At 36.7% G+C, this 144,179-nt stretch overlaps 1 protein-coding gene across 2 annotated transcripts; it reads right to left on the reverse strand.

Annotated features, from left to right (window-relative positions):
- Nucleotides 1-12,421: 12,421 nt before the first annotated feature.
- On the reverse strand, nt 12,422-46,433 carry LYPLAL1 (lysophospholipase like 1). Of its 2 annotated transcripts, XM_024750500.1 has the most exons (6): nt 46,315-46,433; nt 45,547-45,592; nt 41,761-41,860; nt 27,416-27,585; nt 17,735-17,850; nt 12,422-16,929 (listed from the first exon to the last, which is right to left on the reverse strand). In XM_024750500.1, the coding sequence occupies exons 1-6, from the start codon at nt 46,321-46,323 to the stop codon at nt 16,711-16,713; spliced, it is 660 nt and encodes a 219-aa protein (XP_024606268.1). In that variant the 5' UTR covers nt 46,324-46,433; the 3' UTR covers nt 12,422-16,710. The 2 variants fall into 2 exon arrangements, with proteins under 2 accessions (XP_024606268.1, XP_024606267.1); XM_024750499.1 differs by lacking the exon at nt 45,547-45,592 and having other exon boundaries at nt 46,315-46,410.
- Nucleotides 46,434-144,179: the final 97,746 nt, after the last annotated feature.

The raw sequence follows: 144,179 nt of genomic DNA on the forward strand, positions 1-144,179 counted from the left end.
ACTTCTATATTTCTGCACAAGAGGAACTAACCCAAATGCAATTGTGAGGAAACATCAGAATAATTCAGTTTATAAAACTAACTGGCCTAAAAGTTTCAAGAGTATCAAAGTGATAGAAATCAAGGAAAAAGTGAGGAACTGTTCCAGACCAAAGGCAATTAAACAGACATAACAAATAAATGTAACGTGTGATCTGGTGTGGATTTTTTTTCTATAAATGATATAATTGAACACTTGGTGAAACTTGAATGAGGGTCTAGTCTAATGAGGATTAAACTGTAGTAATGTATTATTTTGAACTCCTTGATGACTATGGTTGTACTATGGACGTGCAGAATGTTCTTGTCTGTAGAAAATATGCACCAAAGTATTCTGGATGACGGGGCATTCTGTTAGCAGCTTACTCTCAAATAGTTCAGGGAAAAAAAGTTCTTTGTACGGTACTTGCAATTGATTTTTATATAAATTTTAAATTGTTTTAAAACATACACTGGTCTAGCCTACCTTCCTACTTGTTATTAACTAAACCAGAAGACACTAAATTAGTTACAAGTTAACTACCTCATCGTATATAATATTTTAACTTAACAAAGTTAAGGGCAGGAGATGAAGCTGAAATAGTAGGTAGGGACTAGATTGCAAAGGGATTTGCTGCTTAAAATTTTTAAATTTTTTTCTGAAGACAGTGGGAAGCCCACCCAGACAGTGAGGTTGTTAGGTAGTAGAGAAGGCCATCCTAGAGAATGAACAGACAAAAGAGGCCAGAGGCAGACAGGTCCAAAGGTACAATGAGACCAGAACTAAGGCAGAGACGATTTAGAGGTTTAGAGGCGAAAACAGAAAGATGTTTCACTGATAGAACATCAAAAGGAATTGTTAACTGACATAATGAAAAGATGAGAGATGGAGAAGAGTAGGGTATGACACAAAGACATTGTTATGTGGAGGGAAGGTCATTGAAAACAGACCACAACAGGAGAAGTAGATTCTGGAGTGGACAGCAAAGCAATAACTCCACTTGCTGTGCTGGGCTCTTCACATTTAATCTCATAACAAATCCATTGTACAGGTGAGGGAACAGGAACTTGGAGAGATCAGTTTTTTTTTTTTTAACCCAAATCACACTTGGTAAGTGTGAAAATTTTGCAATGTTGTGAATATATGACATGTATCTTGGTTGTCTGACAACCAGGTGGGAAGCTCCAGCAGGAAGTATAAAATGCAGATGTGGAGCAACAAAGAGAGCTTGGGGCCAGAGGTGTAGATAGGAAGACAGTTTTCTGAAGCCATAAAAGTGGAAGATCACCCAGAGAGAGAATAAAGACAAAAATAAAACCAAAAGGAGTCTCCACATTAAGGGACTAACAGTAAAGAAACCATTGAAGGAGATAGAGAAATCATAGTCCAGAGATATTAGAAAAACCAGGCTGGAAGAGCTGTTTCCAGAATGAGGGGTTAATCAGCGTGTCACATTCTATAAAGATATCGAGTAAGATAAGGACTGAAGCAGGTTATGGGATTCAGAAATTAGAATTCTGATAGAAATGGTTCATAATCTTTAAAAACTCTTAAATCTGTACCATTACTTAAAAATGAGGCTGGGCCTAGTATTACATTGAGGCAAAGGGAGAGACCACTACATTCATTTAGCAAAACAGTACAAATGGAGCCAAACGGAGCATGAATATAAAATGTCTACAAAGCTTTAAATCTAAGACATTTGAAATTTATGTGAATATTTCGCTATACTTTCTGAACAGTTACTGCTATGGCAATGTGGCATAGTGAAAAAAGCATCAGAAAGGGAAATTATGTTTTAGCCCTGCTTGTTCAGGACTATGGGTACATCACTGACTGTCTCTGAATCTCAGTTTCCATATGTGTAAAATGATCATCTCTGAATTCCCTCCAGCAGTAAAAATTGTTTGATTATATGGCAGAACTAAGACAATGTTAACCAGATGCCCTAAAGCACACTTGACATTTCACAGGATAATTAAGAAACGTTAAAAAAAAAAAAAAAAAGGATTTCAGCTACTATTTGAAATTGGTATATTTTTCATTTGCCATTTAAAAATCCTGTTTTTAAGTTTAACTAGAGATTTATTGCTCTTGAAGTTACATTTTTAAAGAGAACCATTTATTTGCCTGTGCCAATTGCATGCCATGAACTTTGGTTTTAACACTTCTCTCGTTATATGGTAGAGAAACTGGCTTAATACTTAATGCCTAAGGGAAAGACTTCCGTTTCTCATAGAGACCCGCACGCAAATTTTCAATTGCAATAATTTCATTGGCAAAAGAAAGCATACCAGAAGTGGCCAAAATTAATATGTCAAGTAACTAATATGTCAAGTGTTTCTCTAGTTTCAATTGGACAAGCCACCAACTGACTAGAAAAAATTGAGGTGGGAAGAAAGAGAGAAACAGAAAATGAAAACAGAGTGATTTCCTTTTTTAATATTTTTTTATTTATATAGGCTGCACCGGGTCTTAGTTGCAGCATGCAGCGCCTTTTTTAGTTGTGGCACACGGGCTTCTTAGTTGCGGCATGAAAACTCTTAGCTGTGGCATGCATGTGGGATCTAGTTCCCCGAACAGGGATTGAACCCAGGCCCCCTGCATTGGGAGCATGGAGTCTCAGCCACTGGACCACCAGGGAAGTCCCCAGAGTGATTTTTAATTAAAGTAATACTCTGCCCTTAAGTGTAGGTAGTGAAACACCAAAACAAAACAAAACAAAACAAAAAAAAGTATGAATTTGTTACAATAACAAAAAATGAAGTAACAAGTTGTTTTGAAATCTCCCCTAAAACGAATTTAAAATAGAGTGCAAAAGCATCAAACTTTCTCATTTCTTTAAAAAAAAAAAAAAAGAAAGAAAAGATCCCTGAGGCTCTGCACTAAACTATTGGCAAAAACATGTCTCTTATGGGCATTTTGCCCAAAATATGATTTCTTCAAAACAGGATGTCCACTATTCAGCATAGACTCATTAATTCTATTCCCAATATAAAAATCACATATGGCTTTTGCAACCAATCCAAGACAAAAAGGCCTAAGTAAAATCACAAAGGTAATGCACATAATAACTTGAGGATAGCACAAAGAAAATGTATTTTAAGATAATATTTTACATTTTTGTAAAAGTGCACTCAATATTTCAAATTAAATTTCACACTCATTTTCTAAAATGCTGAAGTATGAGAAAGGAAAGAATGAAGGCTTTGCAGGATGATGAACAGAATTTGAGGGAAGTCCATGGGAAATGGCAGCAAACACATTGAAGAAATTGTATGTCAACTGGGCAATAAATGGTCTTCCAGTGTATTTATTCTTAATGAAAAGAAATTATGTAATAGAGAATAACAAATCTGACTCCATATTAGATCTGTTTTGTTGCCTGTGCTTAGTCATGCTGGCTCTGCACCTTTTGCAAAACAATGTTGCCTGAAATACACAGGATAGACTATTCTCAGGGCTCCGATCTTTGAGTCCATTCATATAGAGATAAAAAGTTGCAGAACAGGGAATAATATTTGTCTTGTTGCAGGGTTACAGGAACATCGTGACCTGACAAACACGGACAGCTGCAAGAACAAAGGAATCCTACCCCAAGAAGTCTGCAACAACTAACCATGCCCCTCCCTCACCTTGCCTTTAAAAGTGCTTTGCTGAAACCCTTCAAGAAACTCGCAGTTTTTTGGGCACGAGCCACCCATCTCCTTGCATGACCTTGCAATAAACCTTTCTCTGATCCAAACTCCAACCTTTCAGTTTGTTTGGCTGTGCATCGGGCACACAAACTTGTGTTCAGTAACAGTTAGGGGGGGGCATTGCAGGCTAAGGAACGGGATCCAGACAACTATCCAATTGGTACCCTATCCATTGCTAATTCTCCTTCAGTGGAAGGACCTCGGTCAGCCTCAGCTTCGGGCCCACCCCTTTAGAATAGCTGATAGTAACATTCATTCTGTATGGGTAGAAGTATCTTTTCTCTTTCAGACAACAGTTACAGAGACACATATCTGCCTTGAGTGTGAAAGGAGCGAAATTCACAATCCCTAAGAGGAGAAACCAGGCAAATCTTTAGAACGTTCTCTGGTTCACCTGGTAGATAGACAGCATCGTGCAAGGATGCTCCTTAAGGAAGAACAGAACAGCTGGGTTGGCTTATGGACAGAACAGCTGGGTCGGCTTATGGCTCAGACCCTCCTGTAGTCTGTTATGCCAACCTTAGATCCATTTGAAGATGGCAGTAAAAAGTCTCAGAGCTTTGTCTTATTTTTTTGCAGTGGGTCCTGCCTGCTTTCAGGGAGTTTTGGCCCCCTGGGAAAACTACCCTGAGACAATTTCCCATGGGAAGCCACAGAGAGGGCATTGACTGGTATTCAGGCTTTTAGTGTCCTAGGTTTGGTTTACAATGCTGTTGAGGCGGATCCCCTGAAGAATGAGAAACTGACTCCAACAATCTAAATAAATTATTGCTTGCTGCTGACATGCCTCCCCAAACTGAAATGTGACTTGCTTACTGCGTGGAGTCACCCTCCCTCTCCATACGCCTGTGACCCATCCAGTCTCCTTTCGCTGACCTCAGCTGGTTTAAGGAGTAAGATGGTTGGGGCTAGGTGACATTGCTGTGTTCCCAAAAGGGATGAGAAGCCATAATCTATCAAAGGGGTTAGGGAATGTCGGGAAGAAAAAGGATTCAAACTTTTGTGGCTCTGGTGGATACTGGCACCTGAGTTACCATCCAACTGGGTCCCATTAGTGAGTTTATGCCCAAATTCAACTGCTGGGGTCGGGACAGAGCTCACAGTAAGAAAGGAATGTTAACGTGACCAGGGAGTGGAGTCCTCTGTGTTAATGCAATCCATTGTTCTGGCTTCCACTGCTGACTGTGTAATTGGTATTTATGTTCTATATTCTTATACTGTAAATGCCCATAAGATCCAAAAGGGAGTCTCCTGTTTGGGAAGAGCTGCACGTAGAGAGGTACTGATGCTTCTGGGGCCTACATCCTCAATGATCCCTTTGAGCTACAAGTCTCTGTGAGTAATGATGCTACCAGTTGGAGCGTCTGGCAAAGGGAGATGGCCTCTATTTGGAGGTGCCCCTTAGGGTTTAGACTCCTTGACACAGCTACCAGTTTTACTTCTTTTGAAAGCAGCTCTTACCTCACTATTGGGCTCTTACTGAAACTGAGTGCCTGACCCCTGGAGCAACTGACTCTGGCCTGGTATTTCCATTTTGGGATGGATCAATTCAGACTCAATGACTAACAAAGTGAAAAAGGATCTGGTAATGGAAATGGTACATTCAAGAATGTAGCCAGCCTGGCCCCAGAAGCATCTTGGCTCTACATGAAAAAATGGCAGCTATTCCACTCCACCACCTGTAGCAAAGTTGCTGGCTCATTGGGGCCCTTGATTCACAGAGGGAAGTTCCCCATAATGTCTGGGACTGCTTCACTGATGGTTTGGCTAAGCTGACAGCTGGTGGTGTCCACTGGGCAGCTGCAGTTGTTCAGGCTCAGGGCCAACTTATTCAGAACTCAAAGTGGACAGGGTCATTCTGCTCAGTGGGCAAAACCCAAGGTCGTTCTTATAGCTCTGAGAAATACGACACTTGATAAATCTCATTGTATTTTTATCGACTCTTGGGTTGTTGCCATGGCCTGATTATTTGGACTGTCACTTGGAAAACCACAGACTGTAAGATTCAAGACTACCCCCTTTGGCACTGAAACCAACTGGAATCAAGCTGCTGGTTGAGTCTGCACTGCCAGACTGCAAGTGTTGCTTACTTGAACCATCATCAGACCAGACAGAGTGACACATCAACCATCTTGTTGGGTACAAGGTAAAACAGCTTCTGTTTTTGATACACAGGCTACCACTACATGCCAAACTTTTGAGTCCTGACAAAAGCTGACCCAGTTGTCTGGCAGTGAAGGCAACCACATAGCAGGGGGCACTGCCCATACTTGTTCCTGACACACTGATTACATCTGACCCTTCACCTCTTCTTGGGGTTATAGGTGGTGCCTCACTACTTATTAACACTTTTTCAGGTTATATGTTGACGTTCCAGTGTGATAAGTTTACGCTGGCCACACTATTGTGGGTCCTGAAACTCATCTGTGTTATATTTTTGGCTTATATTTCTGGACGGCTTTCAGTCTGGCAATGGTGTGCCTTTTGTTGCAAAACAGTGGGCTGGTAGTCAGGTATTCGGTAGTCTTTGAACATTCCCTGCAATTCACTGGGATTTGGTATTGTTGAGAATTGGGGGATTCTTGTCAAAAATTGACTCAAAAGATGTCTGGCTCTACCTCCTTCACTTTCTTCTGGTCCAGGCACCTTGGTAAGGTCAAGGAATACACCTGTCCTCAGAAAGGGATCATCTCCTCTCAGCTGTTTCCTGGGTAAGGGTCAGAATAAAAGTGTTGGGAGATTATATAAAGTGCTTTTGAAAATTTGTTGTTCCTTCTGACCACCGAAGTGTAATGCTTCTTCTTTCCCCTAATGGCAACCCAGGCCGATCTGGTTGGTACACCTTCCCGGAGGTTGCTTAGTCAAAAGCAGGAAGGAGATTTAAACTTCCTTCTGGTTTACAAGTATGGATTTATCTGTTTCAATGACATGATCTTGGAGAAACAAGATCATGACTAATTGGTTGAACACAGTGTTTGCTGAGTCCCCCTATAGTGGTCCATGTGGCCCAAAGTGGGGGGCATAATGGGTCTCTGTAGGTTTTATAAAAATGTCTTTGCCCTTGTTGTACCCAACCCTTCTGGATGAAAGGTCTGGGCGTGAGTAAGGGGCAACTAGAAAAAAGATGAAGTTATAGCTACTGGAATAGGACATAAATTATGTATAAGTGGAGAGAAAGCAATAGGAAAGAGCATCTTAGACCCCAGGAACTTATGGGGAAGAGAGGGACATTAATGATTGTTGTCTTTTAGGACCACCCTGGAGCTTTCCTCAAGCTGGAAAACACCCTGGTGAGGTTTCCCACACTGTTACAAGCACCTTAGGTTTAACTGACTGCCGGGTCTGCCATCTCTCTACAGAGGATTCAAGATTTGATCACCATTCTTCTTAACCTTACTAAGTCTGTGGAAACAGCAAAGGATGGCCCCAGCCCCTGTACCAAACCCTTCCCTCACAAAAGACAAAAACCAACCATCTGTCAGCACACTCCCCAGATATCTCCTCCATACCCATTCCCATAACTGTCACTTATTCAGTCTGTGGTATGGACAAATGCAACACAGCTCGTGGTGTGGACAAACAGCACAGGCTGGGGTGACTTCTCCTGGGCATTCTCTGCAAAAACAAGGACTAGACTCAATTGCTGAACTGAACTGGGAACACTAAGGCTTCTCAGCTGGCCAGGAGTCATGCTGGAGACACTGTCACCTATGCCTTTGGCTGATGTAGTGTAGGTTCCATTTGAGGGGGCCTCAGAATTGCAAAGTAGGTATTAACTTGTATCGCTGGAAAACATGGTGACTTTCACCTGTCATAATAGACTTTCAAGCGTTTTAGGAAATACCACAAACAGCTCATGCAGATCTAAGATGACTGGAGATCTCTCCAAAATGAAGCTACCTTGATCATTCGGGAAAGCTTTCTAGAGAGATGACAACCAATTTGCTATTTATGTACAGCCTAAGGGCTGTGACCTTACCATGGGAACCATCCAATTGGAAAAACTGGTATGAAATTTGCGTGTATCTTTAGCTAAAATGATCAATGATACCTTCTTGTTCCTGGAAGCATTCAGGTCCACCTCAGTTCATGGCCATGGTTGCTGTGGAGGATACCTTGTCCTAGACTGTGTCCTCGCAGGCCAAGGTGGAGTCTGTGCAATTGCTCCTGCAATGCCTGGATTAATGCTTTGGTTCAAGTAGGAAGGTTAATACAGAAACTTAAGGAGAAGGACAGCTGGCCTCCTAAGGCACATCCTTACTAGGCCATGCAATTTGTTCAGCTGGGTGGCACCAGGGCCCTGGGGAGCACAGCTGAGAGCAGGGCTGTAGGTTGACCTCATTCTGGTGCTTGGAGTCCTGTTCATAGCCTTACTGCTGTATGAAACAAACTGAGCTGATTTGGTTGCAGCTAAATGGCAGAATTTAACAAATATGACAGAGAAAACACATGCATGGGTCTGCATCTTACCCTCAGTGTAGGAACATGCTGAGGCGACACTCCCTTCAGAAGACTGTACATGTGTACACTCACAGAAACATATTTCTAAAGGGTACATTTTAAAGGAGAATCAAAATGTACATAACAGTACATTTGTTCTCTGTAAATATAATTCTAGCTTTTCATGTATTAAACTTATATACAAAGTCTTGTGAACCAGCGGTCTTTGTGTATCATATAATCTGACTTTTCTTGAAATGTTTACCTGGCTTTCTGTTCTCTTATTGTATATCAGGAAATTCCTTTTATATGATAAAGACGTATTGTTTAAATATATTCTGGCTAAGTGATATCTGGACTTTTTTTTTTTAACGTATTAAAGTACTTTAAATTCTCAATAGCCAAATTGCCAGTCTGTTTCATATTTTGTTCTCAGTTCATTTTGTTAATTGAAATTCTTAACTTCCTATAAAGAATACATTTAATTTTCCTACCACTGATGGTGATCTTTCCTATTCAGTCCTTAGTTGAGAAAAACTGCCATCAATAAACATTTTACTTCACTTTAAGGATTACAAAACCAATAAAGCTCATTATAAAAATTCAAACAGAAGAAATATATAGTAAAAAGTGAAACATCTCCCTTCACTTACATACTAGCTTTATCTCTCCTCTCTTGAAAAATTCCAGTTTCCCCAATATATAAACATATATAATTTACTGTGATACTGATTTATGCTTTCTTCTTGTTGCTATTCTTCCTCTCCCATGTAAGAAAGTATCAAGACCATTTCAACTCTCTTGCCTTAGGAAATGTTTATGTGGGTGAAGCAACAGAACATGAGGAAAATGGCTGAGCTGTTTCCTTAGGAGGATAAAACCTTAAACCCTCGTGTGCCTAGCCTTAGCAATCAATGACTTTTCAGCCTCAAATACTTGGCTTTAAGAGACCTCATGCGTATGGACAATAGGTGTCTCAAGGTGAGTGAGCACTGGATAATGGAGGGCCTCCCCTAAAGATACTGCCCTTTGCAAGGGGGCCCAGACTGGCATGATTTGGAATGAGGTAAAGCAACAAATGATAACTAAGATTGAATATCCTATCAGCCCAATGGGTAGGAGAGTAGAATTGGATCGAAGATTATCATATAAAATATTTAGATATATCTTCCATGCATAGATCAGTTTGTGGAGAAAGATTTATAACCATTACACACATACATTCCTCCATTTCTGGCAAAACAATACAGGTAATACCTTCAATTTCTTTAACTTTACATTTTATTAAAGGCTTTTACACATGCTATACAACTTGATCCTCACACAACAATTTCACAAGAGTATACTGTAGCAGAGGCTGAGATTTATCCAAGAATACATAATTATCAAGTGATAGGACAAATATTCACCAAAAAAATCTGGATTCCTTTCTCTTATATTTGGTATGTATATACTCAACACATATAAGCCTGACACCCTTATCTATGATACGTATATATGTTACTCTTAAGGCAGATTGCAGCCATAAGGGCTTTAAACATGAGTGATACCATGTATATTCAAGCCAGGGCATTTAAAATTTCAAGAAGTTGAAGGTCATTAAAAGCTTAAGATAATTAAAACACTGCATGAACTGAGTCTTCTCTGAGGGGATTTGGACTTTATTAGTTAAAGTCTCAGTCTCTGTCTCTCTTCCTCTCTCCTTCCTACCCTTTCTTTCTCCTTCCCTCCCTCTTCAAATTTACAGTTTATAGCTTCAAATAAAAGGGGAATGAAGGGACTTCCACTTATGACCAAGACGGCCAAGGTGGAACAGGGACCAGATTTATTTTATGACCTAGAACAACTGAAAAGGTGGGCCACGTATATATTTTCAGATATTGGGCACTAGCAGTGCAGGAGAGTCATCCCTTAAGAAGGAGAAGCAAAGGCAGTGAGCTCTACAAATGCCCAGCTTACTGTGTGAAGAGTTTCAAGGCTACAGCATGGAGACGGAGACCCAGATGGAGCTGAAGGAAGAGACAGAGTTGGGAGTCCAGAAAGTCAAGGAGCTTCGAGTTCACATGACAGAGTACTGGACGGCTGCAAGACTGCCAGAGATCTTCAGAGGGTCCCCCTGAAATCTTCAGCAGAGTACTAACCAACAGATTTGTGTAAGGCAAGTATGAACTACCTAGAAGGAACAGAAGGAATGATCACTGAGGCTCAGAGAGGACTGGGAAAAATTTGAGTTCCCACTAGTCAGAGTGTAAAACCTCACAATCCAGTGAGTATCAGCTAGAGTACTCAAACATGTGTTGCTTGAATGGTGGGGCAAAGTTAGTCCTGGAGCAAACACTGCTCTAGTACTACCTAAGAAAGCTTAAAAGGAAGCCTGAAAGGATCAAAGTACTTCTAAGTACTTTCCAAGTAACTTAATTGCATTCCATGGCAAAGCTCATAAATATTTATAGAAATGCAAACTGATCTAGCACTTAACAATGTAGAATTCACAATGTCTGAAATTCAATAGAAAATCACTAGGCATATAAAGGAAGCAAAAAAATTTATCCTTAATAAAAAGAAAAATTAATTGAAACAAAGTCAAAAATGACAGAGATGATAGACTCAACAAATAAAGATATTAAAACTGCTATTAAAACCATATCCCATATATTCCAGAAGGTGGAGAAAAAACTAAGCATATTAATTATATGAATTCAAGAAATTAAAAAAAACAACTTCTAGAGATAGGCAATATCTGAGATAAAAAAGATGGGATTAATGACAAATAACTGCAGAAGAGAACATCAGTGAAATTCACAACAGGAATAGAAACTATCCAAAATAAAATGGAGAGTGAAAACAAATTTAAAAAAAGAAAAAAATAAGTACCAGTAAGCTGTGAAACAACTTCAAATAGTCTAATATAAGTATAATTGAATTCCTACAAAAAAGGGACAGGAGATAGGCAAACAAATATTTGAAAATGCAATGGCCAAAACATCTCCAAATTTCATGAAAACTATAAATCCACAGATTAGAAACTCAAGAAATTCCAAGCACAAAGAAACTGGAAAAAACAACACCAACGCACATCATAATCATATCGCTTAAAACTAAAAATAGAGAAAATTGTAAAAGCAGCCAGAGGATAAAAGATTAGAACGACAGTAGAAAAAATGCAAACTAGAAGATGACAGCATAAGATCTTTAAAGTAATGAAAGAAAGAAAACCCTGTCAAGTTAGAATTCTATACAGCTCTCAAAAATAAAAACAAAATAATACTTTTTCAGATAGAAAAATGTTGAAAGAATTTAACAGCAGCAGACATGTCTGTCATAAATGTTAATGTATTTCAGGCAGAAGGAAAATGATACCATATGAAAATCTGAAGCTATATTAAGGAATGAAGAACATTAGAAAAGGAAAGAATATGGGTAAATATAAAAGACTTTAAAAAACTTAAAAAAAATCTCTTTAAAGGATAATTTAGCATTCAGATATAATGTTATTAATAAACAGGGACTAGATGGATTCTTTCACCTGAAACAGAAAACAAAAACAAAACAAACAAACAAAGGCAAAGTACTGGAGATAATGTTTTTCAAAGCAGCATACATCAGGCAATGAAGGATAGTGATCACTGAGAGAAGGAAAGGAAACACGGTGGGCCTTATAATGTCCCTAGCTTACTGCCTTGAGAGAGTTCCCAGACTGCAGAACAGAGAGGAAAAATCCATGCAGAGCCTGGTGGACTCCCTGAGTTGACATGCAGAGCTAAGAGTCTGAGTAGATGATGTTGGCTAGAATTGAGAGGACAGAGTACCAGAGAAGAGTAAGTTTCACAGAGACAGAACTCCAGAGATCTAGAGATGGTCCACCTGGAGTATTCACAGAGAAAACTATCTGGGGCCAGAAAGAACCACCTAAAAAGATTAGCAGGAACCCCTGGGATAAGAAACATGAAAAACTATACCAACCAATATATGGCATAATCAAATTGCTCAATATCAGTGACAAGAGAAACTCTTAAAAACAGCAAGAGTAAAAACACATACCAGATATAGAAGAACATATTATTAACAGGCTAAAGAGAATAATTTTATATTATTAATAACTATAATATAATAATAAATTATATCATTAATAATTATACATAATTTTAACCCTTGTTGTGGAAAAAGCATTTGATAAAATTCAACAACCATTCATGCTAAAAACTCTTAGAAAACTAGGAATAGAGAGGAGTTTCATTGACTTGATAAAGAACATCTACAAAAAACCCTACAGCTAACATATTTACCAATGAAAGACTGAATGCTTTCCCCCTAAGGCTGGGAACAAGACAAGGATGTCTGCTCTCACTGTTCTCATCCAGCATGGTGCTGGAAGTTCTAGCCAGTGTAATAAGCAATGAAAAGGAAATACAAGGACTTCATTTGGAAAGGAAGAAATAAATTGATTCCAATTTGCAAGTGACATTTTCTTTGTAGAAAATCCCAAGGAATTTACAGAAAACCTCCTAGAATTAGTAACTGACCTAAACAAGATCATATGATATAAGACACCCACACAAAAAACAACTGTATTTCAATAAGCTAGCAATGTACACAGGGAAACTGTATTTAATAATACAGTACCATTTATAATTCCTCAAAAAATAAAATACTCAGGTACAAATCTAACAAAACATGTACAGAACTTGTGTGTTAAATGCTACAAAAAAATAATGAAAGAAACTCCAGAAGACCTAAATAAGTGGAGTAATATATCATGTTCATGAATTGGAAGATTCAATATGGAAAGGATGTCAATTCTCTCTAAATTGTTATACAAATTTAACACACTTCCTTTCAAAATTCCAGCAAGATTTCTTGGGTGGATATAGATTAGTGTATTTTAAAATTTATATGTAAAGGAAGGGAACTAAAATAGCTAATACAATTTTGAAAAGGAGAATATATTAGGAAGAATTAACTGTAACTGACTGCAAGAATTACATAACTATAGTAATTAACGTTATGTGGACAGACACAGAGATCAATGGAACAGAACAGATAAACAAGAAACAGACACACAAGCAACAGACAACTGATTTTTGATAAAGGTACAAAAATAATTCAATGAAGGATAGTTTTTTCACCAAACAGTGCTGGGCAACTTGGTATCTATAGGCAAAAACAAAATGAATGTCAACCTAAATCTCACACCTTGTACAAAAATTAACTCACAATAGCTCACTAACACCAAAAGCATAATCCACGAAAGAAAAAGTCAGTAAACTGGACTTCATTAAAATTTAGAACTTTTGCATAAAAGGACCTAAGAAGTTGCAAAGACAAGCTACAGACAGTGAAAAAATATTTGAAAACTATATAACTAACAAAAGACTCACATCTAGAAGATATTAAAAGAAACTTTCAAAACTCAACAGTTAACGCAAACAAAAAAGAAAATCCAATTTGATCATGGGCAAAAGACATGAAGAAACATCTACCAAATAGGATATAGAGATGGCAAGTAAGCTTATGAAAATAGGCTCAAAATCACTAGCCATTAGGGAATGCACATTTTGACCACAATGAGATTTCATTATATACCTATTAGAACAGCTAAAATAAAAAAAAAATAGTGAAACTACAAAATGCTGATGAGGATGCAGAGAATATTTATCTCTCCTGCCTTGCTGGTAGGAATATAAGTTGGCACAGCTACTCTGGAAAAGTCTGGTAGTTTCTTAAACATACACTTATTATACAACCCAGGAATCACTCTCTTGGGTATTTATCCCAGAGAGAAAAAAAATTACGGCTAGACAAAAATCTATACAAGAGTGTTCAAGGCAGCTTTATTCGTAATAGCCAAAAAAACTGTGTTTTAATTGGAGAACAGTTTAACAAACTATAATACTGAATACATTCATGTCATGGCATACTACGCAGCAATAAAAAGAAGTAAACTATTGATGGTTGCAACAATTTGGATGGAGTGAAAAAAGTCAATCTCAAAATGTCACATACTGTATAGTTCTACTTCTATAACATTCTCACAATGTCCAGTTATAGAGATGGAGTACAAATCAGTGGTTGTTATGGGTTAGATGGTGACAGAGGAAGGGATGGATATGACTATAGGCAGCACAATGGGCATCTTTGTGGTGATGGAACAGTTCTGCATATTGATTGTAGTGGTGGATACATGAATCCATGCAGCCATGTGGAAAAATGGCATATAACTATACACACACATTGTACCAATGTCAGTTTCCTGGTTTTGACATTATACTATAGTTATGTAAGATGTAACCACTGGGCGCAGGGTACATGGGGCTCCTCTGTACTACCGTTAACACTTCCTGTGAGCTTGTAATTATTTCAAAATTTTAAGAAGTTTATAAAAATTATATGCTATAAACCCTAAAGTAATCATTAAAATAAAAGTACAAAGTATCATAACTAAGAAGCCAGCAAAAGAACACATAATCCAAGAAAAAAAGGGGGAGTAGAAAGAGAGGAATAAGGGAGCAAAGAAGAAGAGATGGAATATAGAGAACATAAACAGTTAAGATGGTAGCTTGAAATCCAAACATGCCAACAATCACATTAAAATGTTCTAAATAATCAATTAAAAAGCAGGGATGATCATACTGGATAGAAAAGGAAGGCCTAACTGTGCTCTGCCTGATGGCATTGCTCTTTATGGATAAAGACACAAATAGGTTAAAAGAGAAGTATGGAAAAATATGCTAGTCTAAAGGGAGCTGGAAGGACTATATCAATATCACACAATGAGTATTTCAGAGCAAAAAAATCTATCACGGATAGAGATGATCAGTTCATAAAGAAGAAGAGGCCAGTTCATCAGGGGAACATAATAGTCCTACATGTTTGCCCATCTAATAATGGAGCCTCATAGTACATGAAGCAAAAACTGAGGGAATGGCAAAGTGAAACAAATTCAGTTATACTTGGAACGTTCAATATTCCCCTCTCAATAATTTATAAAACAAGCAGGCAGAAAATCAGCAAGGATATCGTAGATTTAAACAAGGATATCAACCAACTTGACCTGACTGATATGTAGAGAACACTCCACCCAACACTAGCATCATACATACTTTTCTAAAGTGCACACAAAACATTTACCAAGATAGACCATCTTCTGGGCTATAAAACAAGTCACAATAAATTTAAAAGGTTTCAAGCCATACAAAGTATGCTCTCTTGACCCACAATGGAATTAACTTAGAAATCAATAGCAAAGATCTCTAGAAAATTCCCAATATACTGAAACAAAATAACACAATTTTAAGTAACCCAAGGGTTAAAGAAGAAATCAAAAGGGAATTTAGAAAGATTTGACCTGAATGAAAATGAAAACACAAAATATAAAAGATCGTGGGATGTTGCTAATATAATACTTGCGGGAAGATTTATAGCACTAAAGGAGTGTATTAGTTGAAGAAAATATACGAGAAAATCTTAGTGACCTAGGATTTCTTAAGATTGCTTAAATATGACATCAAAAGCACACAGTATAAATGAAAAAAAATGAATAAACTGGACGTCATCAAATTAAAAACTTCTGCTCTTTTGAATTACACTGTAAAGAAAATAAGGCAAGCCACAGACTAAGAAAAAAAAAAAAGGTAAAACATCTGGCTAACAAAGGACTTCTATCCAGCATATATAAACAGCTCTTACAATGCAAGCTCTTACAATGCCCTAATAAAAAATGGGCAAAAGATCTGAATAGAGATATCATCAGAATTTATACAGATCACAAATAAGCATATAGAAATTGCTTAACATCATTAGGTTAGGAAAATGCAGATTAAAACCACAAAGTGTTACCACTGTATACCCACTAGAATGGATAAAACTGAAAAGACTGGCCATACTGAGTGCTGACAAGGATCTGAAGAGCAACCGGAACCCTAGGACTGGAGCAGAGCAGCAATCTGGTCTCAGAGAAAGGGAGCTCCACTGGGACCAGAAGGTCTGGATTCTAGTTTTTACTCTTGGGGCTTTGGGAAAGTTTTCAATCTTTCTATCCCTATTATAAAATACCAGTAACAACTACTCAGTCTGCTTCATCAAGCTCTTGTGATGGTCAGGTGAGGTAACGGGAAACTACTCTATAAATGTGGGGTACTAATGTTATTCTGTCAAAAACTACACGAGCATGAATATCTCCGGAAAGGCAATTTAAACAAAGTGATAACAAAGATAAAATAATATCATGTTAAAACTTTTCCTGGTTTCTCATTGCCTTTATTTAAGCTAGTTTAATTACTTTCTAATATTTCAATATTTACTTACTTACAAGGCCTTCAAATATTTATAAAAATGTATCTGCCAAATAATACACAGATGTTTGCCTAAATTAACGTTAACCATTAATAAGATTATACTACTCTCTATGGTGCTAAGCATTTCAATAACTAATAAGTCAGTAAACTGCTGATATTTTTTAATATTTTAATTATTGTTTATCAAATTAGAATTTGGCAGTAAAAATCACTTTTCATAAAGACATTACTCATATATTAACAAATCAATCTTGACTCATTCAGTCTGGTAGCTTTGTAAGAATCCATGACTTCAGTTTTTCTAGCTCAGCTTTGCTTAACTCATGGTAAACACCTGGGAAACTATGAAACTTTGTCCTCACTCCTAGAGATTTTAACACTGAGTTTGTCTCTTCACCCCAAGAATGAAGAACTAACTCATCTGCGGTACCATGACACTGAAATAATTCAGGGAGGACACCATCACTTTTCTGAAGAGCCTAGAGAAGAGAACATAAAAATGGAGAAGTTTAAGAAATTTATTTAAGAACGTTATTCTTAGAAATCAGAGGGGGCAGAAAAACTCCAATTTAACCAAAGCGTCAATATTTAAAGGGGAAAAAGAGGCAGTGGTAGAGCTCTCTGAGGTATATATTGATGGGCCAGGACCAGGAGCTTAGCTGGTTGCTGGCACCGCTGGAGCTGCAGTTGTACGTGATCTGAATTTACTCTGTAGAGGACTGTCTCAAAAGTGGTCAAAGCATTTCCCGAAGAAACCTTGTGTCGTGGGAAGACAAACCTCTTCACATGGAGTGGAAAGAGGGAGGAACACAGAGCTCAGGTACAATCAAGGGAAAAAAAGCATTCTCGTTTTCATTTCCATACCTACTGGTTCTACTTCTTGTAATGAGGCTGCGGCACTATAGTATGCCATACTCGTAAGTCAGGATATTGCTGAAAAATAGGTATCAGCCATGTAACTGATTCTCTGGTGTGATTATGTTCATGACATAATAAGCAAACCTAGTTGTAATCATCTATATTTTTAATATGTATTCAGGATACATATATAGCATACACATATTTTTTATCCTTTTCTCTTTGACACTTTGCTTAACAATAATCTCTGTACAAGGCACTTCCTAAACATGAATGACCAGCTGGAATTTATCAATATAACTAATTTGAATTCCCAGGAATGCTCTGTGAATCAATTGTTATTGTGTAATTATCAATGTTGTTTTAGTTTCAATGTGTGAATGTCTCATTTTTTTTTCTGTTTTGTTTTTAAAATCTGGAACTTACCTGGTAAACAGCAGATGTCTTATTCAGAAAACTAGAAAGAGCAAATACTCCTGCCACATCTTGATGATTTCTGTATGCTAAATGCATTGCCATGCACCCTCCCATAGAAAATCCTCCTAAAAGAAGCAAAAATTCACTTATCAGAAAAAGCAGAATATATGTACGATAATTTAGACCAAGATATAGCTATGCCAATCTTCCATAAATATTTGGAGACCTAAAAGAGATACAATGCTAAAGAGAATTTTAGCCTACTTTAGATCTCATGGAAAAAAACCTGCTATGAGTAAATAACACTGTTCTATCTATGCCATCACTGGTAAAATAATTTGTTATAAAAGGAGCTAGAATTGAAAAAATAAATTTTGGTCATCAAGTAAAAATATTTATTATATTTCAAAATATGAGTCATAGCACAAGTGTTATTTATGTAAACTTCTAGTGTCTACTTACATTTTGTTTATACTTATAGGAGTCCTCACACTGCAGCTACAATTAATAACATGCACCTTTCTGTCTTACTTGCCAGGCTACAAGCTCCATGAGGATTATATTTCTAGAGTTTGCCATATAATAGATGCTTAGTGATCTCTGAATTAGGAAGGATGATCAAAAATTTGGTGAGAAAGATAAAACATCTTCGTATTATAATATTATTTTGAAAACTGACTTGTGATGGTATAATTCAAACATATGTACCCATATGTCCTTTTAAAAAAGAGTTTGGGGAAAAAATATTCACTTGACACACTTTTATTTTCTTTTATGTGCCAAACACTGTCACTGGAGTGACACCAGTCACCAGAGGTATGCAGATTAAAATACCTGGACCCTTCTGTTCAAAGGCGAAAACCGACACAACACAGAATATGGAGGTAGGTACCTGACCGTGACATAGCAGAGAGGATGGCCCAGCTTCAGCTTAGAGACTCGGTGTGATATTCCCCAGCATGACTGAGAGTTAAAAGACATCTCATGATTTAAAAGAAATCCATATGTTAGAGATAACAAGGCTGTAGGAACACAGTTTTTATTTTTTGGAGAAATTCAAGAGCTTGAGTTATATTTTTTGCCAAATGTACCTAAGTAACATATTAAATGGGACTAGTATGACTGAGGAATTAAACATTTACTTTAATTTTACCTAGTTAAATTTTGAGTTTAAATACATGTGGTTAGGGGTTATCATATGGGACAATGAAGTTCTAGATAATCTAAGCTGCACCAATGATAGAAAAAAAGCTTTAAATTTCATAAATGGAGCAAAACGAAATTAATGTTCCATAAAAACATAATGTGGCTAATATCATTAAATGTGATCTTTTAATGTGATAAAGATTTTAAAAAAATCATACAAAGATAAAATGTGAATAAAAATAGACCAGTGAGCAAAAACATATTTAAAAATTATTATAAAAGCACACCTACTGAGAAAATTTTTACACATTAAATGCACCCACCCCATCACTGCGCTTTTATTGACTAGGGTAACTTAATCACTTTATGGGATTTCCAAGCCTCTCGGGGGGACCAGCCTCACAGCAAGAACAGCAACAAGAACAGCAACAAAACTAAGAAAGAAAACACTTTCCCACGTATGAAATGCCATTATGAACAAAGGTATCCTTGAGACATTTAACCTCATGTTCAATTCTCCTAATTTATAATGAAGAAAAATGTACTCGTTGAAAACTCATTATTTTAAGATTCAATCTAAGTTCCTTGTCCATTTATAATCTCGTGAGGTAGCCTGCAATTCCTCACCAGCGATCTTTGACAATACAGTCACCTTTAACGTTGCGGACACCGGTGTGAAAGGGACTTTATGTACTTTTTTCTAATGGAAGAAAATTTAACACAAAAGGCTAGTTATTTCAATTTTCATCTAAGTGTTTAAAATGCAATATAAAATATACTGCTCAATAAGTAAATACCAATGAGTAAACTCATTGTAGGTAATAGTTATGATGTATATTTATAGTCGCTGGTGAAGCATTAAAATGTCAAGAGTTAACATTTCAACATACATTTAAGATTAATAGGCTGAATAAAAAACATGTTAAAAAAATAACCTAGTTTTTATGAACTCTTTAAATTAAATAAAACAGTAATAATGTACAAAAACTGTACTGGGAAAACTAAGCTAATCTATCTGAAAACAAAGTCCGGGGGTGGGGGTTGCGGGGGGGAGGCAGGGAACTTACAATTCAAGTTTACTGTCAATTGAATGGGATTTTAAAAATGGAATAAAATCCACCCTCCAACCAAATTGCAACAATTTTTCCGCTTTATATATAATTATTTTTCAGAATGAACTGTGATAAAGTCTCAAAAATTTGGGAATATATAAATTATGCCCACCATATTTGTATATTTTCTCTCATATAAAATTGGCAGGGTAAACAAAATATTTATCATCTTCTATGGAAAGCTATTAAAACAGCAGTCCCAAGCCTTAAAAGTTCTGATAGTTGTTGCTGAAGAAACGTACATTATTTAAGATATATATATGTTAAGAGAAAGTAGAAGGATGCTATCATTCTCCAGTTTTCCCTCCAAGAGCTTCAAAAGAAACTTATATAATGTCAGGAAAGTCAGCCTGGAAATTGTGGAGCTAGGTTTCATCTTGGTAACTGCAACTACCCCTTCATTTTAATTTTAAATCTTATTTTAAAATTAATATGTGAATATATGCCCACTGTGTAAAGTATTTCCACCACACAAAAATAAAGAAAATGCGTTATCCAAAATCTCACTACTCACATATAATTTTGACATGTTTTTAAAAAATCATTTTAACAGTTAAACTCACTCTATATGTACAATTTTATACCTTACTTTCATGTAATACTGATTTGAATGTCTTTAAACAGAATTACAAAATTCCATAATTATTTTTTTACTCCTTGAACACATACTAAGTATACTAAGTACCTTCTAAATGTATGTATATAGTATATAATGGTTACATAATAGTCAGTTGTATTAACAGACCATTACTCCCTTAACCGCTTTCCTCATGATGGGTATTTAGAGCATCATAATGGGTATGTAGAGCATCCATGTAAATTATTCAGGTGTAATTCCAGAAGCACTTGATTATCCCTGCTTCAAAATTCTGATAATATTATCAGAGAACATGAAAAACTATACCAATAATCTGGTCATTATCATTTGTCAGGTTCTATACATCCTAGATCAAAGTTAAATCTAAATTATGTCAGTTTTCTCTTAACAACAAATTATCACCACCTAGTGGTTAGAAAAAGGAATCTCATTATGGTACAAAGTTCCTAAGTCAATGCATAGGATCTGGGTTCTAGTTCCAACTCTATTTTAGCCAGCAGTCTCTTTGAACTTTAGTTTCTTCTTATCTGAAATGAGAATAATAATTTCCTACTTCACCTATTACAAGGGTCAAGAAAGATACTGTATATGAAAAAATGTGTATAATTTAAACACATTATAGTGTTAAACTATATTCTTAATAATTTTCTCAGAATACAGAATCTGAATCCAGGTTTTAACAATAGCTATGTTGCCAAATTCAGAAAGTAATTTAAAAGTCGCTATTTTATTGCCTGTGTTTCCCCTAATTTTTACCATACCCTCTGTAGAATCATGTGTGGTATTATTATATAAAAATAAATAAACTTTCTTATATCTGATCTTCTTAATATGCATAGTAAGGATTCACAAATGTCTCCAAGGAACACATTTAAAGCTTTTGCCCAGTTCCTCCTTTCTAACCAAAGTTTATTCTTTCCATTAAGAAAGAAATATATTTCCATTGTTGAAAACAAGAAAACAAAGGATTTTTCTTAGCTAAACTCGCGGTTGACTGCAATGTTCTTTAGTGTAATCTTACTCATCCTTTGTTTCCAAAGTCGTGAAACACTATACGTGTTGGTCTTTCATCATTCTACTGGATCTATTGCATTTGCCATCTTCCTATTCCCCCGGACTTCAGACTAGCCAGCCTCCACAGTGTTGTCAGTGTAATCTTTTTAAAATGCTCATCTGATCATGTCATTCTCTGTATATAATTCAATAATCCTAGGAGTTGAAGCGCATATCAAACTAGTAGTCCCTGAGAGATTTTAATGTGTCCCTTGTTTTCTTTCATGAATGTGTTTCCCTATTTGTTTACCAGTCATATTCTCACTCATTCTTTAAAACTCAATTGGAGATGATCTCTTCTAAGAAGCAGTTCCTAGCTCCCCCCAAAATCGACTTGTTCTTTAGAACACTTTACTTCTGTTATCTCCCTCATTATACTGTAAAGCTTTTGATAGTTTTTGGTACTCCAGCACTTAAGTTTTATTAACAATTTGGAAATTAAATTTAGTATGAGAAGTTTCATTTTTGACCTGACTAAGCTGTGTAAACTACCTAGAAAAGGTGGTATATCATACTCTATAAAAACATTGTTTTTAAACTGTTTAATATAATAAAATATCACTAATCAAAATAAAATCACAGAAAAAGAATAGGCTGCCACCTACGCAAATATAGAGAATAGTTTTGTTTACAAAGCTATATTGGTTAAAATTACAATCTCAGAGAAAAGAGTTCCATGAGGACACAATGTGTGATATTAAATCTGAAATTTTATCACATATTAAACAAAATCAACAAGGGTAACAATTTTGTACTACTATCTCTATTTTGTCCTTTTTTTAAAAAAAATTATTTATGTTTGGCTGTATTGCGTCTTCACTGCTGCCTGCGGGCTTTCTCTAGTTGTGGCGAGCGGGGGCTACTCTTCGTTGCGGTGCGCGGGCTTCTCATTGTGGTGGCTTCTCTTGTTGCAGAGCACGGGCTCTAGGTGTGTGGGTAGTTGTGGCATGCGGGCTCAGTAGTTGTGGCTCGTGGGCTCTAGAGCACAGGCTCAGTAGTTGTGGCACACGGGCTTAGTTGCTCCGCGGCATGTGGGATCTTCCCAGACCAGGGCTCGAACCCGTGTTCCCTGCACTGGCAGGCAGATTCTTAACCACTGCTCCACCAGAGAAGTCCCTTTCCTTTCTAATCTTCTAATTTTTCTAGTTTTTCCTCTTATAATTAATTTTTTAAAGTAACCTATGTTGTTTGTATATGTGTCTCTAGCATCTCAAATGCACTTTGCTTTGACGTCCCACTGGATCCCTCCTTCATTAAAATGTTATAAATATCATTTAAATCTTACTTAATTTAAAATGTTCTATAATAGACACTTGACAAAAGGATTAAACCAGTAGAAAAATATAAAGCAGTAACTTCTGTTTAAAGAATCTATGAGCAATGAAAAAGAAAGAGGGAAGTACAGCACGTATACTACTGAGGAAAGAAAACAGCTGGTAGGGAAGAAACAATGAGCTCCCTGAGTCTCCACAGGCAGCACTGGTCCAGTACGGCCTTTCTGTTGTCTGGAGAGACCATGGGGAAGGTGGTATAGAGAGTGTTTAATAACAGCAAGAAAATTTCTTCAACATTACCTGCCAGGCATATTTCTAAGTGTTTCACATGAATTGACTAACTGAATCATCACACCTCTGTAAGATAAGTACTATTATTATCATCCACACACAGAGGTTAAGGAAACTCATATACCTACAAAATAGTGAATCTAGGATTAGAAACCTGCAGTCTGAGTCCAGAGCCCAAGTTCTTAACCATGTTATACTGCTGTCAGTTGCACTCATGCATTTGCAATTATGATATTCACAACTCAAGAAATGCATGTACAAATATTTGAATACATAATGATATTTTGCTTCATGTGCCATGTTTTCAAATAAGTGAGAAGTTCAGTTAGATCAATAAGACAAAAAAATAAAAAACAACTACAAGAGAAAATCCCTATAGGACTAGAATGCTATTTACTCTATGCATCAATAGCTAATCCATGTAAAGAAAAAGGAGGTAGTATAAGTAACGTCTTGTCATAATAAAAGAAGGTCAAGAATCACGTGTATTTTGGCACACTTGTTTAACTCTACAGAAATGTAAGTGAAGATTTATTTTCATTGACTGCTTAAATAACTAAAAGTAAAGTAACAAGGACCAACAACCTTGGATCTGCACTTCTGTCGTCTCTTTCATATCTCAAGCTAGGAAAGAGGCTTTATAGGAATTCATAAGCTCATCTCACAAATTCTAAAAAAGCATTTTTTTCTTTCCCAATTTTTATATTCATAAGTGTATACAAATATCCTATTATACGCACTTTGTAATAAATTTCAAATTTTATAATATAGTTTATAACCCTTCCAAAATGAAATTTTGTTAAAAATTCAGTGGAGCTTTGATAAAACATCGACTACATTACTGATTCCTTTATAAATAAGATCATCTTTTAACAAGGTTCTCTTGGTACTTCAGAAAATAATTAAAACCTTCCATGATATGGTAGAAAGAAACTAAAAAAAATTCCAGATGAATCAAATAATTAAATATTTAAAAAATTATAGAAAAGCCAGTAGAACACCTATTTGAATATTTATTCAAGTTCTAGAGAAATACCTTTTTATTTATTTTTTATTTATTTATTTATTTTTAAACATCTTTATTGGGGTATAATTGCTTTACAATGGTGTGTTAGTTTCTGCTTTATAACAAAGTGAATCAGCTATACATATACATATGTTCCCATATGTCTTCCCTCTTGCGTCTCCCTCCCTCCCACTCTCCCCATCCCACCCTTCCAGGCTGTCACAAAGCACCGAGCTAATATCCCTGTGCCTTGCGGCTGCTTCCCCCCAGCTATCTACCTTACTACGTTTGTTAGTGTGTATATGTCCATGACTCTCGCCCTGTCAAAACTCACCCTTCCCCCTCCCCATATCCTCAAGTGCGTTCTCCAGTAGGTCTGCGTCTTTATTCCTGTCTTACCCCTAGGTTCTTCATGACATTTTTTTCCCTTAAATTCCATATATATGTGTTAGCATACGGTATGAGAAATACCTTTTTAAACTGAGAAATTATTTGGAAAAAAACAGACAAGTAAAAATAGCTTTCTTGTGTCAAAACATAAACAGAATTAAAAGCAAAATAACAAATTAAGTGCATATTAATTACCACTTTTGTTTACTTATTTTTAGCAAATATTTTTCAAGACAATATTATTCAGTGAGGTATAATAAGATGGACATTCTAAATATAGGTGGGAGAAGTATCAACTGGTACAGTTTTTTCACAAAAGGAATTTGACAAGATGTATTAAGAATTTTACAAACGTTCAGTTAAATGGAAGAACCATGGGCTTTGAAATGAAGTAAACCCAGATTCAAAATTCTTATCAGCTCTCCGACCTTACAACAATCCATAACCTCTTTTCAAAGATGAATAAGATGAAGTAACTGATGGATACAGGGAAGGGCAAGGAGGAGGGATGGGGCAAGAGACAAGCAATTACAATTCAACGTGATACGTTCTTTAACACATATACATTAGAAGTATGATTTGTATATTTTCTACGTTTTTATGTATGAAGATTTTATAATTTTAATTTAAAGCAATTTCTTACAGTAATAATATTTTGTTTTCCCACTGTCATTACGTGACTTCAGGATCTCATTACCCTATAATCATAAATTCAGTAACTGGTTTTCCCATACCCAAATTGTTATCTCTTCACTTACCCCTTCTGCCAGATTAATTTTCCTAAAGCACAGTTCTAACTATATGACTCAAAGACATACTTTAATCATCTCTCCTCAATTACCTACAGAATAAAGGATAAAAGGGGAACCAGAAAGTATTTATTGAGAGTGTAAAATGAGCCAACTGTTTTACAAACATCATATCCCAGTAAAATAGTATTTTTATAGTATTATTATTCCCACTTTGCAGATGAGGTAGCAGAAATTCAGTGTGGGCAATTAAGTGATGAACCAGCTAGGCAGTGGTGGACTTTAGATTCGACCCATTTTGGTCACTACACCATTATACTCTTCAGGTTGTTAGTCCAGCTATCAGATCAATAGGCATTTTCCAGTCAGACAACAAACTTTCTGCTAAAGCAATCTAACATCCAGACAGATAAAAACAAGCACTATTTTTTTTTTACTTCTATTTACCATTCATATTACTCTCTATGTTTAGACCTCTACACTATAATAGTTAAAATTTAATTTATTTGCACATCTCAAAATCTCAAATGCCTCTGATACTTTCCTATTAAATTGTTCTCTAATAGCCCCAAATACTTATTACCTCTTTTCATCTGAATTCCTGTGATACTTAACTACTTAAGTCATCAATTTACAGATCAGGTCATGCTGCTCATTATAAATGTTTAGCTCTGTGCTAGGCATTGCGATGGGTCCTGAGAAATAAAAATACATACAGATGATCATTCCCTTTGAAGAGCTGTCAGTTATATTGCTTTAGGGCAATCATCAAGGCTGGCTGGCCTTACAGTTACCATTTTAAGTACCTCATGGGCTCTTCTAGGTTGTAAGCAACTGTGGCATTCCTGTTCTATTTATCGGTGTGTCTCTTTGAGCATCTAACTTACTGCCAGACACACAGTATTTAGAAACTTAGAAAATATTTGCTAAATCATTGAATGACAGAATCTGTTACACATTCACATATTTTGAATTCTATCTTGTAACTGTTTCATGATGCCCTAGACTGAATTGGTGCTCCTTCACTATGCTCTTCCCAGTACTCCCATAACGTTCTGTATTTATCTCTATGACACAGATGTTAAACACAGAAACATAGAAATATAGAGTTAAACACTGATGAGGAAACAGAGGCCCAGAAAGGTGATGTTATTGCACTGGAGGGCACACTGCTTTTAACTAACAAAAGTGAATGCTGAAGCCAAGACAGAAAAATGTATTCCATCCAGTATATCATATTGCTTCTCAACTCAATGAATAGTTTAGTACTTCAATAAACACAAAGGAAGTTTATTAATTTGCCCAAATCCTGTCTACACAGGATTTCAATGTACATTTTAATGTTATTTAGAACATGATGAAGATACTTAATTTGCTTTATAATTTCAACATTAAATACAACTCATTATAAATTAAGTAGTTATTTGGAAATAACTCTTTAACAAAAATCCATCCTGTATCATTCACATTCTATACAGTTTATCTTATTTTTGTATGTATTATAAAATGGTTTATGTATTTTATGATTGCAGAAAAGGAAGGGGTGTAAGTAGAATAAAGCTTATATAAAGGCATGCTATATCCCCTTGGGAAGAGAGATTGCTAAAGACATGTTTAACAAAAGTTTATGAATACCTTATTCCTACAGTATTAACTCTGAAGAATTTACTTTTCATGAATTTGCTGTTTTATTTTGACTATGTACTCGAATTTATCTTAATTATGGTGATAGTAGTTTAAACATATAAAACTTAAGCCAATTAAAATAAAATGTTTTAAAAACTGGAATGAATAATCTCTTAATTGAAAATTAAAGTAGAAAGAAAATTTTAACCGCCATGGGAGTCTTAAAGTATGTTATTATTAAAAAGAAAATCATTTAAAGTTTTATGAGTTTTTGCTTATAATTCTATTACCCTTAAAATTCTTAATATGTAAAGTTTATCTGAAACTGTGAATAGGTCAAATGATACACAAAGTGCTTCCAAATAATGTTCCAAGTAAAATTCAATGTATAGAATTACACAAAAGTGAAAAAAATATTTAAATTCTCAACACCTAAAGATCTTACCTACTAATATTCTGTTCTTCTTGATACCACTTCTTACTTCACCATCAATCAAATCTGTAAGCACCTGACACATTACATCAATTGATTCAAGGTGTTCTGGGCAGTCATTAGATATTTGAAATCTGTCAAACCATACATTGGAGAATCCTCCTTTCAAAGGAGTATATGGCCTGTTTAAAACCAAAAAAAGAAAAAGAAAAAATTAAAACAGATGTTTTAATTTCTAAAAAATTAGTGTTTTGAATAATTACAATTTCCTCCAAGTTTTAAAAGTAATTCACATTAAAAATATTCCCATGCTGATTGCCTTAACTCTCCTATACTTACCTTGGTTCTATTAACATTTATTAATGCCAGTTCATCATCTTAGTTTCTCTCCATCTTTTAAGTTTCATAAATTCTCCAGAAAATCCCCATGAAAAAAGGGTAATTATTTATTGCGTGTGCATGTTATTTTTTCCACTCAATTTAAATGATTATTTAACTATTTACAGCTAAATAAATAATGTCTGGCCATGCAAAAAGTCAATGCCTCAAGAGTAGAAAATATGATTTACCAAAATGCTTTTCAAAAGGTGGTTAGTTTGTAGCACATAAGCATGAAGGCTACGTTAGTAATTTAAAGGTTTCTTGATCATACCCAGGTAGATTATCCTTAGAATAGGAGTCTTAGGTATTTTTGTTTTGTTTTGTTTTGTTAATCAAGAGTTGGAGCTATTTTATTTTTAAATCTTCTCAGGAACCTTGAAATGAGTTTAATGGGATACAGATAATCTTTGGAAGTGCTCATCATACAGATATTCCACACTGTTTGCATCATTTGGATCTCAAATTGGGTGCCTTGTTGGACTTAAAAACATTTTATGTGATAAGATGCCCTGAACTGGGTGTCTTGTTGAACAAGACTGATATTATAAGACGCTTTACATTTAAGTATGAGATGGGGTGGTTACAGTATTAGTGAATCTTGCTCTGGATGCTCTGTTATTTTAAGTATACATGTGTGTATGCACACGTTTGTGTGTATCCCAAGGTATTCCAAATATTCTGTTTTAATCAATTATAATGGGGTCAAGGGGTCCTGTATCAAGTCTTATGTTGGTAAAGGTAAATGAAGGGAATGAAAACACTCTTAGAGCTTCCTGTAGCAAACACACAGACGTTTATGGGGATATATAAGACACACATGGAGAACAATAGTTTTCCAAAGATGAGGAATAGGAAAGTTTAATAAAAGATACAGCTTTTCACTTAGCAAATCTTGCTTTCTCCTCATGTGACCGTGAAAAAGTTTTATGTTATAAGGAAGAAGACCACAGAAAACACAAACAGTGACAAAAGTATACATTATAATTTGAAAGAAATCTAAACCAGTGATGACCACAGATGCAGGGTTTCTCCTAGACCAACACCTCTACTACTTTGCCCCATCTCAAATTTAGCTACATATACTCACCCTCCAGAGTCAGTGAAATAAAAGCATAAAATGTACAGCCAGAACAAAAAAGTGGAGGGCTGAAAGACACCAGCTGAGATCTGAATGTGCTTCTTTGCATTTTCTCTAGTGAAAAACCAAGTGGAATCCTGGCAAACCCAAGGAGGTAGAACTATTCAATTCTCATTCTCTCAACCACTGTAGCAAAAGGACTCTGCAGTCTGTGCAGATCTGACCATCAGAAACATCCAACTGTTAGGACCAAAGGGTGGCGCTGAAGGGAATAGGAGAACTACACAACTGTTGTTCTGTATTGGTCTTAACACTCTAAAATAAACGGATATCCACTTAAGGAGCCTAAGAGTCAAGAGAAATATTTTGGAAACTTTCTCAGAGAAAGTGAAAGAAATCTGGAAACAAGGCAGTTGCTCTGACTCAGATTTAACAAGAACTCATCTTCAGAGAACCTCGTATTTACTAAAATATAATCGTGTTATAAACTTTACTTGGTAACATACTTTCTAAAGTTTGAATGTATATTACAAATATCTCTGTAAGTCAGTACATAAAACCCTAACATTTTCTCCTAGTTTATGCACATGCATGAAATCTTGCAAATACAGGCTATTTTGTCTGTGTGTGTATTGTTTTGATGTCTTCCAATTAAGTCCTTTTTATTTTTTTGCTCAACTCTCCATTCCTCCTCTCCTCTCCCACCCCATTGTACATCCTGCCCTTCACATTAGGTGAACTATGTTAATGATCTGGAATGTTTTTCTTTGCACATACATTAAACATGTTTCTTTACATTATAGTTTTTAGAGCATTTGCTTTTCAAAAATGAAATAAGCCTATTTGGTTTTCTTATGTGTGTCATACTTTTCTCCTTTAACAATACCTCATGGAAATCCTTTCATCTGATATAGCTCTTACCCATCCTTTTAAATAGCTATATAATATAATAAAGATGTTCCACAATTTAATCTGCCCTTCACCTACTAATGGGCATTTATTTGGTACCCAGGTTTTAGCCACTAAGAACAATTCTGCATCAAACATATTCACGTACATGTTTTTACATACTGGGACTTTTATTCCTATGGAACAGAGTCTGTGAAATAGGACCACAGGATGGAGAGGTATGATTTTTACCTTAATAGATGTTTCAAAGTTGCTTCCACAAAGGCTATAAAAATTCACCTTTCTACAAGAAAGGTCTGAGAACATCCTTTTGCCCAACAGCCCTACCCTAATTACAACAGGTACTAACATACTTTAAAATACTACCATTGAAGGGTATCAACTATGGTTTTAAAATCAACTTTACTGAGGTATAGTTTACATATATAAATGCACACATTTTAAATACAAAGTTCAAAGACCTTTGACAATGTATTTCCATTATGATACAGAACATTTACTTTACTTCAGAAAATTCCATCATGTCCACTTACAAGCAAGTCCCGTTCACTTCCCAGGAAACCGCTGACTGATTTCTATCACTATAGATTAGTGCTGCCTTTCCAGAACTCCACATAAAGGAATTACTTATTCATAACGTTGGCTATTTTATTCTATTGGGGTTTTGATTTTTTTTTATTAGTTTAGAACCGCATCTGTGTATTATTGCCATAAATATTTTTCATTTGTATTTCAAGTATTTTTTTCAAATCAATTTCTGTATATTGACGTAATGTTTTAAAGTATCTATCTTTTTTTAAAAAAGCCAAATAAAAGACTTTTACAATTGATATAATCTGTCCATTTTTTTTGTATTAAACTAAATTTCTGGGTCTTCTGATTTATTTAAGGTATTCTCAGTCCACACATTTTTACATATAGAATCCAAGATTTTCTTCTAAGATTTTTTTTTTTTTTTTAGCGGTATGCGGGCCTCTCACTGTTGTGGCCTCTCCCGTTGCGGAGCACAGGCTCTGGACGCGCAGGCTCAGCAGCCATGGCTCACAGGACCAGCCGCTCCCGTGGCATGTGGGATCTCCCGGGACCGGGGCACAAACCTGTGTCCCCTGCATCGGCAGGCGGACTCTCAACCACTGCGCCACCAGGGAAGCCCCCTTCTAAGATTTTTGTTTTCATTCTTACATTTAAGTTTTGAATTTTTCTGGAATTTACTTCATACGTGAAGTGACCTAAGGGTTCAAATTCATTTTCTCCCAAATGTTTAGCCAGTTGTGCCTGCACTACTACAAAAAACCAAAAACTTTTCTCATAAAGGTGAAATTCTACCTTTGCCATATTATAGTTCTGAATTATCTAGTCTGTGTCAACCTAGGTAAATAAGAGAATTAAACCCTAATACCTAATAACATTTACTGTCTATAATGAATGGGCTTCTCTCCAAAGCATCTAGATTGGTACTAGTTCTGTTCTATCCTAGGCAAAACTCAAGAAAATGACAAGTCATTTTGTGTGTTCTGTGATTCAGGTGGAAAATTCTGGTTGGGAAAGGCTCTATTTTGTTCCACTGATCTGTTTATCTGCTCCTGTGTTAGGATCATGTCGACTGTATCTACAGTGGTTTTAGAATACGTTCTGAGGTGGAGTCAGGTGGGCCACCTCTCCCTACCATCATTACCACATGTCTTCCAGACTTGTCCTGCCTATTCTCAGATATCTAATCTTCTTTATCTCTCTAAGAAATTAATCAAATATTTAGTAAATTCTTAAATAATTCCCCTTAAAAGTCCTTGTGGGATTTCAGGACTTCCCTGGTGGCGCAGCGGTTAAGAATCTGCCTGCCAATGCAGGGGACACGGGTTCGATCCCTGGTCCGGGAAGATCCCACATGCCGTGGAGCAACTAAGCCCGTGTGCTACAACTACTGAGCCTGCACCCTAGAGGCCACGAGCCACAACTACTGAAGCCTGCAGGCCTAGAGCCCGTGCTCTGCAACAAGAGAAGCATAACTAGTATTGCATTATTGCCTGGGAATTAACATTTTATGACATGAATCTGGGAAGATTTCTGCAGACTGTGCTCTTCCCAGGATCGGCCACATTCTGGGCCTTACCTAAGGCTTCTCCTGCCTCGTTCCACAGGCTCTAAGTGGGTACACTGGGTGCAGCAAAGATAAAATCCTGCGCCAGCTCTCTATGGGGACCCCCACAGAGCCTAAATTCTCCCTCATTCCTGTAGGCCTTCTGACTTCAGAAGCTGCTTGGCTCAAGAGAGGTAGATAAATTGGAATCAGAAGGGGAGAGAAGACAGAAAGCATTCTATCCTCCCACCTCCCAGAATCCCTTCTCAGGATTAACTTTCTTAAAGTACTCTGAAAATGAAAGCAGGTGCTTTCCACATAGCACTTATGTCACTGTTAGAGAAAAAGAATTCTCAAACTATTGAAATTGTCACTTAAATCACAGTCTTCTTCTGAATGAAAACAATATACAACACTCATACTAAAGCCTGAATTAGACTGGTACTTTTTTGACTTGTTTCTACTTCCCTTTTCATTTTCTTCTGTTTCTCTAAGGGTTTATTTGCCTGTCGAAGCACTTAAATAAGGATGATATCATAGGCTAAAATATGAATCATTCTGGGAACTCAGCCATTAATAGAAAAAAAATGACATTCACTTAACTTTTTGTCTTTGACAGTACCTTACTTAATTAGAGATAGATGCTCCATAGAATATAAGTTTTACTAATATAGTAGCCTTTTGTTCTCTCAGTTCTCTAAGAAAATTAATTCTGTTCAAAGGAGATAATAGGAAAAATGTGATGAGACAAAGAATAATTTTGAACTTTTTTTGTTAATAAAACCATCAAGAATGCATAATTCTCCTAAGATGTTAGAAAAACCTTTCAATAAAGCATGAAAGTAAGATTGTCTTTTAAAGCAGGTAAACAAACTGGCACATATATTACACTCATTCACCTTCTTCCTCAAATAAACCACTTTATTAGCTGGTATAAAACAGCTCAGACACTACCACCATAAATAAATATGTTTGGCAAAGAACATCCGTGTGGCTCCTCATCAATCAATCAAACCATTATACACTGGTAAAATATTAAGCGGGAATGAATGTCCAAGGTCTAAAAAAATAAAGAGGGGCTTCCCTGGTGGCGCAGCGGTTGAGAGTCCGCCTGCCGATGCAGGGGACTCGGGTTCGCGCCCCGGTCCGGGAAGATCCCACATGCCATTGACATTTCAGCTTGACACCAAATTTTGTTCCCTATAAGTCATAAAATCGAAACGTCATTCATAACCTTCCAGATAACATCATCGGCTTCCAGGCTTCCTCTCTGTGCACATTTCACTGCTCTTCCCCCAACATTCACTAGATTGCAGTCACATTTCCCTCATTTTTCTTCAGGACCACCTCACTACTGATCCAGGGACTTAGCACCTGACATTCCCTCTCCTTGTAATGCTCTTTTCCACAGTGATACCCCCAGTGCCAAGAACAAGTATTTGTTGAACGATGAATGCCAATAATCATTTGTGATTTGGGAATAATTTTTGTCAGCAGAATACCTAAAATTATTTTATTTTGCTCAGAATATCTTTTGACTTTAATTCTTGTAATATCCATTCTGTGATTTCCAGAAAAAGGTCAAAATTTTCTTTTGTTGGTTTTTTTTTTAAAAAGAACATGTTTCTAAGAAAATAAGCTTTTACATACTAATAGATATTTAAATGTACCATTTAAAATACTTACCAAAGAAGTATACTATTTCTTCAAAATAGCATTTTTTAATGAGGGTTCCTTGCCAGTGGAGTGTACTTATAGTACAGATCCACTGTTATCAGGAGAGAGATCTCCTAATATCATGCTTCAGGTATGAATCCTAAGTGATGGAGTAAAGATGAACCCATTACTAAACCTAAATCAAGACTGCCTAACCCTGTTTCAGAATATACGTTTAGTGAAAAATATAAACATGCACTTCATGTGAAAAAACAGTGAATCTAAAAGTAGAGGCACTACAGACTGAATCTTATTGCTTTTAGAATTTTTCAAAACACCGAGAAACTATATCATCATATAAATTACTGATGGCCCGTTAAAAATTACTGTTAATTTTTAAATGGAAATTCTACTAGTAAACCCAAACCAAGAAAACCTCTAATTACAAATACAGCTAAAGTATGTCACAAAATAAAAATCTTTATTGAGCACTTCAATTAAATATAGTCTAAATTAACATAATAAAACAATGAAGCAATATTTTCCATTTAAATCAACATAGCAACTAAATGCTGATTTTTACTTAATATGCCCCTCACTCAGCTGATTAAAAACATCTATTAAATAGAGTTGAGAAAAGGAATACCTTATAGCCAAAGTGGCAATTCACAATTTAATCAAAACATACTGATATGTTGTAATAGGCCACAACTGGGTAACCATAATAGACTATTGTTCTCTTCTTAAGTTCTTTAAAACATGTATGATGTTTGAAAGCAAAAATTATAACTTTGTTTGACAGAGTTTTCAATGTACATTGATAAAACATATACAACAAACATAACATAAAGGTGGGGAGGATAAAGGAAACTATATGGTTGTAAGGCTTCAACATCTTGTGTAAAGTGGTAAAAAGTAAACAGGTGAAAGGTGTGATATGTATCTTATAATCCCTAGAACAATCAGGAAAAAAAGGAATAAATGAAAATAGAGTATTAATTTTCTTAAATCCAAAAAAGATGGAAAAGGAAAAAAGAGTGACAAAAAGCAATAAATCTAAACATATCAATAGTTACAGTAAATGCAAATGGTCTAAACAAATCACTTAAAAGAGAAACTGACAGATTCGTTAAAGAAAAAACAAAGCCCAAATATATGTTATCTGTAAGAAACCTACCTTAAATATAATGATATAGGCGTTAAAAGTAAAAAGATGAAAAATATACGCTATATGAACAGTAAAGATAAAAGCTGATATATACTATATTATTATTAAACAAAGTACACTTTGAGGAATTACCAGAGATAAAAACAAACATTAAAATATACAAGTAGCTATTAATGAGGAAGACAATAATCCTACCTGGGAATGTACATAATATAGCTTAAAAACCATGAAGAGAAAACTGACAGGACTAAAGGGAGAAATAGACCAACCTACAATCATAGTTGGAGGTGTTAATACCCATTCGTTACTAACAGAATGACTTAGAATCACTAAGAAACTATAAAATTTGAGTAATACTATAGCCACCTTAAGCCACTGACATTTATAGAACCCTATACACAAAGGCACAGAATAACAGTCACCAAGAAGACCTTATGCAAGACCATAATACAAGTGCCAAAGAGTATCAAAAGACTGAAACTGTACAGAATATTGGCAGCAGTAGAATGAAATCAGAAGTCAACAGCAATAAGAGATTGAGAATAGCCCTAAATATTTGGAAATTAACAACATATTTCTAAATAACTTACGGGTTAAAGAAGCTTGCAGAACTCTGTTTTCCATATCTGGCCAGAACAATATCTTTCATCCCACATGCTCTTCTTGAGGAAACAGCACTATGTAACTTCTAAGACTATGTCTTAAAAGGCAATACAGCTCCTTTCTGGTTCTCCTTAGGGCATTTGTTCTTGGAACTCAGCCTCCACTCTGCCAGGAAGCCCAAGACACCAGATAATGAGAACTCATGCAGGTGTCACAGTAACAAGACCAAAGGAAGGTCCCAGCTAATATCTAGTATTAAGTGCCAGATATGAGTGAACCTTCAGATGATTCCAGTCCCTAGCAGTTGCCCAGTCATCCCCAGCCTTCAAGTTTTCCCAGCAGAGGCCCCAATTATCATAGAACAGAATCAAGACATTAGTGCCGTGCCCTTTCTGAATTTCTAACCCATAGATGTTTCACCATAATAAAAGTTGTTTGGGGTGGTTTGTTACACAGGAATAATAATGGGAATATAAGAGAGATTAGAAAATATTTCAATATAAATAATACTAAAAATACAAAAGAGAAAACTAGTGGGAATTAGCTAAGGCAGTAATTAGTGAGAAATTTAGAGCTTTAATGTAATAAATAGGAGGAACTAATAAATATAAGAGCAAATATAAATGACATAGAAAACAAATAAGAGAGCAAAATAACAAAGCCAAAGCTGGTTCAATGAAAAGATTAATAAAATTAATAATCGCTTGGCAAGATAAAGCAAGAAAAAAGAGAAAAATATACAAATTATTAATATCAGCAATGGAATAAAAGATATCAACACAAATCCTAAAGGCGTTAAAAGGAAATATCACAACCAACTTTATGCCAATAAATTTTGTATATTAGATAAAAATTCCATGAGAAACACAAATGATCAAAACTGACAGAAAAAGAAACAGAAAATCTTAATATTCTCATTATATGAAAGAAATTATCAAAATCTTCACAGAAGAAAACTTCAGGTCCAGATAATTCCACTAGTGAATTTTATCAAACATTGAAGGAAGAAATAGCACAAACTCAGAAAACAGAGAAGGTAACATTTCCTAACACATTTTAAGAGACAGTATGACCTAGATAACAAAACTTTATAAAGACATTAAAGAAAACTACAGATCAATATTCCTCATGAACACAGACACAAAATTTCTCAAGAAAATAACAGCAAATCAAATTCAGCTATATATAAGAAGGATAATACATTATGACCAAGCAGGGTTTATAATAGGAATGAATAGTTGGTTTAACATTTGAAAGTCCACCAATGTAACTCACCATGCTGACAAAATGAAAGATAAAAATCAAGATTATCTCAAAACAATACAGAAAAAGCATCTAACTAGTTCATAAAGAAAACTCTCAGCTAATTAGGCAAAGAAATAAATTTCCTTAATAAAAGGTGCAAAGAAAAAACCTATTAACTAACATCATACTTAATGGTGAAATACTGGACACTTCCCCTCTAAGATTACACAGGAAGGCATTCCCTGATTCTATTAAACACTTTATCAGAAGTTCAAACAAGCACAATAAGGCAAGACAATAAAATAAAATGAAAGGAAGACTGGGAAGGAGAAAGTCACACTGCCTTTATTCATAGATGATATGATTGTTTATACAAAAATCATAAGGAATCTACTAAATAACTACTAGAAATAAGTGAATTTAGGAAGGTAGCAAGATATAAGAACAAGATACAAATATAAAATGTTTCTATGTACTTGTAACAATCAAATTAGAGATTTAAATTTTAAAAAATTCCATTTACAATAACAAAAAAACATAAAATATTTGTGAATAAATTTGGCAAAAGACTTCTATACTGAAAACTCTAAACCACTGCAGAGAGAAATGAATAGAGATCTAAATAAACGGTGACACACCATGTGCATGGACTGGAAGACATCAATTTTCTGTAAATAAACCTGCTATGGATTACATGCAATTCTAATCAAAATCCAAACAGGTGTTTTGTAAAATTGGTAAGTGGATTCTAAAATTTACGTACAAATGCAAAGAACCTAGGATGAAAAAGTGTTAAAGAGAACTTATACAATTTGATTTCAAAGTTCCCTATAAAGCTATATTAATCAGAACAGTTTTATATTGGCATAAAAGTAAAAAAAATAGCCAATGAAACAGAACAGAGTTCAGGTAAGAATCCATTAAAATATGTTCACAAAAACACAAAAGTACTTATAGCAGTGACATACATTGTTTTCAAAAACTGGAAATAATCCAAATGTCTATCAACAGTAGAATGGATAAATAAATGTGTGGTACATTCACATATTATATCTACTCAAAAATTTTTAAATGAACTACTGATAAGCACATAAACACTATGTTGAGTGAAAGAAGCCAGACACAGAAGGTTAAATTATCCCATTTAGTTGAAATTCAAGAACAGGCGAAACTATACTACAGTGATAGAAATCAGAACAATGGTAATCTATGTGTGGTAGGAATTGATTGGAAGGAGGCACAAAAAAACTTTCTGGGGTGGTGGGAACATTCTCTATATTTGAAGCAAACAAGTGCATATATTCATAAAAACTGATTGACCTGTATGCTTAAGATGTTTGCATTTCACTGTAAATTTTACTTTTCAAGAAACGTATTAGGACTTCTGGTCACAGGATTTCATTAAGAGTGACAATGCAAACCAGACAGGGACAAGATATTTGAACACATACATCTAACAACAACAACAAGCTGTATCTAAAAGTATACAGAGCTTTAACAAATCAGTAAGTAAAGGATAGACAACCAAATAAAAACATGGGCAAACAACATGACTGGGCATTTCTTTTGAGGATATCATCTGGAAATTTGAGCACTGTCTCCTCACCTAAATTAAAATAAAACTGCAAACCCAAATAAGGCTTAAGAATACAACCCAGAAACACAGATCTGGAAAATTTCCTCAAGGATTATCAGTAATTCTTTGGATATTTCTATATCTTGCCCACAAGGATATCATAGACTACTCTAAGTAACTAACATTTATTGAGTGCTTATTTTATGTCAGACTTCGTGCTGAAGAATTTATGTACATTATATGTTCAATTCTCACAACTCTGAGGTAGATACAATTATCTCTACTTCAGTGCTCAAGAAATTGGGACACCATTAGGGAGGCAATATACCTTTGCTCAAAATCTTATAGCATTAAGTAGAGAAATCAGGATTCAATCACAGGTCTGCCTAATCCAAAAACTGCATTCTTAAATACTGTACCACAACACTTCCATGTATCTTCAATCTCCTACTGAATAATATTATCATCTTGGGTATCTCCCTGACCTATTGGCCTAACAAGTACAGCAAAAAAGACGATGACTATTACACTACTGGTTCTTTTTTTTTTAAATGATTTTTGTTTAGCTTGGTTTTGAACTTCATATAAACCCAGTTTGTTTTTTATTTTATTTATTTATTTAGAAATTAAAAATTTTTTTATTTCTATTGTTGGCTGCATTGGGTCTTTGTTGCTGCACACAGGCTTTCTCTAGTTGTGGCGAGGGGGAGCTACTCTTCGTTGCAGTGTGTGGGCTTCTCATTGCAGTGGCTTCACTGTGGAGCATGGGCTCCAGGCATGTGGGCTTCAGTAGTTGTGGCATGTGGGCTCAGCAGTTGTGGCTCACAGGCTCTAGAGCGCAGGCTCAGTGGTTGTAGTGCACAGGCTTAGTTGCTCTGCGGGATGTGGGATCTTCCCGGACCAGGGCTTGAACCTGTGTCCCCTGCATTGGCAGGTGGACTCTTAACCAGTATGCAACCAGGGAAGTCCCACACTACTGGTTCCTACTCTATCTTTACTAGATAAAATCTGAAGGGTCCCCAAATCCAAAAAGTTAATCATTGTAAGTGATTTTAGAGATCTAGTCAAATCTGTTAATTTCCGACGTGAAAATTAAGACACAGAACTGACAAATTCTTCATTAATAGCCCTTATAATTTTATTTTAATTAAGAATTAGATGACCTATTTCTAAAAGTCTTCACTTTTCCTCTTTAACTGAAGTACTGGTTTCTCAAAGATTCCACATTGTATAGTACATACCAGAGTTTTCATTCAAACTAATTACAAGGAATAACAAGTGGATTTATTTTTGATTTATTACTATATTTGTCACTTTAGATATGTATTACATATGCTTCACTCTTATTAATGATATATTGAAATATAAATGGCATTAAAACTGTCTAACTATAACATAAAAGTGACTTCAAATATATTTCCAAAGCACATACCCATTAACTAAGCTTAAAATTGATCAACAAATTAGTAGTCTGCTCTTATTTTGACACAACTCTATATTTTTCTTTTCAGTCTTCTTTGAGAGGCTGTTAAATTATAAAGTAGGTATCATTGTAAAGGCAACAATTAATTTTGTGATCAAGAAAAAATATTTAAAAAATTTTGAGTGTACAAGAAAAAAAAAAATCACACATCTATACCTATTTAACTACCTATCTATCTACTTTTGTTTTTTTTTTTGGCCGTGCCACGTGGCTTGTGGGATCTTAGTTCCCCAACCAGGGATCGAACCTGGAGCCCTGGCAGTGACAGCACTGATTCCTAACCACTGGAAAGCCAGGGAATTCCCAATCTACTATTTTTTTAACCTAACCACATTACATTAAGAACAGGCTAAGTTAAATAATGCAAATTGTTCCATTTTTGGAAAACAATTTGGAAAAGCTAATCCTCTAAACAAGAAGAAATTGACTTTAAGACCTCTGAGCACTTTCTAGGAATTTTTCCTGAAGGAAAATAAGAAATAAGATAAATAGGTATGCATAGTGATAAACTGAGGATAAAAACTAAAATGGTCTACGACACGAAAATGAACAAAAGAATGTAAAATATCATTTTAATAATTTCATATTGATTACATGTTGAAATGATAATATTTTGGATATAAGGGTTAAATAAAATAAGCTATTAATTTTAGCTGTTTCTCCTTCCTTTTTTTTAATTTGGTGCCAAAAATTTTAAATGTATATATGTAGCTTATAGTATATTCCATTGATAGCATGGTCTAAAATGTCTGTTGATCTGTCCAAATAGCTATTGACTATGAAAACATATAATAAAAAGTTATTATGAATTCAGTAAAAAATTTCAATGCTTTTATATTTTATTAAATCACAACAGCACCTACAAATAATGCTTTAGAGCACATGGAGATTTCTGGACTCTCAGAAACATCTATGGCCTAAGTATAAGGTACACTGGTCTAGAATTCATATCATAATTGGTGATGACATGATATTCATAAGCGAAAAATAGTAATTCCTAGAATCATGCTTCCAATGATCTTCCATTCAATTTTATCAGCCAATTACATTTATATTTAGCCAAAACTGAACTTATCTTTCCCATTCCCATGGGAAATACCACTGTCTTCCTCCCTCTTAACTTCACTCACCCTAAAAGCCAATAGTAAATAATAAGCTCTTTGGACATTTTCAAAGACCTTCAATTTACAGCACAAAAATTACCCACTGGCCATTAGGTCTTTTATCTTCACTACCAAAATACTAAACTGCTCCAAAATTATATTAAAATAATAACTTTTCTTTGAATCTTAAATCTTACAACAAAATTACCATTTTATTGTTCTACCTTTTTCAATTCTATCAACTCAAGTAAGTAAATTTTTAACAGTAGATATGGAAAGGTCCTTGAAGTTCTGCTTCTATCAATACTTCTCCTTAATACTAAGTTTCAGAAAAATAAATCAAAGCATTTGCATAAGCACACAGTGTGCTAATAAGACCAAATCATGAACAGATTATGGGAAGTCAGATTGGGTTGCATAGTTCAGCACAATATTTCACTTACACACACAAAAAAACTTGTAAATCCCAGTTTAAAAGACCATGTGGATGTTAATTTAATAATCATAAAAAAGCAGTTTGACTTCAAAACTATACCAGTCTTATGATTGTGCATTTTGTTAAACACGTCTACAGGTTGTATAAATATGGATTAAGTAGTTGATTCCATGTTCCTATTCTGGTTTACTGATTCAAAAAGCTTAAAATTATTTCTAAAACCTTCTATGTGTAGAAAGAATGCCACAAAAGCCTTTTTCCAGAGATTATGAACTCTGGTTTAACTGAATTATTAGAAAGATTATCCTTGTTTGAGTTATTAGTTTCTTTAGGGGGTGAATGAAGGGGAAGAGTTTGAAAGATGAGCAATCTGCAGGGCCACAGAAAGCAGAGTCCTGTAAACCATGCCTGGGACAAAGTTTAAGTTAAGAGCTTCAGGGAATGCTTTTCAAAGAATAAATTACCTAGCAAAACTTGGTCTAACAGAGTAATTGCTAAAACAAAAAAAAAGTTCTGGAAAAAAGAACCCCAATTTAAAATATTTTAAATACAGAATTAAGCTGTAAAACCATCTAGCTGGTACATTTATATATATTTTATGCCACAGAGTTATACTGAGTAACGAATTAAATTACTGCATACCTGGGAGGAGCTGTTGGATAAATAACTTTTACATGTTGGAATGTGAAATCTTGATTTAAAACTTGCTCGATCCACGTTCTCAATCCTTGTCCAGAATCACCTGATGAATCACAAAATCTAGATTAAGTTAAAACAGTTTGACAATACAGTGTATTTAAAAGCAGTCTATAACTTTCATGTCACACAGAGGCTGGAACACAGAATAAAAAATCTTCATAAATAAAAATAACTGTATAGAAACCGATTTATTAATAGGAAATAACTGATCAGCCATCAATAGTTAGAAATAATTTTGATCATTTTACTCCTGACTTCACTTTAAAGACCTGTTTAACTTTGAGTTTTAAGTTTCCTCATTTGTTTAAAGGATACAACAGGAACAAATAAATCAATTGATTTTTCTAAAAAAGAAATCCTTTCCATATCTGATTTTAAACACTGTCATTTATTTTTTTTACTCTTAAAAATAGTAAATTCCTAAAGTGCTTATAAAATTTTGTAATTGTAACAACCTAAAACAATTTTCTTGGTTAAAAAACAAAATTTCTTCAAAAGGGGTATTCAGCATACTTTCATTTTTTACCTGAAGAAAGGAGAATTTAATTTTGGCAATGTTTAATCTAAAATAATGACTGTACATCCCATGGCTGAAAAACCACCAAGCCTCGTGCAAGAATTAATATATGTGTATTTCCATAAAAAAATGGAAGGAATTATAGGTTCACTTTATGTGGTCCTAAAGAGAAAATTTTCAAGTTAACAACTCTAGTTTTTAATCAATCAATTCATTAAGGCAGCAATTAAAAAAGTATCTATTGAATACCTACTAATGTGTCAGACACTGTGCTTACTGCTAGAGAGGCAGTGATGGGAAGGTGATGGGGAGAAAGAATTCCTATACTCATGGAGTGTGTAGTTTATTGTGAGAAACAGACATTAGTCAAATAATCATATAAATGAATGTGAAAGACAAATGTAACCACTGCAAAGGTAAGACACTTCGTACCTCAAGGGTTTATTAGATTCAGAATTGACCCAGTTAAGGATTCAGGGATAACTTCACTAGAATATAAACTCCACAAGGCAAGGTTCATTTTGTGTTTCAGCCAGTGAGTTACTTGTTCATCTGATGCCTAGGACAGTGCTGACACAAACTAGGCATCCAGTAGATAGTCGTTGAATGGTTTGAACTGCGATCTACAGGATGGTAAAAACTGAAGTGCACAGGGAAAAGCATCTCAGACAGTATATGGCAAATGCTGAAATGCTGTGCAGGAAACAGTATGGCATTGAAGAAATGTAAAGCAGAAAATGAGAGGAAAAGCAGTGAATGCAGGATGGATCCTAACATCCTGACAAAGCCTGAGAGCATGGAGAAGCCATGAAGGTTTTTTGGGGGCAGAAAGGGGGCATGCTTCTAAGGATTACTCTGGAAGCTATGTGAAGACAGACCTGAAGGAGGACAAAGATAGATGTGGAAGGATAGTTAGGAGGCTACTGTTCAGATGACAGATGCTTAGACTACAGTGATAGCAGTGGAGTATACAGAAATAGATACTAGAGATATTTAGGAGATAAAATTAAGAGAAACTGGCAACAGATTAGTTATGAGGGGTCAATTATGAAGGGTTTCTAGGGTGATGGCAAGGTTTTTGGCCAGAGCTATATACACCAAGACAGGAAACACACAAGGCAGCAGGTCTATACACACTGAGTGTGAGGTACCCCTTTGTTATGCATTCTAGGTCCCACACGAAGGGTTGAGCAAACTACAAGCAGGTGGAGGACAAAATCCAGGTTCTTAAGAGCTGAGAGCGTAGAACAGTGCTTTGCACAGTGGCCATGTAATAGATATTCCTTGAATGAATCGATTAATGCATGAATGACTATTAGGCAGTTGGATAACCAGGTCTAGAGCTCAAAGGAGATCTAAAATGGAGACACATATTTGTGTCACATGAACGGAGATAAAAATAGAATCTGTGGGCTTGTACGGAATTTAGCCTGAGGAGAAAAATGTAGAGGGAGAAGAAAAGAGAACCTAGGACCGAATTTTGAGGAAGCCCAACATTAATGGCCAGGGAGAAGAGAATGAGTGTGCAAAATACATATACAGATATAAAGAACCAGGAGAGTGTTTCAAGAAGAAAGGTGAATGCTGCTGACAGTTCAAATAAAATGACGACTGAAAAATGTCCATTACATTTAGCAACACAGAGGTTAATGGCGAATTTAGTAAGAGCCAACTCAGTCAATTAGCTGAGACTTACTCTACGGGGAGAAAGCAAGTCATGCATGATTTGGGCCTGTGTGAACCTTAGAGCTCAGTGTGGAATACACACATTAAATTAGGTAATTACAAATACGGTGAATGCCACTGAAAGAAGAACCACAGTGTCCTAATGGAGCGTATAATAGTGAACTTATCTAATCTGAGAAGCTGAGCAAAGCTAATTAAGCTATCATTTGTTGTCATCATCCTGAAAGAAGAAGGTACTTTTTTGGTATTTTAGTAGTTGGAAACACTCAAACTAAGTTGGCTAGATATAACCTCTATTCCTATATGATGTTCTATGGCTGCCACAGCCTAGAAGAGAACCTCAAGTTTTCAAGATTTTTAAAAAAAACAAAATCTGCCTCTAAACACTTTTTCAACCTTGAAAAGCAAAACTAAATGCTACAAAACAACATGCATCCATCCATTCATAAAGTCCGCTCTTTAAAAAGCCAGCACCTTATTCCAAGAGTATGGTAAAACTGTTAAAATCGGTTTGCCCACATTTGTATTAACCAGAAGCCAAACATATCCTATAACATAACCACATATATTATTGTCTAATGTAAAATCATATTCCCAATAAGTTGGAGCTCAAAATACACAGGAACTGCATTATACTTGCATAACTGGCAGGATTCTTTGGATAAACTCTTCGTTCAAAGCACAGAGGGAAAAAATATATACGTACAACTTTGGCTTTCAGAGACATATGGTTACAAATTTTAAAATGTCAGTAATTTGAAACTGAAAAGAGTGAGGATAGTAACTTTAAGCAAAACTGTCCAGGGAAAAAAGAAGTCTCAGACTTTTTATGAAATTATTTACTTATGAAAAGGACTATGGTATTGGGGAATTTCTGGGTGCTTATAAACACCCTTGGAGCCCCAAATAATATTAGTATTAGTCTCCGAGTTATAAGTATTGCTGTCATCTTAGACCCCTCATCTTCTAAGTATATTTCATTAGTCAAGTCTTTCCCTTCAAACACCTTTGGTCTTTTTCTTCCCTATTTCCAAAATGATACATCCTAGTTCAGTTTTTTCAACTTACCTCTCCAGAGCACTGATTCTGGAGTCAGAGATCTGGGTTCAAACCCCAATTCCACCACCACTCACAGTAATAGCCAAGTGACCATGGACAAACTATTCAATCTACCCAGACTCATTTTTAAAATGAGAATATTTCCTACAACTGCCCATTTCCAGGTTTCCACCCTGTACCTTTACAATCCTCTCCACTATCCAATGACTGTCCTCTTTAAGCCTACATAAGTCCCAGTTTAAAGACCACTTCCTCTGGCAAACCTAACAAGCTCTTCATTTTCCAAAAGCCTTAATAATGCCTATCCAAAGTCTTTTTCCTTACAATTCACTTGGCAGTAAATCATGCACCATCTTGTGATCTCCACTGCTGAGTCAAACTAAATGAATTGTTTTTAAATTTAGGTAGGCCCCCTGAGGACACAAGCTGCATTTCATTTCTTTAAAAAACACTTCCCAAAAACTTACCCTGGGCCGCACTAGGGATGCAAAGATTCAAACAAGCGTCCTTAGTCTTGAGGAAGAAGTGAAGTGGGGAAGACAGAAGTAACTACAGGTAAGTGTAAGAAACACTGTGCCGAATTAAACACATCACTAAAGGCAGGCGGTGGAAGGAGAATACCTGCCCCTGGGACTCAGAGTTGACTCTGTGCTTTATCTTGGGGTCTGAAAGACAAGGGGGAGTGGGAAAGGACAAGGAAGGGGGAGCAGGAAAGAGTGAAGTGGGAAAGGCATTCGAACCCTGGCATGGTCCCTCACAGAAAGGAGATAAATAATCCACTGCGGTTGAAAATTCCAATCACTAGTAGCTGACTCTGAAAAGTACTAGATAATGTTATTTGTCTCTAGCAAAAGACTTACCTTTCTAACTTGCTCTGTTTAAATTTGGGGGAGAGACATGGGGTGGGGGGATGTGTGGCAATGGTTGCAATGGAGAGAATGTAAACAGAGGGCCTCTGGCCGAATGACGGGACACAAAGGCCAGAACAGCGGGCCAGTGACTGCAAGACAGGCAAAAGGAAGACAAGGGTGGGGTGGGGGGGAAGGACGGCCGGGGACACGTTACCAGACCCGTGTGTCCACAGCCGCGGGGCTACCGCGGGGAGAGTCACCCTCTCCGAGTCCACCGCGCCCTACTAGGGCCAGCGCTTCCCCCACTAGGGTAACACTGGGGGAACCGAGTCGGGGGGGGCGTTTCCCATGCTGCAGTAACCGGGACGGAAAACTGTAGTCCACCTGAGCCATGCAGGAAGATCAGAGAGGCGCTGTGCCTCCCCGCCGGCGACACCATGCAGCGCTGTAGGCGAACTGAACCCGACGCAGCCGCCATGACTGCCGCCACGACTAGATTCACGAGCCCCGCCCTTACGCTGTTCCGCGGGCCCGCGCACGTAGGCTGGCAGGGAGCGCGCCTCAAGACGCGCATGCGCAGTCGGGCTGCGCAGTCCTGCCTCCGGGTCAAGTCTGAGGCAGTTTAGGCTGTACTGAGGCTTTTGTTTTGCCAAGACTGGTATCATACAGGTGACCCCTTCGGTAAGGCACGGATATACTTCTTTGCCGTAGGATTTTCAACTGCAGTTCGAAAACTCAGGATTGCTTTAGATTTGGAGAAATATTGGTGTTAGGATGTTTAAAATTTAACATATAATAACCATGTTTTACCTTCTCCTGTGAGACTTACACAGGATGTTTGTAGCATTTTATATACAGGATAAGACAGCCATGTAATAATAACTCTTCGTGTAGTTTATAAAAATAGTTTGCTTAGGATAATCTGATTGAAAGAGGTACCATTTCATACCTATTAGGGGGCCTTTTTTTTTTTTTTGCGGTTTGCGGGCCTCTCACTGTTGTGGCCTCTCCCATTGCGGAGCACAGGCCCCGGACGCGCAGGCTCAGCGGCCTTGGCTCATGGGCCTAGCCGCTCTGCGGCATGTGGGACCTTCCCGGTCCGGGGCACAAACCCGTGTACCCTGCATCGGCAGGCGGACTCTCAACCACTGCGCCATGGTAGCCCTAGGGGCCATTTTGTTTTTAAAATTTAATTTTATTTATTTTTTATACCACAGGGTCTTATTAGTTATCTGTTTTACACATATTAGTGGTTTTATGTCAATCCCAATCTCCCAATTCATCCCCCCTGCCCCACTTTCCCCCCTTGGTGTCCATAGTTTGTTCTCTACCTCTGTGTCTTTATTTCTGAAGGTGGCCATTATTGAAAAAACAAAATAAATGTTTGTGGAGAAGTTGGAACACTTGTAGATTGCTGAGGGGAATGTAAAATGGTGCAGCAGCTGTGGAAAAGTTTGGCGGTTCCTTAAAAAGTTAAACAGAATTACCATATGATTTAGCAATGCTCCTTCTAGGTATACATACCAAAGAAATGGAAGCGCAGCCTCAGATACTTGCACACCAGTATTGATGGCATTATTCACGATAGCTAAAAGGCGGAAACAACCGAAGTGTCCATGGATGGGTGGATGGAAAAGAAAATGTGGTATACACATACAATGGAATATTATTCAGCCTTAAAAAGGAATGAAATTCTGATACATGCTACAACACAGATGAACCTTGAAAATAAAAGACAAAATTTTGTGATCTCACCTGTACGTGGTCTCTAGAATAGACAGATTCTTAAAGACAGAGTCGAGTAGAATAGTGGTTACCAAGGACTTTAAGCCAGGGTGGGGGGCTGGGGGGGGATGATGGGAAGTTGTTGTTTAATGGGTACAGAGTTTCTGTTTGGGATGATGAAAAATTTCTGGAAATGGTGATGGTTATACAACATTGTGAATGTGCTTAATGCCACTGAAACTATACACTTAAAAATGGTTAAAATGGTAAATTTTTTGTTATGTATATTTTATCACAATTTTTAAAGTACCAAAAAAAAAAAGGAATTGCTTTCTATATCAAGGCCTAATCATAGGCATCTTTTAATACTGAGGGCTTCAGTCCCAGCAGGTGGCTCACTCCTCATGTAAAATTCAGCAAACAACCCAGTGGATCTTTAAGAGCCATTAAACACCAGCCTTCCATTCATTGTAGTCTGCTCCATATTTAAGCAATTGCAACATATCTTTTACTTGTTCAAGGTAATTATGCTACTCCCAGGTGACTAAACTGCTCATCTTCAGTTGCCAAGGTAACCTCTATGCTATCAGTGTTATACCAATGCTGTCCCTGGGAATGGCCCTACATGCCATTAGTTAACCAGATCAAAAAGGAACTCTTGTTTTCTTTCACAAGCCTCTAAATCTTCAACAGAGAGTACTGAGAATGAAGTCATTAATGAGGACAGGCTGGGATGGGCAGAGATCTGATAGCCAATTCTCAAAAATTGCTTCTAGATTAGGATTGACATATATACGCTACCATGTGTAAAACAGATAGCTAGTGGGAATCTGCTGTAAAGCACAGGAAGCTCAGCTTGGTGCTCTGTGATGACCTAGATGGGTGGGCTGGGGGCGTGGGCTGGGAGGGAGGTCCAAGAGGGAGGGGATATATGTATACATACAGCTGATTCACTTCATTGTACAGCAGAAACTAACACACCATTGTAAAGCAGCTATACTCCAAGTAAAAAAACAAAAAATTACTTCTGTCTCTAGATCGGCCTTCCCCACTTGAATTCTCGATAACCTTCAAGGCCTGGTGAGAAGGGGGCAGGGCTGTACGAGGAGTGACCACTGGAGATATGCCAGGTAAGGCTTTGAGTTCTACTCTTAGAACTCCATTTACTGCCAGAAAAACGTTTTGTGCACTACTCCATGCTTTTGAAATGGCAAAAAAATCAGACACATAATTATTATGATTATTATTGCTAATAATAGTAAAATAGTAATAGTAAAAAAGAGTAAAACATTGGGACTTAACTAGGTATCATAAGTACATTCCCATAAAACTGAGACAGGCTGGAATCTGGGACCCTTTGCTGCAGTACTTGCACCTGGACAGACGTCTACTACAAAATACAAAGAAACTATAAGGGACTAAAAATAACTGCTTGCATGCCAGTTGGGTCAAATAATGAACAACAAGATACAAAAAGACCAAAAACCCAATTGCCACTTCTGAAGAGCCAGGAGCAAAATCAGGGGACTGCACATGCCCCCTGCGCACAGCACCACTGAAGGGGTAGGCAGACCATCTAAGGCACCCCTCCGGCCTGACCCTTGGACACATCCCTTCCCTCACCCCATATAAGGAACTAGCTCCCCCCCCCCCCCGCCGCCAGAGAGGAAGCAAGGGGACCTGTTGCTTGTTCTTGCTGCCCGTGGCTGCAGCAGGGGCCCCAGTAAAGCCTTGCCTGAATTTCTTGTCTGGTTTCTTATCAATTCCTATTGATTAAGGAGGCCAAGAACCCTGGTCGGTAAGAAAACTGCACTGTTACTACCTGTTTTTGCCAGTGAGGCTCAGAGATGTAAAGAACTTGGCTCAAGCTCATACTGCCAGTCATTTGTAGAGCCTTGATTTGTATATTGGTTCTATCTGACGCCAAAGTCCAGTCACACACATTTACACAGTAGCTCACAAAAATTAGGGTATGTCCCAACTCTTCTATTTTAGGAAAAAAAATGCTTCTGGGATTTAGATTGTAGCCCTTTAGAGTCTCTATCGATTAGGAGTTCTGTGTTTCTTCAGATTATCCCCAAGTCTCCTGGTTTTCATTCCTGGTTTGCTCCTCCACCTTGAATGAGCACCAGTTCACCTTGAATGAGCACCAGTTCGCCTTGAATGAGCATCACTTTGAGCAAGTAGATAAGCAGTACCTGAATGCTGGGATTCTGAGTGTCACCTAGAACTTGAGCCTTCCCACATTTAGGATCATTATTGGAATAAGCCAGATTCTTATAAACCTAATCAAAATACTCTTTTATTTCCAGTGATTTCAATGCTTAGCTATTGTTGCTATTCCTTTCATCTTTATTCATAGAACAAACAGAAGGTTTTAGATTACTGTATTTAGAAATGCCATCTGGTAGGAAACTGTTGAACAAAAATGTTTTGTTCCTTTCAGGTAACTTGTTTTGTAACTTTCATGATCCTTTCATGCATTACTTTGCAATGTAATTAAGTCCCAGGATGGTTGTTTGCTTCTTTTCTGGTGGATCTTTTGCTCTTTTGAACTTGGGGGAAGAGTTATCCCTGGAAGATTTTTCTTCATACATTCTTTTACCCTTTGTGTGTCTCTTAATTTTTTTGTTTTTTACTCATTTCCTTTCAGCCAATCTATATGCCCATTATTGATGCACTCCCTTTTTGGTAACTTCAGTGTTTAACCTCAGAAAAACAAGTAAATAAAATAAAAGCGAAAAACAAACAAAAACAAAAACCCTCCCTTTTTGCAGTGTTTCAATATCTGTTGGGATCTAAAGATAAATGGTAAGGTGAGAGTTTAGTTTGCTGTGACACTATGTGTTTAGAAATCCTTTAGGACACACTTACTGGCTTCAGAAGTGATGATTGTAAGATAAGCCATTTAGAGTAGTATATTTGGTACTTGCAAATGATCACAGTTAATTGGAATCACTTTAGTCATCAGACAATACACAGTTTATGCATTTGTTGTTTTCCTCATTCTTGAGCATCAAATCTTGCCCTCTTTGCATTGGTTGGTTTTTATCTGTTGCACTATTCAGAGAGAGAAACACATATACATTAACAGTACGTACAAATTGGACAAAATATCTCAGTGTTAGGTAATACTTAAAATTTTATAAACTAACAAAGTAAGTTCCTTTATACTTTTCCCTTATCCATTTATGAAAGAAAAACTAGAAAATACTTCAAAGTCCTGAATTCTTATTAAACAATAAGAATGAACTTTTTAGAAATGAATGGCTATATGAGATAATAAACTTTAGTATAGCCATTTCCTCAGTTCTAGGGACCTTAAGTTTTTTCAGTTCAGTCCTTCTAAATGCAGGTGTGGGGAATCCTCCTTTTTTCACCCACTACTCCTACTAGATATGCATGGCAGACATGGGGCCATTTCACAGCAGATGGGTCACCTGGGGTATTGTGAGCTAGGCTGAGGCAGCATGGCGGGGGGATGACACATGAGTTACTCAGATACGGACTAAATATAGTCTTGGAGCATGGGCACTTGTCACTCCTGATGGACTATTCACAGTCAGAGTGATTCACACCAAAGCAGTGTACAGGACTTGGTTGAGGATGGTGGAAGTTTCTGCCTCAGACGTAGGCTGGGTGGTCAGTGTATGTGACTGGAAACTGCAACGGTGTTGTTTGCATTGCGACATGACTCTTCTTTAGGAAAGGGATCATCTCCCTTTTGAGCACTTCCCATGACTGGTTCTCATATTCCTAAGCTCTTGATACTTTCTGGAAATGCTTCCTAGTCACCTTCCTCTACATCCTCACATCCCTCATGGGAATCCCTCCATTGATCTTCGGAATGTCTGTGTACCCTAGCATCCATTCTTTGCCTTCTATAACAGATCTTGATGGCTCTTCAAATTCAGAGCAAGAGGTATTAGCAATGCCTAACCAGATCTTATTCCCTTGAGGGCAGGAAAGTCTCAATCTTCAAACCATCCCATAGGCTGAGGGAAAGATGATGCATTCCGTACACATGTTTTAAAAAAAAAGCAAAGCAAAGCAGAAAGAGTAATTTCCCTATTAATACAGTCTGAACATCTATGTCCTGCTACGTTCACTTAAGAGCAGATGAAATATATATGTAATCATAATAGCATAATGGCACAATAGCATGCAGTGAGCAGAATATTGAAGTGATGTTCCAGCTTCAGGAGTAACAAGCTATGTAACATTAAACAGACCATTAGTCTCTTTGAACCGGTTTATCCAACTGAGAAATCAGGGAGTAGGGCTTGATAAGCTCTCAAGTCCTATGATTCTAAGATCATGAAGGAGTTTAAATTTGTGACACATGCCACTTTTATAAGTATACCTCTGATATTTAATTATGCTTGGCTCAAAACTCTTAACTGTACTGCACAAACTTTTATTTAGTAGTATCAGAAATATCAGCAAATATAATTCTCCTCCTTTCTTGTGTGGCTGATTTTAGTACCTTTACTCTCTCTTTCTACTCTCTTCCTGATGATTTCTAAAGCCAGGAAAAAAAGAATTAAAAAAGATCTTTTAAGAAGGCAATCAGATCATATGAATCAACCTTTGCAGTTTAGAAAGTAAGTGCAGTTTATTCTGAAGTGGACTGTTTTCTGCCTATCTATCTGTCTAGATTATTGACCAATGGAAAATATCTTATGTAAAGGTATGACAATGGATTTTCTATTGTCATCTCTGTTTCATTAAGAAAATACAGAAACTGTAAAATTCTCCTTAATTCATATTCTAAAGGCAAATACCATTCCTTTGTCTAATTATACTTTCAGAGAATTTTTTATAAAATGCTGACAAAATGTAAATCTTTAGGAGAAAATTTTCTTTGTATAGGTTAAAAATGGATGCAAGTGAATATATTCAAAATAACCGAAAGCAGGGTCTTGAAGAGATATTTGCACTCCTATGTTTATAGTGGTGCTATTCAAAATAGTCAAGAGATGGAAGCAGCCCAAATGTCCATTAAGAGATGAGTGGATAGAATAAGGTATATGATACAATGGAATATTATTCAGCCTTAAAAAGGAAGGAAATTCTGTCACATGCTACAGCATGAGGGAAACTTGAGGACATTATGGTGAGTGAAATAAGCCTTTCACAAGAGGACACATACTGTATGATTCCACATATACAAGGTGTCTAGTCAAATTCATAGAAACAGAAAGTAGGATGGTGGTCACTAGGGGCTGAGGCAAGAGGGAAAAGAAGAGTTGCTGTTTAATGAGTATAGGGTTTCAGATAGAGCTTCAGATTTAAAAAAGAAATGTTTTTATTAAACAGTGTTGAAAATCTACAAACCCATACACAATTCCCACCTGGTTTGGACAAAATTGTCAGTGTTGTATGGTGGAAGGTGCAGTGGCTTTCAGGTATGAAACCTAAGTTTAAATACTTTTCCTGCTATCCCTGTGATCTACTCAACTGTAGTTTCCTTAAGTGAAGACCTATTTTACTTGCAGGACCTATTTTACTTATTTTTATATCTTCCTGAGATGCCTAGAATGGAATCATAAATATTACTTGTTGGAATTGAATTATGCTTTTAATTGAGTTATATTTTGAAGCAAAAGCCTGAAGGAAGAATTAAACTCTACACCCCTTCAGATATCTACCTGTCATTGGTTGTGTTGGCAGTAGCCAGGAAGAGCCAGAGAGGTGGACAGGCCAAAACTTGGAGGAAACCAGACAAGGGCAGAGCCAGGATCACAATATTAGGACTGGTTCTGGCTTCACTTGGGAAGCAGAATTTTTTGAAAATCAGAGAGCACATTGTCAAGAGATCGTGTAGTGGGAATAAAACAAAACTAGGACGTAACCCTGAATGAGAAGAAGAAATAGGTCATAAGGACAGGGAATGGGCCATAATCCAGGAAGGCTGGTTGCTTAAAATGTGGCATATGTGATTGGAGCACACGGGTCAGCCAGCCCACAAAGATAAGATTTTGTCCTGTGATAAGTCTATTAAATTATTGGTGGTGTTGGGTAGGGGCTGGTCATGGTCTCCCTAAGATTCAGCTTAAAGTTATGGGCCATTTCAAGTGAAAGGGAGACACACACACACACACACACACACACACACACATGCACACCCCAGTGCACTTTGGGGGTTTTCTGAATCCACCAAAGGACTGCCTAGAAATATATGGACCTCAGGTGTGACTACCTTGCTCCATGCTTTTATAGTTTTGAAAGCAACAACATATAAGATTAATGGTGACAAGATCATTCCGATTCCCAGCAAGCAAAGCTTATGAGAAGCCCTGTGCTTTATATCTTCAGCTAAACCAAAGCAGCACTCTCCACCTGGTGCTAGCTACCGTATCATCCAGCTTAATTGGTAGGAGAAAAATATTAACTTCTATAGAGATCGTCTCCAGAACTTTTCTGTTATATATGCCCTATCACTAAAAAGTTTTTAGCACACCTCTTGTATATGTATATTTACTTATAAGTTATATGAATACATTATTTAGTAATACATTCTGTGTACACAAAACATAAATAAAAGTAGAAATTTAAAAGCTTGGGATAAAAATAAGATGTAAACAAGTTTTAATATCTTCTTTCCACATTCCAAAGGACTGTCTTGTACACTCTTGAGGTCAAGTTACTCTACTTAGAAAACACTTTTCTTGAAGATGATACTTGCAGATCTGAGCATGGCAAGAATAAGGAAATGAGGTCATTTTTATGGGAATGCCTCACTTTAAGAAAGAAAGCATCATATACATCTCAAAGTCTATATGTACAAGACAAATTAAATATGGCATAATTTATATTTCATTGAGTATATTTCGTTGACCTTTCTGAAGGCAGATTGGATTTTTTCCATCTTTGCAGTCCCAGTGCCTAGACAATAAAAGGATTCTTCACAGTCCTTTTTTTAGGTGCTTTTACATCTGGTATAAAGGTTGATTTTACAAAGCAATTTTCAAAACACTCTTCAGGAACATACCTCTTTATTTTTCCTATTTATTTCTGGAGACAGCCAATCTGTTCTACTCTTTTCATGATGTTGAACAGCAAGAGTTCTCCCAATGTGCTGTGCCACCGTGGGCCCCTTTGCCTTTGCCCATTGTGATCTCTCAGCGGCATGGCTCTCCCCTCCTTTACTAACCTATTCATTCTTCAAATCTCAAATCTATCTTCTCTTCCTTTGTCTAGTCTTTATTGAGCTCAAATGCCCCTCTTACCTGTTCCTCCAGCACGCATGGCCATTACAAACACTGCATATGCACATTTGACCATTTACTTTTCTGTCTTTCCCACTTCCCACTCCCCTACTCTGGCCCTAAAAAACAATGCCAACAAAAGTAAAGAGCTTCCATTTAATGTTGCCACCGTGCTACAAAATTTACAGTGATTCTCTCACTTGAAGGCAGGCTGCAGATGTGTATTTGTGTGTGTGTGCGCGCACATGTGTGGAGAACGCATTGTCATTTACTTTTTTCTCCCATACTCCCCACTAGTTTATATTTACGTGGTTGTTATAGAATGTGTAATAGCCAAAGGACGTTCAAAAAATATCATTCACTACATTTGTGTCAATAGTAAAAGTACAAGAGAGAAATAAGCAATCTATTCAATAATTTACATTTTTAAAACACTCGCTAAACATTAGCTTTTGGAAATTCCACTGGCAAAAATCTCAACTTCTTGCTTCAATTTGTACCAATGATAGTCTTTGAAAAACTGTTCATCTGAGTAGTTTATTTCTTTCTTCTAACAATTTGTATGTTCTTCTTACCAGCATTGAAGTCTAAATGGAAAAACATTAACAATATTTTGTTGATGAAGACAAGTGGGTTGACTCTAATAAAAATATTGATTCATGTCTTGCGTCTCAGTGAGAAATGCCACCCACGAAGTCTGCTGGTACTTGCTTCCAATGGTATAATTTAACGAAAGCCAGAAAAAGTACATACCTTCACTTGCAAAAGTGTGAATTATTTATTTTCCTTAACAAAAAAATAGAAAGTGCATCAGTGTTCAATGTTAGCGGAAAACAATTTAAAAGCAGATTTTTACCTAGACTATGTAATAAGACATCAAAAGGGCTTGTCATATCTTAACATAGATTGTAAGAATGTACATGCCTTTCTATAGAGCATAAGCACAAAATTTAGTCTTAAAAAAGTTTAAAACATTAAAAGATAAATAATAACCAGCTTTCATTGTTAGTTTATTTTTTGTTTTAAAAAAAGAAAGATTCACATATGCTATATAGATTTAAATCTTCGTCTTTCCCATAAAAAGTATCCCATTTATGTAGGTTTTTTACATTGTGCAGGTGGAGTTGATAGAGAAAAAAGTGTGCTTAATGGTTATTAAAATCATCACATATACTAACAATTCCCATCACTTGCCTCTCTTGTCAGAGAATAGTTCTGTTCAGTCACGTGGTTAACATCTGGAAACCACTTGGGGTAATAGCTACCACCAATTTGTTGCTTATTCAGGGAGAACATACTAGAATGGGAGTAGAGAAGGTAAATTCCATGTTTTCTTCAGTACACACACACACAAACTCAAGTCTTATCATTGTCTTTAAGCCATTCATTAGACCAATGAAAAGACTGAACTGTCAATAAATATGTTCCTTGTCTTAAAACAAACTTCCAGAAAACATAAAAATGCACTGCAAATGAAATCTCTTGATTACTTCATTTTGACCCATGGCTCTGGTCATAAACACAAGGTACATGCGGTTTTTCCTACAAGTTGTGCATTGTGTAAAGAAAGCACCAAGTTTCCCTCATCGCATCATTCAGGGGCTTGTTCACTTCTGAGTAAGGAAAAGAAGAGAAGAAAAATAGAACGTGTGGTATTAAAAGTTCAGTCAGACTCTTCGTACTCAACAGCAACCATTTCTTAACTGTGTTCCACATATCTCTAAGGCATTCTCAATAGGGGCAATCCAGAAGCTTCTCTAGGGATTTCATTTAAAAGATCATATGAGTTTAAAAAAAAAAAAAAGGAAAATAAAAGGCATACAAATACTGTAAAGAAACAAGAAACAACTATTTCTTTTTTTTCCTTTTCTGTAGTGGTCCATATCACAGGTTAGAAAAAAGGTTGTTCTTTATATTCAAAGGTTATGCTAATCATGCCAATTATTTTGGGATCTGAAGCTTAATATGAAGTCCTTTGAAGAGTGAACTTTAATTTGTGGCTATGGCTGTTCTCCGAGATTGTCACTGTTTATAATTATTTCCTTTCTTGATCTGTGGTTGACTAAATCCTTTCCTCAAAAGATGTCACCACATGCCACATGGCTATAGTCCAAGCTGTTCTGCTGAAGTGTCTTGCCCACCTCCCACATTGTTTGAAAAAAGTGCTTTATTGCATCCCTAAGAGTGTTTTTGTCATGCCTCGCTGTTTTGCTGTTGATTCACTTAAGCTCACTTAAGCCTTTTGCTTATTTTGTGCCTAGTCCAGTGAAGTTGTATTGTGATGGTCATCATTTGAATTCAAGTGGAGGAACAAAATCTCATAGTAAGTGATATAAAATCAGTGATTTCTCACATATCCATATGTCTCATGTTAATTTAAAGTTTTCTGGTGTTCACCACTTCCCCAATGTGAACATTCCGAGTCTTAGAATAACATATATATAGATATTCACACCTATCTATCTATTTAAAATAATCCTCTCTTCCGGAGTGAAATTACTTAGCCAAGTTAGACAAAATGTCAATAGCACCGGTAGATTGCCAGCTATATCCGGTACACTAAAGCAAAGATAACTGACAAGTCTATATTCTTAAAGAACTCATGGTTCCTCTCTATAGCTCAGAGTATAGCAGCAGGGTGATGAGAAAAAAAATACATTTTAAAGCCATCTGTTTAATAGTTAGAACCTACTACAATGAACCAAAATCCTTCTTGTTTTTACCATTTCAGTGTATATAATGGTAAACTGAGTGGTAACTCAGTAGTAGTAACGCTGAGATTAATAATAGTGATGGGGGAATAGATTTGTTCCTGGAAACCATCTGCCATTTGCAGAATTTGCATTTGTTTGTGAGGAAAATACTCCGGTGATGCATTTTATTAAATTATGGAACATAAAAATGATAATATGTCTCTGCTCATGTAACTGTAGTCTTCGGTTGTGTCCTATAAAATATATTCACATACTTTGGGGAATTTGGGAAAAGTCACTTTTCAGTGGCTTCTTCATGTAATTCCACATTTTAAAAACTGTAATCAGAGTTCCCTCATTTCTCCTATCACTTACTGATCGGCACATGATTTAGACTGCCTAAACAGTATTTCTCCCAAATATTAGGCATGCTTTTTTGTTTTCTCAATTAGTATTTATGTTTTTGTCTTTATTTACTACTGAAGTAAGTATTATCTGATGCTGTGAGTATTAGATTATGTATTGTTTGACTCCACTGAGGACATTTATTCAACCAAATGACAGAATATTCAAAATGCACCATGCTAAATACTGTTGGTGAATGAAAGATACGTCAGACTTTGGTCCTACCCTTAGGAGTTTACATTTTGTAGGGAGACAAGAGGCATACATATCTATAACGTAAGATACATACTAGTAACTTCTATAAGAAGGTTACAGATACAATTTTAATAAGTTCAGAGGAAAGAATATGTTCCTAGCTATGGAAAATCAGGGAAGGCATGTATAGAATAGACAATCACAGTTCTTTAAATATAATCAGAAATTCCCAGCCACTGCACCCTAACAGCACCTAGAAGCCTTAGGAGAGGGTCGTGAGCTGCTCTGTCTCCTCTTTTCACTGAAGTTCAATGCTTCTCTGTGGGGAAGGAATGTACCCTAACAGTGTATGCTCTTGGCTCTCTTTCCTTGCTTACGTTGTTCTGGCTCCATCAGGTTGATTCCTAGCCCCTGAATGAAGGGATTTCTCCTCATGATCAGTTTGGGCCATCTTGCTATAATTGTGAAATTCTCATGACTTAGTAGGCCTGTGTGACCTGGACATGGTAAACCTGTACTAGATCTTTGCAGATTGAGTGCTGAATGAATGGCGAGTAAGTGAGAATGAGTGAATGGCCATCAGATAGGAAACATAGCCCAATCAGCTGGATCCTGATTTCAGTATTGAATGTAAATTACATGGGAGCACTTAGCCTCACTCTGAATTCTGTGTAGTTGTTCGATAAATGTTTGTTGAGCATGGTATTCCTCAAAATCCTCAAAGTGTGCATTCATATTACAGTATTTATATTGTTAGGGAAAGCTCAGTCTCCTTGTAAAAGGGATAATCCTGTTTCGCTACTGGATAAATAGATCGTTAGGCAGTGTTTCCAACAGCTTTTCTGGAAACGACTGCTTTGAGGTTCAAAGAGGAACAAAAAGTGATTAGATTTTATAAATGTTATGCCACTTCTTATTACATATAGTATTCAATAAAAAGAAAATCCCACAAGACCCATTTGTCCCACAAGTCTAATACCATAAAGTTTCATTCTTACAGCATCTACATTTTGGCATTTGTTTGTCAAAAATGGGGTTGAGGTAAAAGTATTATTTTCGCCAGTTTATGTGATGGCATAAAGCAGCATTTTTCATTTTTCAACACTTATTAGCTCAGCTCCCCAGCTGTGTAGCACCACGCCCTGGTATGAAATTGAGAGGGAGAACGCTGACAAGTTTATATTGGCCTAAATTTTGGATGGGGGAAGGGTTGTGTTTTTTTTTAAAGGATACTATAATTGTGTGATTTTTGTATCACAGAACTTCTATAACATGGAATAATAGCTTATGAAAATGATTATATCATGTTTGGCTCTCCTAAACAAATATTAACAGCTATGTAATTAGAGAAAAAGTGAAGCAGGAAGTTAATTAATTAGTTAATGAACTGATTGACCCATTTAATCTAGGTGTTTTTATATGCTGCAAAATACATATAGCCCAGTGCCTTGCATGACAAATTTGCTAAAAATTGTGAGCCAGTAGTGAAAAGTATGTTCAAACTCTACTTAAATAGTTGGGTTTTGCTGTAATTATTTGTATAATCACGTCAAATCTTTATTTCCCTTATTTTCTGGAGAAAAATTTCAAAAGAAAAACTTTAAATTGATTTCACAGAAGGTTTGGTATGGCCAGCAGGAAACGGGTTAAAACAATTACTGTAGCATGATGTAGCACATTAAGATGAAATGATCGACGACAAGCTAAAAATTTTAAGATAAACAAACTTAATCCTTGGCTTTTTCTTTCCTGCTCTCACACACACCCTAACACGTGACGAGCAAGGGGGAGATTCTTAAAGCATTTTTAAGATCCGTCTTGAGTGAGACAGTACAAGTAAACTCAGATAAAGCTTTTTATATTTATGTTGTGTGAAAGGCTTAAAAATCAACATACAATAAGGCTTTCAGTCTTCTATGAAGTAATGCTTTACATTGGGAGGTAGAGTAGAAGAACCTTTACAAATCCTACACAAGGCTTGAAAAATATGCTTAAATTCTCCCAGCCACAGCTGTTGGTGGTGGGGACAGGGAGATTCATGCATCAAGACTTGGTTAGTGCCCAGGCTGGCACTGACAGCAAATAAGCACCTTCGTGTGTAGTCAGAGTAAACCGGAAGCAGCTTTAATTGGCGTTATAGCTTTGTTCGCACGTGTAAAATGCAAAATAACAATAGGAAGTCTTCTAAAATAATCTAAAAAATCCAGAGCCGTCTTCAATTAGGTGAGTCCTTTTGATCCTAATCATAATCTTATTCTAGATGGAAAGCCAGGACACTGGGCATTTCAATTTCAGCCAGTATTTATAAAAGACACATTAATTTTTATGCCAAGTGGAAAGACTGTTCTATAGAAATAAATGAGACATCTTTAAGAAAGGTCACTGAAGCCCACATTCCATCACTTAACCACGGTTTCCTTGAAGTACAAGGAAACTGCAACAGCAGGCAAATGAAGATGGGATGTCACCACTGACATGGAGAAACCCATTTTGGAGCAGAGCAAACTGCATCTGGAAAGAGGAAGAAATGGTTTCACAGATGTCACCTGGTACTTTGAGCAACAGAAGAAAATAGGAAGCATCTCTCAAGTAAAGCCCACATGGCCAAAGTTATACGCTGGTCTTCTCAACCAGCCTGTATATGTAGACCATATTTTAACTTGGGAAGACATAAAGGACAAACTAGCTTTTAGAAACATATCTCAGATCCGAGTCGATTCTTCTTTTTAAATAGAGGAGTCACGTGGTCATATATGTAACAAGATGGCTCTGGCAACACAGAAATAACTTAAGGGACAATATATTGGGTAGATTGAAAGAGGCTATAGGGAGGGACTCATTAGAAGTCTTTTTCAATAGACTAGAGAGAGACAGGGATTACCTGAATTTAGGTAGTGGTTTTCAGGATGGAGGTGAGGGCAGATTGGGAAGTTGGAATGGGTTAGGACTGGGTTACCCACTGGACTTGGAGATGAAAGAAAAAATCTAAAATGACTGTCTCCAAGTGTTCTGGTGAAGTTATTAACAAAGATAAAGAATATAGAAGAAGGAGCAAGTATAGAGTAAAGAGAGTGAGTCTGGCTTTTCCCGGGTTATTTGAGGTGTCAGCAGAAGTTGGTGACTGTTGGAAATATGGGTCTAAAGCTTAGATTGAGGGTGGAAGTAAATTTTGGGAGTCATCAGTGTCTAGGAATCAGATGAAACCATAGGAATTGAAGAAATCACTTTTAGAGAAAATTAGTAGTAGGAGGGAAGAGAAACTAAGAATAATTTTTCTTTAAAAGACCCACATTTAAAGGCTAGACCAAAGAAGAGAAATCAGGAAAACCTCTCAGGAGGAATCATGAAGGTAGAAGGAAGTATGGAGGAATGTCATGAAAGCAAAGAAGACAATTATTTTGAGACAGCTATTTAGGTAAATACCCGTGGGTGCTATATGAGAATGAAATGAGGCCACTGGATTTGGTAGGTAGGAGGGAGGTGACCAGCAACGTTTTTTTTTCAGTTTTATTGAGATAGAATCGACATACAGCACTGTGTAAGTCTAAGGTGTACAGAATAATGACATATATATTGTAAAATGATTATCACAATAAGTTTAGTTAACATATATCATCTCATAGAGATACAGAAAAAGAATTTTTTTTTCCTTGCAATGAGAACTTTTAGGATTTAACTCCCTTTGCAACTTTCAAATATACCACGTGGCAATGTTAACTATAGGCATCATGTTGTATATTACACCCCCAGTACTCATTTATCTTATAACTGGAAGTTGGTAACCACAAATCTGATCTCTTTTTCTATGAGTTCGTTTGTTTTTAGATTCCACATATAAGAGGAGTTATAGTGTTTGTCTTTCTCTGTCTGACTTACTTCACTTAGCATCATGCCTTGAAAGTCCATCCATGTTGTCTCATATGGCAGGCTTTCCTTCTTTTTTGTGGTTGAATAGTATTCTAATGTACATATGTACATTTTGGAGAGCATTTTCTGTGGAGCAGTAGGGCTAGGCATCCAGTTTCTGTGACTCAGTTTGGGAATCTGGAGTAAAAAAGTGAGTGCAGCAAGTGTAGTCTTTAAAAAGTTTACTTGTAAAGTCAAGAAGGAGACAGAGCTGAGAAAAGGGGTATTTGAAAATATGGGGGTGATTTGAGCATATTATAAATTGACAAGAGAATCCAGGAGAGGGAGAACTGGAACAATGGCTTGAACAAGAACTCAAAGACGGAAGGGGAAGGAAGCAAGAGGCGGCAGAGTAGAGATGCTCTTCCTCTAAGACTAGAAAAGAATATAGGCAAATCTGAGTGTGGGGATAGTGAAGCCGAGCACGACTGTACATAGTAATGGACATTTTCTAGGAATGAAAAGAGTAGGAAAAAGATTAAGGACTTAAGAAAATCTATAAAGGCTTAAAGGAAAAGGAAGCTGGGTAAGGTTGGGGAAGAATTGTTAAGTAGCCATAAATCCATATAGAAAATTTAAAGGAGCTAGTCTATGTCGTCATCAAATTTGTACCAGTAGGTACTGAAAAGACACTGAAGAAATGAACAATTTAATAATCTTGTATTGGAGTTGGCAAGGCAGAGGGTCAAGGTGAGATGGGACTATTGATTGAATTGATGAGAATGTAATAATGTATAGGGTAAGTGGGGATAACATTAAACTAAGAAAGGGCAGGTAGACCAGAAAAATAATGAGAGGATAAAGCCTGCAGGTCCCCAACAAGGTCTCTGAGCCAATTTCGTGAGAATGAGGGACTGAGAGAGATAGAAGGACAGGAAGCTACATATAATAAAAGACTTTGAGAGTTAATTATTTCAGAGGTGGAGTATTACTATGTAGAGTAGAGTAGTGTGAGAAGACTCCCTGAAGAAGTAGACTGAGCAGGATCTTCAAGAATGGGTAGGGTTTAAATGATGGGGAAGAGGGAGGACATTCTGTGCCCAGCATTAAAGAAGGACTGGGGACAGGGTGAAAGAGTCATCATGAGGCCTAGAGAATGGGGAGGTCCAGCTGGAAAGGAAGCAGTGGGAACACTGCTGTCCTGGAGTTTACGAACAAGCCAGATCGACAGATAAATTGAATTACATTATAGTGGGGTTTGAAAACCCATTATGGGATTAGCACTGAATCTAGTGGGCAATTGGGAACCATAACAAAATATTAAGAAGGGGAATGCCATGAAGAGAGTGATGCTTTAGGCACATTTAGCTCAATGGAGACGGTGGAAGGGATTCCAGAGGGGAGGAGTGCATGCCCAAGAGTGTCCTCTAGAAGGCTCAGGTGATAGGAGCTGGAACCATGACAAGAATGGAGGCAGCTTCTGTTAAGAGGTGAAAGGAGGGAATTTCCTGGTGGTCGAGTGGATAGGACTCGGCACTTGCACTGCCCAGGGTTTGATATCTGGTCAGGGAACTAAGATCCCGCAAGCAGCACAGAATGGCCAAGCAAAAAAAAAGGTGAAAGGATTTGATGGCAAATCAGATGCAGGGAACATACAGAAGGAAGACCTGTAATGGTCCTCAAGTCCTTGGGCTAGTACACCAGAAAATGACCCTACAGCTGAGGATATGGGGAAACTGAAAAGGAGGGGCTGTGTGGGGATGGGGAGAGGCGGGCATGTGTACACAGGAGAGTTTTCCACTTGAGAAGATCCGCCCCAGTGCTTCTTGTTTGTGCTGTGAAAAAATAAGGTTCTTATGAAGCCACCAAGTGTCAAAGGCTTGTAAACATAGTTATCATCATGTTATTTGCTTTATTAAAACTGACGTGTGACAGAGCAGTGCACTGTTGAGAGATGGCAGTAGCAAGCATCAGCCTGGCATGAAGGAGTCAGAAGTTGGGTGGCTCCTTTCGTCACTTGGAGCAAAGACTTCTGGTGAACAGGCTCTGTTAATGGTGGCTGTGTTCCAATTAAAAAACCTTTAAGGGAGGATTATATGAAAAAGACTGTTTAATCACACCTTGAGTTTTTTCAGTCACAGCTGCACATGGGTAGCGGGCACCATGCTGGGAGCACTACCTTTGAGTGAAAAGCATAAAAATTTTTACGGGTTTTTTTTTTTTTTTCCTACGAAGTTAAAATTTGGGGTCTCTCATATGTTACACTTTGGATAATAATCTAGGACAAAATAGTCAAAAGTGTGTAAATGAGCCCAGTTAAAATACGTTATAAAAAAATCATCTTTGATGGTCCCTAGTTATTTAGGTTGTGGAAAAATGTGGATTGATGAATATTTTAAATAAACTTTACTATATAATAGGTTTAAAACAGCTAGATAGATCACTAGTAACCAAGAGTAATGAAAATATTTCTGGAAATGGTTGTTTGATGGCAGAAATATGACAGTATTTTCTTATATTTTTGGAATTCATTGTTTTCTAAAATATTTCCTTTAAGGTTTTTTTAATAGACTGTGTTTTTTTATAGCATGCTATTTTATAATTGCATGGAAGTATGCTACACAAGAGAAAAAAGTCCCCCAACTGTAAGTAGATTTTGTTCTCACTATTGGACCATCAAAAGTGAAAATAAATGTTGCCAGTAGTGACTTGTTTTCTCCATGTAGAGTGTGATTAATAGAATTTTCTCCCCACATAGAGTGTGATTTACAGAAGTTTTAATTTAGTTCTAGAGTCAGAATCTCTGATTCTTCAGTGAATTCTAAACCCATTGAAAGACCTTTTCTAATTCTTTATAGAATAAGCAAATAAGTGGTGTATTAGTTCCCTAGGGCCATTGCAAGAAATTATCACAAACTGAATTTCTTAAAAAGGCAAAAGTTTTTTCTCTCACATTTCTGAAGACCTGAAGTCTGAAATCAAAATGTCAGCAGGGTTATCCTCCCTCCTAAGGCTTTAGGGAATCATTCTTCCTTGATTCTTCCAGCCTCTGGTAGCTCCAAACCATCCTTGGTGTTTCTTGGCTTGCACTGAGGCTCTTCAATCTCTGCCTCTGTCTTCACATGACCTTCGTTTCTGTTCTTTGTCTCCGTGTCTGGGTGTCTTCTGTGCCCAAGTCTCCCTCTCCTTTCTTTCATAAGGACCCTGGTCATTGGATTTAGTGGGTGCCCGAAATCCAGGAGGATTTTATCTCAAGATCCTTAACTAGTTACATGTGTAAAGACCCTATTTCCAAGTAAAGTAATATTCTGAAGTTTTGGATAGATGTGAATTTTGGGGGGATAATATTCAATCCACTGTAAGTGGTAATAATAATGTCTCAGGCTTGCATCATTTCACAGCTTAAAAGTGGTCAGCCAGAGCAGCTGTAGAGGAGAAGGTCTGCTAGGATGAGTAGCCAAAAATGTTGAGGCCTCAGGATATAGCACAGGAAGTGATCTGGCAATGGAGCCATCCCTTGGGCCTTGCATGTTCCATGATAGAATTATTGGATGGACCCACAGCAAGATCTTTGACCTTGTGTTAAGTCTTCTAAGGTCTCCTGACTCTTCCATACATGGGCACATAAACAGTAGCTTCTACTCTGATAGCTAAACCTAATTCACTACATACTAGACTAGACCAAAGAAGGGGAAAATAAGAGAGAGGAGCAAACTAGTCTAGCTATCTATGCAAGGCTGTCATTTGTTTCTTAACAAATATTGTTGAAAGCCCCTTACACTTGTACAAAATGTGTTTTCTCCTTGAGACTCAATGCATGTCAGTGAGATAGGTGGGTGATGCCGGATTCACAGACTTGTGAAAGAACACATCGCTCATCAGTGAGTTTAGCAGGTGTTTTACTCTGGCTAGGAGGTCCCTAAAGCAGAAACAGTGCAGGTTTGCTGGCCACTGGTCCAGTGCTATTAATTATAATGTACACCTTATGCATTAGTGGTCATGAAATAGGGATTCTGGGGCTGGAATCTCAGTTTCCCCATTTATCTCTCTGAGGCTCAGATATTATACATGCCGAATGAAAAGAAGAAGAAGAACTCCTTTGTAGGCTTGTGGTAAAGATTCCATCAGTTTATACAAGTAAAGTATTTAGAACAGTGCCTGACACATAGCAAGTATTTAATAATGTTCAGTTAGTGTTACTACTCTACACAAGGTACTTTAGTTGAACAAATGTGTATATAATCCTCAACCTCAGGGAGATTATTGTTATTAATACAAACATACTTGCATGGTGCTTATAGTTTGCAAGACTCCTCTTAAAATCCTTTCAAAGCCCCTTCAATTTAGTCAATATAGTTGTAGGCTAGAAAAATGGACTTGCATGAAGTTAGGTGATTTGTTCAGTACAGCGAGTTAATGGCAGAGTTGTGTGCCCAAATCTAGGTTATATGATCTATTGGCCACACCTTAAATATTAAAGAGAGGGAAAAAAGGTGGTGGATATTCAATAACTCTTATTACAGACTTCAGTGATGCGGAAAATTGAACTGAGAGGCATCCTGTGTAATGGAAAATATACTGGTTTAAAAGTTAGAAAACTTGCATTTTAGCTTCTTCTCTGCCATTTGAGCTGGAAAAGGTTGTTCATGCTTTTGCAAAGTATCCTGACTAACATGAGATGAATCCTCACTCCCAAAGTCCATGTGGTGTATTTCAAGCGGTAGAGCTTTAAGTTGTAGCATGCGAATCCCTTCTTCATTTGCTGAGTTTGTGTTTTCTGGAAAACAACAGAGTCTAGCTTATGAAGCAGATGTGTTTGTATAACATGTTAGTTGCCATGAGTTTGGGAGATGTTCCCATGCACTGTTGTTGATGCAACAGGGATGGAGCTCTTAAGTGTCGATGCTATGAAAATGTAATGTGATTGGACTTGGACAGGTGCCTGAACCAGACCACCCATCGAATTTATTTTGCTGTCAAACAGGTCAAACAAATTCAGTTGAAGGGCTTTGAACTTTCCTGATAGTGAATAACTCACATTTCATTTTAAATGTGTGATGAGTTACACTGAAATATTCCTGCTGAAAGCTACTTTTGGTGCCTATTTTTTGAAAGATCTTTTCCTTTTGTCGACTTTATAATTAGGATTTGCTTTGAAAAGTTATCCTATCTTGTTGAGGGAAAGAAAATCCTTTTTTCTTTTTTTATTAACCTTACCATGGGACTTTAATCAGTGTTCAAGGTCATCCCTCAGAAGACTGATCTACTTTATGTTTGTTCCTGAGTTTGTTCACCAGATCTAGTGACCAGGATCTGTCATATTCCCATGACTCTTTGCCCTATGAGATACTCTTCCATATGACTTGCAGGAAATTCTCCCATAAGAGACTAGCATTATGCCTGGCATGTAGCAGACATTCAGAATGTGCTTGATGACTTGAACTGTGTGTCTGTCTCACTAACACAGGTAGGTCTGGGTCTTAGTTCCCTTTTTAAACTGACCTATTCCCCTGACTACTGAGGTAAAGTTCCTCATTTCTTATTGGGAATGAGCAGAGCATCAGGAGGCTGCATCAGAAAGATGTATCTGACATTATCCCTCTTGTTGATGACAACTCGGTATCACAACTGGAGCTGTCCTGTCTTAATATGAGAAGAAAGTGAATAGACCTCATCCTTCCTCTTTAGAAAGGACTGAAGTTTAAAGTACTTGCCATCACCTACTCTGGCTGTACAATTACCCTAAACCCAAGGGAGTGACTTTTCCCAACCCCCAGGAAACTGGATTCTCCAGGACTATGACTTGAGGCTGGTGAGAATGACTTGGTCTGGAGTCTATATTCCTTTAAATTTTTTAAGTCTCATATAATCTGGGCTGCCATCAAGGCATGTAAGAAATTCCTTGCTTCCACTTTCTGGTGTGTCCACAGTGAAGATATATAAATTTATGTTCCCCTAAAATTATATTTTTATTTATGCTGTATATGGAATCTCCAGTTCCACTTGGATATCTGTTCCTTTGTCTAAGCTTCCCTGTAGCTCTGAGACTTCCCCTACATCGAGAACCCAAGTTCCCTGAGTGACAGCTCATACTGAGATCAACCAGAGGCACCAGCTCCAAGAATGACATTTGTGGCTGGGGTATAGTGGGTATGAGAGCAGCTAAGCCACTGCTGTTCAGGAAAAAGTTGTCAGATCATACCTTCACAGTGGCTTTAACCACTCAGAGTCACAAACACACAGCATTCATTTTTTCTCAGAAGTCTTCTTTTTATGGCAGCATGATCGTCTCTTTCTTTCTTGAACTCCTTAGAACTTTGTTCTTTATCACCTTTTCTTGTCAGGCAGTTTAGCCTAGTGGCTAAGGGTGCAGGCTTTAGAACCACATTGCCTGGGTTTGAACCCAAGCTCTACCATTTACTAATTGTGTGACCAAGGGTATGTTACTTATCTGTTTAGGTGCCTCAGTTTTCTTACCTGTAAAATGGACCTAATAATAGTACCTAGTAAATAAGGGCTAATATGAAGATTAAATAAAGACATCTATATAAAACATGCTTGAAACAGAACCTGGCATGTCGTAAGTACTCAATACATCGTAGTCATTAATAGTCACTACTTTCAGTGGGCCCCTAACCCCCACCCCTACAATAAGATCGCTGCTGTCAAGTTACGACAAACATGCAGTCTTGGGCATCCAGGTGAGATTCTAAACAAAACAAACTCAGAAGCAAAGGGAAAGTTTAGGTCTCAAAGAATTTCAGAATTGAAACCATCCTAAACGCTCCTGATATTCACTGGAAACTGAAAAGGGTGAGGAATTGACGTTCCTCCCGGTCAGTGTTTCTCAAACTTTATGTGCCCAGAAACTCTTGGTGAGCTTACTAATATATGAGAGACTCAACACATTTGAAATGGAGTCCGCTACAGTGTGTTTAAACAAAGTCTCAGAAGAGTGAATGATGTAAACGGTACAAGGATTACATTTGGGGAAAGCTCTTCTAGATTTTGGTAAGGTACTACTACTTTCCTCTCTCACATTCATTCACTCATTCAATATATGTTTTGAGCACATGCTCTGTGCAAAAAAATCATGCTTGGGGCTTTGGGGAATCCAAGATGAATTAAAAACTGTTTGTTTTTTCAAGAGATCAAAAATATAGTAAGGGTGGTATGTCACATAAAGATCTTTTAATTTTGAAAGGAAAGGAATGAAAAATACTCCATATTATTTATAGCTGAGCAGTGTAATTAGAGGGTTGAACTTGTCAGTTGGGTGAACACAAGAAGTGACTCTCCGAACTCCAAAGGGACACATCCAAGAATCTTAATTTGAGAACATGAATCATAATATTTTAAGAAAATGGGCCTTGAATAAACCATACAACCCAGAAAGTTTTCTGTGGTAGAAATATGAGGAAGTAACTAAGGAAGTTTTAGAAGAATACTTAACCAAAGCTGACTCTAAATTATGTTAACTATTTTCTTTCTTCAGTTTTAATAGTTGAGCCTTTATTTGCTTTCAGTTTATAGCCATTGAGAACTTTACTCCACTGTGTGCATAAACTATGCCTTTAAATTCAAAAACAGGAAAATCCTGAGGAGACAGTGTCATATCCGACATATAACTGTCTAGGGTAGTAGGACAACCCTTCTTGGTGCCCTCATTATAAAGATTACAGCAGAATAAGCTTTTAAATTTTCTTCTACTCTTAGACTCCCAGCTCTTCAATGACAGTCTTATTCACCCTTGTAACCTGTTCTGTTGCAAGTCACTATGAATTTCAAGTTCCTGGTTTTAATAAGCACGTGTACAATGTACAATTGGCATTTTCCCACAGGCAGTATCTAATTTAATTTTGGACCTTGAAGTGGAGATTCAGAGAACTGAGTGAGTTGTCCAAGGGAAAGCAGCTCAATAGTCACAGGTCAGGAGCTGTGCATCGGGTCCAGAATTACCAGCTCAGGATTCGATTCAATTGATTGATTGACTGATTGATTGAAATATAGTTGCTGTACAATATTATATAAGCTACAGGTGTACAATATAGTGAGTCACAAGTTTTATAGGTTAGACTCCATTTATAGTTATTATAAAATATTGGCTGTATTCCCCGTGTTGTATAATATATCATCTGTGACCCTGCTTCTTTTTGTTATATTTACTAGTTTGTTGCATTTTTTAGATTCTACATATAAGTGATTATCTTACAGTATTTATCTTTCTCTGTCTGACAAGATTTGTTTTAATAGGTCAGTGGGCTCCAAACCTGTTTTTGATTCTGCATCCCTATTAGTAAAACAAAACAAAGGGGCATTTTGAGCCTGTTCTTCCAGTATCTGTGTATTTATCTGTAAAATGTATACATGTACTATTCAACTAGTATATTGTTCACATTATACACTATATTTTTAAAAGAAAATTTAAAGGAGGAAGTTTAAAATAAATAATATATGGAAGCCCTAGAATTTCTTCTTCTCCCTACTTTGGAGTGAGGCCATTCAGACTTTTATCTTAATAGGGCAGAATGATTTATGTAAGCAAGGAAATAAAAAGTCCTTAATGATTATAAATGAGGGGTAAAACACTTCCATCCCTAGTGCCTTATTTTCCACAACACCTTGGTCCAGGAATGTTTATTAAACGAGTGGCTCAGGACCCAATTTCTGCATGGTTTTCTTTCACTGTGTATTTTTCCTGATAAAATTTTTTTCCACTCTCGTTTGATAAAAGAAAAGCTCAGGGCCTTCATTTATGAAACTCAGAAGGTACATTTTATGTGCTGTATTGAAAACCACACTTTTTTTTTCTTTTCTGCAAATACCACACATATCTGTTTCATCTCTCTTTAATTCCAGAGAAGGTTGATGAAAGAGAGCTGTTTTTCTCCCTAGGAATTTCCTTTGGATTATTCTTATTTCAGTATGCTAATCCTCTGTTTTTAAGTTTCTTCTACAGAAATTACATATATCTCATAGCCAGAGGATTTTTATTTCTATTTTTCAGTGAGGAGCAGAAGAAAGGAATGCCTCTAGCCCTAAGATTTTGTCACCAAAGGAGTCCTTAGAAGTAACAGGGAAGGAGTGGGGTTTGGTGATGAAGGACATGGCAGGGGTGGGTGGAGGGAAAAGCAGACATCAGTATAAGCAGATTATCTCTAATGTATTACAGAACATTAAGAGTCTTTATAAATACAAACCACAGGGAAACTAGAATCTGACAGCTGTTGGAGGAATGCCCACGAAGAAGGAGGAGGAACCGGAGGTATTGTTGCTAATTTCCTAAACCGAGATGTCAGCCATTTTAATGAGAAATATAAAATCCCACGTGATGGTAAGCTAATGGCAGAGAGGTACTAGCCGAATGTGGGAACAAAATACCTTTCATTAAATACTCAGACATAGACCTTTAGTGTATGCTTTCCCAAGTTTGTAGAGAAAGGAAATGCATGTGTCCCCATGCTTTATCAAATATACTGGGATTAGATGAGAAAACCGAGGAATTATCAGCTTGATGAAGAGTCATTAAATAGATAATTTTGTACTTGTTCACTCATATCCTGGAGAGAGTCAGGTAAAAATTTCTCTCTATATATAGATAAGCAAATTGTAGCCGGTGGGTCACGAGAGATTACAGAATTACACCACTTGATCCTCTTTAATTTACTACTGGGAGAGAAGAGCCTTCTCTTCAGACTCCCTGGTTGAGCAGGCTGCCCTGGCAGTTAGAGCCTCATCCTGCACAAACAAACAGAGCTGATGGGGTGTCAGCTGGTCCCAACTCAAACAAGTTTCGCACCATCAAAGGCTTACACTCCCTAAAATAAAAGTGACGAGAAGTAGAGGGAAATATCAAAATAATTTCTCCCAGCTGCAAGGTTTGGAGCGAGGAGCCGTCAAAGGCAAAGTGAGCCTGATCCAGTTAAGAACTCTCTCATTCTTTATGGAATTTGAGTATTAAATGAGGCCCCAAGATTTCTGGGTTCAGGTTCTCGTTGTTTACTAACTAAAATAAAAGAGCCCACAGAAACTGTTCATGAGGCTTTGTGCTTGAAATCATTCTTACCAAACATGTTGATGAGTTAAGTATAAATGAATCAGAAACATACGGTTCACATTTCTGTGGAAATCCACAGGGTATATTAAGGGAATTAAAGGGAAATGTGTTAGGCCAAACATATTTAAGAATTTGACAAAACCAAAATCCACCAAAATAGTTTAACATTTTCTGGTGAGTCTGTTCGAGTTTATTCTTCTTTAATAGTAGATTTTCTCAATTGCTTTAAACTCACATTTTCATGTGATGTGATAGATCCATAAATAAATATCTTACAGTGAATTTACCCATCTACTTCCTTATATTAATCCCATGTAATAAAATTTATCTCTGCTAATGCTGCAGCAGTTTGACATAATTCAAATATATTGAAAGCTCTAGGGAATTTGGGTCAATTACAAAGAGGCTACATTGTGAATGGGGGAAGTCAAAGTAATATATTGAACTTAAATCATTTCAAGTACCTTAACTGTTTTAATTCAGCATCAGTATTTAGTATTAAGGCACTGTCCCTAGGTGTTTTGGGACCAGGAAGATTTTAAAAAGTAAGTAAATCAGACATGGATCATGCTCTCAAGGAATATACAAGACTTGGCCTATACTAAATTGTCACGAACTCAGAGATATGGTATTCCTGCTACACAGCTTAAAACAATATTATAGGATTTCTTTGTAAGTGACTCTTCTAAAGTGGGGAAGGGTCTATTGCCCAAAAGAAGCATGTGCGGAAGTGACAAAGTTTCATATAGCTAATATTTTTGTAACTTAGCATGTTACAGAAGATAATCTTTTCTCACTCTAGAAATAAGTGGACATTATCCTCTACAGGAAATTCTTAAAGATAGTGTGACTTTTTAATTAATAGTCACCTGAGTGAAAGAGAAGTTTGGATTAATTAATTAATTTCGTTTTTGTCATTGGCATTTTAGAGTACTCCTAAATGACAGTCCCTAATTCCAGTAAAGAATATTATGCAGAAGTGAACACATAATGAAAAGAGGGCAACTTATCTGTTTTTTAATATTAATGTAAAATCACTCAGAACCATGTTTTATGCAAATCATAAAAAGACAGAAGAGGAAATCCACACTTAGGTGTCAGAAATTAATACAAGATAACTCTAAAAAAGCATCTCATCAAGGTGTATTTTTGATTTAAACTTTATGTTGGTATATCCACTGAAGGACTTACCTCAGTGTAAAAATACAGTTATCATGGTGTTTCTCATTTTCAGACTCTCCAGGTGCCCTGGAAAGACTGTTTTCCTTCTTACCTTCTTACCTTTTCTTTTTTTTCTTGAAAAGGAAACACCCTAGGCTGACAATATCCATCGGTAAGTGTGTTACTGAATGCAAGTTTGTGTGCCCCATGCACAGTGAGGCCAAACAAATGGAAATATCAGAGTTTAAAGGTTTATTGCAGGGCCATGCAAGGAGACAGGTGGCTTGTGCCCAAAAAACCCCAAACTCTCTGAAGGGTTTCAGCAAAGCATTTTTAAAAGCAAGGTGAGAGAGGGGCGTGGTTAGCTGTTGCAAACTTCTTGGTGTGGGAATCCTCTGTTCTTGCAGCTGTCTGTGCAGGTCAGGTCATGATGTTCCTGTAAACTTTCAACAAGACAAATGTTATTCTCCATTCTGCAACTTCTTATCTCTATAGAAATGGACTCTTAAAGGTCAGAGCCCCAAGAATAGACTTTCCTGTATATTTCAGGCTATAGGCAACATTCTTTTACAAAGGTTGCAGAGCCAGCATGACTAAGCACAGGCAGCAAAGCACAAAGGTTAAAGCAAAAGGAACATGTCTAATATGGAGTCAGATTTCTTCTTCCCTCTTACAAGTGGTCCTTGGTAAAGGCAACTCCTTCCATCTGAGCTTCTCCTGGGGTGATCATAGTTTAGGGTCCCTGCCATTAGATGGTGTCTAGGCAGTTAGGGTCCCTGAAATAGATGTTCTGATTGAGTCCAACTCCATTGGAGAGATGGTCATGACATGAAAACCTCATTGTCATGGCTGGCAGCTGGGACCGCGTGTATACTAGGAAGTTAGGGAGCAGCTACAGTGCTGTGGGTGGCCCTGAAGAGTAGAGGAGTGGAGTCCCAGAGCTCCCAGTCTATGGTGGGAATCATGCAGGGTGTTGGGGTTTTTTCATGATTAGTATGTTTTCAGCTACAAAGCGCATCATTTGAAATGGGCTTTGTGAAATTGACATGTAGGGGCAGTTGTGGGGAATGAACTGTGTAGCAGAAACTGTGGGCTCTTTAAAGAGCATGACTAACTCTGATACTGGTTTGTCTGGCATCAGTACTGAGATCTCATCAGTGGGTATGAGTAAGTGCAGCAGCTGGATCTTCAAGGAGCTTTGGTTCTTGGCAGAAGTGCAAGCCTGGGTGTTATCAATCAGGAAGACCTGTGTGAATCATTGCAAGCAAAATAGTTGTTGTGGTGGGGTAGGACTGGGGGAGTGGTGGAAATAGTGGTGGGAACAAAGAGGCCCAATCATACTTTCAACATTAAGGTCCAGTTTCATTCCAGGAAAATGGCAAGGAATTCAAATAGGAATAGAGTATTGGGATAGTAGTGAGAAGTGGACATGAAATTTGGTCAGTCTCAATTGTCTAATTCTGTTTGTTTAAGACACCAATTATGCACTAAAGCATTAGTTAAACATTAACTCAGAGAAAATTCTAAAGCATTTTAAGAAATCTATTTCATTGAGAATACAATATTAAAAAAAAAAGAAGACCCCAATGATTTTTAGGATGGGAGGGACTAACAGAAAGATTTTAAAATTGTTAACAGGCTAGTCTGTCTTTATAATAGATGAAGCCACTTCATTATGGCATTGTCTATATTTGTATTCTTACTTCACTAAAGATTCTGTGAGAAAACAGACCATAGTGTGGTATTTTAAAAATTTCTCAAATAACTTTAAAGCAGGGATTGTAAAACCAGTTAATGCTAGTGGAAACAAAGAGACCTATGTTCTGTAGGAAGAATATTTCTAAGATTGCATTCCACAGATAAGGGTGTAAAAAATGATTTTTTTGAATTATCTGTTTCTATACAGTTTAGACTGACCAACAACTGAATCAAATATTGTATCTATTTTGCTTTTCAGTAAAACCACAATACTTGGAATTTGAAATGATCAGCCAGTCCCTTTAGCCATCCTGATGAAATGTAATCTACCTCTAGCACACCAATGAATTGCTTAGTTATTATCTCTCGAAGTTAATATGGAAGTTTACTTTATTTGAAGGGAATACATTGTTGGCTACAGATTAAGGAGGATACATTTAGCATATGAAGAATTACTTTGCAGTGAACTTGCAAAAATAAATTAACAAGAGTTAGTGAATGTATAATACATGCTTCTGTTTTGTGTACTAGTGACATTTAACTGTTAGTTATATCCCCGTTCCCCAAATGAATGTTCTTTCACACGATGTATTAATATCTCTGCAAGAGATAGCCTCCAATTTACTACCTAAGTGGATTCCTACTTACCTTTCAAAGAAGACTTTCCTAACCCTGCCTTCCACCACACAATTAGATATGCCTTCCTTTGCTCTCACACCATGTTTTTCATACTTTTAATAGTGCAGTTTCATAAGGATATATACCTCCCTGTTTATTTGATGCATAATATAGTGCTGAGAGACCATGGCCCCAGATAACCTAGATTCAAATCAGAGCAACTGGCTCTGTGATCTTTGGCAAGTCACTCAAATCTTGGGACCTTTGTGTTCTCACTTTTAAGATGTGGATGATAATAAATTTACCTTACAGGCTTTTTGTAAGGAATAAATGAGTTAATATATATGTAAAGACTTAGATTTGTATGTAGTTTCTCTTATTCATTATTGTATCTACAGAATTTAATACATAATATTTGTATAATTTATTTTATAATTTATTGGTATAAATATTACTAAAATCTTAATTATATACCTATACTTCTTGTGCTATATTCAGAAAGCACAAAGAGGGAACCTAGTAATACATAATTAATACTATAGAAAGATAATTTTAATAGTACATGTTAAAAAAAAAAGACTTGGATGCTATCCACATTAAACAAATTAACTAGAAAATTGCCAGATCTTCAGTACACACTTGCCTGGGCTCCTCCTTTGATTGTAAATTCTCAACCTTTAGAAAAATAATGTTTACTTCTGGTTTGAATTTTTACTAATCTAAGCTGGCATAAGATACCTAAACAAGCTTAAATCTTAACTAATTTTTTCTTCATTTCCTCTAAAACATGTGGAATATGTTTACTTTATTGTTTAAAAGGGTTGTTTTATTGATCCTTTTATATTGATCCCTTTGCTACAAAAGGTTTTGATATAGTGGAACAGTATGCTATCAATCTAGTAATAATAATGATATATTTTTGAGACCTGGTGTATATTTTGTCTTATGTTTCTAGCCTTTTCACTGCTGTTTTAATTTCCACCATCTCACTTTAAAACATTTTTCCAGTTATTCCAGGAAATGGGTTCCCAGCGCTGGCCAGCTCCCCTTTTCTTGATACTCCTTCTCCAGGAAGTAACAATCACTGGGGTTGGTATTCATGTCATCCCCCCCCCGTCTTTAATTTCTCTTTAGTATTTTGTCAGGAGAACAGCTTTTACCTTTGCTCCTTTATTCTGAAAATATATTTCAAAAGCCCATTATTTTTCACTGAAATATTTTCCTGTGGTTTGGCATATAATCCTTTTACTCACTGCTAAAGCTAAAATCTCTTGCCTTGTTCCTACTTATTTTTAAGTGGAAGCCTGGCACCTCCAAGCCCCCTGTACTAGATTTCTATATATTTTTTGAAGGCTTTCAGCATGTAAAAATTTTATATCCCTTTTCCCACTTTACTGTAGTGGCCTATATTATTCTTACTCTGGTTAGTTTTAACTTGATACATTTTCAAATGCTGGATCTTTAACAGTTTGTATTTAATCTTTGTATAGTAGGCTTTCCAGGAGTCCTCAGAAAACCAGATCAGGGTCTTTTGTCTTTCTTTCAAATTCAGTTCTCTAATTATTCCCATCATGTTTGGAGCTGGCTGTTGGACACATACTTAGTTATCTTATGTATATTTTCCTAAAAGTTGGATAAAATATATTTATGTTTCTCTTTTTCCTTGTGTTTTCTTGACCTCAGATACTCTTTACATAATATAAAATTGGGCCTCTGAAACTTGCATTTTCTCCATCTAGCTGTTACCATGGCTTTTTTTTTTTTTTACATCTTTATTGGAGTATAATTGCTTTACAATGGTGTGCTAGTTTCTGCTTTATAACAAAGTGCATCAGTTATATATATGTTCCCATATCTCTTCCCTCTTGCGTCTCCCTCCCACCTTCCCTATCCCACCCCTCTAGGTGGTCACAAAGCACTGAGCTGATCTCCCTGTGCTATGCGGCTGCTTCCCACTAGCTATCTATTTTACGTTTGGTAGTGTGTATATGTCCATGTCACTCTCTCGCTTTGTCACAGCTTACCCTTCCCCCTCCCCATATCCTCAAGTCCATTCTCTAGTAGGTTTGTGTCTTTATTCCTGTCTTACCCCTAGGTTCTTCATGACATTTCTTTTTTCTTAAATTCCATATATATGTGTTACCATACGGTCTTTGTCTTTCTTTTTCCGACTTCACTCTGTATGACAGACTCTAGGTCCATCCACCTCATTACAAATGGCTCAATTTCGTTTCTTTTTATGGCTGAGTAATATTCCATTGTATATATGTGCCACATCTTCTTTATCCATTTATCCGATGTTGGGCACTTAGGTTGTTTCCATCTCCTGGCTGTTGTAAACAGTGCTGCAATGAACATTTTTGTACATGACTCTTTTTGAATTATGGTTTTCTCAGGGTATATGCCCAGTAGTGGGATTGCTGGGTCATATGGTAGTTCTATTTATGGTTTTTTAAGGAAGCCTTCTGCTAACTTTGAGGATTTTTTGCTCTTCTTTCTCTAATTGCTTGAGGTGCAAGGTTAGGTTGTTTATTCGAGATGTTTCCTGTTTCTTAAGGTAGGATTGTATTGCTATAAACACCGTGACTTTTTTTTTTTTGCAGTTTGCTGGCCTCTCACTGTTGTGGCCTCTCCTGTCGCGGAGCACAGTCTCCAGACGCACAGGCTCAGTGGCTATGGCTCACGGGCCCAGCTGTTCCGCAGCATGTGGGATCTTCCCCGACCGGGACATGAACCCAAGTTCCCTGCATCGGCAGGTGGACTCTCAACCACTAGCACCACCAGGGAAGCCCCCACCATGGCTTTTTGAAATGCTTTTTTAGTGAGCAGAAATATGTGGGCTCATCTCTTATTCCAGGGATATTTTAAAATGAAAAAAAATCATCACATGCTAAAATAAAGCACTTATATTGTGAGGGAATTGGGAGGGCAGTGACTACAGAAAATTTCCCAAGTAACAGGCAAGGGGGAATCAGATTTAGGCTAAAAGAAAAGAGAAAGCCAAGAAAGAGCATAACTTAAGAACTCAAAAATATAATAAAGATTCTTGTACTTCACTAAAAAGATCTTTGAAGTAAACACAACAAATAAATAAAACAACAACAAAAAACTTTGTTTCTTAAGAAGGTCATCATCCTGGTACTGTATTTGTCATGTAGGTTACTCTCTACTATTACATTATTTTACTCCTGCAAAAATCACATAATCGCATAAACTTACCTTCCCTCCTCCTCTCTCTCTCTTCTTCCTCCACTGCCATTTTAGTATCTATTACATATAGGCACCTTACACACATTATTTCATTTAAATTTCACTATAATCTTCAAATTAGATGTTGTTATACCATTTTTCAAATTAGGAAATAAAGACTTCAAAGGTTAGTTTCTCAAACTGATTCAGATAGAAACTGGATTGGGACAAACACTAAGACATATATATCCACAGATACCCTCTATTTTCTCTTGTGCTTCAACAACAATAAAGTGGAGAAGTTTGTAAAAAGTCAGAGATGAAAGCCCCAAAATGAAAAAAACCATACAAGTATTGGCTATAGTTTAGTATGAAAAGGATCTCTTAAGGTCAAAGGTTTGGTACTCAGGAAGTTAACATTTTTTGAGCCTGTTTGAACAAAGACACATGCCTTACCATGAAAAAGGATATAGAGTATGGTGAGAGTCATCATGCAGTGATTCCTCAGTTGACGTGAGGAAATGCAGCCCAGAGATTATATTTCAACTTTAAATCCTCCAATTTAGAAAATTATTTGATGCTATCCAATAGGTGTTTAATGAAAGTCAAACAAATTAATAAGTGAATAAATCAAGGTAAATGAAAGAAAGAAGGACTAATGATTGTCATGGAATGAAACATACAGGTGTACTGAACACCGCAGCTGGTCCAGCACCTGGCACATCAGTCAGTGCTGTTGAATGGACCTATGAGCTCTGTAAGCCTCCTTTTAACTAGACCTCTGAATCTGCATCCACACATCAACGAGTGACTTTTTTGGCCACTAGAATGGGAATTTAGCAATTTATAATTGCTTTTAGTTCCTCTGGTGCTTCCACAGCCTTTGAGAATAGAGGGAGAGAAGAACTTAGTGGAAGAAGGGGCTCAGCAATAATAATACTGGTCCTAATTCTGCAGCCACAGCTCCGGGGGGCGGGGGCGATACTTGTGACCGCCCCCCAGCCTTGGGAAGAGAGGAAACCTTCACGTTCCCTCAATGCAGTGGATGAGTGCTATTCTACCATTAAAGGAAAACCAGCAGAGGAAAACCCCTCAACTGTTTGCCAGGCCAGGAGACGTGTACATTGCTGTAGCAGGCTCTGCTTGGAGGCAGTTGGGGCAGAGCACTTATGAGCCTGGTCTCTGCAGCCAGACCTCCTGGCCTTGAGTTCCTACTTGTGAGCAGGGTGACATCGGGCAAGTTACTTAACGTACTTCTGTTCCTTGTGTTTATAAAATGTGTCATTAATAGTGTCTATTGCATAATGCTTGAATGAGGATCAAATGAGTCTGTGTGTGTGTGTGTGTGTGTGTGTGTGTGTGTGTGTGTGTGTGTGTATGTAGCTACTTTGTTTATATATACACAGTGGCTGAAACAGTGCCTGGCAATTATTATGCATTATGTGTTGGCTATTATTATTATTATTATTATTATTACCATAAGGCAACTATTTATATAAGGGGGAGGAGGAATCAAATGGGATTTAGGGTGTAAGACCCATATGAAATAGAAAAGAGGTGGTAGATGGGGAGAGTGTAATGTAGTCGGATATGTAGAGGCACCATTGTTCCTGACACTGCTTTGCATGGCCTTGATGGCGTGCACTTCTGTTAAGCCAAAGTGCTGCCAGGTGGAGGAGTGCACAGCTTGCGCTGGGGCCGGGGAAGGGGAGAAATTAAAGAACAGGGAGAAGGGCGGTTCCTCAAAATTGCTGCTTGGTGCTGACTTTCTAAATAGGCCTACTCAGCGGTTGGATAGGAAAAAGGGCTGGTGAGTTTCCAGATGTGTGTCAGGAAGAGGAGGAAGGAAAGTAATGACCCAGCAACCTGACGTTAGGATCATGACAGGGACATGAACTGTGATAAAAAAGCTGAAAGAGCCCACAAAATAATAATAAACAGTCCAGCACCGTTTGTCCTCAACCCTGGATCACAAACCACATTTCTGTTCAAACAAGCTGTTAGGAGAAGACGCTGAGAATTAAAACATGGAAAACTCCACGGCCAATATGATCCCCTTAGAATTTTTTCAAAGCTGCGTTTCTGCAATTGAACCGTATCTACATAGCACAAACAAGGGAGAAGTTTTGCAATTACCTGGTTTGCTTGATCAATTCAGACAGCCAAACTGGATTACTCATTTTTTTATGATTACTTGATCCAAGAAATCCACTCAGAGGCTTGAATTTTCTAGTTTAGCTGTCTAACTTGATCAGATTAATCCAATCCAATGAAATTTTTGTTGGAATTTCATCCAGTTCTGATTTTTATAATAAATTATTTTCTACATCTCCAGCTGAAAATAACAGTACAAAGGGAATTAAAACAATCTGAGATGATTTAGTGATAACATAAAGCATCTTTATATAACAGTTACAAAAAAAAGTCAGTGATTGTATTTGAAATATACCCAGACAGTGTGTCCGCTAGATACACAAAGTTCATCAAATCCATGTAGTAAGAAATCTTTTCTCCTTGCTCAGTCATATTCTAGCATGTCCTTGATCATATGTCTGCTGCTGGGACCATGAGTGTTGCAGAACAGTGGCTGGGGCAATGGCTTGTGACACTATTAAAGTATTTTCTATAGTCACTTTTGTATTTTTTAATTGAACATTTTCCTTCCTTTCTCTCTCCTCTATTTCTTTTCTCTTGGCTTCTCTCTGTTTCCTTGATTTACTTAGAGCTCCAATGAACCTAGTACCTAGTTATGGTCTCCCAGAGGATTTAAATTGGTGCTAAGTTGGGGTGCTGATATCCAGACGGTGGAAAAATCCACACAGGCTCTAGGAAGAACTATACAAAAGTCCAGTTTATCTTTGAAGTGCATTTATCTCTTCATAGCTTTTCCCTTCTAGGATGCTCCATTTTAGGCTGTCTTTTAGGCAGCCTGGGATTTTATTTTGCCCTATATCCACATTTCCTCCTAACTTTAGCTCATCGAAACCCATCCTTTTCCTGAAATATACTACTTAGAACCTGCCTTCCTTTCCATTACTTCATAAAAACACCTCTTCCCTCAGTGTAAATATTTTATCTAAGAGGAAAGCAAACTGATTAAAAAAAATCTGTCTAGTTTCAAAACACATCCACTTCACTGCACATCTTTTTAGGCAGACAGCATCGTCTCCTTCATGGACGATTTCAGTACCTAACTGGTCTCTTTTTTTCCTGTTTTTGTCTCCCTGTGATCTGTTCTCTTTGCAGCCACCAGGGTGATTTTCTAGTTAAGTCAAGTGGTCATTCTTCTACTCGAAATCCTTCTTGGGTCCTCATTTTATTCAGAGTAAAAGCCAATATCCTTACCTGAAACGCCCAGGGCTCTGGTCAGGCTCCTCGCCGACTTCTCAGTTGAACCTTCTGCTCCAAGCACACCACCCTCCTGCTCTCTGAGGACGCGCCAGGTGGGTCCTGGGTGTTCCCTGCCTTTCCTGATGCTTTTCCTCAGCTGTCTCCGTGGCTCACATTGCCTCACATCCTTCATGTCCTTTCTCAAATATCTTCTCAGAGAGACTTTCTCAAAAGCCTGAACTTGCTACCTCCTCACCACGGTCTGTCCTCCTGTGCTTCATTTTCCTTTAACTCCAGCAGCACATTGTATTTTATACTTAGTTATGTTGTTCCATGTCTATCTCTCCCTTCTAGAATGTAAGCTTTGGAGGGCTGGGATTCTGTCTTTGCCTTCTGTCCCCCTACTTATATCCTGGGTGCACAGAAAAGTATTTGATACTTCCTAAGTATTTAATAAATATTTTTTGAATGAGCAATTATATAATTAATTTACAAATGCATTGGCATGTAGACAACTGAGTATATGGGAATTTTTGGAGAGATGCTTATTGATATTTTGAGGATATATTTTCCTATACATGCTTAAAAATAAGCACCTTGTTAAGCTGATAACTAGGCATCGAATGAAAGAATGAATGGCTGTGTCTTTTCAAAAAAATTTACTGAAGTAGAGTTGTTTTACAATGTTGTGTTAATGTCTGCTGTACAACAAAGTGAATCAGTTATACATATATATATATTCTTTTTCATATTCTTTTACATTATGATTTATCATAGTATATTGAATGTAGTTCCCTGTGCTATACAGTAGGACCTTGCTGTTTATCCATCCTGTGTATACTAGTTTGCCTCTACTAATCCCAAACTCCCAATCTTTCCCGCCCCCTTCCCCCTGCCCTGGCAACCGCAAGTCTTCTCTATGTCTGTGAGTCTATTTCTGTTTTTTAGATATGCTCATTTTTGTCATATTTTAGATTCCACATATAGATGATCTTTTTCTGAATTTCAACTCATCTTTTTTCTCCCCTGCCTGGGCCTGCAAGAGTAAAGGGTAGCAGTTTGCTGTCTTATTTCTAAATGATTACCCAGTGTGAAGTCAGTCTGAATACTGGCTGTATTTTTTTTTTTTTTTTTTTTTTTTTGCGGTACGCGGGCCTCTCACTGTTGCGGCCTCTCCCGTTGCGGAGGCTCCGGACGCGCATGCTCAGCAGCCATGGCTCACGGGCGTAGCCGCTCCGCGGCATGTGGGATCCTCCCGGACCGGGGCACGAACCCGTGTCCCCTGCATCGGCAGGCAGACCCTCAACCACTGCACCACTAGGGAAGCCCTGGCTGTATTTTATAGTTATATTTTTATATCTTTAATCTCTTATAGACATATACCTACCATGGATTAATGGTGATATTTACAGGAAAAATAAAATGAGTGAATGCATAATTTGTAGACCTGGTAATACCTATGTAACTGAGGCAACTGTGTATACCCCTCAATTAAAGTTTTGCCAGTGTTCATGATCATCACTTCTGCCCATTTGAGGAAACACATGCTTGCACAGCTTGAAGTGTTTAACATCTTTCAAGCTAAGCTTTGGCACCTCATGGAGTATAGGCTGTGCCTAGTTAATCCTGGGAGCTGAGATTCTTACTTTCTGCCCTTTAAAGCCCAAACCTATTTAAGATTATCTTTTCTTTTTTCATTCTATTTCATCAAAGCAAAACTCTCAGAGCATGAAACAATGCGGTTAGGGCAGCGGATTAAAAAAAAATACAGAACTAGAAAACATGGCAGCATTTTCCTGTGGCTGTGTAATGGCAAAGTCAAACTAAGCTGCCATCTGTCTAGATTCCTGTCTTAAAATTCAAAAGGAGGGATCTGAACAGCTGGGAAGCCTGCTTGATCAGTGACCAGCATTGGAGAGGGAAACAGCAAGAGTCCTCACCATTGGCCTGTTTTTTTCCCCAGTGTGAACCGGCCAATGGGAGGAGCTATGTATCTTGGATATTGTGTTGTTTGTTATCCAGGAGCCCAAGGGGAGTTTCTAGTGCCTCCCTAAACTTCCTGCCTCCATCTGTGGTCTCTGTAGTCTGATTTTCTTCAGTAGCTCTCCAAACTTATTTCCCGCTCATTCCATTCCAAGGCCTCCATTCTGTCATAATGGCCCTGTCTCCAGCCCTATCCAATCGCTCCTTCTGGGCAGGAGAAGTTGTTCCCCTTGCCCATATTCACCCTCTGTTTTCCCTCCAGTTTTAGCAATTTTTAAAATACGTTTTTAAGTTTCACCTCCTATGAGGTGAAATACCTTCTCTGGAGAAGCCAATTCCCATGATCTCTCTCTTCTAATTCCTTATTAGTCATTCACACAATAACCAAGAGCTTCCCTTGTACCAGATCCTGCTGGAAGTAATGGGAAGACAAAGGTGAGTGAGAATTCAGCTACTCAACAATCAATGATGAACAAAGATGGAAACTAACAGAGGATGCTCTAGGAGTGATTAAGAGATGTGGTGACTCTCTACTGTAACTCTTACAAGCTTGACCCAGATTCACCAATTTTAACATGTTACATTTGCTTTCCTCCTGTCTTTCTCTCTCTTTCTCATTACTTTTTCTGAACTACTTGTTAGTAGGTTGATACATCATTGCCTTCTACTTTTTAATACACTGTGCATTTCCTAAGAACAAAGATACATCTCATATAGCCACCTTAAAATGGTCACATTTAGGAGATGTTCAACTGCCATAGTATATACTCCGACGCTTTGCTCTTTTCACTTCATATAGTCTGCAGTTTAATCCACTATTGCTTCACTGAGGTTTTCCACATTCTCTTTTTGCAGCCGTACATTCCTACGCTGCTGCATTGTGTGCATGTAACAGTGTGTTCAACCAGTCTCCTATTTTTGAACACTGAGGTAGTTTCCAATATTTTGCAATTACAGATAATGCGGCAATGAATAATCTCTTGCATATATCTTCGTATGCAAAGGGCAAATTCCAGGAAGTGGGATTGCTGCGTCAAAAGACAAATACATATACAGTTTGTTAAATATTGCCAAATCTGTCCCCCCGCCAAAGAGTTGTGACATTTTGCCTTCTCATCAGCAACATCTGGGCAGATCTTACTGACACTGTATTGTAAGCTTTTGACATTATGCCAATACAGGAGACGAGAAAGGTTATCACACTGTGTTTTAATGTTCATTTCTCTTCCTATGAATAAAATGGAACATCCATCATACATTTAAGAGCCACTTTTTGGTTAATCATATTTTATATTTTTGCCCTTTTTCCATAGCGTTTATAAATTTTTTATTTTAAAAGCCTTTTATATAAGAGGAGTATTAGTATTTTTCTGGTATTTGTTGCAAGTTTTTCCTGTTTTCATTTGTCTTTGATTTTGCTTAAGATAATTTTTTTGCTGTTCAAAAGTTAAAAAATTTTTTTTGTATAATCAAATTTATCAGTCTTTTATTGCATCCGGATTTTGAGTCATAGTTAGAAAGTTTTCCTCTATACCAAAGTTAATAAAGAAGAATTCACCCATTTCCTTATTGATCACTTATGGTTTCATTACATTTAAATCACTGATACATTTGGACTTTATTCTTGATTATAGTGTGAGGAATAAATGCAGTTTTATCGTTTTCTAAATGACTCTCCACTTGTTCTGGCACCATTTTTTTAAAAGGTCATCTTTTACCCATTGATCTGACATCATGTCTTTCATATAGCAAATTTTCATACATATATAATAAAAGAGCAAGAGAGAATCTATTTCTAGGCATTATATTCTACTGGACTGGTCTGTTTATTCATGCACCAGTGCCATAATCAATTGTTTATAAAGCTATGTTTATTTAATTCAGTAGTCATTAGCCACATGTGGCTATGTAAGTTTAAATTTACAACAATTAAATTAAAAATCCAGTTCTTTAGATACACTAGCTACATTTTATGTGATCATTTCGCTATACATGGGTTGTAGCTATGATATTGGACAGTTCAGATATAGAAAATTTCCATCATCACAGAACAGTGACAGTGCTATTAAAGAAGCTTTGTACAAGAGTATATTCTAATGTCTGTTATGGCTAGTTCTCCCTCATCTCTCTTCCTTTTAAATGTTTTCCTGGCTATTCTTATGTGCTTATTTTTCCGTATGAATTTTATTATCACCTTGCCTAGCTCAAGGAAAAAGACGATTGATATTTTAATAGGATAACATTTAATTTATAAATTAATTTTGGAAGAACTTAATGCAGTTGATGATGTTGAGATGTGTAAGAACAAAGGAGAGGAGTTGTTGAGGAAGATGGCGGAAGAGTAAGATGCGATCACCTTCCTCCCCAGAGATACATCAGAAATACATCTACACGTGCAACTGCTCCTATAGAACACCCACTGAACGCTGGCAGAAGACCTCAGACCTCCCAAAAGGCAAGAAACTCCCCACGTACCTGGATAGGGCAAAAGAAAAAAGAAAAAACAGAGACAAAAGAATAGGGACGGGACCTGCACCAGTGGGAGGGAGCTGTGAAGGAGGAAAGGTTTCCACACACTAAGAAGCCCCTTTGCGGGCTGAGACTGTGGGTGGTGGAGTGGGGAAGCTTCAGAGCCGCGAGGGAGAGCGCAGCAACAGGGGTGCGGAGGGCAAAGGGGAGAGATTCCCTCACAGAGGATCGGTGCTGACCAGCACTCACCAGACCGGGAGGCTTGTCTGCTCACGCGCCGGGACGGGCGGGGGCTGGGAGCTGAGGCTCGGGCTTCGGTCAGATTGCAGGGAGAGGACTGCCGGCATGCACACAGCCCGAAGGGGCTAGTGCGCCATGGCTACCCGGGAGGGAGTCTGGGAAAAGGTCTGGAGCTGCCGAAGAGGCAAGAGATGTTTTCTTCCCTCTTTGTTTCCTGGTGCGCGAGGAGAGGAGATTACGAGCTCGGCTTAAAGGAGCTCCAGAGACGGGCATGAGCCGCGGCTAACAGCATGGACCCCAGAGATGGACATGAGACGCTAAGGCTGCTGCTGCTGCCACCAAGGGGCCTGTGTGCGAGCACAGGTCACTATCCACACCTCCCCTCCTGGGAGCCTGTGCAGCCCGCCACTGCCAGGGTCTCATGATCCAGGGACAACATCCCCAGGAGAACACATGGCACTCCTCAGGCTGGTGCAACGTCACGCCGGCCTCTAACGCTGCAGGCCCACCCCTCATTCTGTACCCTCCCTCCCCCTGGCCTGAGTGAGCCAGAGCCCCCAAATCACTTGCTCCTTTAACCCCATCCTATCTGAGCGAAGAACAGACGCCCTCCGGTGACCTACATGCAGAGGCGGGGCTAAATGCAAAGCTGAACCCCGGGAGCTGTGCAAACAAAAAACAGGGAAATTTCTGCCAACAGCATCAGGAGCAGCGGATTACATCTCCACAATCAACTTGATGTACCCTGCATCTGTGGAATACCTCAATAGGCAACGAATCATCCCAAATTGAGGAGGTGGACTTTGAGAGCAAGATATATTATTTTTTTGCCTTTTCTTCTTTTTGTGTGTATGAGTATGCTTCTGTGTGAGATTTTGTCTATATAGCTTTGCTCTCACCATTTGTCCTAGGGTTCTGTCCATCCGTTTTTTGTTTTTGTTTTTTTTACTTTTTAAAATACTTTTATTCTTAATAATTTTTTGTTTTTTTCCTTTAATAACTTTATTTCATCCAACTTTGTTTTATTTTATTTTATCCTCTTTCTTTCTACTTTTTCTCCCTTTTATTCTGAGCCGCGTGGATGAAAGGCTCTTGGTGCGGTAGCCAGGAGTCAGTGCTGTGCCTCTGAGGTGGGAGAGCCTTCAGGACACTGGTCCACAAGAGACCTCCCAGCTCCATGTAATATCAAACGGCGAAAATCTCTCAGAGATCTCCACCTCAACACCAAGACCCATCTTCACTCAACAACCAGCAAGCTACAGTGCTGGACACCCTATGCCAAACAACTAGCAAGACAGGAACACAACCCCACCCATTAGCAGAGAGGCTGCCTAAAACCATATTAAGGACACAGACACCCAAAACACACCACCAGACGTGGACCAGCCCATCAGAAAGACAAGATCCAGCCTCATCCACCAGAACACAGGCACTAGTCCTCTTCACCAGGAAGCCTACACAACCCACTGAACCAACCTTAGCCACTGGGGACAGACACCAAAACCAACGGGAACTACGAACCTGCAGCCTGCAAAAGGGAGACCCCAAACACAGTAAGAGAAGCAAAATGAGAAGACAGAAAAACACATAGCAGATGAAGGAGCAAGGTAAAAACCGACCAGAACTAACAAATGAAGAGGGAGATAGGCACTCTACCTGAAAAAGAATTTAAAATCATGATAGTAAAGGTGATCCAAAATCGTGGAAATAGAATAGATAAAATGCAAGAAACATTTAACAAGGACCTACAAGAACTAAAGAGGAAACAAGCAACAATGAACCACACAAAATATGAAATTAAAAATACTCTAGAAGGGATCAATAGCAGAATAACTGAGGCAGAAGAACGGATAAGTGACCTGGAAGATAGAAATAGTGGAAATAACTACTGCAGAACACAATAAATAAAAAAAGAATGAAAAGAACAGAGGACAGCCTCAGAGATCTCTGGGACACCATTAAATGCACCAACATTCGAATTCTAGGGACGCCTGAAGAAGAAGAGAAAAAGAAAGGGACTGAGAAAATATTTGAAGAGATTATAGTTGAAAACTTCCCTAATATGGGAAAAGAAATAGTTAATGAAGTCCAGAAGCACAGAGAGTCCCATACAGAATAAATCCAAGGAGAAATACACCAAGACACATATTAATCAAACTGTCAAAAATTGAATACAAAGAAAACATATTAAAAGCAGCAAGGGAAAAACAACAAATAACACACAAGGGAATCCCCATAAGGTTAATAGCTGATCTTTCAGCAGAAACTCTGCAAGCCAGAAGGGAGTGGCAAGACATATTTAAAGTGATGAAGGAGAAAAATCTACAACCAAGATTACTCTACCTAGCAAGGATCTCATTCAGATTTGATGGAGAAATTAAAACCTTTACAGACAGGCAAAAGCTGAGAGAGTTCAGCACCACCAAACCAGCTTTACAACAAATGCTAAAGGAACTTCTCTAGGCAAGAAACACAAGAGAAGGAAAAGATGTACAATAACAAAGCCATAACAATAAAAAAAATGGGAATAGGAACATATGTATCAATAATTACCTTAAATGTAAATGGACTAAATGCTCCCACCAAAAGACACAGATTGGCTGAATGGATACAAAAACAAGACCCTTATATATGCTGTCTACAAGAGACCCACTTCAGACCTAGAGACACATACAGACTGAAAGTAAGGGGATGGAAAAAGATATTCCATGCAAATGGAAACCAAAAGAAAGCTGGAGTAGCAATTCTCATATCAGACAAAATAGACTTTAAAATAAGGACTATTAAAAGGGACAAAGAAGGACACTACATAATGATCAAGGGATCGATCCAAGAAGAAGATATAACAATTGTAAATATTTATGCACCCAACATAGGAGCACCTCAATACATAAGGCAAATACTAACAGCCATAAAAGGGGAAATCGACAGTAACACATTCATAGTAGGGGACTTTAACACCCCACTTTCACCCATGGACAGATCATCCAAAATGAAAATAAATAAGGAAACACAAGCTTTAAATGATACATTAAACATGATGGACTTAATTGATAGTTATAGGACATTCCCTCCACAGACAACAGAATACACATTTTTCTCAAGTGCTCATGGAACATTCTCCAGGATAGATCATATCTTGGGTCACAAATCAAGCCTTGGTAAATTTAAGAAAATTGAAATCGTATCAAGTATCTTTTCCGACCACAATGCTATGAGACTAGATATCAATTACAGGAAAAGATCTGTAAAAAATACAAACACATGGAGGCTAAACAATACACTACTTAATAACGAAGTGATCACTGAAGAAATCAAAGAGGAACTCAAAAATACCTAGAAACAGATTACAATGGAGACACGACGACCGAAAACCTATGGGATGCAGCAAAAGCAGTTCTAAGGGGGAAGTTTATAGCAATACAAGCCCACCTTAAGAAGCAGGAAACATCTCGAATAAACAACCTAACCTTGCACCTCAAGCAATTAGAGAAAGAAGAACAAAAAAACCCCAAAGCTAGCAGAAGGAAAGAAATCATAAAAATCAGATCAGAAATAAATGAAAAAGAAATGAAGGAAACGATAGCAAAGATCAATAAAACTAAAAGCTGGTTCTTTGAGAAGATAAACAAAATTGATAAACCATTAGCCAGACTCATCAAGAAAAAAAGGGAGAAGACTCAAATCAATAGAATTAGAAATGAAAAAGGAGAAGTAACAACTGACACTGCAGAAATACAAAAGATCATGAGAGATTACTACAAGCAACTCTATGCCAATAAAATGGACAACCTGGAAGAAATGGACAAATTCTTAGAAATGCACAACCTGCCAAGAATGAAACAGGAAGAAATAGAAAATATGAGCAGACCTATCACAAGCACTGAAATTGAAACTGTGATTAAAAATTTTCCAACAAACAGAAGCCCAGGACCAGATGGCTTCACAGGTGAATTCTATCAAACATTTAGAGAAGAGCTAACACCTATCCTTCTCAAACTCTTCCAAAATATAGCAGAGGGAGGAACACTCCAAAACTCATTCTACGAGGCCACCATCACCTTGATACCAAAACCAGACAAGGATGTCACAAAGAAAGAAAACTACAGGCCAATATCACTGATGAACATAGATGCAAAAATCCTCAACAAAATACTAGCAAACAGAATCCAACAGCACATTAAAAGGATCATACACCATGATCAAGTGGGGTTTATTCCAGGAATGCAAGGAATCTTCAGTATACGCAAATCAATCAACGTGATAAACCATATTAACAAATTGAAGGAGAAAAATCATATGATCATCTCAATAGATGCAGAGAACGCTTTTAACAAAATTCAGCACTGATTTATGATAAAAACCCTGCAGAAAGTAGGCATAGTGGGAACTTTCCTCAACATAATAAAGGCCATATATGACAAACCCCCAGCCAACATCGTCCTCAATGGTGAAAAACTGAACCATTTCCACTAAGTTCAGGAACAAGACAAGGCTGCCCACTCTCACCACTATTATTCAACATAATTTTGGAAGTTTTAGCCACAGCAATCAGAGAAGTAAAAGAAATAAAAGGAATCCAAATCGGAAAAGAAGAAGTAAAGCTGTGACTTGTTTCCAGATAACATGACACTATACATAGTTAATGTACCAGAAAATACTAGAAATACCAGAAAACTACTAGAGCTAATCAATGAATTTGGTAAATTAGAAGGATGCAAAATTAATGCACAGAAATCTCTTGCATTCCTATACACTAATGATGAAAAATCTGAAAGTGAAATCAAGAAAACACTCCCATTTACCATTGCAACATAAAGAATAAAATATCTAGGAGTAAACCTACCTAAGGAGACAAAAGACCTGTATGCAGAAAATTATAAGACACTGATGAAAGAAATTAAAGGTGATACAAATCGATGGAGAGATATACCATGTTCTTGTATTGGAAGAATCAACATTGTGAAAATGACTGTACTACCCAAAGCAATCTACAGATTCAATGCAATCCCTAGCAAACTACCACTGACATTTTCCACAGAACTAGAACAAAAAATTTCACAATTTGTATGGAAACACAAAAGACCCCGAATAGTCAAAGCAATCTTGAGAACGAAAACTGGAGCTGGAGGAATCAGGCTCCCTAACTTCAGACTACACTACAAAGCTACAGTAATCAAGCCTGTATGGTGCTGGCACAAAAACAGAAATATAGATCAATGGAACAGGATAGAAAGCCCAGAGATAAACCCACACACATATGGTCACCTTATCTTTGATAAAGGAGGCAAGAATATACAGTGGAGAAAAGACAGGCTCTTCAATAAGTGGTGCTGGGAAAACTGGACAGGTACATATAAAAGTATGAGAGTAGATAACTCCCTAACACCATACACAAAAATAAGCTCAAAATGGATTAAAGACCTAAATGTAAGACCAGAAACTATCAAACTCTTAGAGGAAAACATAGGCAGAACACTCTATGACATAAATCACAGCAAGATCCTTTTTGACCCACCTCCTAGAGAAATGGAAATAAAAACAAAAATAAACAAATGGGACCTAATGAAACTTCAAAGCTTTTGCACAGCAAAGGAAACCATAAGATGAAAAGACAACCCTCAGAATGGGAGAAAATATAGCCACTGACTAAGGATTAATCTCCAAAATTTACAAGCAACTCATGCAGCTCAATAACAAAAAAGTAAAAGACACAATCCCAAAATGGGCAGAAGACCTAAATAGACATTTCTCCAAAGAAGATATACAGATTTCCAACAAACACATGAAAGAGTGCTCAATATCATTAATCACTGGAGAAATGCAATTCAAAACTACAATGAGATATCATCTCAGACTGGTCAGAATGGCCATCATCAAAGAATCTACAAACAGTAAATGCTGGAGAGGGTGTGGAGAAAAGGGATCACTCTTGCACTGCTGGTGGAAATGTAAATTGATACAGCCACTATGGAGAACAGTTTGGAGGTTCCTTAAAAAACTACAAATAGAACTACCATACGACCCACCAATCCCACTACTGAGCATGTACCCTGAGAAAACCATAATTCAAAAAGAGTCATGTACCAAAATGTTCACTGCAGCTCTATTTACAATAGCCAGGAGATGGAAGCAACCAAATGTCTATCATCGGATGAATGGATAAAGAAGATATGACACATATATACAATGGAATGTTACTTAGCCATGAAAAATAACGAAATTGAGTTATTTGTAGTGAGTTGGATGGACCTAGAGTCTGTCATACAGAGTGAAGTAAGTCAGAAAGAGAAAAACAAATACCATATGCTAACACATATATATGGAATATATGGGGAAAAAAAAAGTCATGAAGAACCTAGGGGTAAGATGGGAATAAAAACACAGGCCTACTAGAGAATGGACTTCAGGATATGGGGAGTGGAAAGGGTAAGCTGTGACAAAGTGAGAAAGTGGCATGGACATATATACACTACCAAACGTAAAATAGCTAGTGGGCAGCAGCCGCATAGCACAGGGAGATCAGCTCAGTGCTTTGTGACCACCTAGAGGGGTGGGATAGGGAAGGTGGGAGGGAGGGAGATGCAAGAGGGAAGAGATATGGGAGCATATGTATATATATAACTGATTCACTTTGTTATAAAGCAGAAACTAACACACCATTTTAAAGTAATTATACTCCAATAAAGGTGGGGAAAAAAAAGGCGGGGGGCTTCCCTGGTTGCACAGTGGTTGAGATTCTGCCTGCTACTGCAGGCGACACGGGTTTATCCCTGGTCTGGGAGGATCCCACATGCCGCGGAGCAACTAGGCCCGTGAGCCACAACTACTGAGCCTACGCATCTGGAGCCTGTGCTCCGCAACAAGAAAGGCCGCAATAGTGAGAGGCCCGTGCACTGTGATGAAGAGTGGCCCCTGCTTGCCACAACTAGAGAAAGCCATTGCACAGAAACGAAGACCCAACACAGCAAAAATTAATTAATTAATTAATAAACTCCTACCCCTGTTTTTGGTCCTTCAGAACTGTTTTATGATTTTCTTCATGTCAGTTTTACACATTTCTCGTAAGTTCATTACTGATTATTCATTTTTATATAAATATTTTAAGTGGAATTGTCCCTTCCATTATATCTTCTGTCTAGTTATTATCTGTGTACAAGAAGAATTTTACTGTCCGCATGTTTATTTTATATTCTGCTATGTGACTAAATTATTTTATTGTAGTTAGCTTTATTATCCATTTTCTGTACTCTCATGTTATCTGAAAATAGTTTTTCCCCAATTTTTATGTTTCTAGCTGTTTCCTCTTATCTAGTTGCATTGGCTAGTACTTCTAATACCATTTTTAAATAGTTGCAGAGATAGTGGATATCCTTACCTTTTTTTTTATCCGTAATAGTAATACCTCTAGTTTTTGTTTTTGTTTTTTGCTTTTCCTTTTAAGAAATATGCTGGGTTTAGGAAAGAGGCATATACATTCTTTCATGTCAAGGAAATAGCCAACCAATACTGTTTTGTTAGGAATGGATATTGAATGTTATTAAAGACTTTTCATCATGTATGGAAATAATTATATGATGTTTCTCCTTAGATCTATTTGTTTACTACATTAAATTATTATATTTACATATATTGAACAATTTTTACACTTCTGATATAAATCCCATAAATTGGTTCCACTGGAATATTTTCTTAATATGGTGTTGCAGTCTTGGTAAAATTTTCATTTATTATTTTTGCATTGATATTAATGTGTATTGGTCTGTAATTTTCATTTTTGTGCTGTTATTGATACGTTTACCGATTGACATATTGTTTCATAAAAATAATTCAGAAGTTTTATTTCATTTTCCATGCTATAAAATAATTTATGTAGTATTGGCACTATCTGGTTATCAACAAGTGTATAAGTCTGAGATTTTCCATATTTATAAGCTAACAAGTTAGCCTGTTATCATCTCATGGATACTAGTAGATGAGATTCCTGAGTCAGAGACAAAGGACTTTATTGCTAGAAGCAGCAGCTAGAGTTTCATTTTCCCATCAGTGTTCTGTAAGTCCCACAGGGCAATGCTGATGGGTTCAGATGGATGCCTGCAATCACAGTGGGTTAGGTTATAGGAGACAAACACTGAGCTAGGTAGATCCTTCGCTTTTATAATTAAGCAGAAACAAACCTGTTCTTTGTCTAGAAGAAGTTACTTCTTTCATCAAAGTTGGTCACTCCAGACACAGTCATGAGAAATGGCCCAGGTAAAGAGTGGTCAGAGTCTTATATTCTTGGCACACCCAGCAATAAAGTGCAGGGCTCTTGGCAGAATGCTTTGCTCAATACCGTTCTCTTAAATGGTTGGTACAATTTTCCTAGGAAACTATCCAATCCTGTTACATTTTTGTGGAGTCATTCTCAGTCTTATTTCTTCTATGCAAATTGACCATATTAATCTTTTATTATGTCCTGGAGATACTTTTCGTAAACTGTATTTTCCTAAGAAATTATCTGTTTCATCTAGGTTTTCTAATTATTTGCATTGACATATGAAAAATAGTCTGCCATGACTTTTTAAACTTTTCTCTGTATCAAAAATTTTTTTTCGAATGGAATTTCTTAGTTTGTGTATGGGTGTTCTCTCCCTTTCCCTTAGTTAAATTGGCTAGTGATGTGCTTATTTTATATGTTTTCCCTTAACAATCCAGGTTTTTGTTTGTTAATTTAATCTACATTACTCTATTTCTCCCCTTTCCTTATCATCTCATTAATTTTTGCTTTATTATTATGTCTTTTCTTGAGCTTTCTTTTTTTTAATTTAATTTTATTTATTTACTTTGTATGCAGCAGGTTCTTATTAGTTATCTATTTTATACATATTAGTGTATATATGTCAATCCCAATCTCCCAATTCATCCCACCACCACCCCCCGCCCGACTTACCCCGCTTTGTTCTCTACATCTGTGTCTCTATTTCTGCCTTGCAAACTGGTTCATCTATACCATTTTTCTAGATTCCACACATATGCATTTATATATGATATTTGTTTTTCTCTTTCTGACTTCACTCTGTATGATATTCTCTAGGTCCATCCATGTCTCTGCAACTGACCCAATTTCATTTCTTTTTATGGCTGAGTAATATTCCATTGTATATATGTACCACATCTTCTTTATACATTCATCTGTCGATGGGCATTTAGGTTGCTTCCATGACCTAGCTGTTGTAAATAGTGCTGCAGTGAACATTGGGGTGCATCTGTCTTTTTTGAATAATGGTTTTCTCTGGGTATATGCCCAGTAGTGGGATTGCTGGGTCATATGGTAATTCTATTTTTAGTTTTTTAAGGAACCTCCAAACTGTTCTCCATAGTGGCTGTATCAATTTACATTCCCACCAACAGTGTAAGAGAGTTCCTTTTGTCCACACCATCTCCAGCATTTGTTGTTTGTAGATTTTCTTATGATGCCCATTATAATCGGTGTGAGGTGATACCTCATTGTAGTTTTGATTTGCATTTCTCTAATAATAGTGATGTTGAGCATCTTTTCACGTGCCTCTTCGCCATCTGTATGTGTTCTTGGAAAGATGTTTATTTAGGTCTTTTGCCCATTCTTTGATTGGGTTGTTTGTTTTTTTAATATTGAGCTTCATGAGCTGTTTATATATTTTGGAGATTAAGCCTTTGTCCATTGATTCATTTGCAAATATTTTCTCCCATTCTGAGGGTTGTCTTTTCATCTTGTTTATAGTTTCCTTTGCTGTGCAAAAGCTTTTAAGTTTCATTAGGTCCCATTTGTTTATTTTTGTTTTTATTTCCATTACTCTAGAAGGTGGGTCAAAAAAGATCTTGCTGAGATTTATGTCAGAGAGTGTTCTTCCTGTGTTTTACTCTGAGAGTTTTATAGGGTCCAGTCTTACATTTAGGTCTTTAATCCATTTTGAGATACATTTTTATGTATGGTGTTAGGGAGTATTCTAATTTCATTCTTTTACATGTAGCTGTTCGGTTTTTCCAGCACCACTTATCGAAGAGACTGTCTTTTCTCCATTGTATATCCTTGCCTCCTTTGTCATAGATTAGTTGACCATAGGTGTGTGGGTTTATCTCTGGGCTTTCTATCCTGTTCCATTGATCTATATTTCTGTTTTTGTGCCAGTACCATATTGCCTTGATTACTGTAGCTTTGTAGTATAGCCTGAAGTCAGGGAGTCTGATTCCTCCAGCTCTGTTTTTTTTTCCCCTCAAGATTGCTTTCGCTATTCCCAGTCTCTTGTGTCTCCAGACAAATTTTAAGATTTTTTTGTTCTAGTTCTGTAAAAAATGCCGTTGGTAATTTGATAGAGATTGCATTGAGTCTGTAGATTGCTTAACTATAATCTGTAGTATAGTTATTTTCAAAATATTGATTTTTCCAATCCAAGAACATGGTATACCTCTCAATCTGTTTGTGTCACCTTTGATTTCTTTCATCAACTGTCTTATAGTTTTCTGAGTACAGGTCTTTTACCTCCTTAGATAGGTTTATTCCTAGGTATTTTATTCTTTTTGTTGCAGTGGAGAATGGACTGTTTCCTTAATTTCTCTTTCTGAGCTTTCGTTGTTAGTATATACAAATGCAAGAGATTTCTGTGTATTAATTTTGTATCCAGCAACTTTACCACATTCATTGATTAGCTCTTGTAGTTTTCTGGTGGCATCTTTAGGATATTCTATGTATAGTATCATGTCATCTACAAACAGTGACTGTTTTACTTCTTCTTTTCCAATTTGTATTCCTTTTATTTCATTTTCTTGTCTGATTTCCGTGGCTAGGGCGTATAAAACTAGATTGAATAATAGTGGCGAGAGTGGACATCCTTGTCCTGTTGCTGATCTTAGAGGAAATGCTTTCAGGTTTTCACCATTGGAATGAGGTTTGCTGTGGTTTTGTCATATATGGCCTTTATTCTGTTGAGGTAGGTTCCCTCTATGCCCACTTTCTTGAGTTTTTATCATCAACGGGTGTTGAATTTTGGCAAAAGCTTTTTCTGCATCTATTGAGATGATCATATGGTTTTTATTCTTCAGATTAGTATGGTGTATCACATTGACTGATTGGTGTATATTGAAGAATCCTTGCATCCCTGGGGTAAATCCTGCTTGATGATTGTGTATGATCCTTTTAATGTGTTGTAGGATTCTGCTTGCTAGTATTTTGTTGAGGATTTCTGCATCTATCTTCATCAGTGATATTGATCTGTAATTTTCTTTTTTAGTAGCATCTTTCTCTGGTTTTGGTATCAAGGTGATGGTGGCCTCGTAGAATGAGTTTGGGAGTGTTCCTTCCTCTGTGATTTTTTGGAAGAGTTTCAGAAGGGTAGGTGTTAGCTCTTCTTTAAATGTTTGATAGAATTCACCTGTGAAGCCATCTGGTCCTGGTTTTTTGTTGGAAGTTTTTTTTTTTTGGCACTATGCGGGCCTCTCACTGTGTGGCCTCTCCCGTTGCAGAGCACAGGCTCTGGATGCACAGGCTCAGCGCCCATGGCTCACGGGCCCAGCTGCTCCATGGCATGTGGGATCTTCCTGGACCAGGGTGCGAACCCATGTCCCCTGCATCAGCAGGCAGACTCTCAACCACTGTGCCACCAGGGAAGCCCTGTTGGAAGATTTTTAATCACAGTTTCAATCTCAGTGCTTGTGATTGGTCTGTTCCTATTTTCTGTTTCTTCCTGGTTCAGTCTTGAAAGGTTATACCTTTCTAAGAATGTGTCCATTTCTTCCAGGTTGTTCATTTTATTGGCATAGAGTTGCTTGCCGTACTTTCTTATAATGCTTTGTATTTCTTTAGTGTCCATTGTCACTTCTCCTTTTTCATTTCTCATTTTATTGATTTGAGTCCTCTCCCTCTTTTTTCTTGATGAATCTCGCTAAAGGTTTATCAATTTTGTTTATCTTCTCTGAGAACCAGCTTTTAGATTTATTGATATTTGCTATTGTTTTCTTTGTTTCTATTTCATTTATTTCTGGTCTGATCTTCATGATTTCTTTTCTTCTACTACTTTTGGGTTTTGTTCTTTTTTCTCTAGTTCCTTCAGGTGTATGGTTAGATTGTGTATTTGAGATTTTTCTTGTTTCTTGAGGTAGGATTGTATTGCTATAAACTTCCCTCTTAGAACTGCTTTTGCTGCATCCCATAGGTTTTGGTTTGTTGTGTTTTCATTGTTATTTGTCTCTAGGTAGTTTTTGATTTCCTCTTTGATTTCTTCAGTGATCTGTTGGTTATTTAGTAACGTATTGTTTAGCCTCCATGTGTTTGTGTTTTTTACATTGTTTCCCTGTAATTGATTTCTAATCTCATAGCTTTGTGGTCGGAAAATATACTTGATATGATTTCAGTTTTCTTAAATTTACTGAGGCTTGATTTGTGACCCAAGATGTGATCTATCCTGGAGAATGTTTCATTAGCACTTGAGAAGAAAGCGTATTCTGCCACTTTCAGGAGGAATGTCCTATAAATATCAATTAAATCTATCTGATCTATTGTGTCATTTAAACCTTGTGTTTCCTTATTAATTTTCTCTCTGGATGATCTGTCCATTGGTGTAAGTGAGGTGTTAAAGGCCCCCACTATTATTGTGTTACTGTCGATTTCCCCTTTTATAGCTGTTAGTTTTTGCCTTATGTATTGAGGTGCTCCTGTGTTGGGTTCGTATATATTTATAATTGTTATATCTTCTTGGATTGATCCCTTGAACATTCTGTAGTGTCCTTCCTTGTGTCTTGTAACAGTCTTTATTTTAAAGTCTATTTTATTTTTTCTTGCGGTATATGGGCCTCTCACTGTCGTGGCCTCTCCCATTGCGGTGCACAGGCTCTGGACATGCATGCTCAGCGGCCATGGCTCACAGGCCCAGCCGCTCTGTGGCATGTGGGATCTTCCCAGACCAGGGCATGAACCCATGTCCCCTGCATCGGCAGGAGGACTCTCAACCACTGTACCGCCAATGAAGCCCTAAAGTCTATTTTATCCGATATGAGTATTGCTACTCCAGCTTTCTTTTGATTTCCATTTACATGTAATATCTTTTTCCATCCCCTCACTTTCAGTCTATACGTGTCCTTAGGTCTGAAATGGATCTTTTGTAGACAGCATATATACAGGTCTTGTTCTTGTATCCATTCAGTGAGCCTGTTTCTTTTGGTTGGAGCATTTAATCCATTCACATTTAATGTAATTATCGATATGTATATTCCTATTACCATTTTCTTAATTGTTTTGGGTTTGTGTTTGTACGTCCTTTTCTTCTCTTGTGTTTCCCACTTAGGGAAGCATTTGTTATAGAGCTGGTTTGGTAGTGCGGAATTGTCTTAGCTTTTGCTTGTTTGTAAAGCTTTTGATTTCTCTGTGGAATCTGAATGAGATCCTTGCTCTGTAGAGTAGTCTTTGTTGTAGGTTCTTCCCTTTCATCACTTTAAAGATATTGTGCCACTCCCTTCTGGCCTATAGAGTTTCTGCTGAGAAATCAGCTGTTAACCTCATGGGAGTTCCCTTTTATCTTATTTGTCGTTTTCCCCTTGTTGCTTTTACTAATTTTTCTTTGTCTTTAATTTTTTCAGTTTGATTACTGTGTTTCTCAGCATGTTACTTCTTGGGTTTATCCTGCCTTGGACTCTCTGCCCTTCCTGGACTTGGGTGGCTATTTCCTCTGCCATGTTAAGGACGTTTTTGACTATAATCTCTTCAAATATTTTCTCAGGTCCTTTTCCTCTCTCTCTTCTTCTTCTTGGACCCCTATAATGCCAGTGTTGTTGCACTTAATGTTGTCCCACAGGTCTCTTAGGCTGTCTTCATTTCTTTTCATTCTTTTTTCTTTATTATGTTCCACGGCAGTGAATTCCACCATTCTGTCTTCCAGGTTACTTACCCCTTCTTCTGCCTCATTTATTCTGCTATTGATTTCTTCTAGTGTATTTTTCATTTCAGTTATTGTATTGTTCATCTCTCTTTGTTCTTTAATTCTTCTAGGTGTTTGTTCTTTAATTCTTCTAGGTCTTTGTTAAACATTTCTTTCATCTTCTTGATCTTTGCCTCCATTCTTTTTCCGAGGTCCTGGATCATCTTCATTATCATTATTTTGAATTCTTTTTCTGTAAGGTTGCCTATCTCCACTTCATTTAGTTTTTTTTCTGGGGTTTTATCTTGTTCCTTTATCTGGTACATAGTCTTCTGTCTTTTCATTTTGTCTGTCTTTATGTGAATGTGGTTTTCATTCCACATCCTGCAGAATTGTAGTTCTTCTTGCTTCTGCTGTCTGTCCCTGTGGATGAGGCTATCTAAGAGGCTTCTGCAAGCTTCCTGATGGGAGGGACTGGTGGTGGGTAGAGCTGGGTGTTGCTCTGATGGGCAGAGCTCAGTAAAACTCTAATCTGCTTGTCTGCTGATGGGTGGGAGGTATGAAGGATGAAGTGATGATTAAAGTATTTCTATGACTGTTCATATTTTGGTCCTCTTTTTCACTTAATAAATTAATATTTGATATGGTCTTTGTTTTTACCTCATGCCACTTCAGGTTTCATCTGTGGAACCTCTAGAGCCCTTGGCTTGGCTTGAAATCACGGGTTGCAGTGCAGATATCTTTTCATCCCTACTTTTCAAGACATTAATCAATAATTGCTCCTTGTGAGGAGGAAGCTTTTGTTCTCTTTCATTAGGAACTGCTTCAGTAAAACTCAAACATCTTAATTTATTTTGTCCAAACTCTCTACTTGAACAAGCAGGACCTAAGTTAGAGTCTCTAGAGGCTGGACTGGACACAGTCTGGTGTGTTTCTGGCCAGTGGGTGCAAGAGCAAGTTGCTCAAGTAGCTCCAAGGCTGGAACCAAAACCAAAAGCCAGGAAGACAGTTCAAGGGCTCAACCTTAGGAGGCAAAGCAGAGGGGCAGAACCCACCATTTAATCCAAGAATAAGGCATTTGGATATGAGGCAAGTGAGTACTAGACTAGGACAAGGGATTTGGACAAAAGAGTGGGAGTGGATCCTGGACATAGTCCATGAAATGTTGGAGGCGCCCCAGGGACATTTTTATAGGGCACATATGGTCTCAGCTGTGAGTGAGGAAGGAGCTGTTAAGGGCTAAGCTAGTCCTTAAGGAGGTCTCAGTCTTCTTGGGGTAAACATATGTGAGAACAAAAAAATTACAACGCAGCCTGAGAAGTTCTATAATCAAAACGTGTGCCAAGTGGGAGCAAGCTTTAAGGTTTTAATGAAGACTTCATAGGAGTGACATTTGAAAGGTTGGTAGAGGTTGGATGATTGGCCAAAGGTAAGGAAAACCTAAGAAGTGCATATAACAGGGGCCAGGATTGATGTACAAAAGAGCATCATGTTGTATTAAAGAATCAGTGGCTAGACTGTGGAGCCATAACTGATGTGGAGTATGCCAAAAGCATATTAGGATCTCTTAGGTACCAACTAGTAAAGTTGGAGTAATCTTGGAACAGGTAGGGCTAGGATTCAGGAAATTACCCATACTGTTGGCTTCACAAGGCTCAGTTGGTGTTATCTGAGTTGGAGTCAACATGCTAAAGAATCTGACTTATTGGAGGGAACAGAGCAGAACACCAATCTTAGGGCAGCAGGACTAGTTCCAGACCCTAACAGTCCTGTCTTCCCAAAAGGCATAACTGGCTCATGCAGGATCAGTTCTAAACCTGGGCAGGGCTGAATCTTTGGAGTGAAAAATCTCTAGGACCTGTGGCTGAATAGGGCCTGTATAGGCGGTGGTTATATTAATTAGAGTCTGCTATTTCATTGTAAGAAATCTGGGCTTTATCCTTTGGGTAACTGGGAATCTTTAAAGAATTTTGCAAAGTGACCAAACATAATATTTATTTTTAGAAGATGACTGTGGTGGTGATATGGAAGCCCTGGAAACTTGGAATCCCATCTGGAGGCTTTTTGTCTTACTATTATATGTAGTATTGGTTTGAATTGAGTTAGTGACTGGGGGGCGGGTGTGGAAATAAGGGGTTACTTTATAAATTATTTGTTATTAAAAAGATGCGGCTTAAGACTTTTTGAAAGGGCAATTGCATTACATTTATTCTTTTACAGACACATTCAGCTTCACATGTAAATGGAGAGATGTATTCTTTATATGTGTATATCCATCTTTCTCCTAACCCATATTAAAATCCTTCTGTTTATTGCGTGATGCCCTGGACTACCATTAGTGTCCTTTTTTTTTTTTTTTTTAAGTGTAAGACTTGGCTCTGTTAGCTCCTGATAGGATATTGAACCATAAGCTATCATTTTTTTTTCTTAGCATGAATTAAATTATGTAATACATTTGTAATGAGAGATAAGGTAACTGTATAAAGATCCTGGTCCCCTAGGTAAGAGCAAAGAGGCTAGTTATGCTCCCAGATAGGGAGACTAAGATTACTGAGAATAAAGATTTTTGGCTTCTTTAAAGTCTTGACCAGATGATACAACAAAGAAGAAAAAAAAAAAACTTTCACCAAAAATGAAGTTTGAGCAAATTGTGTTTCATGAGATGATTTGGAAAGTTTTCATTAAGTGCACATGCAGAGATTCCAATAGCAAGTGATAATGGACTCCTAGAAGCTCTGCACATGCATTGTATTTGTACTAGATAATTCACACGAGAGAGAGGCAATGAGCTAATAAGCCCAGTATTAATTTCAAGCCACCTCCCTTTTTGTTTAAAGGAAACTCTTGCTGCTTTATGTAATTGTCAAATTTGGCTGAATTTTGTCTACTGCTTTATTTGGCGTCCATCCCAAATGTCAGGTGGCTTTATCTAAACTAAGGTAGATAGGCTTTTCTTTGTTTTCTTGCTTCCTCCCTCCCTCCCTCCCTCCCTTCCTTCCTTCCTTCCTTCTTCCCTTCCTTCCTTCCTTCCTTCCTTCCTCTCTCTCTTTCTCTCTCTTTCTTTCATGTTTTTATTTATGGATCATACTTGTATGCTGGTGAACATAGGATAATGTTGGTAATCATGTCACATTTGACATAGTTTTTCCTTCTTTCCATAGGTATACATTGTTAAATTAAATGACATTGACTATTCTATTTCCAGCTCAGCCCCTAGGCAAGTTTTTTGTCTCCTACCTCCTCCCAAGAATTAAACATTTTAGTAAACTCACGAAATAAGAAAAAAAATCTGTATACTTTCAAAGGTGAAGTATCAGCCTAAACTGTATCTACATGGAGCCTCTGGCTCAAACATTTCTATCAAAATCCATTTCGTTACCCATATAAAACCAGAAAATAAATGCATCTCTACGGGTGAAATGAATAGTGCAAGTGAAACTAAAAATATTGCAATCATTGATTTTGAAGCAGCCAAGATGCTTAGAGGAACACTAGAAATTTTTATGTTTTATTTGAGGATATTGCAACAAAAAGCAAAAAGCATATACAAGTGTTTTGGGATGCAAGAAGTTAATTATTTTAATGGCCTATCTGGTACAGGGGCATCAGCTACCTCAAAACTTTGGTACACCATGTCTATACTTGTGTAGTTCCCTACAATGTAAATCCCACTTTCCAAGGTAGAATCCCTTCCTGCTGGGAACAAACATTGAATTTGGTTTCTAGAAATCAAATGCACCTGGGAAAGATTTTGGTTTGGACCTGACAACCGGTGGATATGATGCCTCCATTTCTCAGAGTGGACTGTGACAGAGCTGTTAATAGTGGCTTCCTGAATCTCTAGCTTCCTTATTTTGGCAGATACATCAGCTTCCTGGGTGGGCCGGTTGGGAGTGCGATCCTGGGAGTTATTCCTGGAATTTAGCCTAAAATCTGTTTCCTTGGCCTCTGGATGATTCTGTGAGCCACCCAAATCTCGTAATAAAAGCCTTTCTGCTTAAAGTAAGCAGAGTGGATTCTGTTATCACAACTTAGAATATTAGTATATCTGATAATTGCTTTTGTAGGATTGACAACATTGGCAGCCTGTTTCAACTAGGAGTAAACCAGATCATATAATAACAAGAGCATAGGCATGAAGGGAAATGTTTTTAAAGGAGACAGATCTAACTAGTTATGACTGTATTAATTTAATTTTATATGGCCAACAGTATGATTTGAGCATCTGAATGATGATGTCTTTTATTAATTTCTTGTAAAATAAGGCCCCTGATGTGATACTGCTCATGAAAATATTTTACTATAGAGATATTCTGGCATTATTATTTTGATAGTGGTATGTTATCTTTTGAAATGGTAATCTCTGACTGATATGGCTTCTCTAACATATTGACTAGAGACTGAGATAGTATAAATTTGTGTAGAGAATAAAATATTCTTCAGGCACAGTAAAAAACCAAAACTATCTAAACAAACATTTTATTCCATCCCAGACCTCCTGAATCTGAAATTCTGAGATTTATGCCAAGGACACTGAATTTTTAATACAGTTGCAAGTTTATTCTTAAGTATACTAACGTACTAGGGCCAGTGTTTTAGAATACTGAAAGAAAATTATTTTTAGAGAACGCTAATAAATTTTTGTTAAAATTGTTAAAATTTATTAATAAATTCACCACGTGGTTTTCAGTTCAATAACTTTCACTCTAAAAGTTAAACACTGACTGCATATCAAAAAGATGTTGTTCTGTCAGAGATGAAATTTTAATAGTTTTTCCAACTATCTTCTAAAAGTCACAGCCAATAGTTTAAATATTCAAAACAAACAAAAATTCAACTTTTACCCAGTCATCTTTTCCTAACCACTTTGAGCCTTTTCCTGGTCAGTATAATAGGAAAATCATCCAGAGGAATCTGGAGCAATTTATAGTTCTCGTCCATTTAATTTAACATTTACTGAACACTTAGTGTGTACCAGTCATGGTGCTAGGCTCTAGACATGAAAGGAAGTGACATAAATAAAATAAAGGAGGAGGCTATTATCCGGGAGGGCAGATGGACACAGGGACAGACAGATTTGATACAATGTGCTAAGGGCTATGACAAGGTCTGCATATGGTGTTTAGGCACGTAAACTAATGACTCTCATGTTTCACCACACACTGGAATCACTTGGGATGCTTAAGAACAAAACCCTGATGCCTGGATCCTGCTTCCAGAACATCTAATGTGTTGCTCTGAGATGTGTGGTTTGGCTGTCAGGATTTAAAAAATCTCCCTGCTGATTCTACTGTGCAGCTCTGTTGAGAATCAAGGTTCACAGTAGGCTCCTAGAGGAGGTGATACCTTGAGACACAAGTAGATAAAGCAGGTGTCACAATCCATCAGTCGATCCATATCAATCTAACAAGCTAAGCCATTCGTTGAATTTATTGTTTACGAGATTAACAGAGCTAATTCAAAGAATAAAGCCATAGAAAGTTATCCCTCCAAATATCTTTACAGCGTACAAAGAAGTTTCACATACTTGATCTCATTTGAGTCTCTCAACAGCACCACAGGGAGTGAAAGAACATTGGAGGGGCTGTTTTCAGAAATATGACAATGAGGTTGCTGTGCACGTGAGGGAGTGCTGCTACCTAGATTTCATTGTGCAAGATTGGGCTTTTTTCCAGCAGCGTTTTTATTCTTGGGATAAGTCAAGAAATTCAAGTTAAAATACTTTGGACTTGGATCAAAAAAAAAGTAGAGACATCTGGAGAAGAGAGTGGTGCAAGACTATATACTTGGGTGGAGGTCAAAGGAAAGGCAAGGGATTCAGTGGCCAAAAAGCAAGCGAAAGGGGTTGATGGGCCATGCTACCATGACTCCACAGTAACAGTGAGCACTTGGGAAAATCAGCAGGTCACGTTGAAAACAACACATTCTGAGAAATGATGACAGATCCATTTATTTGCAATTTGGATTTAACTCATAAAAATGAACAGTGGAGGCTGCTGAAAGAAATCATTCTACAGGAAGAGGCCTCCAAAAATGCAAACTCTGACTTGACTTATCAAAGAGCATGCTCTTAGTTTAAAGGTAAATTAAAAAATCTAGAATCCAGCTGTCAGTGCATGCACCTTGCATAAGTCATTTAACCTTACTGTTCATGGCTAAGAGGTATATATTTTCATCAACAGAATATGGGTTAGCTTTGTTTAGTATAGCTTGGTTGTGTCATAAAATAATCAGGCTCCTTTAAAAGATTAGGGTGCAGAGTCATGCCAAGTCATTCACCCAGGGAGAGCTGGAATTACCTAATTAGAAACAGATGGTGCAAGGGTGGTGTCATTACTGAACATTTAGCTGCATGCCCTTCCGAATTCACATGGAGATGAATGGAATACAAAAATTGGGACAAACCTATATGTCAGGAAAACAAAATAATTTGGGGTTGAAAATAATTGTTTTTTGTTTTTATAATTCTCCCTGTAGCCAATATGGAGAGAGGAAAATGGAAGCCACAATCCCTTTCCTTCTTTATCTCGATAACTTGTTTAAGATGGATCGCTTCTTTGAAATTTCTTCCCTGACTTTCACCTGCCCTCCTGCCAATCACCAAATCTCCCCAGTCTTACAAAGGTTGGGTTTGGTGACTCTTTTCTGTGCTCCCTCAATCCCCTATGTTTAATACACTTAGTGTTTAACTCTTTAAATTGTGATCGTGTTTGTGTCTCCTCAGCAATTGAACTTATATGACAATTTATAAGAAATATAATTTAGTAATTATTAAATTAATAGCTTAGAGTTTGCTTCTCCTAGTAGAAAGTTGTTGAATGTAACCCTCAGGAAGGCAGAGACTGTTTGCCTAGTTTACCACATAGCCCTGTGCCTGTTCTGATCCTTCACATAATAGACACTTGAAACAAATTTGATGGATAGAAGAATGAATGAATGAATGAATGAATGAATGAACCTAGAGGAGCTTTTTGGGGACAGGGACTGGATCTTGTTTCATTCTATTCCCAGCAGTTAATGGTCTTCCTCGTCAGGTACTGAGAAGATAATGCCTTCAATGGCCAGGCAGGTAACGTAAATGTGAGAAGCTGCCCCTGTTTGCATGCCAGATTTGCCTCTGGCACATGGGTTTTATCCCCTTTTACTAAATATTGTTTGAAAAATCAAATGTTTTTGGCAATTCCTATTTGTGTTCTTTGCTCAAACTGTTCTTTTTCTGTGCAACAACCTTTCTTCTTAACCTTCATTATTCCTCTTTATCACTTTTCCTGGAATATGCCTATTTCTACACATCACAGCTGAAATCTATTGAAAATGTGGTCATCCCTATCAAAACTTTCTTGTTTCAAGGAAGGTACCACAAAATAATGGTTTAGAGTGTGGGCTCTGTAGGCTGCTGTCTACCTCCAGCATTTACTAGGTATGGGGGATTTGGACAAATTACTCAATCTTTCTGCACTTCAACTTAACCCATTTCAAAATGAGGATAATGGTAGTATCTATCTCATAAGGCCATTATGAGAATTAGGTGAGAACATTTTTATAAAGCATATAGAACAGTGTCTGGCACATATGAAGTACCATATAAGTATTTGGTAAATAAAATTTTTATACTGTAAAAATCAATTAGAAGTGAACTTATGTCCTATTTTTCTTCTATATATGACTTCTGTGAAATTGTTTCTTATGGATCCTTTAGTATGTGTTCATCACATTCCAAAAGTACATTGAAAAAGCAATTCAACTAAGGGTAAAAAGAAGGCAAATAAATGAATTCAGAGGAAATTTGATGGTATCAGGAATAATAATTCTACTTTATTTTTCTTTTTAGCATTTGTCACCATGACATAGCACACATTTATTCATTTGCTGTCAAACTCACTACACGAAAATGTAAACTCCATGAAGGCAAGCAACTTGTTTTGTTAACTGTTATATCCCCAGTTCTGTGTTGGATCTTTGATAAATCTTTCTTGATTGAACGAATGGAAAATGAAAAAGGCAGCCATCTTATCTTTAGCTGAGTTTTAATGGATATTGGGTAAGTTAGAGTTTGAGGTTATCTTTACCAATATCTAAAATGGAACTACTTGTCATTTTCTTATATAATTACTTTTTTTTTGCGGTACACGGGCCTCTCACCGTTGCGGCCTCTCCTGCCGCGGAGCACAGGCCCCGGACGTGCAGGCCCAGCGGCCATGGCTCACGGGCCCAGCCGCTCCGCGGCATGCGGGATCCTCCCGGACTGGGGCACGAACCCGCGTCCCCTGCATTGGCAGGGGGACTCTCAACCACTGCGCCACCAGGGAAGCCCTATAATTACTATTTTTAATAGCATCATTGAAGTGTAACAAAAATACAATAAACTGAAGAAGTTGAAAGGGTATAATTTTATAAGGTTTGACATATGTGTACACTTATGAAACCATCACCACAAACAGGATATGAATACAGCATATCCGTTATCCCCAAATGTCGCTTTATGACCCTTTGTAATCTCTGTCCCACGCTCCCCAGGCAACCAGCCCTATGTTGTCTGTCACTATAGAGTCATTTGTATTATACACACACACACACACACACGCACACACACACACACACACACAAATATATTTAGTATCTATTCTTTTTTCTTTCTGGTTTCTTTCACTCAGCATAGTTATTTAGAGATTCAACCATGTTGTTTCATGTATGGTTAGCCATTCTTTTTATTGCTGAATAATATTTATTGATATTTGTATGGATATTCTGTAATTTATTTATTCACCTGTTAATGAACATATAGTTATTTCTAGTTTGGATTTATTATGAATAAAGCTGCTACAAACATTGTTGTTCCAGTGTTTGCATGGAGATATGCCTTCTTTTCTCTTGGGATAATATGTAGGAGTGAAATGTCTAGGTCACATGTAACTGTATACTTGTTTTAATTTTTTAAGAAACTGCCAATCTCTTTTCCAAAGTGATTTTCCAGTTTTTGTTCCCACAAATCTCTTCACATCTTCACTAAAAATTTGTGGTATGGTCTGTCTTTTTAATTCCAGCCATTTTTATAGGTGTGTAGTGGTATCTTGTGGAGGTTTTGATTTGCATTTTCCTAATGATTTTGCATATATTTCTGTTTTCATTTAATAAGTATATCTCTTCTTTGGTAAAATATTTGTTAAAATCCTCTGCCCATTTAAAAAATTGGGTCATTTTATTGTTTATTATAATGTTGAGTTATATATTTAATGTTGAGTTTATATATTCTGGATACAAATTTTTATCAGATATTTCATTTTCAAATACCTTCTCATACTCTGTGGCTTGTCTTTTTATGTACTTAATAGTGTCTTTTGAAGAGTGGAAATTTTAGATTTTGATGAAGTCCAAATTACCATTTTTCTTTTGTGAATCATGCTTTTGATGTCATGTCTAAGAAATCTATGGATTGAGCCTTATTGGGGGCAGGGATGTTTAGGATCAGTAGTGGTTTCAAAGAGGCAATGAAAAGCAAGGAGGTCAAGAATACAACCTTGAGGTATGAAGACATGAAAGGATCGATAGTCATCTAGAAGTTTGCAAGAGAGATCCATCCAGGTTTCAATTAAGACAATAGTTCTCACCTACGGTTGTCCATTAGAAATTCAGAAGATGCTTAATGAAATTCCAATGACTGTACAGTCTAGGGTTAGGACACAGACAATAGTATATTAAACTTTCCTGAATAGTTCACATATGTAACCAGGATTGGGAATCATTCCATTAAGGTAAAGAGTTAAAGGGCATATTCTGAACAAAGGTGGAGGATTAAGAGAGTTGGTTGACCGCAAAGCAGCAGTTCTGAGGTTTCAGAGCTGAGTAGGGACATTGAGGACAGGGTCAGGGTCAGGAAAGTCAGTTAAATATGGGGGAGCATGGTGAGAGGGGGCAACTGAAGAAAAAAAGGTATAAGGAACTTTGAGATCACAGCAGCTTTGTGGAGATTGAGTACAGGATCCAAAGACCAAATGACTTAAGCATCCTGTTGCCGGGGTGATGTAAACTGCTGTTCACCTGATCTAGGCTCTATCAGTACCTGGGGACTGTCCGTTGAATTAGTTGATTACTATGATGAGAATATTTCTACTTTTATTACTGCTACCACTGTGATAATGATGACAAAGATAATGACAACTACAAAACACCTCTTGAATCTGATCATTTTTCTCCATGTCCACCCTTCTATACTCTTCCAGGCTACCGTCATTTCTTGCCTGGAACATTGCAGTAGCTCCCTGACTGATAAGTCTACTTCTTCTCTTACATGGTTCCAGGACAATTCGCCCAAAGTCAGCCACATGCCAGATGGTTTATTTGCCAACTATATTTCTTTTAACTCTTTGTTTCTTGCTTACTGTTTTCCAGCATTTAAAGTTACATTCACCTTTGTCTCAGCCTCAGCTCTCTGGTGCAACAATATAGCCTGAAAAGGAGAGAGAGGACACTGGGGTGCATGGGGAGAATGTGTTATAGGAATATTGCTTGATTATGAAACATTTTTACTGGATAATGCCACTTAATTTAGAGAAATCATAATGGAGCTTTAAAATCATATCTTGAATATATCTGAGTCTCTTTCATAGCTTCTGTGCTTTCCCAATGTTCTCTGTGAATTTTATGTTTATTCTTCCATTTTAAAAATACTTTTTTCACATTAATATGTATGCCTAAACTATCTTTTTTTTTTTTTTTTTACTTTAGCCTTACAGTTTTACAAGCAAGGTATCATATTGTATGTGGTCTTCTGGGCCTTGCTTTTGTGTCCAACATTATGCTTCTATGATTCATCTATGTTATTGCAGGCAGTTACATTTCTTTCATTTTCATTGTTAATATGATATTCAAATATGTGACTCTACCACAATTTTATATCTATTTTTCTTTTGGACACTGGGTGGCCTTCAGTTTTCTGGTACTATAAAGAGTGCTTCTGTAAACATTGTTGCACAGTCACCTGGTATTCATGGGCAGGAGATCCTCTAGGATATAAGCCAAAGAGTGGAATCCTTGGGTAGTGGAGTGTGCAGTGCTCAACTTTGGAAGATAATGCTAAACAAGTTACCAATTTACACTCCCCAGAGCGATTTATATGAATACTCTCCAACACCTGGTATGGTCACACTTCCTAATTTTTGCCCATCTATTGAATGTAAGATTTCTCATTCTGGTGTGAATATTTATTTCCCTGCTCCCCAATGAGGTTAAGCATCTTTTCATATATTTAGCCACTTCTTATCTGTGAAATGTATGTTCATATCAGTTTTTGACTTTCTAGTTGTTTATTTTTATTATTAATTTGTAGGGGTTCTTTATGGATTTTGGACTCCAATTGTTTGTCAAGAAAAGAGTATGTGTTACAAATATTTTCTCTCAGTTTGTGGCTAGTTTTTTTTTTCTATTCTATATCTTTTGATGAACATGTATTCATTATTTTAACATAGTTAATTTTTATCATATTTTTTATTTTAAGATTAGTGAATTTGTATTGTATGTAAAAAGCCTTTCTTAACTAAGTCATAAAAATATTATCCTATATTTTCAATGAAATGCTTTGCTTTTTACATTGAATTTTTTGCCTACCTAGAATTGTTTTCTATTTTTTTTCCTTTATGAATAATGATTTGTCATAGTACCCCGTACTGAAAAGTCCCACCTTTCTCTGCTGACCTGCAATATATATCTCTCATATATCAGTGTTTCATAAATATTGAGGTCCCATCTTCCTTTTCTTGACTGGTAAATTTATCTCTCTCTGCCCCAGTGTCCTACTTCATAGTTTTATAGAAATATTTCTAAATATCTAATGCAGAAATTTTCTTACCTTCTTCTTTTGTTTCAGAATGTCTTGGCTATTTTCAATCTTTTATTCTTCCACATAATGTTTAGAATTAGCTTGTCAAATTCCACTTGACTTGACTCTATATTTGGCAAGAATTAATGTTTTTACAGTTTTAAGTCTTCTTATCCCAAAACTGGTATCTCGCCAATGTTTTCTAAAATATGTTTTTAACAGATTTCTATCATTTTCTGCATACAGGTCTCACATATATTTTATTAGGTTATTCTCAGGTGTCATACGGTTTTCATTGCTGTTGTGAAAGCTGTCACCTTTTCAAATTACACTTCCTAACTCTTAAGGGATATGTACAAATAAAATTGATTTTTTGCTTATTGATCTCATAGTTAGCTCTCTTCCTAAGTTCTCATGATTTCTAATAATTTGTGGATTTTTTGAGATTTTGAGAGCACATAATTGTATCATTTAAAAATCATGATAAATTTGTATTGTTTTCCTTTCTAATCTGTATGCATTTCTTGGAAATTTCTTGTATTATGTGCTGGCTAGTACCTCCAGGAAAGTGTTGAACGAAAGTTGTGATATAGGATATACTTAACTTGATTGTAAATGGAATTTTTCCAATGCTTTCCCACACTGAATGATGTCTTATTTTTGGTAGACACATTTTCTAAGACGAAGGAGTCTTTTTCCATTCTTGTTTGGTAGAAGGCATTATCATGAATATGAGTTAAATTTTATAAGTTGTTTTCTTCATAGAGGATATATTTCAACTTTTTCTGTTTATTTGGTGAACTCAACTTGGTTATGGGTGATTGTCTTTTTGTATTTTGCTGCATTCAGTTTGGTAGTTTTTTTTTTTTAACAGAAGTTTAAATCTCATTGTGAGTGAGAAAATCTCATAATTGGCTTTCCTATTGTTTTTGTTATGCTTTGAGTACTAAAGAGATATTGGACTCATAGAATGAGTTGGGGAATAGGCCCTCTTTTCCTGTATTCTAGAGGAGTTGCAACACAGTAGAGTGGCCTGCTCCTTGAAAATCAGTTATATCCTCTGAGTATGGTATTTTCTTTGTAGGAGGAGTTTCAACCCCTGATTCAATTTCTTTAATATGAATAGGACTTTATTGGCTCTCAATTCCTTTCTTGAGTCCATTTGGGAAGGTATTAATATTTAGGAATTGATTTCTTTTATCTAAATTATTAAATTTATTGGCTTTACATTATTGATTTTGTTTTCTTATTTTTTTAAATCCCTATTATTTTGTGACATATCTACATTTTCACTCCTAAAAATTGTTTATTTAAGAGTTTTCTTTACCTTGTTGATAAATATTATCAGAAGTCTATTTTATTAATTATTTCAAGTAGCCACTTTTTAGTTTATTCTTACTCCCTGTTATATCGTTTCTAGTCATTGACTGCCATTAGTGTGTTTATTCTACCAATTTTTTCTTAACTTTTTAACAGGACAGTTAGATCACTAATGTTCAGACTTTATTTCTAAAATAAGCATTTTAAGGCTATAAATTTCCCTCAAAATACTAGTTTTGTTGCATCCCCTGTTTTGATATTTTCATTCTCATACATTTCTAAGAATTTGATAATTTCCATTATGATTTCTTTTTTGGCTGAATTATTTTTACCTGCACATTTAAAAAAATTACAGATACATGAAGTTATTTAAAAATTATTTTCTATTTACTGAGTTCTAATTTAATGGAATTGGAATTGTGGTCAGAGAATGCATTCTGCTTGATATTGATTCTTCAAAATTTTTTGAGTCTTGCTTTACTGTCCAGTGGTGTGCCCCATATCCCATTCTATTCCTCTTTGGAGAAGTTATAAGATGGGGAGACAGGCCCATCTCCCACTATAGAAACACAAGGGGTCTCTATTTACTCTCTGGTCTGTAGATGTGTGTACAAGTCACCTGTGGCTTTGAATAATGCAGGAGTGGGGTCAGTTAGAGATTTTTCTCAGCCAATATGGAGTTATTGAGAGGCCAGTGGTGTGGCATCAAGAATCCAATAACAGCAGACTCAGTTTCTGTGTCCTAAGCAGACTATGTGTGTATAACCAGCTTCCCTTGATTTTCTGCCAGAGCCTCGCTCTCTACTGTTTCAGTTGATTTTCTAAGTTATTGGTATCTTGCTAAATCAGTTCTCTTCTATTTAATTTAACCAAAGTCAGTTTCTATTTGAGTAAAACTGAAAACCCTGACAAGTGTAAAAAGGTAATACTTCTGAGGGAGTTACAGTATATTAATGTCTATTTTATTTCACTTAACCTTACAAGTCTTTCCTCAGTAGACATTATTTATTTTTATTTAACAGATAAAGAAACTGGGGCTTCAAGGGTTTAAATAGCTTGCCCAAAGCTACAGAGCTTGTTAATGGTGGAGCCAGGATGCAAGCCAGCTTCGCCTGATTCTTGAACTGCTACCTCTTAACCATTCCATATAGCCAACAGATAATTTTTAACCTTTTTTCCCCCGACTCTAATAGTCTATAAACTGAAAGAATTAATACTGATTGCCAAAGAATAGGTCAGGTTCTGAGAGGTCAAAGACTAGATGCTGCAGATATGAATACATTCTTAAATTTTAATCGGGAAAAAGTACTTCTCCCAGCCTTTTTAAAAAATACATGCTGTGAGATGACTTTTTAAAAACTGATTTTTTTCCTAGCCACCTTCACTACCCCCACTCCAACTCTGCAGATTTGCCACACGTGCCTTGGCAGCATAAGCAAGCATCACACACAGGGACCAGTGACTTAACATCCTTCATCATCTCCCTGGCCTAACAGAGGGGTCCTTTTAGGTCATGGGCCACTTTTCCTTCTGTAGGTTTACTGAGAGTTTGTGTGTTCATGCTCATTAAGTAACTTCTAGCAACCTTGGCTAAATAAATTGGTAAAAGGCTAAACTCATAGTCAGTATTGCTTCATAACACATACATGCAGACCTCATAATATATGTGACAGTTGCCTCATTTAAATCACCCAATTAATTTTTTGTAGCCTTGTATAAATATAATAAAGTAGCTATAGAAATGAAAGATGTTTTCAAGTTGAATTTGACTCCATGGAACTCATGGACTCAGAGTTAACTTATATTTCATTTTAGGTGATTTTACAGAAAGTTGTTTTAAAGACAAAGTATTCTTAAAATACTGAAGTTGTTTCTGCCCCCATTTCTCTTAACTGCTTTCATGAAAAGCCTACTGATTTTATAATCTATTAATTTGCAATGGAAAAACTGTACTCTTGTTGATGCAGCAAGTTTACTCTACCAATAATGCATATCTATATCTATATATTAATGTAATCTTTAATATGTTTGGTGTCAAATCAAACATTACTGGCATTTTTATTTATTTCTTGGCTTTTCCCACAGCAGAATACTTCAGTGCCTTAAGGGTCCATTCAAATTTAAGTGAAATAGAGCTGTGAGGACATTCTGACAAGAACATTTTGACAAGAAGCAATTTAGATAAGTATTAATTATTCGTATTCATCTCTCTTGTAGTCGATGGAGACATTTACCAAGCCACAGCAATTCAAACTCTGTCAGAAGAGAGGAATAACAAGGGTTCTATAAATGGTAGCCAGGTGCCCAAATCAAATTAAACTTCTCTGTCAACAGGGATTTGTTTTTTGAGAGTACAATGATAAAAGAGCGTTAACGGAGAAGTGTTCATTGCAGCTGCCATGTACCAGTTGAATTATTCTTGTTGAAAATACTAGTGTTTTCCACGTGACCTAAAGAGCCATGAAAATTAGGCACACAGAGTATAAATCTATAGAAACAAGAGCCATGAAAATTAGGCACACGAAGTATAAATCTGTAGAAATAGAGAGGGAGAAGTGTCACAGGCGTGACCTAGGGAAATTCATTTTGAGATGAAAACCAAGAATTTTTCATTCTGACTGTTATTCCCTTGGAGATAAAAGAGACAGTTTGTTGGACTTGTCTGTAGTATAGCTTATCTATCCTAAATGTGTAGGAAGTGAAGTAGATAAGGATAGGGAGTGGATATGCAAAAGAGGGAGCAGCAAGAATCTTTATTATTTTTTTTTAAATGGCCTCTGAAGGCAATCTGATTGCTTATTCATTGTTTCACTCTGGCTTAGACTCTGTTTTTCTTGAAGACAAACTAAGTAATAGATTAGCTGTTCTCTGGCTTGTGTCAACAACCAGATTAATCAAGTGAGGGAGGAGTACAAAGATTGCTGATACATTTATATGAAAATAACTGAAGAAAAGAGGAAAGGTGCAGTTATCCACTGATTTTTCTTATAGTTCATGCTTAATATACTGACCTGATATACTGTGTGATATATTCATAACTAAAGTCCCTGCACTAGAAAGTGGTGAACCTACCTCTCCAAGTTCCATGTTTTTCCATCATATGCCATTGATAATCCACCTGAGTTGGGGGGGAGCTGGTTATCAAAATGCACCTCTTCTTTCAGTTTTTAAAAAAGTTTTTCTCACTCAAAAACCTACCATTTATATCACCTCATACTAGTCAGAATAACCATCATCTAAAAAAATCTACAAACAGTAAATGCTGGAGAGGATGTGGAGAAAAGGGAACCCTCTTGCACTATTGGTAGGAATGTAAATTGATACAGCCACTATGGAGAACAGTATGGAGGTTCCTTAAAAAACTAAAAAAATAACTACCATATGACCAGCAATCCCACTACTGGGCATATACCCTGAAAAAACTATAATTCAAAAAGAGACATGTACCACAATGTTTATTGCAGCACTATTTACAATAGCCAGGACATGGAAGCAACCTAAGTGTCCATCGACAGATGAATGGATAAAGAAGATGTAGCATATATATACAATGGAATATTACTCAGCCATAAAAAGAAATGAATTAGAGTTATTTGTAGTGAGGTGGATGAACCTAGAGTCTGTCATACAGAGTGAAGTAAGTCAGAAAGAAAAAAACAAATACAGTATGCTAACGCACATATATGGAATCAAAAAAAAATAGTGGTTCTGATGAACCTATGGGAAGGACAGGAATAAAGACTCAGATGTAGAGAATGGACTTGAGGACACGGGGAGGGGGAAGGGTAAGATGGGACAAAGTAAGAGAGTTGCATTGACATATATACACTACCAAATGTAAAATAGAGAGCTAGTGGGAAGCAGCCGCATAGCACAGGGAGATCAGCTCGGTGTTTTGTGACCACCTAGAGGGGTGGGATAGGGAGGGTGGGAGGGAGACGCAAGAGGGATGGGATATGGGGATATATGTATACGTATAGCTGATTCACTTTGTTATACAGCAGAAAGTAACACAACATTGTAAAGCAATTTTACTCCAATAAAGATGTAGAAGAACAAAACAAAACAAACAAAAAACCCTACCATTTATTTAAAAGTACTACTTTCTAATTAATGCTAAATAAAGGTTATAAGCTCTTAGCTAATCAGGGGTTTAAAAATCACTTTATTTCTACATTTTTCTTCTTGCATCTGCTGCTGTTTATTGTTATTTAAGTTTTAATGCTTTGGCAGTACAGCTGGTATTTCAACAGCATTTTCCCCTAACACTTAATAATAACTCATAGCTGAGAGATGTATTAAGGCATGAGAATGTCTATTTTCCTCAACCGTCATCACTTAAAACCTTCAGAATATTTAACATCTGATCTTCATTTTAATTCTTATTCTGACTCACAGACAGCATGGACTAGTTTATTGGAGTATTCAATGCAGTAATACTCCCTTCCTATAGATTCTCCTTCCTGGGATTACACTGAGATCATTGCCCTGGACCATTATCTTCCATATTCTGAGAGGGTATTAGCATGGCTCAGATAATGAGACTTTATTGTGGCTATTTGTGTTTCCTCTGTGTATTAGATGAAGATGGAACGTTCTTTGGAGAAATTATTGCGAAGAAAGAGCTCTTTTTCTCCATTATTATTTAACTTAGGAATTTTTAATCAGTTGAATTCATAAGCCCATACTTCTGGATCAGATAATGAGCATATGTATGTGTGTGTGTATGTATATATAATACGTATACATATATATATATGCATATATAAAATTTTAATATATTAAATATATATTTATGTATTTAAATGAAATAAATATATTAAAATGTACATATACATTTTAATATATATGTATGTATATCCTGTAAATAGTCTCAATAAAAAAATTTTGTTTACATGCATTTTTTTGTTTTTCAAAAGTGTATATTATAGTATTCCTTTATTAACTCTCAGATTAAACCTTTTTATATGTTAGGCGATTTTCTGGGCACTGAAGATTACAGGAGCAGGAAAAAAAGTACTCGAAAAACCAAATCTGTCCCCCTGGATTGTGTATTCTATGGGAAGAGGGCAGACAATAAACAAATAACCAAGTATATAGATCCAGTGTCAGATGCTAACAAGGGTTGTGAAAGGGAAAAAATAAATAAATAAAACAGGGTCAGGGGAATGGGAACTGTGTGTTGATTTCTATTTTATGTTGGGTTGCCATGGAAGGGAACTTCTGATCAGAGTACTGAGGAAAGTTAGGGAGTGAATGGCTCATTCACTCCATTCAAAGTGGCTGTAGTGACATGAGCTAGGATGGTAATAAGAGATGAGAAGAAAGAAGTCTTAAGCGGCTAGATTTGCAGGCCATTTCAGGCTCATAGGAAGGACTAGGTTTTATGTTTGCTGAGATGGGAAACCATTGAGGGAGATATGATCTGATATAAATTTTTTTTTCTTGTGCGTTACGTGGGCCTCTCACTGTTGTGGCCTCTCCCACTGCGAAGCACAGGCTCCAGACACGCAGGCCCAGCGGCCATGGCTCACGGGCCTAGCCGCTTCGTGGCATGTGGGATCTTCCCGGAACAGGGCACGAACCCATGTCCCCTGCATCAGCAGGTGGATTCTCAACCACTGCGCCACCAGGGAAGCCCCTGATTTAAATTTTAAGACAGGCATGCTGGCTGGTTATAGTAGGAAGGAAAGTAGTGAAATTGTTCACTCAGTTTGAGAGACTGTGGTCCATAAAAATACTCTTTGTGGTCTACATCTCTTGTGCATACAAGAAAGCAAAAGCAAAAGTTTGGGGCATAATACTGAAGTGAAGTTTTTTTTCTTATTTAGACACCTCTTGCTGATTTTTCACATACATAGTGAAAATAATAGGCTTTTGGTTCAAAAACAAGGCAGGAGAATGAATTTAATCAAAATTGAATAAATTGTACATATCTTCAATCAAGGTGATATACCATATTATTAACAAATTGAAGGAGTAAAACCATCTCAATAGATGCAGAGAAAGCTTTCGACAAAATTCAACACACATTTATGATAAGAACCCTCCAGAAAGTAGGCACAGAGAGAACTTTTCCTCAACATAATAAAGGCCATATATGACAAACCCACAGCCATCATCATCCTGAATGGTGAAAAACTGAAACCATTTCCACCAAGATCAGGAACAAGACAAGGTTGCCAACTCTCACCACTATTACTCAACATAGTTTTGGAAGTTTTAGCCACAACAATCAGAGAAGAAAAAGAAATAAAAAGAATCCAAATTGGAAAAGAAGAAGTAAAGCTGTCACCATTTGCAGATGGCATGATACTATACATAGAGAATCCAAAAGATGCTACCAGAAAACTACTAGAGCTAATCAATGAATTTGGTAAAGTAGCAGGATAAAAAATTAATGCACAGAAATCTCTGGCATTCCTATACACTAATGATGAAAAATCTGAAAGTGAAATTAAGAAAACACTTCCATTTACCATTGCAATGAAAAGAATAAAATATCAAGGAATAAACTTACCTAAGGAGACAAAAGACATGTATGCAGAAAATTATGACACTAATGAAAGAAATTAAAGATGATACAAATAGATGGAGAGATATACCATGTTCTTGGATTGGAAGAACCAATATTGTGAAAATGACTCTACTATCCAAAGCAATCTACAGATTCAATGCAATCCCTAGCAAACTACCACTGACATTTTCCACAGAACTAGAACAAAAAATTTCACAATTTGTATGGAAACACAAAAGACACTGAATAGCCAAAGCAATCTTGAGAACGAAAAATGGAGCTGGAAGTACCATATGCTAACACATATATATGGAATCTAAGAAAAAAAAAAAAAAAGAAAAATGCAGACCTACTAGAGAATGGACTTAAGTATATGGGGAGGGGGAAGGGTAAGCTGGGACAAAGTGAGAGAGTCGCCTGGACATATATACACTACCAAATGTAAAATAGATAGCTAGTGGGAAGCAGCCGCGTAGCACAGGGAGATCAGCTTGGTGCTTTGTGACCACCTAGAGTGGTGAGGTAGGGAGGGTGGGAGGGAAGGAGCTGCAAGAGGGAAGAGATATGGGGACATATGTATATGTATAACTGATTCACTTGTTATAAAGCAGTAACTAACACACCATTGTAAAGCTATTATAGTCCAATAAAGGTGTTAAAAAATATATACATAGTGACAGAAAAAAAAAAAAAACAACACTAGTGTAGCATGCTATGTTAGGAAGTAAATGGACTTGTCTCCTATTCCTTTGCTCCTCAGAGACTTTATGAAAGTGATGTGGAACCATATCCTCTTCTCCAAGAACAGTGGAGGCTCTAGATTTCTGTACCAAAGGGATTAGGGGCGCAAACTGGTTGGAATTATTGGAAGTAGGAGGCTAGAGTGCTTTCCTTGAAGTCGTACTTGCTCACTGTGATTTACTTATATTTTATGTTACAGACAAATGTAGCAAAAATTCTTAGAGGCTTTTATGTTTAAGATTAAGAAAATGTCAACTGTTTATATCAAATAATATTAATATAAAAATTATAATCATTAAAAAAAAAGAAAATTCTTAGAAAAGTATTCACATATAAATGCAACAAAATCTGAAAGAGGATTTTTACTGAAGTAAAGAAAAAAACAAAAAAATTAAGGTAATTTCTAAACTGACACACTCATATGTTAGAATACTGTGTAGTATCTTAAAAGGTTGAAACAAACAGAAATCTATTGTTGAATAAAAGAAGCATGTGAAAAATGATTTATACTGGATAATAGATTTTATATAATTAAATATGTATTTTTAAAATATTGTGCATATCTGTGCATATTTTGCTACCGTAGGGAATTAGGCACTGTAGAAAATTTACTTGAAACTATAAAATCAGAGAGTGAAATAGTTGTTGAAGCCATTACTCCTATTTAATGCTCAAATTTAAATCACTACAGAACAAACGGAATTTATTTTTGCATGAATCCTCTTTTGTGATCACTCCATCTGTAAATATGGAGCAATACTAGATGTAGTACCATATAAATAATTAAGAAAACACATAGCCAAACACATAGAAAAGGAAATCTCTAAGTCTAAATGCCAGAAATTAATAGATGACTCAAATCCAAACAGAATCTTGAAGGGATGCCCAAAGGACTATCAGATACAGCCTTGAGTCTCTTCAGGATAGGGCATAAGAAGAGAAATCCCTGTAGATAGATCCAGGCAAGTGCAAAGAAATGTTGCTGACTTGCCAAGCCCTAGACAGAATTAAGTAATTGTATGAGAGAAAAATCAAGAAACCAAGTCTCCATCAAAAACAAGTGTGTGGTCAAAATTTATTGTAACTACATGAAGCAGAAATAACAAGCTTTGAAATTAGTAAAAAACTTGTCAGAGACCAAAAGAATCCTGTGGGACTGATGCTTAAGGAAACAAACAAACAAAAACCTCAGTTACTCTATGAGGACAATTCTGTACCCCTGGATGCATGGGACACAAAAAGGAAAAAGTAAGTTACCCACTGAAGTTAATCTCTTTCTGTGTGTGTGTTGTGTTTGTATATATTTTATATATATACACACACACATATATATATCTGTATTTATATTACACATATATCTGTATTTATATATATAATTTTTCATTTACAAACACAATCTTCGCAGTGAGTTAACAGAGGCAAGCAAGCAATCTCCCACTGAAGATGATACCTAAAATACATATATATACTTTTTTTTTATACAAAGAAATAAATTCAAGGGAGAGTTAGCAGAGGCAAGCATGACTATAAGATACTAAGAAACAGTAATAATAGAATAATGAAAAAGATATTAAAAAGTATTTTTATAGTTCTTTAAATATAAAATTATTAAAATAGTTGAGGGAGAAATAGTAACCTAATGTAATGACAGGTTTTAATACTAAGAAAGTTTTTTGAAAAAGAACAAAACTATTAGAAATAAAAATATGATCATTGCAAAAACAAAATTTTTCCATGGATGTGTAAAATTGAATATAAATGAAGAAAGAATTAGTAGAATTGATGAGGCACAATATTCAAGAAGTACAGAGAGATATAGTTATTTAGAATTGAAGAAAGACTTGACTTCTCAGATTGTGGAAGCAAATTAGCTACCAAGTAGGACAAACAAAACAAATCCACATAAAGACACACAACAGTTGAATTTGGTGCAGTATATCAACTTCAAAGAGAAAATCTTAAAAATAATAAAAAGAAAAATAAAGTTACTAATAAAGAATGATGACAACTTATCTCATAAGCAGTAAGAGGAACAAGAAGACAGTGGAATGATATCTTTAAAATTCTGAGGAAAATGAGATGTTAACCTAGAGCTCTATATCCAATTAAACAATTATTTAAGAGTGATAGGGAAAAAAAAGACTTTAAAAATTCTCAAAGAATGAGAAAGCTTGCAACTCATAAAATGTTGAAAGATGTTCTCTATTAGGAACATCAGCAAGATTAAACCCAAAGAGAAAGAATGCCAAAGCAAGAAGCAGTGGTAAGTTTGAAAATTTGTAAACAAGTCAGTGAATCTAAATATGCTTGACTGTAAAACACTTAAAATTATAGTGATTATTTTGAGATGGTTTTAAAAACAAATTAGAAAGGCAGTTGACAATATTCCATACCCTTTCATGATTAAAACAGACTCAAAAAACAAGGACCAGAAAAGAACTTCCTCAACCTAATAAAGGCTATCAACAAAAAAACTCCACAACTAACATTATGCTTAGTGGTGAAACTCAGAGCTTTCTCCAGAGATCACAAATAAGATGAGGATGTCCATTCTCACCACTTATATTCTGCATTGTATTGGAGGTTCTATCCATGGAAATTGGGGGGGGGGAGACATATGAGGCATCCAGATGGGAAAAGAAGTAAAATTGTCTCCATTTGCACATGACACTTTCTTATATATGAAAAATACTGTCAAACCCAGAAAATACTTTTAGCAGTAATAAGCAAGTTCAGCAAGGCATCCAGATACAAGATCAGAATGCAAAAATCAATTGTATTCCTATACAGTAGCAATAAACAAAGTAAAAATGAAATTAAGAAAAACATCCCATTTGCAATAGAATCAAAAAGCATGAAATAGGAATGAAATGAACAAAAGAACTGTAAAACACATTTGGAAAACTATGAAACATTGCTAAATTAAGGAACCTGTAAATAAATGGTAAGATATCCCATGTTCATGGATTGGAGGACAATATTGTTAAGATGACAATACTATCAGAGTGAGTACATCTAGACTTGATGCAGTTCCTGTTAAACTTCCATCTGGATTCTTTGCAAAAATTAACAGATTGGTCCTAAAATTCACATGGAAATTCAGGGAACCAAAAATAGGGAAAATAATCTTGAAAGAGAAGAACATGGTAGGAGGATTCACACTTCCCAATTTCAAAACATACAATAAAGCAGTGTTAATCAAGAGAGTATAGTACTTACATAAGGATAGACTATAGATCAATGGGATAGAATGAAAAATAAAATAAAACCATGTGTTTATAGTCAACTGATTTTCAGCTAGTGGGCCAAGACCATTCAATTAAGAAGGCATAGTCTTTCAGTAAATAGTAATGGCTTAACTGGATAGCCACATGCAAAAAAATACATTTGGATTCTTCATACCATATATAAAAATTAATTCAAAATGAATCAAAGATCTAAATATAGAATCTAAAACTGTAAAACTCATAGAAGAAAATATAGGAGTAAATCTCATATTTAATAATAGAATATTAGATATGACACAAAAGCACAAACAAAAAATAAAAATTAGATTAATTTAAATTAGTCTCACCAAAATTAAAACTTTTGTGTTTCAAGGACACTACCAAAAAGTGAAACAAACAAACAAACAAAAACAGCCCACAGAATGGGAGAAAATATTTGCAAATCATATATCTTTTTTTTTCTGGTTTCTTTTTTTTAAATTAATTTTTATTGGAGTATAGTTGCTTTACAATGTTGTGTTAGCTTCTACTGCACAGCAAAATGAATCAGCTATACATATAAATATATCACCTCCATTTAGGACACTACAGTGCATTAAGTAGAGTTCCCTGTACTATACAGTATGTTCCCATCAGTTGTCTATTTTATACACAAATCATATATCTAATTAAGTACATGTATCTAGAATTTACAAAGAGTTCTTACAATTCAATTATAGAAAGAAAAATTACACAATTAAAAATGGGCAGAGGATCTGAATAGAGATTTCTCCAGAGAACGTATACAAATGACTAAGTACGTGAAAAGATGCTTCAAGTCATTAGTTATCTGGGAAATGCAAATCAAAATCAAAATGAAATGCTACTTCACACCTACTAGGAAGGCTGTAATCAAAAAGACAATTAGTTTCAAGTGTTAGAGCAGATGTGGTAAGAGTGTAAACTGCTGGCAGGAATGTAAAATGGCTTTTCTGCTTTTGGAAATAGTCTCAGTTCCTTAAAAGGCTAAACATACAGTTATATGTGTGACCCAGCAATTCTACTCCTACCTGGATATACACCTAAGAGAAATGAAAGCCTATGTCTACACAAAAACTTGTACACAAATCTTCGTAGCAGCATTTTTCATAATAGCCAAAAAGGAGAAATGACCTAAGTGTCCATCAACTGAAGAATGATAAATAAAATAGGGTATAGCCATATAATAGAATATTATTCAGCAAACTAAGAGATATGAAGTTCTAATACATGCTACAACCTGCATAAATCTGAAATACATCATGTTAAGTGAGAGACACAAAGGACCACGTGTTGTAGAATTTCACTTACATGAAGTGTGCAGAGTGAGCAAATCTGTAGAAACAGAAATTAGGTTAGTGGTTTCCTAGGGCTAAGGGTTGGGGGATGTGGATTTATGTCTAAGGAATGTGGGAAGTCTTTTGGGGGGTGATAAAAGTGTTCTAAAATGTATTGTAGTAATGGTTGCAGAGCTCTAAGTATATAAATATATTACAAGCACTTTGAATTGTATACTTTACATGGGCAATTGTATGATATGTGAATTATATCTCAATAAATCTGTGAAAAATGTTAGTAATTAAATTATAGACATGAACATGGAATATTTAGGGGAAAGATTTTATAAAAATAATTTTGTTCCCTATAGGAACAGAAGAATTAATACTGATTAATTTTAGACTGTTACGCATGCATGCTAAATTTTTGAGAGCAACAATTAAGAATAGAAACAAATATTTAACATAAACCAGTAGCTGGAAGGAGAAGAAATGACTAGAACTGAATTAATAGAAGGTAGAAAAGGAAAAAATAAAAAGGCAAAGAAAAACGTCATAAATCCAAATATATAAGTAATTCACAAAAATATGTAAATCATCTAAACTTGTCTTTTAAAAAATAGAAATTCTGATATTGAATAAATAACAAAAAATATATCTAGAGAACTTTTTAAAGCGTAATGGCACAGAAAAGCTGAAGGTGAGAGGATGGAAAAACATCTTTCAGGCAAATGCTAACTAAAAGAAAGCTGGTATAGCAATACTAATATCAAAAAAGATTGATAGACTTCAAGGCTTAAAGCATTCTCATAAATAAAGACTTTCATACATGATAAAAGCAATGTTTCTCTAGGAAAATAGAATAATCTTAAATGTCCACATGCCTGGAAAATAGTCTCAAAATAGAAATAAATAATAGTAAAGGCCATTAAAAGGAATGATAGTAGAAGATTTTAAATAACTCTCCCAGAAACTGATAGATCAGGCAAATAAAAATTAGTAAAGTTAGAAGAGATTTGAACAATATAGTTAACAAGTCCAATCTAATGAACGTGTATAGTACCATGTATAATTTGGCAATACACAGTTTTTAAAAGCACACCTGTGCTTCTATTTTTTTTTTAATTTTATTGGATTATAGTTGATTTACAATGTTGTGTTAGTTTCAGGTGTACAGCAAAGTGGTTCAGCTATACATATACATATATTCATTCTTTTTCAGATTCTTTTCTCATATAGGTTATCACAGAATATTGACTAGAGTTCCCTGTGCTGTACAGTAGGTCCTGTTGGTTATCTATCTTAAATATATAGTAGTGTGTGTATATAAATCCCAAGCTCCTGACTTGTTTTTAAAATATGAAGAACCTAAACCTTTATTGGAACACAAGTCTCCACAAATACCAGACAGTATCTAGGTAGATGATACTCATTGATCACACTGAAATAAAAATAGAAATCAATAAAAATATATAGCTTTACTCCCTTCCCGTATGTTTAAACATCAGAAGACACATGTCTAAATAACTTATGAGTGAAATAAGTCATAATGGCAATCATTCAGTATTTAATACTGAATGTCAATGAAAATACTACATACCAAAACTTGTGAAATGCTGCTAAAGCAATGTATTGATTTATATCCTTAGGTATTTATGTTAGAAAGGAAAATATACTGAAAAGAAGCTAAGATTAATTTCAAGTATAAACCACAAAAATTTAAACAGTAAATTATTATAAAGTAGAGGGAAGGTGAAATAACTTCATTTGATTAACAGACATCAATAGACCCTCAGTTAATTAGGAAACGATCATAACACAGGAAATGTAAACAGACTGTGGATATTCTCCACTTCTATGTTTTCTTTATCACCCACAGGGAAAAATGAAATCATACTTTATTGCTGATACTCATGTGGAAAAAACAATAGAGGCACAAAAAGACCCCAGATTATTACCCAAAGTCAAGAAGGTAATACCAGAAATTGATATTACTGCTATCATTACCATTGAAATTACCTCAGTCTCTAAAAATTGGGCTCAGTATTGATAAATTGATATTTAAAGGTCAGATTCTTTAATGCATCATAGTGAACAATATTTGAAATAGTATAAATAATAACTGCACTGAGAAAAACCAAATATCATATTATGGGAGGCTGAACAAAACACAGCCTGTAATGAGCTTTCTTTAGCACTATAAAAATCTATGACAGTTTTTCCATAGAATATGTAAAATAGTTTGAATAATTATAATGTTTGACTTTGGTAATTGTAAGGCAATAATAATGGCCTGGTGAAAAGTATCGTTTGTCTTTTACTTATCATATTTTACTTACTATTCATCTACTTTTTAGTTTATCATACAAACCATGCTGATCAATCATAAAACTGCCTTAATACAGTGCAGTTTAGACTGCTTTCCCTCACTGAACTGTACTTTTTCCCAAGCGCACTTTGTGACATATGAATGAGCATTTACTATGCTATAAATAACTTAGTTCTGCAAATAAATAAAGCATTACATTGTTTATCTGGAAGATAGCTGGTATATTTTTAAATTATTTGGCTATTTCCTGTATGTCGTACTGTGCTAAACTTCATGGGATTTGGGTTCAGAAGACTTTTATCCTAGCTCAACCACTTTCTAGCTCTGTGATCCCAAGAAAGGAAAAAAAAAAAATTCTGTGAACCATTGTTTCCAATCTGTGAAACAGGGCACATACCTCACAGTACTGTAATAAGAATTAAATTAGATAATGTACATGAAAGTCAGTTTGGAACTGTCAAGTGGTTTGTAATACTGTCACTAATATCTAGATACTTGATAGACTCAATTGGTTTTCATTTGCATATTGATTGACTGAGTAAAATCACAGCATTTTATTGTCACTAGTTCTACAAACCAGAAGGATATAGAAATCCCAAGACAGAAAATTAAACACCCTGACTTGAATTTTTGCCCGTCTAACTGCATTCTGTGATTCCCAAGATGATTTGAGGGAAAATGCCAGAAACAGATCCATAAACTGCCCAGGAGACACGCTATAAACACAAAATACAATGAGGCTTATGTCAGAGCGGGTGATTGAAAAATTAGAGAAGTTTAGGATGGAAAACTCTGCAATCCCAGACGGCCTCCATCCAGCGAGCATCGTGCACAGTTGTACGGGACTTGGGAGAACCTGTGGCCGACATGTGCGAGTCATGTCTGGAAACCCAGGGCACACTGGTGGATGGCGCTGGGCTGAGCACTACACCTGTCTTTGTAGTAATGCTTGCAGCTCCGCGTTGCTTTTCATCAGGGCTCCCTGGCAAGCTTCGCAGACACACCAGCTTTTAGAGGAGATGTTAAAGCCATTCTGGAGAGAGAAGTCTTAGGATCTTGTGACAAAGTCAATGTTTGAGGGTCGCACAGTAAATTGGAATAAAACAGAGGCCTCCTGATAGTCCTCTTTCCGTGAATCTGGTGTGTGGTCTGCTTCGTATTTTTATCAAAACCAATCTCTGTTTAAATTTGGCTTAGGAATTAAACAAACATTTACAAAGCACTTACTATGTGGGGGACAATATACAAGGCCTGAGGAATATACAGAAATGAGTACCGACTAGTACCTGCATAAAAGGAATTTGTATTTAAGGGATAGAAAAGCGTCCATTTATAACTTGCAAAAAATGTAAGCTTGTACTAGTGGTATAAATAAATGTTAAGTGAGCTAAAAGACAGTAATTTTGGTGGAGTCATTGTGGAAGCCTTCATAGAGTGAATGGCAATGGGATAGTTAACTGGATGTTCAGGAGGAAGGAAGGAGGAAGGAAGCAGTGAAGACAGAAGGAGTAGCTTATGTAAATGTACATGTATGTGAAAGTTTATGACAGATTTATAAATTAGCAAATCATCTGGGATTAGTAAGTAGTCTGATTGACTAGATTATAGAGCATATGTGTATGGCTGTATGGATGAATGTGAAAGTTAAGAGACAGGAGTGATTGTGGGAATTAAGTAAGGTTGGAAGGGTAGGCAGGGGTCAGATGGTGAAGACCCTGAAACTAAAAAAGAATTTGTTTTCCATTTTGTAGAAAATGGGGCAGGGATGGAGGACAGGTGTTGAAGTGAACATGATGATTCTGGTAGAAATGTGGTTACTGGATTAAGGAGAGAAGGATAGAAATAGAGCAATTGAATGGCTAGTATAATGAATCAACTCATGGGGCTTGGAAAAAGATGAAGTCAGATATTTCAGACATGGGATATATCATCTCTCTGATTAAATCATGAGGGTTAGGGAAGAAAAAGTTGAAGATGACTCTGAGACCTTTAGCTGGTAACTGAGTGGATGATGATGCTATTAACTAAGAAAAGACACAAACATGGACTGGCAGGTATAGGATGAGAAGGAAGATATTGACTTAGCTTTTGATATTTCAGCTTGCCTGTGCACCTTGAAAAAGAAGACCAGTGTGAAGTCAGAAATTAATGATGACTTCGATAGAAAAGACTCGTGCCTTTCCCTAACATTTGTGGGTCCTCATGTAAGAGTAAAAATGGAGGACCACATACCGTACCATGTTAAATACTTAAAAGTTATAAATCAATCCACAGATTGTTAAATAAAATATAGGCTAGCCTCCTTTCATCACAAAATTGCCTCATATCAACTTGAAGACCAGGTTTAAATTAGAAGTTTGTGCGAAAATGTGGAGACAGTACCTTAGGAAGAGCTTTCCCCATCCCTGTTTCTTCCCACCCTGGCACAGCCCTCAGGTGCACATATGGGAAGCCCCAACCTGCAGGCTCAAGCCCTGTCCACACCCCCACTGCCTGCAATCCCCCTTTCTCACAAACAGCCACTCCTTGGCCGCCTCTAGGACCTCGGGATACATTTTACACATCAGAAGTGTAACCCAAATTCAAGAAGAAGACAGGCAGGCTCTGGAAGCAGACTCAGTGAGACTCAGGTAAGGAACTCTGAGGTCCTGGATACCAGAATGTGGTTTGGATGGGAGGGTGTAGGCTCCAGGTGAGCGCATCCTGGTGAGCCTGCAGACTGCTTAGCTTGTGGAGGGCAGAGCAGGTGTCTGCAGCCTGAATTGCAGGAGAGGGCTCCTCTTGCTCTAATCTAAAGGCAGAAATGAGAAGACACTCCTAGTAGATTTCCTAGTCCAGCACATTCAAGGGAGGGAAATAGAGTGTATAGAAAACAGAGATGGAGCAACAGAACCTACATTTAAGAGGTAAATGGTATAGGACCCAAAGATGAAGCTGAGAGGAGAGGAAACAAAGATAGCACAGGCAGAGCATCCTTTCAAGAGATTTATCAGAAGAAAGGACAAGCTGGAGGAAGAGCTTACAAAGGGTGAAGAATCAAGGATATTTTTAAATTATTTAAACATTTAAAAAACTTTTTTATAGTAGAAGAGGTCAGTTTTAAAGTGTCTTGTTGCAATTGTAAAAGATCACCAAAATGAGATTCAAGCATTAAAAACAAGAGTGCATTTATAACAAGGAGTTTAGCTGATTAAGTTTAGATTTCTAAACACAAGAGGGTAAAAATATAAATGAGGCCAGGGATATCCATTATTTTTTATGGAAAAAAGCTCTACTGAATACCATTTATGCCAACTTTAATGAATGAAGTTTGGAAATAGAAGAGAGGTTTCTAAGAAGGATGGAGCTAATGGCATTTCAGGCAATAGTCTAACGTTGAGTCTTAATGCTGTTTTGCCTAAGTTTATATGTGAATCAAGAATGTATGCTGGGAAGGCAAGACAGTGTACTCTCTGAACCTAGAGCTCTTCTAAAAGAAGAATAGAAGAATAAAAATTATACCTTGGCATGGGACAGCTACAGCCTCACTCAGTGTTATTGGACAGACAAAACACAAATGTGTAAATAACAGAAGACACCATAGAATTCTTAATAGGAAATTCTCAGTATTTTAGTGATAAAATAGATCAGTGTAGCTGGGCTGGGAGTCCGAAGATCCTAGGATTTTAGCCTCATTTTGTTCCTAGACTGATTGTAAACCAGGATAAGATATTTAATTAACAGGCTTGGTTTCTTTATCATGTTAGACCGTGGGGTTTCCCTCCCCAAAGCTGTGGAATCTATTGCTCATACAATTCCTTTCTTGGAAAGGTAAAATAATTAAAGTGATGAAAGCAATGTTGGATTAAAAAGGGTGAGGGCCCTAAGAGTCTGCTGCCCACTTATACTTCTCTTTCCATTTTTGACTCTCTTTTGAAATGTTCCTAAGTGTCTCTCTGTTGCACAGTTGGAAAATATTTGAACTAGATAATCTCTAAGATCCATTCCAACTATAAAATCCTATGAATCTCCTAAGTCAGGTACAACTTTGCCGATGAGGTGGAGCTTGCGTGGGCCTTTGAAGCTGGGCCATATATTTGGATTAGTGGGTAGGAAGAGTGAAGATATTTAAAACAGGAAGAGGAACATAATAAAAATAATAAAAGAAATAGTGAAAGGAATAATACTGGTTTGCTTGGCAGAGGATGTGTGGAATAATAAGGAGACTTTTCTAACTAAACTGTAGGAATTGTAAGGTGGAGCAGTGGGAAATAAAATTTAAGTACAGGGCGCTTGCTTTTCATATAAGAGAAATGTTATTACTGGAGACTTTGTATAACTTAAAACTCAAGTAATTCAAAACAAATTTTCCCAAAGGGAAAATGCATTTTGGAACTTATAAAAATTCATAATTATTTTAGTGTGTATTTGCTTTGAAGTTACTTTTTACATTTTCTTTATTATTTTGCTGGGGGCTCTTTTCTAAATTATTGTTGGTGATTGCTTGCTCTCCTTCTTCTAGTGGTTTATCCCATCTTACTTCTATTCCAGAGTTATTGATTTTTGGTTTGTTTTCAGCACTAGCTTTGGAAGCACCATTGAATGAAGTTGGATAACATTGTGAAAGGCTATAAAAAATGAGATTTGAAATGATAATAACAGTGTTTGCTTAGGCTATAAAACCAAAAGTCACTTTCAGAAATTCAAAGGCAAGTAATCAAGAGTGGGTCTCATGATACTGACAAAGGAGGGCTTGTGTTTCCTTTCACTAGTGCTGTTGGTGATGGCAATCACATAAACACAGTTTGCAATTAACTCAGTTTTCAAATTAGGCAATTTTTCAAGAAATAAGTAAATTGAATTTCTCATCAGTTCAAAGTAGGCACAGCCATTTCTTTAATCCCATAGTTTCAAGTTTTTCGTAATTTAGAATCCCATTTATATGTATTGTGAAACTGGCCTGAGGTCAGGGGATATATGCAGTTTATCTTTGTAACCCCTGAGGCATCTTTGCAGTATGCCTTTCAAGAAATAGACATTGAAGGCAGCTTTGTCTAAATGAAATTGAATTGTTCCATGCAGCTCACACTGGGAGGAGGTAGGATTAGAGAGTGGAAATTCATAATTTAGGCCCTCAGACTTCAGGGCCCAGCTACATGCTAAACATAAAGGAAGAGTTCAATAAATGCTTTTGATTGCTGGATGAGGGGGGTGGGCATTTGTAATCACACCTTACCCACTGCGAGCTCCTGTAAAGCTATAAAAGAATACTTAGACACCCAGTGACTTATGACTCAGCAGGATTCAAGAAACAAGTGTGTCTTGGACAGGAAGCAGAGGAGGCTTGGTGCTCCATTAGGCTGGGATGACATATGGGGGAAAAAAAACAAAAAAACAAAAAACATACGGAGGCCCGGATGAGTGTAGCCAAGAAGAAAGGTGAAGCAGAGTGTAGTGCAAGGCATGCAGCTGCAAGCAAGTTGCAGACTAAAGCCCAAAGTGATATAGCTCTATCTATGCAGTGCCAAAAGTCTAGGTGAAGAGTGGAAAAATCGAATCAATCACTGGGATGATTCAGAACATCCAGATGTGCGTTGTCATCAGGGCCATCACTAAGGGGTATGTGGGGTTAGGCAAATATCAGTCTTCCCACACTCCCCCCAGATATTTTTATTCAGTTGAAATCATACTGAAATAGAGGTTTAAATAGAAATAAGTCATAAAATTGCCCTGCACATACAGCCTGTGAGGAGCTTGTGTAAAGGTGGGGAGTAGTTATTGCTCTTTGCCTTAGTAGCTTCAAGTTGTTTGATTCTAGTGACAAAATTGTAAGTTAGAAATAATTGAATAATTAATTTTTAAAGGTAAATTTTATCTAGTTCTTTAAATCCTACCTTCTGAAAGAAAATTTAAATAAGTTTAAATACATAATGGCAGGAGAAATATAGGAATAATTCAACACAGACCTATACAATGTGATATTTAAAAATGAATTTTAAGATCAAACTTAGGACAAAACAAGCGTATCACCAGAAATGAGGCCACAGAGTCTTTCTGAGAGGATCTCTGTGACCAGTTTAACTTGTTCCTAAGGCCAAAGGCTATGACTTACGTGCCCCTTATAGTACATAATAGAATGTTTTGTTTGGCCAAAATATGATTTTGAATTCACAGTAGTAGAAAGGGAAAAGACCTTTGGCCTTTTGGTTTGGCCACAAAATCACGAGTAATCAGCATTTATTTCCAGGTCAGACCTTAGATTCTTAAGCCAAACTATCAAGCAAATAGTTCAATTGGGAATAAGGGCTAGGATTTTAGACTGGGTTCAGAAACACTTGAAGGGATCCTTGAGTAAAACAGAAACTCTGACATTGGGAGCATTTAGGGCCAGGGGATGCCTAAGAGCTCAGTTTCGAAGTTCACAGGGTTACGGGCAAGTCACCATCAAAAAGGGAGGGCTTAGGGGAGGACTTGACGTTCTTGACTTTAAGTATTGCATAACTCTACTGTTATTTTTCTTCCCTATCGTCTAATGGGGAAAAAAATTTTTTTACTCCAATTTTTTTCTCTCTCATCTAACATTTCTTCCGTGCCTACCTTGCTCTGTGCCAGGCACTCTACTGTTCCAGGTTGTCGGGATACAGCAGTGAACCAAAGCCATTTCTTGGGACTTAAATTCTAGAGAGGAAGATAGCAATAAACAAAAAATGAATAAATACATGATTTGTCTTATCTTTATTAATTCTCAGAAGAAAAATCAAGCAAAGTAAGTGAAGGGAGGAATGATGGGGTGGGTTTCCAGAAAAGTGACCACTGAATTAGGAAAAAAAGGAGGATTGAGTACATTGGTATGTACCATCCAGATTGTTTTCTAGAACCACTTTCTAGTCAATTTGACTTCTCAGGTATATGAGGCATTTATAGACAAGGCAGGAGAGAAAGATACAGCTTAATTAAAACCCTATTTTGCATTGAAATCAGAGCTGGAAAAAAGAGGAATTGCTAGCTTTAGTCTAGGGGGGCTGAAACATAGGAATGTCAACTAGTACTTTTTCTTTAATACTTAAAAAAATTGAGATACAATTCACATACCATAAAATTCTTCCTTTAAAAGTGTACATTTCAGTGGTTTTTGGCATATTCACAAAATTGTACAAACATCACCACTAATTCCAGAACATTTTCATTACCCTCAAAAGAAACTGTGTACCTATTAGCAGTCAGACCTCATTATCTCCTCCACGGAGTCCCTGAAAACTACTAATCTATTTTCTGTCTCTGTGGATTTATCTGTTCTGGACATTTCATATAAATGGAGCATACATTATGTGGCCTACTATGAATGATTTATTTTCCTTAGTATACTTTAAAGCTCATTCATGCTGTAGCATGTATCGATGCTTCATTTCCTTTTATCGATTTTATTCCATTGTATGGATATACTGTATTTTGTATATCCATTCATCAGTTGACAGATATTTGGGTCGTTCCCATTTTTTTGGCTATTATGAATAATGCTACTATTAAGAATTGTGTACGAGTTCTTGTCGGACATATGTTTTTAGTTCTCTTGGGCATATGCCTAGGAGTGGAATTGCTCAGACATATGGTAACTCTATGTTTAGCTTTTTGAGTATCTGACAAATGGTTTTCCAAAGCAGTTGCAACATTTGCATTCCCACCATCAAGATACAAAAGTTTAAATTTCTCTGCATCCTCCTCAATGCTTGCTATTGTATGTCTTTTGATTATAGCCTTTCTAGTAGGTGTGAAGTGGCATCTCATTGTTTTTGATTTGCATTTTCTTTCTGAATGCTGAATGATGTTGAGCATCTTTTCAAGTACTTATGTCATTTGTGTATCTTCTTTGGAGAAATGTCTGATCAAATCATTCACCCATCTTTTAATTAGATTGTCTTTTTATTGTTGAGTTGTAAGGTTTCTTTATATATTTGGATACTAGACTCTTATCAGGTGTATGATTTGAAATATGTTCTCTCATTCTGTTGGTGCAGCAAGTCAATTTTGATGGGTATACAGGTTGGGAGATCTTTGTGGCCTGTTAGAGTAGAGGATAAGTAGTGCATTCTAACTAATTGCCTTTGGATAGGTTCATTCTTAGCCTGTTCTTTCACTTTGTATCAGATGGGTATCTCTTCTACCTCTGGCCACCGGAGTTAAGATTTGTGAAATCCTAATTATGTGTATCCTATTATTGCCCTTGTCCTGGTCCTAAGTATGAGAAACCTTTGGGAGCCACCAAATTTAAATAAGAATGGTGACATTAATCAATAGAGTCCCTGAAGACATAAGGTAGAACATGGAGGAGCTAAGGAGAGCGGAAGGGCCTGGAGAAGGGAGAAAGGAGCAGAAAGAAGGACAGACACACTTCCCTCACAATTTTACTGAGGATCCAGCTTTAACCTTCCTTTGAGCATAAATGAGATGATGTACTGTTCACCACTTTGTATGCAAGTTGCTTCCATGACACACTTACAGTACATAGTATAATATAGTGGTTATGCTAGATTTCTCTCTTACTTATTTAGAGAGATCTAAAAGATGTAGTAATTTATTTCGCTTGTGGAGAAAAGCTTTTTCCTATAGGTGTAGAGAGAGCCATCGGTCCAGATATCTGATTTTCTCATTTCAGATTAATAAAGGAGAATGTGTATATCCAAAGTAAAGAAAGCTATTATATCTATAATTAAACCTACTAAGGATAGTCACTGGGTTCTTTATGACAACTTCATCTACAGTGTCACAGTTGACAATCTGTATCCCTATATTATAAAAAAAGTCACCACTTCAATCCACTTAATAAGGTAGTCAAGCTAGAAGTCAGCTTTGTGCAAATAATACAGCTTCTGCTTCATTGAATCATACACCTTTCAAACCAAATACATTCTTAAAAGATTTTTGTCCATAATCAGTATTCTAAAAGCATAGGGAATGTTGTTAGTAGGTAAAGGGCTACATTAAAGAAATGGTATTATTGAGGGGAAAAAAAAACTGTCTCTAATCAGAACTTTCTTTTGTAAGGATAATGACAAGACTATACTGGTTTCATAAAAAAGATGAAGAAATCAGGGTGAAAAAATGAAGGTTCTGTAGTATTGACTCAACACAGCAGAGGGATCAAGAAGGTCTCCCTGAACTCCTTTTGTTTGATGATGTCTCATTGTAAAGTATATTCATCCAAAACGAACAAATTATTAGCCAGTTTTTTTTTTTTTTTTTTAATGAATTTGGGTACTTCGTGAAATTCATGGGAAAGACAGGCCAGCTTTACTCTTGTGGCTGATTCCAGTGGCCCAGCTCAAAACTGCAAAGTGTTTTCTATCAGACTGTTGGCCATCTAGCTTGAGAGCCCCTGGGAGGGGAGCTTTGCCATCTGTCTGTCCTATCCTGGGCCTTGCATTCTTTTGGCGGTCTTGAAATCTGTGAATAATGTCTGCCCATGCAGCTGAGAGAAATTTGTCATCTTCTCAATTGTAATATGTCATTGCATTCATTCCCTACCTCCAGCACATGCTAGCCATGGGGGGCTTGACCAAAAGTACACTTGTGCTTGTCAAAATGTCTACAAGAATAGACTTCGGGTTTGGAGGCAACCCCCTTCCCACCTCTCAAAAGAGCAGCCCAGCAACAAGAGTTCTACAGTTATTTGTTGAACTTGGATTTTCAGTCATTTCCAAGGCACAATCGTGCCTTCTCTGAGTTGTTTTTCTCTTTTCACATTACAGTACTTTATTATTGCCACAGGGGGAACTGTTGGCTTAATTTTGCTTTAGAGACACTGCTGCTGAAATTATTAAACTAATGATTTATGCCCCCTGTGATACAGCAATCTCTTGTGCTTAAAAATGGTTACTATGTTTTGTTTACTGTTTATAACTACCAGTGGTTATGCCACGAAAAACCCCTGCCAGCTTGCAGGGTTTATTTATCCCTGTGGATCTTTAGAAACCACTGATTAATATAGAAAAAATTTGAATGGTTTTTATTAAAAAAAAAAATCCCATAAGCTATGAATTAAACCACTGTGCTGTGATATATAGGAGGAAAAGTTCAGTGAGAATAAACAATGGATGTCAAAACCTACTGACTTTCGTATTTGCTTCTGGTTTTATCAAAGTGGAAAGTATGAGTGCTTTTCAGGAATACGGTGCTGTGACTCCATCAGTTTTGGGCTATGAGATCACCAGCATTTCCCCTTGGGTGCCGCACATTTTACCATATTAAGGAACCAATTTGCTTAGAGAAATGTTGCACATGTTTAAAGGCTGTTAAGTTTGATGGCTGGCAGAACTCTCCCATTTAGCCCTGAGGCCGGGCCTTGGTGAAAGAAGGCTTTACAACCAGCCTGCATTTTTTGTTCTGAGGTGCTTTTTGTAGCCAAAGGATTACACAAGGCAGATGAACCACGGGGCAGGGAGGGATACGATTTGTGAGTGATTTGTTTAAAATGGCAAAATGGTCCTTATACAATGTATAAGTCTTGACCTTGTTGCCTCTCCAAGAGAAATAAAGAAAACACCGCTGTTGTTTTGGGCAGCTTCAGCCCAATTCCACACCTTCAATCTTAGGCATCACCTGCTGGCACTTCAGTTACACCTCCCTGCAGGCTCCTGAGTGAACTCCGTCAGTCCATTTGGCTTTGTTTCCACTGCAAAATAGTCCCCCCACCCCAACCCTCTCTTGGACGGTGCCACATCTCCACTTCTCCTGTGATGGGCCAGTTCTGCTTGTTTACTGAGCTCCTTTCCTCTGTGGTCTGATGCGGTCCATTCCAACAATGAGTGGTCTTCCCTGAGTGGACCTCAGGCCTCCCACACACCAAGCCAGGCCAAGGTACAAGAAAGGTGTGGCATTTGAGCCGCAGGGCTGGGTACAATGACAAAACATTTATCAGTCGGGGGTCTGTAAATGTGATGAACGTGGATTATCCTGCCCAAAAGGCAGGACTTGAGCAAATTAGTTTGCAAATAGGAAAGAGGATGGATGAGGCCCTGAGTATGGGAATAAAACTACAGTTATAATGTGAACATCTGTGTACAGCTTGAGCCTCAGATATTCCCTTGATACAAAACTTTCCATACCAAAATGCAGTCAGACATTCAAGAGAAAGAGATAAGCTGGTCGTTGAGACACCGGGGACTAGTAAGATCTGTTTTATTCCTCCTCATAACTCATTATTTTTCTTCATGAAGATGCAAATTTTAGGCATAAAAATATTTACAGTGTTATAGCACATGTGAATATGGAAAACATATTATCCAAGTAGCAATTTTAATTGGAAATACTTAACCTAATTTCATAGGTGTCTTCATTCAGTATGCATTTTCAGTTACTCTTAGAATTACTCTCCTTGTATTAGAAGAGTAAAATGAAAGAAATAGAAATTCTGATGTAGTATATTCTAAAGATTTTTTAATGAATTCCATATTTCATTTTTATTTTAATACAATGTTTAAGAAACTAAATCATACAGCTCATCTTAAATGTCTTGATGATCATTTTTTTAACTCAAAATATGATTTAATTACAAATTATTTTTAAATCACAGAAAATCTAAACACCAGTATGGTATGTGATTTGAAATTTTATACAACCACAAAACAGATTAAATATAAAGCTTAATAAGCATGACAGGCAAAAATATCTGTAATGTGTAGGATTTTCTAGCATGAAAAATTCCAGGCTTTGGTAGATAGATGTGGGGATTAGATTTCTCAGAGTTAATCAACAGAGTAAGTTTTCAAGGATCCCTAGTGGAAAAGAGTGAAAATAACTTGAAAATCAAATGCTTTTGCAGGGAAACCAGTGACCAACCATTAAGTATGTCAACAAAAAAAATATTGATATTATTTTTAAACATTATTCATGATAATACATTTTCAGTCTACAGAATTGTAACATTTTCTAGGAACATTCATTTGTAACATTACTCTAGATATAATGACCATATTATCTATTGAATTTCTTTGTACCCTCACAGCTCCTTTTGTTTCTCTAAGGCCACTGGAGTTTGAAGGTAGAATGTGCATTCTGAAGGTGTCAGGAACACTTTAAGATTTAACCTCAACTCCAGAGCACCTCAAACTTCATAACTCAAGGAGAGGAGAATCAAGAAGCTGCCTCTCACTTAGGGGTTTAAAAATAAATAGGAGATGGTGAGGCTATGGGCTTACTCTGATTTTTTTCATTTCATTAGCTTTTATTGAAATATACATACAAAAAATGTACCAACTTGAATAATAGATTTTGAAGAGTTTTGACAAATTCAGTTATGTAACCACCACCACCATCAGGGTATAAAACATTTCCATCTTCCCCAATTTTCCTTCATGTCCTTCCAAACCCTCAGCCCTCAGTAGATACTCATTTCCTTTTGTTACTCTAATTTTGTCATTTCTTAAATTTCATATAAATGGACTCATACAGATCAGGCAGTATATCACTATGAAGTTGTTAGTGCTGGGTTTCTTTCACTTAGCATAATGCTTTTGAAATTCATTTATCAGTAGTTCAACCATTTTTAGTATTGAACAATAATCTCCTCCTATATGGGTATAACAAAATGTGTGACCTCATTCACATTTTCTTGTTCTCACTTCGGTTTAATTTGCCCTTTTTTAAGGTGGAATATTATATCACTGATTTGAGACCTTGTTCTCTTTTATAATACATACTTTTGTTTTGTTTTTGCTATAAATCTCTTTAAACCCTGCTTTTCTGTAGTCCACAAATTTGGTACGTTATTATGCTGATTACTAATTTGTTGTTTCTCATCTTATATTTACCCTTCTTTGTCCTACTTTGAGAAACTGAAGATGGGTCCTGTAAAAATTTCCTGTCGGCCAGTTACTGTAGTAATGTTAGCATGAGTCAATAGTGGGCTCTAGAAGAACACTAAATGACAGCAACAAAAGAGCCATCTTTCTGATGTGATGTTTAGTTTTCTCCCATTGCAACCAGTGCTGTGGAGGAGGCCTTGAAATGCTCAATCACTAGTGAATTTCTTCAGCACTCTAGTGGATTGTTTCTGGTGGAGCAGCTCCAGACTGTCAGCACCCAATGGAGGCCACTTTCTACAGAGAAGCTGAGATACTCCATCACCCCAGAGAACTAGTCTTGGTCTGCTGGCAGTGGATCAGCTCTGGCCCATTGGCACTCTACAATAAAATTCTTGGCCAGCATAAGGACTGTTTATTTGGATCAACCCTGACTAGCCAGCACAATTCAGCTTGCTTTATGGTCACCCTGCATGTAATTTCTGTAGAATAGCTCCATCCTGCCTGCACCCTCTGTTGAGTTTTTCAGACACTCAGTGGGGTCCTCTTACTGGCTTCAACCTCTGGCAAATTTGTTTGTCACAGGCAGGTTGAAGTTTCCTGTAGAAGTCATATTCTCTCCAATGAGATCTTAAAATTACACTAGTTGGGTGAGGGGGATTTCTTCCCCATTCTAAGCTCCTTCCTTGTGTGTTCTTCTTTAGCTGTAGAAACAGTAGATGGTTTCTAGTATTTGCTATTCCTATATTCTATAGTTAATTACCTTTTACTAATTAATAATTCTTAACCTTTACTTTTGTCTGTTGCTGCAATTTCTAGCTACTGATTAGAACCTGACCTGATACATTTGTGTTGTTATCTTCTTTCAGTTGAAACTATTTTCTAATTTCCCTTGTAATTTCTTCTTTGGCCTATAAGGTTAAAAGAACATTGTTTTATTTTCATGGATTTGGGGGATAACTTAATGTTATTGAATTCTAGTTTAATTTTGTTGTGGTCACAGATCATACTTTATATGATTTCCATCTTTTTTAAGGTGGTAAAAACATATAACATAAAATCTACCTTATTAACAAAATTTTAAGTGTATAGTACTGTATTACTAACTATATACACATTTCTGTATAGCAGATCTGTTAGAACTTTTTCATCTTGCCTGACTGAAACAAAACAAACTCATTGTACAGGAATTCCTCCTCCCACCCAGGCCCTGGCAACCACTATTCCACTTTCTGCTCCATGAATTTGACTATAAATATCTTATATAAATAATAATGGTGCAGTATTTGCCTTCCTGTGACTGGTTTATTTCACTTAGCATAAGGTCCTTCAGGTTCATCTGTGTCATCACAAATAGCAAGATTCCCTTGTTTTTTTCCCTTGATGGTTAAATAACATTCCATTGTACATATATATAGCCCATGCTACCACATTATCTTTATCCATTCATCTGCTGACAAATGCTTAGGTTGTGCCCATATCTTGATTATTATGAGTAATCTTGCAAGGAACAAGGGAGCAGAAATATCTCTTCCAGATCCTGTTTTCAATTCTTTTGGATAAAAACCCAGAAGTGGGATTGCTGGATCATATCACAGTTCTACTTTATACTTTTTTGAAGAAACTCCATTTTGTTTTACATAGCAGTGACATCATTTTACAGTCCCACCAATAGTGTACAGAGGTTCCAATTTCTTCACATCCTTACTAACACTTGTTATTTTCTTTCCTTTTTTAATCATCATCCTGATATGTGAAAGGTGATATCTCATTATAGTTTTGATTTGCATTTCCAAATAGTGATGTTGAACATCTTTTCATATACCTATTGGCCATTTGTGTGTCTTCTTTGAAGAAATGTCTATTCAGGTTCTTTGCCCATTTTTTAATTGGGCTATTTATACATTTTTTTGTTATTACTCGTAAGTGTTCCATATACATTTGGATATTAAATGCTTACCAGATATGTGACTTGCACATATTTTTACCTTTCTGTACGTTGCCTTTTTACTCTTGATTATTTCCTTTGCTGCACAGCAACTTTTTAATTTGATATAGTCCCACTTGTCTATTGCTTTTGTTGCCTATGCTTTTGGTGTCATATCCAGGAAATTATTGCTAAGACCAATGTTATGAAGATTTACCCCTATATTTACTTCTAGGGGTTTAATAGTTTTAGATATTCTATTTAAGTTTTGAATCCATTTTGAGTTTGTTATTGTATATGGTATAGGATACAGATCCAATTTTTTTTTTTTTTTGCACGTAGATGTATAGTTTTACCAAGGCAATTTGATGAAGGGACTATCCTTTTCCCATTGTATAATCTTGGCATCTTTATTGAAGATCGCTTGACCATATATGCACGAATTTATTTCTGGGCTCTCCATTCTGTTCCATTGATCTGTATGTTTGTCTTTATGCCTGTACTATAAAGTTTTGGTTACTGCAGCTTTGTAATGTTTTTATCAGTCAGCAAGTGTGAAACCTCCAGCTTTTATCTTCTTTCTCAAGATTATTTTTGACTCATTGTGGTGCTTTGTGTTTCCATGTGAACTTCTGGATTATTTTTTATTTCTGCAAAAAAAAATGTCATTGGGAATTTGATAGAGATTCTATTAAATCTATAGATCACTTTGAGTAGTATGAACATTTTAAAAGTATTGTCTTCTAATCCATGAACATAGGATGTCTTTTCATTTATTTGTGTCTTTAATTTCTTTCAGCAATGGTTTGTAGTTTTCATTGTAGAAGTCCTTCACCTCTTTGGTTAAGTTTATTCACAAATATTTTATTCTTTTTGATGCTGTTGTAAATGAGGCTGTTTTCTTAATTTTCTTGTTAGATTGTTCATTGCTAGTGTATAGAAATGCAACTGATTTCTGAGTGTTGATTTTGTTGAAACTTTACTGTTTGATTATTAGTTCTAACAGTTTTTTTGTGAGTATCATCTTTAGGTATTCTTATGTATAAGATCATGTCATTTATGAGTACAGATAATTTTACTTCTTCCTTTCCAATTTGGATGTCTGTTATTTATTTTTCTTGTTTAATTGCTCTAAGGCTTCCAGTACTATGTTGAGTAGTTGAGGTGAGAGAGGGCACCCTTGTCTTGTTCCTGATCTTAGAGGGAAAGCTTCCACATTTTCACCATTGTATGTGATGTTAGCTGTGGCTTTTTATATGTGGCCTTTATTTTGATGAGGTACTTTTCTTCTGTTCCTAGTTTATTGAGTGTTTTTATCATGAAAGGATGTTGAGTGCTTTCTCTGCATCTACTGAGATGATTATGTGATTTTTATCCTTTGTTCTCTAATACAGTATATCATACTGATTGATTTTCATAAGTTGAACTATCCTCACATCCCAAGGATAAATCCCACTTAGTCGTGGTGTATGAGCCTTTTAATGTGCTACTGATTTCAGTTTGGTAATATTTAATTAAGAATTCTTACATCTGTGTTCATCGGGGATATTGGTTTGTAGTTTTCTTGTAGTGTATTTGTCTAGCTTTGGTAACAGGGTAATGTGGCCTTATAAA

The sequence above is a fragment of the Neophocaena asiaeorientalis genome, unplaced genomic scaffold (genome assembly GCF_003031525.2).
Source record: "Neophocaena asiaeorientalis asiaeorientalis breed wild unplaced genomic scaffold, Neophocaena_asiaeorientalis_V1.1 scaffold430, whole genome shotgun sequence".
NCBI classification, from domain to species: Eukaryota; Metazoa; Chordata; class Mammalia; order Artiodactyla; family Phocoenidae; genus Neophocaena; species Neophocaena asiaeorientalis.

What these genes read in the sequence shown, in the direction of transcription:
- LYPLAL1 (XM_024750499.1), bottom strand. Translation starts at nt 46,408, where the DNA reads ATGGCGGCTGCGTCGGGTTCAGTTCGCCTACAGCGCTGCATGGTGTCG. An exon ending in GATCTTCCTGCATGGCTCAG is followed by an intron (nt 41,861 to 46,314) that starts GTGGACTACAGT and finishes GTGATTCATCAG; the next exon opens with GTGATTCTGGACAAGGATTG. An exon ending in TATCCAACAGCTCCTCCCAG is followed by an intron (nt 27,586 to 41,760) that starts GTATGCAGTAAT and finishes GGTTTTAAACAG; the next exon opens with GCCATATACTCCTTTGAAAG.